This window comes from Thermobia domestica, chromosome 2, assembly GCF_964235325.1.
Source record: "Thermobia domestica chromosome 2, izTheDome1.hap1.1, whole genome shotgun sequence".
Taxonomy (NCBI): Eukaryota; Metazoa; Arthropoda; class Insecta; order Zygentoma; family Lepismatidae; genus Thermobia; species Thermobia domestica.
This window is the reverse complement of record NC_137455.1, coordinates 280,474,802-280,606,572: the sequence shown is the minus strand read 5'-3', so window position 1 is coordinate 280,606,572 and position 131,771 is coordinate 280,474,802. Positions and strand designations below refer to the sequence as shown.

General features: G+C 36.1%; 2 protein-coding genes across 2 annotated transcripts; one reads left to right on the top strand and one right to left on the bottom strand.

Moving 5' to 3' along the window:
* Window positions 1–10,195: 10,195 nt before the first annotated feature.
* On the top strand, window positions 10,196–24,984 carry LOC145678522 (thyrotropin-releasing hormone-degrading ectoenzyme-like). Its single transcript, XM_081748767.1, has 5 exons — window positions 10,196–11,939; window positions 15,890–16,051; window positions 19,034–19,177; window positions 20,680–20,761; window positions 23,478–24,984. Exons 1-5 carry the CDS (start codon window positions 11,725–11,727, stop codon window positions 23,622–23,624), a joined length of 750 nt encoding a protein of 249 aa, XP_081604893.1. The 5' UTR covers window positions 10,196–11,724; the 3' UTR covers window positions 23,625–24,984.
* Window positions 24,985–29,504: 4,520 nt separating this feature from the next.
* On the bottom strand, window positions 29,505–101,896 carry LOC145678520 (bifunctional purine biosynthesis protein ATIC). The gene is made up of 14 exons (XM_081748766.1): window positions 101,685–101,896; window positions 89,178–89,243; window positions 74,257–74,460; window positions 68,335–68,490; window positions 68,001–68,133; window positions 61,372–61,547; window positions 60,377–60,537; window positions 47,786–47,944; window positions 45,701–45,790; window positions 43,636–43,764; window positions 41,807–41,973; window positions 39,110–39,213; window positions 33,190–33,350; window positions 29,505–30,192 (listed from the first exon to the last, which is right to left on the bottom strand). Exons 2-14 carry the CDS (start codon window positions 89,197–89,199, stop codon window positions 30,073–30,075), a joined length of 1,782 nt encoding a protein of 593 aa, XP_081604892.1. The 5' UTR covers window positions 89,200–89,243; window positions 101,685–101,896; the 3' UTR covers window positions 29,505–30,072.
* Between the last annotated feature and the right edge of the window lie 29,875 nt (window positions 101,897–131,771).

The window sequence follows — 131,771 nt, the reverse complement described above, 5'->3', positions numbered from 1 at the left end:
TATAGCCTAACCTCCACACACGGCCCAGGTTTATATTGCCAGCGTCCATATTCTTAATTTGGATTGTTTTACATTCTTATGGAATACCGAGATTATAAAGGACGCGAATAACGTGGATTCTGAACTGTACAGGGATTTGAATCCAGTGCCAATGCAAGCACAGGCCAGCATTTAATATCACTTCATAGAAGCATCATTGGATACATATGAATAAGCGAAACTTTCTTAAATTTGGATCTACACCAACACAACACTATAACCATCAATCATATTCATATACAAAATTTCCGATTAACAAACACTCAAAACTCGTTACGCCACACAGGAATAAAAATGTATAATAAATTGTCAGATTATATCAAACCAATGTCAAATTTTCAGTTTAAGAGACATCTTGAATTATTACATAACCAATAATTTTATAGTATAGAGAAAATCTTCAATCAGAACTTTCTATTTAAGATCAAGACTAAAATTTACTTTGTGTGTTGTGAAAATGTATATTACAAGAGTAATTAATGTTTAAAAATGAATTTACTATTTTTGTACTAATATTATACAATTGAATTTCTCTGAATGTACAGTATCTGTAAGATTCTTTTTGTATCTTCTGACGAAGCCATGAATTCAAGTTTCTAAGGCGCAATAAATAAATAAATAAAATAAATAAAACCAGACCCTTCACTATCACATAATCTCTCCTCCAAGAAAACTGAATTTCAGGACCACTTCACAAGTTCCATCTTCTACCATATTCCTCCTAACCTATTAAACCCAATGTCTAACTAAGACTCTACACATTACGCAGATAAATGGCTTATTCTTATTGTAGTAAACAATTTTTAAATATGGCTTAGACTAGTGGTTCTTAATCTTTTAAAGTCCATGACTTACCTTGAAGGATATTAAATTTCAAAATGCTTAGGATATAGCTAGGGGCGTCTCTGGCGGGGAAACAGGCGGGGGAACTAACCTCAAATTTTGCGAGGAGAGAAAATGAATGAAATTGAAAGTACTTATATGGAAGAAGTAAAGAAACAGGAAGAACAAATTAACGTTATATATGTTGTTAATTGTAACATCTTCTGAATGGTGTGATATAATATAAATAGAAATAAAACAAAAGAGGTAAAGAAAAAACACAACTAGTGGATAATATTAAAGTGAAGAAATTATCTAAGTTACCTAATGACTTTTATGTATGGAAACTCCTAATTTGTAATAAGTAATCAAATGGTATGGTAGAAAATTATAATGAACGCCAATGGCAAGAAATTTAAAAATAATAATAATAAAAAAAATAGTTGTCGAATTACAATCTATGCTGATTGAAGAGAATCCCACTGAAATATATAGCCAGAAAGGAAAGTAGGAGACAAGCTGATATTAGAAAGTTTAAAGATGGGAAAGTAAAATCGTATTTTGTTTGAAATTTTGAACAAAAATATCTCAGTTGATAGGAAGTATACACAGGAACTAAATAGTTATTGGTGCAAGCACAACTAAGGAGCATTGGAAAAGTAGGGGCACAATGGTATGGAAACGAAGTTACACTGATAAGTATAAAATTTGTTTAGAAAGTTGAACTGCGAACTAAGAAGAGAAATCGACAGAGACGTAAAGGGACAAGAAGTTTGGAAAATGTATATGGAGAAAAATTCAATAGATATAGAAAGTAGTAAGAGAAAACTAGTGTAACAATATAGAAACAGACTGGAAATGAGCGAAATGCAGGTTGAAGCAGATGGAAAGGACACATAGATGAGTTATATGACAAAAAGAATAAACTGTATATTGTGGGCATTAGAAAGGAAAACAAAGTAAATGAAATGGCAAAAAAAGGCGATAATAAGGTCAAGTTCAAGAACATACAGCGAAATGAAGAATGAACAAGTAGACGCAATACCTATTACGTTTCTTAAGAATATAGGAGAAGGGGAAAAGATATTCGGAATTTGTAATCTAATGACAAGAAAGTCATCATAAGACTTCTAATGACAAGAAAGTCATCACAAGACTTCTTACAGGAAGTTAACTAAATAAGAAAAAGAAAAAATAAAATATACTAGAACTATAGAACTAACTAGCACGAATGTATTTAAGAACATAGAATAAGAATTTACGGATTTGACTCAAAGTTGATGGTAGGTAGCACTGTTCTCAACATGCCATATCCTGAACGTGTTGCAAAACATACAGTACTTGTCTTATATAACGTATAACTACGTGCTTGATAAGGTTGGGATCCGAGGACATAGCAGGCTAAAGCAGAAGACATTTATCGGATAGATCACACTCGATTGACCTCGCGCTATGGTGACGTGCGATATGCAGTGGAAAATGGAGTCCCAGAAAGTGTCCACATAGGGTCAGAGGACGGAATTGACAACATTACGAATACACGCAGTATTTAAAGTTCCCTGAATGAAGACCAGAAGTGAGTGGAATTATAGCATATTTTCCCTTCTCTTATCAGAAAGTCAGGTGTGGGTCCTATTGTACACGCAGGATTTTAAGTTTTACTTGCAAGTTTATGCACGCCTAAAGAACCGTCACTTGTCTAAGATAGAAATTACTCTCATTGCTGAATATCATCACCCTTCATTCGTATTACCACTGCAATCTCTCCCAACGTTCTTCGTGAGGGACACGTATGAGTAATTTTTGCGTTGATTGTGTTTAGTTTTCGGGAAACTATGGTGTCTCTGGTTGAGGGCGGCCCAAATGATCTTTCTGTCCAGGAGTAATTCGCGGAAGCACTGAAGAGGGCACGTCGGGTATGGAAACCCTCTGCCTCCATAGTGAATATTACAATTAGACTACTGACACGACATATGACATGACATGCAAGTGGCAATTGAACGCAACGGCCATCAAACCTCTCGCCGTCTCAGTATATTGCCACACTTGAAAACACTTAGTTGTATAATAGATTATCATTGGTGTCGTTCAGGAATTGCAGACACACAATGTGATCCACACCTGACTACACTCGTCTTGTTGTCCAAAAAACTTCCTACTGCTAGCAGTATGCCCTCTAGCCCTCTACAGGCTACTACAATCAGCCTGCCGTTTTTAGTAGCAAATGTGTCGGTACTATCAAACTAAGATCACCATGCCCTCTACAGACATATAATCTGTGGTGCGAATTTCGTTCAAAATGAGCGATGTACTGTGTGCTGAACGATCTAAAATGCTTTTCCACCAGTGTGTTAGTTTCACACCACATGTAACAAAAATTCATTTTCGAATATGAAAGAGATTGTATGGAGAAAGCTCAACAGCTTTGATTTGGAAAGAGAAGTAGAGGAAAGATGCAATTTGTTTCCAGGAGGTGAGAGGTTTTCAGACATAGGGAAGGACAAGTATGTAATATTCGTTGATTTACAAAATGCTTTCAACCTTAACTAAGTATTCTGAAAAATGCTTGGGATGAAATTAAAATAAGACCCGGAAGAAATTTATATGTTAACAAATTAAAAGTTGGAATGCAAGACATGATATAGGATAGTGGAGTTGGAAGGGATGTTCGACAAAAATTTTGACTTTCAGTGACATTGTTTTCCATCTAGAAGAGTAGCGAATAAAAGTTTGCTTAAGGTACAGACTAATTTGATAAAAACTAAAAGAACTAGCATATTTGCATCTCATATGACATTTGTTGCGGAATCCAAATCGAAAATTAACATGACATTAGTGAAAATTATTTGAGATGAAAATAAATATGAAAACCATGAAATCACGGTGGATGGGATGTTTGAAGCTGTGCCAATTGTCGAAGTCTGAGCAAAGAAATTAGGGTATGTGATTAATTCTTAATACTTAGGTAGTATTAATAACAAAGATATGAAATATAAATGATAAACAGAAAGCAATGTGAAAAATTGTAAAATATTTCACCATTGTTGATGAAAATGGTGAGAATAATGATTTTAGTGTCAATGATAAGAAACGCATCATGTGAGTTATTGAATGAAGAGTTGCAAAAATGACTCAGATGTAGAATAAGTGTTGCCAACAACCTCTGAAGAAAATTAGATGGCCTTCAGAGATAACTTTTTTTTTTTTTTTTTTTTTTTTTTTTACATAAAAATGGCTAGATTTTGAACTGGCTAATCTATAACCCATATTGTAGATTTTAAACCCTTTTTTGTATGTAGGATTATGAGTTATAGTAAAATTTGAAATGTTGAATTTTATTCGCTGAAGACTAACAAGCAACATACATGGCTTTAAATTACAATAAAATCCATCAACAATTCATCCGATTTGTGAAAGCAAACAACCATATTATCAGTTGAATTGAAATAAGACATCATCGATGACGTCGCAGCTAGCCGAGGCGCTCGAACTGGATGCACCATCGTTGGATTGTGGATTGGTCGTGTTTGTGTAGACTGCCATTGTCCCAATTTCCAGTAGTACTTTCGGCAGGTCATACTTCTTATTTCTCCGTACACCCACATGAATTATCATGATTGAATTGAGAGTTTTCAAGCTAATTAGATATCCTATTTCTTTCCTTCAATAAACATAAACAATCTCTGTGGCTTGAAGAACCGAACAGTTTACTGAATTTGTATTAGAAAACTATCATTCTTGCAATGAAATGCGAAAATTAAAACAATTAAAAAGTAGCAAACGGTGCTGTTACGTAGCGTCACAAATTCTTTCTGAGTCGATAAGTATTGTTAAATAGTTGCAAATCTGTGGGTAGGGAGAGAGAGAAAAAGAATGAAAAACAAGTGTTTGTTGCGTAATAAAACTCCCTCTGCTTAGAGAAATCAATTAATACGATAATATGTAATGACAAAAAGGCTAATTTTTGAAAATTACACTTTAGTTTCAAAGAAAAAGTATTTTTAGAACTAATTTAACGGCTAATAAAGAAAGCCAACAATGGCAAAAGAGTTTCATAAAATAAGCTATATTTATGACTATAAGCATTTCGTAGATTTGTACGGCTAAATGCCTCTCGAAATATGTTAGATTTTGCCAAAAATAGGCTAAATTGGCATCACCGATAACGGCGTTTCCTCTTAACTAACAAATCGAATTTGACAGTTGTGATAATCAAAAAATAACAATACAATAACTAATTGTTGAATTGTTGCTTAGAAATAGCAATAAAATCTCTAGGATCACAATTCCTCTTTTGTTTCAGTTTAGTGCTCTTAATAATTTTATTTAATACAATTTGTCAGATCTACAGAATTTAACCCATTGATTCTCGGCAATTCTAAAATACAAAGGTTCATGTGAAGCACTAAATCTATTTCTATCATTTTTACAGTTATATTTATCACATAATTAGGAAGAAGGCAACTGAATCTAAACGGTCGTGCCTATGAAGAAGGTGTCCAATTGGAGGCCGAAATGAAATGAAATGAATTCCTCTTCTACACCTCAAAAGAAGTGTAAGCAGAGAGACCTGGATGTGAATATTTGTCGTGTATAAATAAAACATATTTAGTTAATTCGGTAGCGACATATTAAGTGTTCATCCTTATCAAAACAGATGTAAAATACTGCAGATTTGATTTCTGTCCTGACATATATATTGCCATTTGCAGGAGAGTAAAATTTTATCTCTACTTAAAAAAAAAAAAAAAAAAAAAACTAAATGTAATGTTATTAACTCTTAAAAGTCGATCCATTTTGATTGAAATAATATACATGGAAAGATGAAATCGAAGTACTACAAATTATAATACTGCAAAAGATTAAGAAACATTGCAAACATGTCAAAAGTAATTTTTTCTGTATTCGTCACAGTCAGTGTACGAGCTCGCCTTATTAGATATAGGGCTAAGTATGAAGTATCTATGAGCGCTTTCACATAAATTGTCGGAGCACTACCCGCTTCAGTTCACAACAAGTGGGATTGTAAATACCCTATGGTATATAATCACAAGTGATTTCAACCTTATGAAGCTCGTACATAAGTTTTTTTATGTATTATAAGTAATGCAGAAACGCAGGACGAAGCCAATACAGAACACAATACGTAGGTACAATAAAATGTTTTCTTCTTTAAAAACCGATGCATATTCGGAGTCTGCAATGTAAATTGATGTTTGATAACGATCTTCACTATCGTAACAAACATTAATAGTTCCTTTGTTTAGTATTAATAAGAAAAGGAATGTCTCCACACAATATACTGTCTTTGTATTACATGTGTACCTTCATCTTAAGGTGGCTTGTGACTGTCTTACTTTCACTGACTCTTTTAAATAGTGAATTCTTAATTGATTTCGAATATGAAAAACAAACCTTAGTTTCCAGATACTGGACGGTCGGTGTAAAATGCTTCAATAAAATAATTTTTTTTTTAAAAAATGAAGTTAATTATGACAATTAAGATTTTTGTTATGCTCATAAGCAGACGCGCAAAGTATTTAACTCTTACAAACGTTGCGGCCGATATGTAGTTCTTTAAGAATACAATAATAGTCGGGGTAAATTGGCTTGTGAAGCCCACTTGTTTAAATCAAACTTACGTCACTTTGACAACACCCAAAAATATCCACGGCTAATGCTGTGCGCTTTAACAGTTACTAATCGAGTACTGTTACGTAGCAACAGCCTTTTCTAAAACAGTTCGAGCTAGCATCTCCACAGACTGAGAAAAAAAAAAAAAAAAAACTTTGCATGGCTGGAATGATAACACAAAGTAGTTTCTGGATGACTTAAGAATCTAAGCAAATATGCCAATTATGGATGTGTAGTTTCGTGTAAATAGTTATTCAACCCGAAAACATAACCATAACCCACAGAAAAGTTGAACAAAGCTTAAATACACGGTCCCAATCCATAAACTTTTGGCCTTTTCATAACTTCGTACTGTGTACTCTAGCGACTGCATTGTTGTCATTCAGTGAGCTGATTGAGAAGTATGTAAATCTAAGCCACTCGATTTCATTTGAATATATAGAATCACTAGCCGAAATATCCATCCATATTATTGAGGGAACATCTTAGTATTAAAATAGAATATTAAAATTGTTAGAGCCATTTTTCAGCAATAGCTAGTGCAAGTTTGTTGCTTGAAGCTTCTTGCTGATTTTAATGCTATTCTAAGATCAATATGTAAATTACGTTTAAATATGGAATTTCAAATATCAATTCATATGTTTAAGTTAGGGAAACCAGGTTTGGTACAGGTTTAAGATTTTAGAATTAAGATGCTATTATTTATATAGTTTTTGTAACTGCACTATACGTATAATTCTTATCTATCTACATTTTTTCAACATCCTTTAAGAATTGTACTTGACAAATCTCTTACACTGTTTCTAGTTACAACTGGAACATCAACTGTTGAAACTCCAATAACAGAGAAGTAAACTTGACCGACATATATACCAAACATTAGTCCAGTAACTTTAAGAAAAAAAAATAAAATAAAAAATTAAAAAATAAATAAATAAATAAATAAATAAAATAAAAAAAAAAACTGAATTGGAAAAAATAGGGGAGAGATGAAACCTTTTGCAATAGTCTCAGTTTTAGGTCCTAGTTAACATACTGAAAGTCCCCGAAATTCAGGACTGTGGAATCGGAGTTATGACGTCATCAATATGGGCACCGTTAGAATTTCTAGGGTATTTTTTAAATGCCTATAAACTCTCACAGAATTAACGTAGAAAGGTAATTTTTACACCAAATTACAGAGAAATAGTTGAAAAATGTTTATGTAGCAATATCTTACATATATCTAACATTTCTTCTGAGTTATATTAGCCAAAATGAGAAAATGTCATTTTTTTTCAATCTTTTTTCGAAGTTCCTCTATAATAACTAGGTAATTATGAAACAAAGTGAGATTTTTTTCTTTAGTTATGTAATACATTCTAAGAGCTGTAAAACGATACCAATATATTTCCTCTATCATTAATAGTAAGGGAGGTATATTAATTTATTTACCACAAGGTGTGATTATCCACTAGCCAGACTGCATAATGATGATACAACTTTCTTATGTTAGAATGTTAAGGAGATATATTTGTAAATTCTGCTCAATATTTGTTAGTACATATGAATATTTTCAAAAGTTCAAAGGATAGTAAAATGTCTGTTCTCCTAATCATAGCACACATCTCAACGTTTATTTTTTTAAAAAATAAGTGTAGAGTATCTAAATAGCATAAAGCTCTAATTTGGATTTTAAAAAATAGGTAAATGATATGGATTTTTTTTTGTCTTATTAACTTTTCTGCCTGGTTAAAATTGAGACATACATAACTTGAACAAAAATAACCATTATTGACAACATTATTTTCTTATTACATAATTGATGCATTATGCAAATAAATTAACAAAGAGCACTGAACGCTAATATAGAATGCCACAAACGATTAGACTTTTACACCATGAATAACTAAATGTCTTCAAAAATTTGCTATTAAAAACATGCATCACATCTTACATATCTGAATCATCTTTCTCACGAACAGATAACGGAGACTCCTGCACAGAAGGTTCATCATAATCGAAATCGGGAATATTGGAGTTGCACGACAGCTACAACCTTGTTCACATCCAGTTTCACACTTGCAAGATATTAAGATAAGTCAGGAGCCGGAGGTTTTTGAGTTAAAACTGGCTCCAGAGAACCGCTTTGTAGACCCGTCCCCATGAAGTTGGTAGCAAGTCGTTACTCGTCCGCTGTTGCACCTGAAATAAACATGTTTTGAATGCTCTCTTGCTGCCGCAGATGTTGGGGAAAGTCGAGCAAGGTCCATCTGAGAGGTGATAGGACGTGTTGCTACTGCTTTTAGGAATCACTGATATCGAAGAGTATTCAAAGACGTCGTTGCTTTAGGAGCATCATACAAGACCAACGAATGTTGCGCGCCTTCTTCTGTTACTTCTGTAATTTGTCATAGACTAGGCTGTGTTTGGAGAAGTCGTTATGCTTTTTTTCTTCCCTTGGCTAAATAAAGATATGTCACATCCTGCAATAGCATGCAGAAATAGCCTGTAAATCTGTGGGTGGGGAGACAGAAGAAGAATGAAAAACAAGTGTAATAAAACACCCTCTGTCTGGAGAAATAAATTAGTACGATAACACATTATGACAAATTGACTAATTTTTAAAAATTACGCTTTATTTTCAAAGTCAAAGTATTTTTAGAATTAATTTAACGGCTAATGAAAAAGCGAACAATGGCAAAAGAGTTTCGTAAAATAAGCTATATTTAAAGCTATAAGCATTTCGTAGATTTGTATGGCTAAATGCTTTTCGAAATATGCTAGAGGCAAAAATAGGCTAAATTGGCATCACTGTGTAGAATATTGCATTTTGGACGCCGAGCTGCGGAGCTGAAAACTGGATATTATGAAAAGATGACAAAAAAATATTGTACTTGAGTTTTCGGATATTTGAATGTGGAAGAGAATAAATAAGGGGCGTTATGAATAATAGGGATAAAAAAAAACATCATCATCATAGGTATTCTGCCTTTATTGGCAGGTCACTTGCCGCAGCTGAGAAGCTTCCATGCTCCACGGTCCTCCGCTAACCTTTTCGTCTTCGCGTATGATCTTTCTGTTTTAATATAATCCATTAATTGTAGTCTCCTTCGCCCCCTCCCTCTCCTTCCCGCCACCATACCCTCTAGGACGTCCCTCATGATACAATCTCTTCTTAGGCAATGTCCCAATCAGTTTCTCTTCCTCTTCCTAATAATATCTAAAAGTGTTCTTTTCTCACCCACCATTTCTAACACTCTCTCATTCGTTTTCCGCTCGACCCAACTAACTCTTTCCATTCTTCTCCACACCCACATTTCGAAGGCTTCCAGTCGATTTTCGTCACCCTTACGCAATGTCCACGTTTCCGCCCCATACAGCACAACACTCCACACGAAGCATTTTATGAGTCTTTTTCTCAACTCTTTGTTCAAGGTCCCACAAAACAGACTTTTCTTTCTTTTAAAGGCTTCTTTCGCCATTCCTATCCTTGCTTTTATTTCACGTTCGCATTTCATGTCATTACTAAGAACACTACCCAGGTATCGAAAACTATTCACTTGTTCTATTTTCTCCCCTCCTACTTTTATATTTGACACAGACCCCTTCGTTCCAATCACCATGGCTTTTGTCTTTCTAACATTTATTTTCATCCCATATTCTTCAAAGCCCCTTCTCATTTTTTCTAACATTTTATTGATTTTCTTTTCAGATAAAAAAAAAAAAAAAAAAAAAAAAAACAATGTGAAATAATTAAAAAATATGTCAGGACATTGTTGGACAAGAATTATGGCATAATTTTTGCATCAAAACGGAACTTTCTAAGGATCATAGTATAAGGAAACCTCTAAATATGTATCAAGTGACTTAACAGGTACCAATAATGGAACAATATTATGATAAATTGTTCTAGTAGAGGTAGAAACTGAATCCCGCTAGTTCTTAATTTCAGTAGTTTCCTATTTACCCCACGATTTTCATGTAAATTTAGTTAGGATCTAGAAACATTCTTTGATCTAATTGTTCCTCTCAATGTTTACATGCCAAAGATGCCCATGGATATACCTTAAGCACTTTCCTGGAATGTCAAAAATCTTATTAAACAAAACAAAATATCAACATTTTAATTTTGATTGGTTACTGATTACATAATAGAAATATTAGAGAATATTTGAAATAATTGTGATACACATTCCCTTTCTCAGAACAGCAATCTTTCTATTGGTTTGACGCAGCATTTCACTTTTCCCTATCCTGAGCCAGACTTTTGATTTCTATGTACACTCATATCCAAAATTATTGTCGCATGTCTATAAATATGTTGTAGGAATTTAATTTGATAACGAATTCGCCCGGTATTTCTTATAATGTTAGTATGTGTATAATCGACAAAGACATGTATGTGGCAAATTTCATGTCAGAAGAGAACAACAAAACGAAAACAAAACTTTCTTGTTCATTTAGCAACATTTTGTTTTATTCATTCTAATTTTCGTATTTATAATTCTTTTTCTATAAAATTTGCCATAAATATACATTTCCCGATTATACACATAGTAACAGTATTAAAAGTACCCTGCAAAATCATTATCAAATTATATTCCCACGACAAGAGAGTTATAGATATGAGACAATCATTTTGGACATGAGTGTACATTTTCTTCCCTACATCTTGTATTATTCGGTCCATATATTTCAATCGCATTCTTCATCTGAGTATTTTTCCATCTGCCATTCCCTCCATAACCAATAGAGTGATTCTTACATATGTCAAAGTGTGTCCAATCATTTCATCCCTTTTTTTCGAAATATTCCTCAGTATATTTCTCTTTTCTCCTACCATTTCCAATATTCTTTCATTTCATATCTTATTCATCCGTGTAATTTTCAACATTCTTCTATAGTACCACATTTGAAGGCTTCCATTCACCACCGTCTATTCGCACATATTCCTCTTCTAGAGTCCATTTCCCACATCCATATAATATCACACTCCATACTGATGCTTTTGCCAGAGATGTGATGAAATACACATTATGTACTTTATAAAATGTCAATGAAACATTCAGTGATGCGTTCTACGGAAAGGATCTGCATCTACAGAACTTTCATATAGGTAATGTTTCGAGCGGAGAAACAATATAATTTCTCCTCTAAGATGCTTGCGCCTCTGACGCTTCCCCGAAACTGTTTCGGCTGTTTTTTTTTTTTTTTAATTTAAACTATACTTTCGATTTATTTTTTTCTATGTCTCTTTTAATAAAGGAATACATTGTTTATCTTCTGCAACACCATTTTACTCGATTTGGCGATATAGTAAAGGCGAAATACAAGGATCCAGGAGGGTTTCCTGTATCAACTTTAGTAGAATGGTCATGTTCCATGGACTATAAACCATGTATTCTCTGGTCACAATACCTTTATCTACTCTATCAACGAGATTATGCTTCAGGTCACGAAGTGTAAGTATTCTAGTTAATCATCAAAATAATAATAATAATAAAAAACGTTTTATGTTCTTTAAATTGTAGAGAACGACTCTTAGTTGTCAAACACAGAGGAAACATATGAATATCCTTTGACAAACTACATACTTTTAATGAGAGGAAAACGTTCATAATTATCACAATCATACTCACTAAAAGAATAATATAAATAATCACCATACGGTTTTGTACAGCGTGTCCCGCTTAGGACTATAATATAAGAAAAAATGTAAAAATGAAACAAATTATTAGAATGACGATACGTTTGCACCATTGTGGAGAGTACCTCAGAAAGTTTTGTTAACAATGAATCAAGTGTCATAAGTGCTGTCATCTTGCGCAGTAGCCACAAGGCCCTTAAATTCTTATAGCTTGTCTGCCAGTCACCATGTGGACTCTTCAACAGAAGAGTTTTACGTGATATCGCTGACAGAATTGACAATTGAAGTCTGTGGAACTTGTTCAGAGACGTTTTCGTGTATTTTATGGTATCGGTGCGGAAGAAATACTAACTTACGTATCCATCAAGAAATGGGACCAGCAGTTAGAAGAAACGAGATCGTTCTTACCGATGACTGGTAAGCATGCAAGGACAGTTTCAGAATATAGCGGGGAGAGAATTCGTGTTGCATTTAACAGACGCCCCCGCAAATCCGTAAAATAAACTAGCAGGCAACTAGAAATCCCAAAATCAACTATGCATAGGGTATTCCACAAAAGATTGCGCCTGTATGCTTACAAGATTCAATTTCATCAGCGCATATAACCGGCTAACAAGCCGATGAGGGCACAATTCAAAGAATGCTTTAAAAAATTGATGAAAACGACACATTTCTAAAGCATGTGTTTTTCACACGAAGCGATCTTCCATGTGAGTGAACATGTTAATAGACATAACTGTAGAATTTGGGGGGAAAAGAATCCTCATGAAGTGCGCGAAAGAGAATTCGATTCTCCGAAATTGAATGTGTGATGTAGTGTCATGAAGAACAAAATTATTGGTCCTTCTTTTTCGCTGAGACAACAATGAATTTGAACATGTAGCAATATGCCTTGTCCCAACTCCCACCCGGAGCCATTCTCCAAGAAGACGGAGCGCCATATTTTTTCTCATGTGGTCAGAGACTTCCTCAATGATCATTTCAATGGAAGATGAATAAGTAGAGGTCCAAAGTTTATAACATGGTTCCCACGATCACAGTGTTTCTTTAGCACGTTTGGATTGAGATGGAATACCGTTTTGACACTTGCCACGCAACTAAAGGTGCAAACATATAAGTTTGTTATATATATATTTATTTATTTATTAAAAAAACTTTGAGTTGTAGTGGGTGTAACAAGTTTGGACGATAAATTTTGGTAAGCAAAAAGTTATCCCACTTTCATTTGTTATAGTCCTAAGCGGGACACCCTGTATGTATCAAATTTTTTTAACTAATTGAATAAATTAAACTTCTGGTATTTCATCCGAGCTTTATTCATTTTAACGAGCTTTATTAGACGTTTCAAAGGTAACTGTCAGCCTTTATCATTCATTAGTCTTGTACTCAGTGATGACTTCAGATGTTCCCCGTGAAGGACGTTCAATATACAGGAGATAAAAATAATACTACTCAAAGATTCTAACCAACATTGAACACGATCGGAGATATGCCCGGAGGAAATTTAGTAGTTCCAGGATGTAGAATTCCCTCCAGGGTATCCTCTGAAATTATAACTAGTTGTTGCACTGACGTTGAGGACAACAGTTATCCTGAAACGACTGTTATCCTGATAAATAAAATACACATGAAATACCATAAGTTTAATTTGTTAAACACATATTTTTGTTCATGATCAGTAATGAACACTGAAAATTGAAAAAAAGTATAGAAAATATTCAGTACTAGTCGTTCTAAAGAGCATATAAGTGTTCCCACCAGTTTTTTCCTATACATCAAATTAACAATAGCCTAATGGAACTAATACTGCTGATTGAGACTGGTAAGCAGAACTAGCACTTATTTAGTTTTTCATCATTTTCCCCGACATATTAAGATTAGACTGAATTCCTTATATATATAGGGTGTTTCAAACCAACACCGTCAAAGTTTGGAAGGTGATTCCTGACACCAAGATAAGACAAAAAGTAGAGACCAACCTGGGTGCATAAATGCTTCCTTTCAGAGTTATAGACTGCCGAAAACATGAAGAAATAAACTTTAAAGGTCCATAGCTCCAAAACTATGGATTGTACCATAGTCGGGTCAAGATTTCACTTAGGAAATAATATGTGCCTTATCCAAAAATATGTTTCAGAATCCTGCTATACTTCCGCAACAAGTTTTTATAGAGGGAGTTTGACTATAGGCATACAATATGAAGTACTCACCAACTACCTCTAAAAAAAATTGTTGCGGAAGTACGGCAGGATTCTAAAACTTCGATATTTGAATAGGACACATACTAGTTCCTAAGTGAAATCTTGACCCGACTACGGTAGGTCCCATAACTTTGAAGCTATGGGCCTTTGAAGTTCGTTTTTTCATGTTTTAGGCAGCCTATAACTCCAAAAGGAAGCACTTGTGCATCCAGGTTGGTCTATACATTTCATTTTATCTTGCTATCAGGAGTCACCTTTCAAATGTTGTCGGTGTTGTTTTGAAACACCTTGATATATATGTAAAATATAAATGTCGTAGTTCTCAAGAGATGAACATTTCAATAACCCTTTTCCGACTGAATTATATTCTTTACTATACTTTGATATGATAGTAAATTATAGTAAATTGAGGGTGCATTAGACTAGATAAAAATACATTTTGTTTCTATTATTACTCAACAATGCTGAGAAGAAGGGGGACTCATGAGTCCCATCTGGCAGATAAGCTTCGACATTATAATGCACACACGAGAAATAATGTATTAGCAAAGAAAATGGGACTTAAAAGTCCCGACAGTCGGAAAAGGGTTATGGTCTATTAGAAATACGAGATTTGTTTAAAAACATTCGGCTTTTATACGTAAAAAGATTGTACATTCAGATATAACAATCTTACATTCAACTCCTTTAAAGTAGTAGTCGCTTTTGTCTGCCACATACTTCTCCTAACGGTTCTCCCACTGTAGAAAACAGCACTGGAACGCCTTTTTTGGGATTGCGCGCAGCTGGTCCGTCGCGTTCTGCATGATATCTTCTGTGGACGGAAATTTAGTTTCTTTCACGGGCGTCTTCAGATTACGGTTAGTCTCTCTCTATATATTATTATGTCAGGAGAGTAAGGAGTCTGACAAACCACGGGCATGCTGTGTGTCACCAAGGAAGTTTGAATCCGTTGTTTACATTTGATCCGTAAGATGCTCGTGACGTCATTCCAGAACGTTCATTTGATCTTGCGGATTGTTTCCACTTGGGATTCAAGTTTGACACACAAAATTTAAAAGAAAATTAAAAAGAAAACTTAAAAAAAAAAAGAACTGTAATGCAATAGAGTTATTCAGTGTTTCAGTCGTTCTTCAGAAACGAAATTCCGTCTCTAGTGGTCTGCCGGCGACTGATTGCTTCTGCAGGCTGAGAAAAAAATAATAAACATTGGAATCACGTACATACGTACACCAAATCACGCCTTTCTATTTAAACCAAAAAAAGAAAAAGAAAAGAAAAAAATAAGGTTGAATACTTTTTAAACAAACCTCGTAAGATTTGTTTAGCATCCTTTTCTAACAGTAAGCTATATAACAGTGCATCTACACATGAAACGGTGATCACATACAATCCTACTGGAAATCGAATTCACAATTCTTGCACAAATTGGAAGAATACAAGCCATTTAACATTTCAGGGAATTGTAGGAGTAAATTTAGGAAATTAAATACACTTGTTCTTTGCGTGATGGTTATAAATGTACTGTATTAATATGTAATTAATATTGTGTTTATTCATTCAGGATTTCAAGTGAATTTAAGAAGACTGTGTACTGTACGGCAATAAGAACAGGAGAAGCTGATGAATGGAATTTTATATGGGAAAGGCATCAAAATAAACCAGAAGACGCTGTAATTTTACTTCAAAGTCTCAGCTGCTCTCAACAAGAAGCACACTTAATAAGGTACAATATGAACCTTTTCTTATTCTCTATTCTGTATTACATTTCATAACGATTCTTAATTTTTACTTTTATTATAGGAAATGAAATAATAATCTACATATTATTAGAACTACTTCATTTGTCTTACCCATAGTCTTAGGAATAGTCATACATATCTCGAAAGGTAAACGAACAAAGAAAAAATAAAATTAAATAAATATGATTACAATAATCGACACCAAAACAGTCTTCTTAGGGAAAAAATCGTGTAGATTATGTGCTCAAATTTCATAAATAATCATAAAATGTGTCATAGTTCATATTTCTCGGAAAAATCAAGAAAAAAATTACTGATATGGGCATTTTTTGAACTAAGTTTTTTTATTAATTTTAAAAAATGTTTATAATGTTTTACTCTCGTATTTTGTAAGTAATATTTCGTTAAGAACTTTACAATGTGTCATCATGTATCATATTTCTTTTTCTCAGAAGCTTCTGTAATGATTTTGTTCACAATTTATAAACAAATATTTCATTAAAGAAAAAAAAAAAGTACGGTATAGCATAATCCATTTGTATCAAGAAAAATCCATAAACAGTAGTCTACAGGTAGAGTTGATTTTTTTTTCTCCAAAACACCTTTAAGGTTTGTTCATGAATTATACTGATGAACTGAGAGGGGCAATTCCTCACATCAAAGTAAGAAAATAAATAAATAAAAAAAGTTCATATGGATCTCTGGTTAATCGTGGGATAAGAACTACATTTGAACACCCACTATTTCGAATTCGAGAAACCGTGGAGTGGTGGTCCATGTCAGCGTAAAGAAAGTCATACATACGCCGTTCAAAAATCCATATTTTATTTAAAACGCTACAGTGTGGTATGCAATGGGTGCGCAACTAGTTTCCTAGAAAGCATAATTCCCAAACATTCTCCCAACAGAATTCCCAGATATGCTCTGACGCAGTGGCGTGCGGTGCTGTTTCGATTGAGGAATAGGTCGTAAATGGCAAAACACCCTTCAGCATTGACAACACTAAAGTAATAGTAGCACGCAATAGTAACATGTACATCATCATCTCTATGGCTCGAGGTTCTCCCATTTCCTTCCACATGATCATTCTATGTATTATTTCATAATCATGTCTTCTTTAACCTAATGACATAATCATATGACGTTAAATATTTCATTTTCACATGAGCTCGGCCAATACTGCAGCTCATGGTTTTCCAGTAATGTCTGTTAATAATGGGGATCATTTTTCCATCTTGTACTTTCACAAATGCACTAGAAAATGACGCCCGATTCCGTAGAAAAGCTGTTCAACTGCCGAAAAGAAAGACACAAGCTATCTACTTAAAACCAGCTATGGGAAAGAATGGGAACGTGATCTAGAGTTACAGTAGTGCCGATCATTATTTCAAGACTAGGAAGAATGAGGTGAAGATCCTGATGAAGACGAAGATGAAGAATGCTCGTTTAGATGAAGAAAGTAACGATATTCACGTGTGTTAAAATGAACGATAACGAACTGTGATTATTTTAGTGAAGGATGCAAAGTTAGTTAATAGGCAGCCTATAAATTTTAAAAAAATTACATAGTGTCATTTTCAACTGAATTTCATTTTATTTTACTGTGATTATTTTCTCAAGTATTTGAGGTTACCTATGTCACTTTAGACAGTGAAATTTTTATTTAATTTTTTTTGTTAATTAATTAAATTAATTTAGTTTTGAGTTTTCAGCCGTATGTTGTACAGTTTACTATTTTATTTTCAATTCATTTAGTCTCACTTTCAACAAAGACATTAAACATTACGAAAAAGTTTGCTGAAGTTTCCAATTTTTCAGAAGTAACCAGCTCCAATTTTATTCAAAATGATAGCTAATTATAATTTTAAAACATTTTTATCAAAATGTATCATTTTTCAAGTTTTATTGTTTATTTGTTCGTTTTTTAATGAAATAGTTTCAAAATTGGAATGTATGCATACAGCTTGAACCTATGCACCTCACAAAGTCTGTAAGTAGTTATTGTGGCATGCTCTCCAAATAGCCTGTCGCTTTCGATCGTCGTACACGCATTCCATACGATAAGATGAATTTTTTTCATGCATATTATCTGAACCGACTTCACAGTGTAGATCGATCAGATACACTATTAAAGTAAAGAAGAGCTTTGTAAGAAAGTTTTAAGTTGCACTACTGGATATCTCAGATTAAAGAAAAGATTTTTTTTTAAAGTTTAACGTCTTACAATTATGTTCTTTAGGCTAAAAGAGACAAATGATTAATGAAAGAGAATGATTGTGAACTTAAATGTTTCGCTCTTTCACCGGAAATCGAACCCGGGACCTAATACGAAAGGCACACGCGCTACCACTAAACCAATTGAAATAATATATATAAGAAAGAACCGAAGATAAAAGGATGAAACAATAAGTGAGACGGGAAAATGTAGAGTAGATATCGAGTGGAGCATTCTATTTGCCCCATAGGACTCTTTTAACGTGGAGTCATGGAGATTACCCAAAATGTCAACTTGTGTTGGCTGACACTTCATTGAAAATCCTTTTGAGCACTAAAAATTATATATCAATATTATTAAAAAAATATTTTGTAGGAAAGATTTTTTCACGTAGGACATCGTTTATAACATTGTCATCATTTAATTGTAAGTTCTTGCACAGTAAGACAAAACATACAATGCTTCCAAATCACAAGCGACTGGAGATAAAAGAACGAAACAAAAAGGGAGATAGAAGTATGCCAGACGGTGCATCGAATGGAGCGTTCTACTTATCCCACTAAGATCCTTATCATGGAATAAAGGAAATTCTAAAATGCTTGGTAGTAGAGTGTGAGATTCGAACCCAGAACCTCTCGTTTAAGAAAAGAGAATTTCAACCATATATTCACACTCGGCCAGGAAATGTGTAATGATCTGCAGGACGAGAGACGGAATATTCTTTAAAATATTTAATTTTTATTTATTGCAGATTGCTTAACCAGATCTTCAATGAAACGTCAGGAATACAAATAACTCCCGCCAAAGAAAGCTTAATTTCCTTCACAAAGAATCCTAAAGGATTTACCATTCTCTTCAATCTGATTACTACGAAATGGAGTGATGTATTTTCGAGGTATGGTTCAAATCAGATTTTGTTTGGCCTTAATTTTCACAATATATATGAATGTTAAGGAAAAAAATTGAAATTATCCCATGTGTTGTTTATAATATTGTAAATGCATAGCTTAATACGCGATAGTAACAAATATTTCTCATACACTTTACGATGACTTGTAACAAGAATTCCTTCGTACTGCAAATTTGAATCGACTGACTCATCAGAGAAAGCACAAGTAACCACTTTTGTGTAGCAGCGCTCACAAGATTCATAATATGCCAATATTGACAAAGGCACTTACATACAGATATAGATTTGGCTAAAATTGTAACTATAATGTCACCAGTATTTGAAATATATAGATATGTTCAAACAACCTGACCATTTACTCTGGAAAGTCCTGTATTCTGGTCCAATTCTAACGTTTTGGTCATAGAAAGTACTAATGATTATAACCTGTGTTTCGATTTACATACATGTATTCACTTTCCTATTGCATTAAAAAAAAAGCAAATATGCAAAAATAAATAAAATAAATAATAATAATAAAAGACCTCTGTCAAACTTGCCAATTCTTTTGCAACATCTGTTCTGAGATTTATATGGTAGCAATCAAAGTAATAAAAAAATTCACTTCACAATCAAAAATTCCTCAATAACTTTCTACTTAGATATATGGTGGTACCCAATGCAAATGAACACCCCTAGTAAAACCAAAATTCAAATGAATCCATGATTTAGATAATTAACAAATATTTTAAACAATTGTGAACAAATCGATTGTTTCAGCGTTACGATTCTTTTTGGTTTGAGATGTCATCAAAGATTAACACTCAAGCATACGACATACAGATATTTATCATATGAATATATGAAATGTAAAACTACAAAAAAAATAATAAAATAAAATAAAATAAATAAAAATAAATAAATAAATAAAATAAAATAAAGTAAAACAATACCATTACAATATAATTCTTTAAAGCAATGAGAATTGTACTGGGGATATTAGGTTGTATCTAGGAATAGTTATAGATGCGCAAAAGTGCTATAGATATCATCCACCCTAGCCCCATGTGACTACCATCTATTCCCGAATAAATAAAAACTGTAAAGGGACGACAAAAATTTAGCAACATTTCTGAAGTGATTGCAACTGCAAATTGATAATTCAACCAACCGTTTTTATTTGTTTTTTGAGAAATTAAATAAGCTGTAGGATCGAAGGGAAAAATGCATCGTATTGAAGGGTATGTTTGAAAAATGAACCATAAAACTTTAGACTGTTTTTCTTAGAAAAGCTAAAGATTTCTTAGCATTCCCTCGTAACTACATTATGAACCTAAGCACAATAAATGAAATAAGGGATTTGAAGATGCGATATAACTAAACCTCAAAGATTATAGAGCAGTTATAATTCTATAAGACAATTTCATAAAAGCTGCAGTCGTTGATACAATTTAATGTACAATATGCTTAGGAAACGTATTTATTTATTGATTGATTTATTTTTACAGATTTCAAAGGAATGTTCTTCACCTTAAAGAAATTATGGAAGCAATTGTAAATTCCATACAGACATCAGAAGAGTTGGAAAAGGTATTATCATTATTATTATTATTATTATTATTATTATTATTATTATTATTATTATTATTATTATTATTATTATTATTATTATTATTATTATTATTATTATTATTATTATTATCATCATTATTATCATTATTATTATTATTATTATTATTATTATTATTATTATTGTTAGAATAAGAAGAAGCATTTCTGTTTTGGTTCTGGCAAACTTTTGTGGTAATTAAAGATTTAGCTTTCCATATATATTAAAATATGGACAGTTACTTAATCAAATCATTTGTGATATATGAGGTGATATATTTTTATTTATCAACCTGACTATAAAAACATTAGTAATAGAATACCTTCAACTATACGTTTTTATATCGTTAATGTATCTGGTTATTTCTCCTTCCACTTCATATATTCTTTATTGAGACACAATAAAGGATAATATAGATTCAACTTACAGTAAGCATATTTGAACGATTCTACTACGTAAAAAATGTTAATTTGAAATAATACAATGGATACATCAAAAGCATTCATCCGATATTCATTCATTATATTTTGAGTACATTATATCGAAGTGATACTTCAATATAAGGGGAATATAAAAATTTTTAATGGTTTGTATTTATGCCCTTTGACGACAATAGACTACATAGAATGAGACTTATAGTTTAAAGTGATATCTGAAACACTGTAATGTGTTCGATGCTCTCTCACTGGGAATTGAACCCAGGACCTCGTGCACCAGCACTAGCCACTAGACCATTGAGGACTAGTCAAAAATTTCAAATCTTGCATGATCTTATGTGACTTCGTTCAATAACACAAGCAACATCGAAACGATGAGGAATTTTCTTCCTCATATATACAGCATTTAGTTATTAGAGACTCCACAATATAAATATTGTTTTAAGTTCTGTATATTTATAAGACTATAAACATTAAGAAAGCAGAAACTAAAACCTCCGACTCAATATTATTGGCCTGAAAAGGAACTAGATCACCTATAAGCCAGAAGTTAGCACTTTCAATTTTTCCTTTTTCTTCGTCCTTCATTGATTTTCCTGAAAAATCAAGGACGCTGAATATCATACAAGCTCAACCGAACTAATTCGATCTGGATGAAACTTGGCATAGCAGTAGCCTTTGACCTACTATACAAGCAGGCCGGTAGCCAGTCCAAAAATTTAAGGGAGGGGGCTGAAGTTAGGGGGGCCCGATCCAACAATATTATAGTTCATCACCATATTATATTTCATTTGCAAGCCTACCGTGAAAATTTTAGAGGGGGGGGGGATACGGGCCTGTATACAGGTCTTGACATACTAGTATTTGAAGTATTATGGAGTGCAGACTTTTGGTTCCTGAGTTATGGGCCATCAAATGTGGAGTGTAGACGTAGAGAAATTTTCGCAGAACAATTTAACAAGAATTTGCTTTAAAACTCAATGAACAACAACTTTTCCACGTAATTGTCTGAACTTGCATTCTACTTGATTCTTACGTCGTTATTGGTTTCAAATGAATTAACGAGAGAGACACGATTTGATTTGAGTTTAGCGTTCCTTTCAGCAGCGAGGCTATGCGAAATGTGAACCTACAGCTTAACCACATGAGCTTCCTCCGGGTCTTCCACGCCAAAGGTGCGTGCGCTAACTGCTTAGCAACGAGGGAGCTCAAGAGGAAACACGAACACGCAGGTATCAAGAAGAGTTTGAAACGCCAATGCTCGAAGAGAAACTGAAACTTACAAAATTGTTTCATCTCACTATCTTCAGCCTGACGCATCGGACCTATCGAATAATGTTACAAGATTATGACGATAGATTTACACTTTAAAATGATTATATTTGATAAGCTTTTATAATTTTTTAGGTACTAGTGAGTCATCATTTCCCTCGCAGTGATAAATGATCTCCGAAATGAAATGAAAATGCCCAATGCTTTGAAACGAACCTTTTTTCCATACCGAAATAATTTCAAACATCCTTTTATTAGAAGTAAAATAATACTGTGATAAGTACAGTGAATATTTTGTGGAATACTTTCTTTGACATTTTATGTACGTACTTTTTTCAATAATTGAAGACTCGCTGTAGAAAACAATGTTAAGTGCCAAAAACAAAAGTTTCTGTAACAGTAGGCAAAAAATAGTACATTGTATCCAAGCGTCACAAAACAGAAGTACCCAAGCGTCACAAAATAGAAAATATTATTGCTTAGAAATATAATCTAGCATATAACGAAGTATCAAAATCAAACTAAGGCACAAACGTATTTAGAAAATAAAATAAGTGAATCGATTACAAGGTGGCACTTACATTGTGTTCTACAGCGTCTTCAATTGTTCGGTATATCTGAATGATTTAATCTTAGTTGATAAGCAACATACTTCATATTTCTTAAATATGTTACAACCTACTGCTAGATAAGAAAATAATGGGTATGAGAGTTCTTTGATTGCGGTTGTTCGTTCATTGAGTAGCTAAAAATACTTTCACAACTTCCTCAGGCATCCTAGTTAAATCCTCAGGCATAATCTAGTCGTTACAACTTGTAAGTTAAAATATAATTTTTAGCTAGAATTGTTCACACTGAAGTAGGATGAAAATGATAATCAAATTCCCTTGTAAAGAAATTACTTCTTAAATTTCAACTTTTCTTTCTGTTTTTGGTAAATGTTTTTCATATATGTGTCTAATAAGCATTTTTTCAACTTCTTTTGTAGGTAAAGGAACTGCTGAATAGGATAGAACCTAATATTAGAAACAAATTAGACATTTCATTAAAACAAGCACAAGAACATATTTATTGGATGACATATTATTACCCAGAAGTTTCTAAATGGCTTCGAAACTGGAAGGAACGAAGATAACTGCATGCAAGAACTAATATTAATGAAGTATTTTCACCATGTCATTTATGAATTATATTTTTTACATTTTATACAAATATATGTAACATGGAAACAAGAAAGAAACTTTTTTTTTGTCTAATTTATACGAAACATTTCAAACTCTTAATGGTTGATTTTTGTAATAAAAGATATTTCCAATTTTAAAATTTACATATGTAAAAACTAAGATAATTTCAATTAAACAGGTAATGTGTGACTCTTCAAGTCTGATACATTCGTTCGTTTGACTAACATCCTTTCTCAAATAAGGAATTATATTTCTGGGATTTCGGCACGTATGGCCACTTTAGCACGTCAAGTATGAAGGATGGCGTCCCTCCCTCGGTGGTCACACTACCCGGGGAAGTGGGGAAGGAAGGAAATAGCCTATGATCTTTTATGAGGTACCATACCGGCATTTGGCTGATATAGATGAGTAAATCCCAGGAAAACCCTCGCTCAGTATGGCTGGTCTGTAAAGGCGTTTAGACATTTCCGACCGTCTCCACCAGGAATCCAACCCGGAACCGCTTGTAACAAATGCGCGGAGGCTATATGAAACGCGGATCTTCAGTTTATCGTGGGATACCTAGCGAACGAATTTTCAAGACTTGATGGTGAAGTTACAGTGATGTATTTGAATTATCAAAATTTAACAAATTTGAAATCATCAATGATATACGTTACAACAGTTATTCATGAGAAAATATATCACGTCATCAAAATATACAGTATACGTTGTTAATCATGTATGTATTACGATTTATTTATAAATTATCATTTTGTGCAGTATGTTCGGGAAGTACGTGTATCTCTATACTTCTAATTTCTTATTAGTGTATATTAATTACTGATTAATTAAATTATTGTTTGTTGGTGTTGATGTAGCTGAAATTGTTATCACTGATATTGTAATCATCATTGTTCAATATATCGCAATCAATCATTCTGTGAATTGAAATGCTGACATAACTTTGCTTACTGTTGAAAAGAGATTAATCACACAGGAGAGAAAATTACCATCCATCATGCGAGAACACTTTCCAAAACTGTTTAATAAGCCTCTATCGACAAAAAAAGACAATGATTTCCAGCCTTTGGTACGATCACACCTGCAGTCTTGGAACAACATGTGCCAAAGTACCTGGAGGCGCATTCGATTATGTATCCAACATGGTGGATCGTATACAGATCCCTTGGACAAGTAACCATAAGTTTATTATTAAATCATTCTATTATAATAAGAAACTAGTCAAGTATAGGGGTATATGGTCTTCCCGGACATACTGTACATTATGGTATTAACATTCACCAGAATAGATGTGCAATTGAACTGAAATCTTAAGTGATTTATTATTATTTCACAGCAAGCATTACCCAAGCACCTATCTTCCATCTTTAATAATTTTCATGTGGAATAGTTGTTCCAATTATTTTCTCAGATTATTCAGACAATTATTCGTTTTCCGAAATCATTATGTGTGGATTCCGTAACTTAGTTTTCTGTTTTCCTAAGAAATGAATAATGCCTATATTCAATGATCATTAATGACATATTAATTTATGGAATACAAACAAAAGGATTCGAAAAGCTTTCAACAAAATAAGCTTTGATTCTTACCCAACAACAAACTAGACTAGACAGAAAAAGAATCTTCCTAAATTTACCCGGAAGTTTAAAATGTACTCCCAATTTGTTAGATATTGTAGTCATTTGACTTCTGCGCATACATATATACGAACGTACAGGAAGTTCACTATTTTCTAGTGTAAAGGGATAATGAAACTTTAAGTTCGTTTAAATTTCAAATTAGGTATATATATATATAAAAAAAAATCACAATTACGAACTGTACGTATTAACTTTTATGTACGCTCGAAAACAAAAAGCAGTGGATATCTCAATTTGAATGTGTCGAAGGATCACAAATTAGAGGGAGGCAGCAGTAGCTTGTCTAGGGTGCCAAGAAGGGACGTATACAAAATTAAGTAGTACCTCGAATACATTCGATGATCCTTTGTTACCATTACATATATTCGCATATTGTAAGAATACTGTGTTATGATCGTCATTTTGTCAATCCATCGCTGGAAAAATTCTGCCCAATGCTTCCCCATGTCCTTGGGGAATCTTCTTGCAATCTTTTTGCAGAGCATTCACTATGTCTCGAGACTGAACTAATCTACCATTATTTATTTTCAGATAATTATGAATGAATAATCACAAAAGTTCTGCGATTACATAGTTGTTCGTACATTAAACTCCGAACAAGAGTAAAAGCGACTCGAAACTTATCGCTTGGGTAGATAAAAGGATCGTTCAAGGTTGACCGGGATTTTCGTACGTAAATAATCGATGAATAGCCGGATCATGATGAAACTTGCAGGTGACGTAATGTATTCCTTCTCGAGTAACTAGCGCCCGGCATGACGTATTTGGCGCATGCGCAGTAGTTGCAGCGAACATGGCGGCAAGCAGTGTGTCTGTGAAGCAGCGGTGTGTAATCAAATTTCCTGTGAAGGAGAAAGTTAAACCAGCTGAGATTTTTAGAAGATCGCAAGCACAGTATGTTGAACAAACGAGGTCACGGACAAGAGTGTACGAATGGTCTGAACAGTTTCAAGAAAGACGGGAGCTGGTGACAAATGAAGCCCATGGACACATTCGCCCGACCCCACTCACACTAGTGATTATATCACACGTGTTGAGCAAATGATTCTTGAGAACCGGCGAGTAACAGTGCGGAATATTGCTGCCGAGGTGAACATCAGTGTCGGGAGTGTTGAGACAATCATTCACGACTACTTACGCTTCCGCAAAATCTGTGCAAGGTGGGTTCCCCGCCAGCTGACATTTGATCAGAAGTGAACACGTATGACGGTTTGTAAAGTTCTGCCCCATCCCCTCTACAGTCCAGATTTAGCCCCCAGTGATTATCATTTGTTTGCACCCCTTAAAGACCATCTGGGAGGGAAGAAATTCACGATAGATGAAGCACTGCGGAACGATGTCCTCCAGTGGCTACAAGAACCACCAAGTTCTTTCTACACCAAAGGAATCCGGGAGCTGCCACAACGATGACAACGGTGCCTCGACGCGCACGGAGAATACTTTGAAAAGCTGACATAGTTTGGTGCTTCTTGTGCTATCTGTTTCTTCTGAAGAAATAAAAGTTCCGGTCAACCTTGAACGGCCCTTGTATATAAACATCTAAGGTTAATTATGTTATTTAGTAACTAAGAAAAATATGTCAGAAAGTTTATTTATTCATTATTCAAGACAAATCTACTTGTGATTTTACTGATAACATGAAACAACATTTTAGAAACCTATGAAATTAATCTACTATAGTTATTTTGTAAAAACTGAAATCAATTCAAGTTCTCTTATTATATCGACCGCAGAATTTTCATTACCTAAACATGAGTTCAAACAAACTAGAGCCTGCCTATTTCATCTGTGCCCTCGGAAAATATGTGAAATTTACTTCGGCCTCACCCTCTGACGGATGAAACCCTTCCTTTGCTTAGAGAAAACAAGTGAATTACCTCAGCACTGTTGCCAATTTGTCATTCAATCCCTTGGTCTTGATGAGTGAAGATCATAGGCTACTTAGAGTGGCTAACAAGGCAGAGCACAGCGACGTCTGTAAAAATTCATTGTAACAACGCTTCCGCATCCAACAATTGAAAGATCTCGGCCGCAGTAACTTGCCCCTTCTCTTTCGAGGGAGATACGGGGAATCGCATATCAACAGCAGCGCCAGAAGGGGCACAGTTAAAATAGCTCTAGCTTAATATTTACTTGAGGAAAGTTAGAATATATATACGAAGTAATATGATTGTAAGAAATACGAGGGGGCGAAACATTGTACTCCTACGCATCGTGTACTTATAGTACGAGGTTGCGCCGCTAGGGTGCTGTGGGAGAATCTCTTCTGAGTCAGTATGCCAAGTGGCGTCAACCGACAAAACGAAAAAAAAAAAATGAAATTAAATCTTTAAGTTTTACGTCCCACGGTTATGCCGGCTAGGCTAAAGGAGACTGTGATGATGAGAAATGAATGAAATGGTGGAATGAAGAAAGTGGGAGGAAACGAGAGAACCCCGAGAAAATCCATGAGCACGGTGTTTGTCCACCACAAAGTCCACACGGCGCGAGCTGGGATCGAACCAGGGACCCCAAGCACCGGAGGTGAACGCTCTACCACTGAGCCACCGCGCCCCCCGACAAAACGAGTATGGTTTCTTTGGCAGTTCTGTGTATAGGTGTGTCGTGCACTCGACACGAAGAAATGACAGATTCTCACAAACAACTTGCAGCTCTGAAGTTCTGTTTTTTATTCGGCAAGAACGCAGTAAAAACTTTTGTGATGATGCAAACAGTTACAAAGAACATGCTCTCAGTAAAACGCAGGTGTATGAATGGTTTACTCGGTTTAAAAGAGGGAAATTACCATTGACGATCAGCCCTGTTCAAATCGTCCTTCAAGTCACAACAGAGAACATCGCCAAAATCCGTGATCTCATCAGGGAAGATCGAGCAACTCGAAGACTTGTGCGGGTTATGCTGGAGCTCCGTTCAGCGCATTTTGCATGACGATTTGGGAATGTGATGAGTGCCTGTTAAGTTTGTGCTCAAACTTCTCACCGAAGAGCAAAAAGATCGTCGTGCAATGAAAGACGATCACAGACAATCCAGAGGTTTTCAACAAAATCATAACAGGCGACGAGAGATGGTGCTATGGGTATGATCCCGAAAGTAAACAGTCAAGTCAATGGAAGTTACCTGGCTCACCTCGTCCAAAAAAGCTCGTCAGGTTAAATCGAATTTGAAGACAATGCGGATTTTTTTTATATATATTTTATTTCTGATATCAAAGGGTCGTACATTCAGAATTCGTCCTTCAAAACCAGATCGTTAACCAACAACTATTTGGAGATGTTGAAACGGTTGCGCAGAGGTGAGGCGCAAAAACGTCCGGCGTTTCCCCACACTTCTCAGGAAATTCCGGTTATTTTTGGGTCCACCTTGTACTTTATTTCCGTAATATTTTAATACACCAAATTTTTACATTGTACTTATGATGGTCTAAAAAGTCAGATTTTCTTCTGAATACTGCTAGACACAAAGACCGTTCATGATAGTCGCCACCACCACATATGAACAGATTCTGGCACATCACTTAATGACAGAAGAAAATCTTGAAGACATCGTGCCAGGTTCATTGCCTGCATAACAGTCGAACTCCGCCAACAACTCTGAGGCTCTCCCCCCCCCCTTCTACCGCTTCATCAATCACAAGGACTTCTATAATAATTCATATTCATGTAATATAAATATGAATTATTCATAATGTCTGCCATTATTTCATCAACGATAATAAAATAATGTAATAATATTTATTTTAGAAGTCAGGATGGATTTAAAATATATCTTGAAGTTAAAGACAAAAACACGAAATTTTCAATCGTTATACTGAAGTTTAAAATTCGTTAAAATTAAAAGTTTTAACATGTTAAACACGGAAAACGACTGACTTTTTAGCAATTTCTAGCAATTCTGAATTTCACTTTTCTGGCGTTCGTTACAGCGATATTTTACTGTGCTGGATTTGTATACAAATGCACAGAAAACACACTCGTTAACCAAGTGGCCATAAAGAGAAGTATGTTGTTTTTGGGTTTTGATTATTGCAAAAGACGATCGCGAGTACAAGTTCCTGAGTGAGCCGGCCCCGAAACAGTTTTGAGAAACATTGCATCAAAGGTAATATCTAAATAGTCATTTTGTTTAATTTCTTGATTATAAGTTTACAATTACAACTTGAGAGATCAAAAGGAGAAATAAAAAGATCATTTGTAATGGAATGAATTTATGTAAATATCAAAATATTCTTTTCACAACGTGTGATACATAAAGGCATAGGCTGGACACAAGTAATTGTTTTATTTAGGAACTATACAATTTATATGAAAATACTGTTTTTCAACTGGCTACAATTTGAAACAAACCTAGCAAACTTATATTTAAAAACTTCCTAAAATTTCATATTACAAAGAATAGAAGTCTGGATATATATTTTCATTACAAAAAATAAAAATGCGGAAATACATCTAATTCATACCAATCTACAAAATTTGTATACAAAATATATTCTCTGTATATTCTGTAATAGGAAATATAAATTTGATTTTCAACATTTTATAGTACATTTTCTCTTTTGATGTTTATACAAAACATAATTACTTTCAAAAATCGCTACACTGAGCAAATGCAATATCACAGTGTCAATTTCGATTACTGATTTTTAAAGCCAAATATTAACGTAACATGTTGAGCAAGTCATGGAATGTAAACCATGTACGTGTGTGCATACATATATGGCACTTCAGTGTTCGCCATGGTATAACTGTCATTCCCTCCTCAATGATGGAAAAGACGAATGTTCGTGTGCACCAGGGTGATGCCATGCTCGTTGCAAGCTTTTATAACTTCTTCATCGTTAGTTGAACCTGATGGACTGCCTATAAACTGCACTCCACTCTGAAAAGAAGAAAAATGAACATGATAGCAAACTACGGAAATTTGTAACAAGGGTGGAAATTCTACCTGACAGCCTCTAGAACACTGATACTGACTGCTAAAAGGGGAGCTAAACTGTAATCCATCCATACATACTTTTTACGGAGTTCACATCTGTCATTATTTAAAATATTTCTGTGGGAAATGAAAAAAACGTTTATAGTTTTTTGAGTTCGTAGTTGTAGTTTGAGCTGGTAGTTTTCTGAGTTCGTTGTATAAAATGACAGAAAATGTAAACGTATTAAACAAACTCAAATATTGTTATTTCAGTATTACATTTTATAGGTTACATTAGTTCATAACCACATAATTTAATCATATTTGTGTTAATAGTCTGGTAGATGAACAATAGCATTCTGACCCCTTTGGGTTTATCAGTTAACTTCACTAATGGTGCAGTCAACCTAAATGCAGCTTTCAGTACCACACAGAAAATTATATTTTCTCTACATCGAAGAATATATATATATATATATATATATATATATATATCTGAGCTTGGTCATTTGTTCTGAAATTACCGAAAAATCAATAACAGCCAATTATAGAAAATTTTGAGTTGTAAACAAATTTCCATAAATAAAAAAACGTCATTATATCTGTTTAGTATTCATGCTAAAACTACTGACCAGAATTTGACCCTTCATATATTAGTTCAATTATCATACGAGCTGATAGTTATAATTGACCATCAAAGTTTCCCTTGAATTGAAATGAGAAATTTTCTAAGTGATAACTTCAATACATGGCACCACATGAGGTTGGGAATAATAACAATTTATCTTAGTTTACATTGCGATACTTGCATGAATTTTAGAAATTCTATCCCAAAAGAAGGAAGCAGGATTGGCAAAAACCACGGTTTTAATTGAAAAACCAGATATTTTTTGGTTTAAATCAGTTTTTTTTTTTGGGGGGGGGGGGGTTAAATAATGTACTCTATGTATTTATATTAGATACGGTGTTATTATGCAACTACAAGGTTATGCTGGAAGGGGTCACATAAGCTTAAAGCGGAATCCAAACCGCTTCTCGGCTTACATCCAAGAGAAACTGTCCATTTCGACACGAAACCGGGAATAATTGGTCACAAATGCGATTGCCGAATCACTCACGAAGGACTCCTGATAAAAATACGTTGTACTGATCTTTACATAGGCCTAATTGTTAGTATTATTGTCAAGAGTCATTTCAGAAGGACAAAAAAATAAATAGTTACACAAGTAAAAACATTATACAGAATTATATATAAATCGGGAAACTCCCGCCTTAGCCACTGGGAAAATCCTGTTATTACTTTGAATGTATTTGTATGTCAAATTTTAAGGTCAACGTATCATAATCACTACGCTAAAACTGAGGTATTGAATTACAAATTTGGTATGTAAGTATCATTCAATAAAATTAAAAGTCGAATCCGACTTGAGTTGGAAGCAACGTAGGCAGTTGATAAATTTTGCCGATTTCTATCAATATATTTAAGCAACTTTGGCTTCTTTATAAAACAGGCATTCAGGCATGCAGAAATATATAATTTGGTTTCGTTTCGTATGTTTAGGCTTAATATCCTTATGAAATACCAAGGTTATCACGGAGAAGACTTTTGCTTAAAGGGACACCTCGAATCGCTACTTGGTTTACACTTGAAATTGAACACGGGACCCCTTGATTAAAAGGTGAAAAGTAGATGAACGTAACGCAGATGGCTTGATATGTGGAGACGTCACCATGAAGTTCACATGATTTATTTTTATTTATTTTTTTCTTTTTTAAACCAGCCAACTTAGGAAGAAAGTATTCAGCGATTATTACATGCTTGTCCCGACTCACTGGAGACAAAAGTGAAGGAAATTTGGTGTTACAGGCTTCTTGTGCAAGAGAATACAAGTGTAATATCACTTGCGCGAATTTATTACGGGTAACACAGAGTTGTAGGGAGAGGAAGGGACAAAAAGTACTGTCCGCGGTAACATCGGAGCATGTGCTAGTTTATAATAATATATTACAAGCAGTTTGAGGCTAGAAGACAACATGCGGAATGAGAACTGAATTGATTGTAGTATTCCTCGCTCCAGATATCACTCATGCACTCTCCACATGATCATTTCAACTCAAATACGAGGGCCACTATTTATATTCTGAGCCTAACAATGGAAAAACAGTAATTTGTCATTGAAAATTGATTTATTGCTTTTCGAAATATTGTCCTTTATGATCAATACAATTTCGCATTCGTTCGAATCATTTGTCACTTGAGACACCTCCATAATATGTTTTCTGAACGCATCAATGGCTTCTTCCGCCGACGAAAATCGTTGTCCACGCAATGTATTATTGACATTCGGGAACAAGAAGTCATTGGGTGCCAAATCAGGACTGTAAGGCGGATGGCCCATCAATTCGACTTTTGAGTGTTCAAACAGCCGGTTGTTAGACGAGATATGTGAGAGCTCGCATTGTCTTGATGAAGAATGATTCGACGGCGCTTGTTTGTTTTCCGTATTTGACCGAAGACCTCCGGCAAACAAATTGTTGTGTACCATTCAGAGTTGACTGTTCTATGTTCCTCTAAAGGCACAGTTGCCACATGACCTGTTTTCCCTTTATATATATATAAAGCGACCATCTGTTTCGATGTACTTCGAGCGCGAACTTCTGTTGGATTTGGTTCATCCTGAAACACCCATACAGTCGACTGCTGTTTACGTTCCGGCTCATATGCATATATCCATGATTCGTTACTTATTACAATTTTATATACGTCTTTTGAAGCACCACCATTGTATTTATTGAGCATTTGTGTGCACCAGTCGACGCGAGCTTCTTTTTGAGTTTTTGTCAAATTATGTGGGATCCAACGAGATCAAACCTTTCTCACAGCTAAAAGATCATATAATATTTTATAACGTCAAATTAAAATACTCACATCGAGTTATAAAATTAAGGAAAATTTCTTACCTGGTGAGCCCGGTCAACGTTATCTCGGAATGGGAAAAAAGCATCAGAGCTGAGAGCAACATTTTTCAGCTGTTTGATCCAATCTTCACGATCTTGCTGAGTCAACAGCTTAGGAACATCCTCATATAATGCAGCCCAAGAATCGTAGCTCATGTCCTTGCCTTAAAGAAGAAAGATACATTCAAGCGATCTTAAGCAGTGAATTTTAATTTTCTCAAATTACATCCTTAATTTGGCCGCATATATGCGTATGTAAATCCATGCAGTTGTTGCCGTGAGCTATTATTACACTAAGTTGGCCACTTGGGTAATTTGTTCAAATACATAATTTCTCCCCCTCTAGTTTAACAATTAGAACGTTAAATATTAAATAAGTTTTCGTATAAAATTAAATAAAGAACAAAGGCTAGCATTAATGCTAAATACATTATTTTCCTTTCCAATTGTCAATGTATATATTGAGCTTCTGTAAACTGGAAATCTTCACATTAACAAACATGATTACTACATAATATCAATTGTGCTACACTTAGGAAAGTAAATTTTATTACTAAGGTAATACAATAAGAGATTTTTCTTTCCTTTTTATTTACTTAAAATAGGATAAACCTGATCTTGGTTGGCACGAGTTTCAACTTCATAGTACAGGAAAATTTTCCTACAAGAAAATGTATGAAAAAGTAGCATTTTTTTTTTTTTTTTGGCACATCGATAACGAAAGTTTTTGTTTTTGGTAGGTAAATGTGGTGAGTAGGGAGAGTCGTGTAACGTCGCGACTTTACAAGAACTAACGAATTATTGCTGCTACATGAACTGAGGTATTATGGAGAAAAAGTCAAATAACAAAAGGAAAGTGTTGAACGTGAACATTGGACTTGAAGCTGACCTTCATAAAATTTTATTTCTAACACGCTTCGGTATACGACACTACTAGAAACGCGACAATTTCAGATTTAACAGTAAGGAATCGAATATATTCTACGGCTTTCTTTTTTCTTTCTTCAAAGAAAATATTGTTCTCTGGTAAGTTACAGAAAACAAAATTTATCAATAGTTCTCTGGAGATCTCATGGCTGAAGACTCCGAGTGTATTTCAAGATTCAAATCCGGAGAGTGTCCCTCATATTCAGATAGGAAACAGTAATGGTTTGTATTTCACTTCATGCAAGCTAAACGACACGGATGAAGATGAATGGTGGAAGACTTGATACGAAAAAGGGGGAGGAGGAAGAGGAAGAAGCTTCAGAAAATACACTGATACAATGTTATTCACATCTCACACGGCCATGGATTGAATTAGGGAAAGTTCATGCCTGAAGTGAACGGTTTATCACTCATGTAGTAAATATTATAATCTAGACAAGTGGATTAAAAAGTAATAATATGACAATTCAAAAATTCTGCGTTGCTATAGCGGTGTTAAATATTTAAGATTTTTTTTGGAATTAGATAATTCGTTCATTCATTAATTATGTTTTACGTCCTTACGTAACACCCAACTTATCAACGGCAAGATCTAATATGAAGTTACGAAGGCATTCGGAACATTAAAATGTAAAACTTGGACTAATCGGGAGTACAGAACATGTAGATCATCTTATATAGAACAAGTCTTTCTCACACTATTCCTCTTCCAAGACAACTGAATTACACAACATAGCCACAGTTATAAGCTGCATCTGGATTGGCTTATTGATTGATATTTACATCCTTTGTCAGTAAGAATATAAAATACAAATCTTAAAACTTAAAGTGGGATCTGAACCACTGTCGCGTTTTTGTCGGGAATCTAAATCGAGACCTCATGCACTAAATGCACGCTCAATAACCTCAACAAAGCTACATCTAGACTAATGATTATAATATAAATGTTTCATTGTCATTTTGATCTAAGTGAATGAAACTGGAAATTTTTACCTTAGTTTGCTCTCATCTCTATTTGAAACGACGAAGTAGAAAAAAGATGATGATGATAATCTTTATTTCAGTACCACGAGCAGTTTTAAGGAAAAAGTACGGCACTCTGTACGGTATCAGGCCATAAATTACAGGGTGACACAATAAACCCTGTTACAGTTTAAATGCTAATAAAGCAAAAAATATTACACATAGAAAGCTGATTATTTAATAATATAAAGTGGTATTGAAAACTGTAATTGGGTTATGGTCAGACTAATAGTGGAAATGTTTGTTTACACAACAATTTAAGTGGAAATGTGCTTTTCCACTACTCAAAAGAACAGCATGTGCTGGGACATTTTGCATGATTTTCTTACATGACCATTGAAGTCTTAAAAAAACCTATTAGTTTAAGTTCCTCTTACACTCTCCCAAGGAAGTCGAATAGCTGCAGCACGCTTTCTTACAGAACATTTTAGGTACTGCAAAAAAACAGACTGTCTCACAGCCTTAATACTCTCAGGCGTACGAGCACTCTTAGGGTGGCCAGATGATTTTTCTTTTCAACGCTGAATCTATTGTTCAGAAATTCTCGACCCACTGCAAGATGATCTTCCGATCAGGGACATTTTCATTACGTGGAATGGCAAATTAAGCGAAAGCTCATTGCATTGTAATCACAGAACTGCTGCTTTTGAAAATCACGTATCCGCGATGCACGTACTACAGTGTATGCACGATGAGCTCCTGACCATACTACAGTAATAACTGAAAACGGCAGAAGTAGTGACAGGAAACTATTTACCCCAACCCTGTCGCCCCTCCACTGACAGCGTTACAACTGTCAAAATGAGGGGGGTTTTATTGGGCCATCCTAAATACGAGGCCTGTCTAAAAAGTATCCGACCTTAATTTTTTCCACGCAAAGTAGTGATTCTCAGGCGGCGCCACCGTGCACGGTGGAAGGAGGAACCTTAATGCGCATGCTTGAATTTTTTCACCGCGTTCGCGTGTGCCAGTCGTGAGCTGGTGGTCGCGAAGTGAGGTGCTGTTGGTAGTGTTCGTCGGATTTAGTGTTTCTCGCAAGATGACTGAACGAATTGAGCAAAGATACTGCATGAAATTCTGTCAAAGGCTGGGTGATTCTCAAAGCCAAACAATTCGTAAGATTCAGCAGGTGTTTAGAGAAGATGCGATGGGTGTAACACAAATTAAACAATGGTTCAACCGATTCAAAGATGGCCGCACATCAGTCGAGAGTGAGCAGCGTAGCGGCAGGCCCCAAACTGCTCGGAATGCAGCTGTTGTTGAGCGGATGCGAAATTTGCTGATGGCAGATCGCCGTTTGACAGTGCGGGAGATTGCAGAAGATGTTGGAGTGAGTACAGATTCTGCACATGCAATTTTGCGTGACGATTTGAACATGAAACGAGTGGCTGCTAAATTTGTACCCAAGTTGTTGTCTCAGGAACAAAAAGACACCCGTTTTGACGTTGCACAGGACCTTCTGGACACCACCAACACTGATCCTGGGTATCTGAATACCGTGATAACTGGAGATGAGTCATGGGTGTACGGGTACGACCCAGAAACAAAACAACAATCGTCTCAATTGAAGCATCCCGATTCTCCAAGGCCGAAGAAAGCGCGGCAGGTGCGAAGCAAAATCAAGGTGTTGCTGACTGTTTTCTTCGATGCCCGTGGAATTGTGCATCACGAGTACGCACCGGAAGGACAAACAGTGACAAAGGAGTACTATCAAGATGTTCTCAGGCGACTCCGGGACGCAGTCCGGCGCAAAAGACCAGACATGTGGACAGCGAAGAACTGGCACGTCCATCATGACAACGCCCCAGCACATTCATCCCAATTGATCCACACGTTCTTAGCCAAACATGGAATTACAACCGTTCGCCAACCTCCCTACTCTCCAGACCTGGCTCCTTGTGACTTCTGGTTGTTTCCAAAATTGAAGACGCCTCTGAAGGGATCCCGTTTTGAGAGTAGAGAAGACATAATGCGGAACACGACGACGGAGCTGAACAACATTCCAAAAGAAGACTTCCAGCGGTGTTTCCAGCAGTGGAAGGATCGGCGGACTAAGTGTGTGGAAGCACAAGGGGCCTACTTTGAAGGGGATTAGGGTCCCAAATCTGTCAGGATTCGCAACTATTTTTCTGGCCAAAGGTCGGATACTTTTTAGACAGCCCTCGTATCCAGTAACATTCAACAAAAGCATTATACGACGGCGGATCAATAAGTAACGCACAATAATTTATGTAGAAATGTCTAATAGATAACATACCAAGAAAGTACACAAAGTAAAGATTCATATTAAAGCTACTTTTCAACACAGCCGTCAAATCTCGAAACATATTTCTTTTAGTAGCACAAGTTTCTAAATACCTTCATCATAAAAGTCAGTCTATTGGGAATATAGTCATATGTGCAGAAAATATTTGACTTCATCTGAACTGAAATATTAAGCTGACAAGAATTTCTTAATTCAAAAAAACTAATATGAAAATTCCAGATCAAGACTATGGCGTGTGCTGAGCACTTCTATCCGATTCTCTCGAGTTTCTCAGAAATTGAAGCCCCAAAAGGGGCGTGGATTGGCCTGAAAGACTACTAGACATTTCCAGCATATATGTCGTGGTCGTTTGCTACGAAGTGGACGATACAATTTTGCAAATGTTACCTACGATGCATCATTCACTGTGGTCCCACGTGTTAGAAAATTCACCAGATCACCTTGCATATCCCAGAATACAGTCACTAGCACTTTTTGTCTTGCAGACTGATTCTCCTTGAATTTTTTTTTCATTTGTGAGAAATCGGTATGTTTTAATTCCATGGATACCCTACTTTGCTTCAAGTGTACAATGGTACGCTAAGGACTCATTACCTGTAACGATACCTTCCAAGAAAGCGTACCGTGCCAGGTAGCACAGAAATGTCATCATTCTCTGCTTCTTATCGACGCCTAAAAGGTTCTTCGCCGCCCACCAAGCACACATACTACAAAATTTCAGTTTATCATGACCGTATCATACACTAAACATGTTCGAAGATGGATTCGAAGGTCACTACGAATTGCCTTTGCTATAGCCATGACATTATTCGCTCGATGCTGTTACTGGACGTCCGTCACATGTCAAATAGCCGATATTGACACAGCGCTCTTTAAAGAATTTTCAACAGCTAAAGATGTTGCTACGGTGTATACGTTCTTGCCCATACACACACGTTATTTTCTGTGAATTTCACTCCCGTTTTATTCTCTCTTCATTATATATATATATAAAGCTGGTCTTGACAAGTAGACCGTAACACAAGCGCCATCTGTTTAGCAGTTTATGCTTCATAGCTAATAGAACAACCGCCGATCACAGTTTGAACTTTAAAGTAATTTTCCTTCCTTCAGATTAGTAAAATATAGCGTGAAAAAAAAAAAAAAAAAAAAAATGTGCCTTATTTATTCACTCACTTATATAAAAATTATTTTTACAAACAAATTATTACGTCATGCAAAATTAAAGTAAAAATGTATGTCCCGAGCATTAGTTCCAGTATCAGAAAGCATTATAATTATGTATGAAATATTTAGTTAAGAATAAAGATAATCGTTAGTAATGATTTCGAAGCGTGCCCTTACGTCCCATTCTTAAATTGCTGCGCCAAGATTAGGAATTACCTATCTACACACAAGGTTTGACACGTGCAATATTTAACACTGCACAATGAAGAGTTTTCCCTAATTTAAATTTTCTTCATTTAAAATCTGTACTAGTGGCTTGCAAGCATCCCTTACAATTTGCATTTCGTGCCTGGAACACTGCAATAGTGTAGGAAAAGCCCTATTTTGAATATAGTTTTTGATTGATAATTACCTTAACAAATTAACTCTACTGTAAGGTGTCCGTTCCGAGTTTTAGTTTCTGGCCTGCACAGCATAGATGTGAGACGTTACGCTAAGGCATACTTTATTTTCTTCAATAAACTGCTTTAGTTCACCTACCTATTGAACCGTTTACATAATTGTCGATAGCATTTGAGATTTCAGCTCTCTTAACTCCTTTCTTGAACTTCATACTTAGAACATTAGGATGCTGTCTCAACCACCTACAACGAAAAACATACATCAATGCAATAATTACTTTATTATTTTTTATCGTAACAAGAAAACAAACTTTATCTAATTTTTCAAACTAGCCATTGAAAGTAAACGATGGTGGAAACATGCTCGAAAAGGTAATGGCACGGAATGTAGAGTTCTACTTAGATTTTTTGGCGGATCCAGAAGATTGGAAGATGAAGCTGGATATTGTGATGGTGGCTTACAACAGTTTCACAATGAGCTTCAAAGTAGTAGACATATGTCATACAACTAGAAAATATCTGTAGTTCTAATATAGTCATCATCCCACGAACAAAACAAACAAGAAAAAAATAACAGTAAACTCCTTACAACAATGTCAATTATAATAGCTTCTTCAATGAAATCCGCGCTAATTGTTTATTGAGAAAATACGTTTTGAGTTGCCGTTTTCTGTTTTCTAAACTTTGGTGGTGGAAATTCTAGTATATACATCCGTGACTGGAAAATTTTATCAATCATTTCCGTACTTCTTGTAGGAAATAAAGGTGAATCATCTTGATGCAAAATGCCAGTTTTTGTGAAATTGGGTTTCACACGATCCAAAGAATCAATATATATACTAAAAGTACATACAGTGATCCTCAAGGTGCTTGATTCAAGTAGTTTTGCAGCTCTACTACATTGAACTTCCCCCTTGGAGTCGATGGGAGAGTATTACGGGATGGATATTATTACGTAAGGTACATTTGAAAGAAAGATGTGAATAAGAATAATAAACGAAAGGGAATTGTACAACAGTACATTGTATATTTGTAATTTTGGGTCATAAGTTATTCTAAATATGTACTAGGCTGGCTGCAGAAGAAGAGAAAGAAATGTTTCAAATAATATGATTGTCGATAATGTTAAATAATAAGACTTTGGAACGTCGTTGTCAGGACAACATAGATAAATATAAATAAATGGAATCAAACTAAGGGACGGAGTGTGTATTATTTAATAGCTCAAATTTATTACGAAAGGAACCAGTGGATTTAATCGTTGTAATTGCAATCAACTGCTTATAACCATGACTGCAACTGAAGTTATTAAATAAAACAATGCTCAAACTATTGTTTCAAACACATTTGCAACGTTTTAAGTAACATACATGAGCTTAAAGCAATTTTGCGAAAATAAGAAAACTAGGAGATGAAAACTGATATGAGGTTACAGTCGAAGTCCAAAAAGCTGTAACCTAAACTTTCTGTGAATGTAACATATTTTATGGGTTGGACTGTCCAACACAAACCATACAACACAGTGAAACATACAAACATGTTAGGGTAGCATTACCAACCTTTTCACATTGAGATAAGGCTTTTTCCACCAGTGCACAAAAGCAGAATTTAAAATTGTCATTAGTTCTTTTTACTAGTATATATACATATATATATACACACCCACCCATCCATCCATCCATCCATCCCCTTCCCCTCCACACATACATGCATATATACAGTCATTGTTAAAAGTGAGCACATAACTGATTTTTCAGAATTTTCCAAATAAGACATGTATCCATACAAAACACAGTTTGCTGGATGTGTTGTATAAAAAATAAACATCCTTGCTCATATAAAGAAATTAACGCATATCGTACCGTTTCGACTGACAAATTTATTGAGTATGTTTGTGTTCAATGATATCCATGTCATGTATATTTTACTATTTTTACTCCTCCAAAAGAGCAATGGTCTGAACTATTGGCTCATTTGGGATATTTCATGTGTTTCGCAAGGATATGTTATGTATCGATGAATAATTATATTTTATACATTTACTACTTTCACTTTTTATTTTAGAAAATATTTCAGAAACTGATCTCTCATTCTACTTTTACTGCCAAATTTTACTGTCTATATATATATATATATATATATATATATATATATATATATATATAAAACACGTTGATTTCTTATGTTCTACAAATCTGCAACATTTGATCGAAATCGACGTCTTATACTTAGGTTAATATGATTTGTTTGAAATATTATTATTATTATTATTAATGATAATGATGATAATGATAATAATGATGATTATTATGATGATGATACATCAACTTGTGTTTATGACCCATTTTCCGAAATGAAATTCTTTACTGATTTGGATTTAACGTGGTATCCAATCACATGGATCCAAGAACCCAACCCAACACTTCAAGTAGAACGCGAGAATGCTAATTACATGGCCACAAGGGAGCTCAAAACTAAAATATCAAAATCCATCAAGTCTGACAAGCGTGGAAGGAACATAAGCAGCAAAAATGATAAAGTAATACAACAACGGTACAAGAGAAACTGACAGTGAGCTTGGAATTGTTTTCGTTATCCGCATATGTCTGGCTGTGTGTAGTAGCAATAAAAATAAAGTTAATAAATAATACTAATGATACAGGGTAACAAGTAGCGGTATCAAACAGTAGAAAAACAATAAAAGGAAAGGGAAAAGTCAATAACTGGGGGAAGAACTCTAAAAATTTGAAGAAGATAAATTTGAAGTAGATACTAGTGATAAATTACATTTACGATTACTTCAATAGAAACAATGTGAGAATTGTTTTGTACTTACCAGTTATCGGCTTTGTCTCCTGCCAATCGAGTACAGTGTATACGCGATTGCTGTCCAGCTCCAATACCAATAACTTGGCCATCTCTTGCATAGCATACTGAATTTGATTGAGTGTACTTTAGGGCTATTGTTGCAACAATTAGGTTTCGTAAGGCTTCTTCTGGCAGCTGTAGGGTTATATTTAAAAAATAAGTAAGTAAATAAATAAATAAATAAATAAAAATAAAAGAATGTAAAAATCATTTAGTACGAATGTTTTCAATATTATATAGCACAGAAGTATAGTTTTTGTGTTTTAAACCGATTAGTTCTTGCAAAAAAATACATAAATAAATAATAAAAAATAAATTTAATTTATTATTCATCGTTCTACTACGAGAATTGATCACATAGGAGATACTGTTATTTAAGGATATGAACTGACGCATGTTCATAATTTGTAAACGTATTCTTATTTTTACTGCATCTAAGCTTTAATCTTCTATTAACACTGTACTTTTCACTGTTCTTCACACCTTCCTCAGCAGAACTGGGCAACTTCCTGCATCTCATCTCATTTTATCTTCCACAATTTCGTGAGCACAGTAAACAATGACGAATGAATGAAACGAAATCTAAGTAAACGTCTCATGGTTATGCCTTTGAGGCCAAATGAGACTGGGTAAATAGTGATGTCAAAAAAAGTTAACAGGATAATGTAACTTAATTGCACTGGACTCCTTTAGATCTATTTCTGCGGAAAATTTACCCAAAATATCTTTACGAAGACTCATACCGTAATTTTGGACTAGTTATACAACTCTTACTGTTAACAGGCACTTTGCGATAATGCTGTTATAACCTTAAATTTTACGATTAAACATTATAATTAAATGTACATTAAATTTCAGTGTACACGCTTCTTTCCCTTTAATTTGCCGAGGAATTTTTAAAACCCAAAATGTTCCCATTATATAGTAAAAAGCCAAATTATTACAACTTAGTACTATGCGATGTTTCTGAGTGTTTCCTCTACATGCGTAGCTATTTAATTTACTATTTCGGGATGACGATTTCCGTTGTTCACCTGCAACCATCTGCTGGTACTGCTCAGAAGCTAGTCGAAATCCGAAAGATTTACTCCATTTCTTACAAAGCTGATTTGTTGCTACAGAATTTTAAACACGTCAGTATTTCACCAGTGAAAGAGTGTGTATGGGTTTCCACTTGCATTTCTTTGTTGATAAGTTTAGCGTCCCTTTCAGCAGCGAGGCTATATGAGAGACCTACAGCTTAATGTGGGATCCCAACAAACTCCGCCGGGAATCGAACTCAAGTTTTCCAGACCAAAGGCGCTTACGCTTACTGCTTAGCCACGAAGGAGCTCGCTGCATTTCTTTGTGGATACCGAATTCAAGTTTCTTAATTTTAATGATATTTATATCTGAAGTGAAAATAAACCACTGTATAAATTTAAGAATAACATTTACATTATAAAAAAGGACAGTAGCATTACCAGGAATGGTGTAAACCTTTTGACTTCAACTAGCTTCTAAGTCAGTCCAGTACATGGTTGTAGGTACGCAATCGAAACCACAGTCCCCAAGAAAAAATCTTTCATTTAGTAAAGTATGCGCATCGCACGAAGTGTAAATATTTTACATTGAGAACATAGTTATAACCTGAACATTAAATACATTAAAATAATTACAAACAACGAAATAAAGTTTTGTTGTGGTTATTTTGTCGCAATCTCTACTGCCGATATAATCAAACAATGCAATCATCCTATGAGTGGTAAAAACGACATTACATCAGAAATTAGTACTTTAAAAAAAGCTTAACTTTACCTCTTTTTTGCTGGACACAATGTTGCTGAAGAGATTCTTGTCGATAACAGCGTTGTTCCTTTGCTGTTCCATTGTAAGACCGAATAAAATTTTCTGTTCAATAGGTTTCGGCTCGTATGTTGGATCAATCTGAAATAGAATGTTAATTTGTTCAAATACACAAAGAAAGATATGCTGTACCGAAATTTTCCGAAATACATTAATTAAGATTATATTTTACAATAATCAAGTACTGCTTCCGATCATAAATAAAATTCTGTAAAAACTAACTTCGAATGCCATATCTTATATGATGTTTTTGACGTCCCATTAATCATGAGCTTATAGAGAGGAAACGAAATGACGCACGTGCCTGTCAAGAGATTGAGAGTTAGTCTGACCACTGACCTTCCATAATACAGGCACGTTGCACACACATACACGTAGCGGTCATAGCTCGTCCAGTGTCGACGAGAAATGGAGGTATCGAAGCAGCTTGTTCGTGTGTATTTGTTGTATGACCTTAAAGTAAGCCTGTTAGCCGCCGAATATGCCACGCATTTGGGGAAATGCCGTGAACGAACGCACCGCCAGGGATTGATTCCAGAAATTTCGTTCGGGAGATGCGAGCCTTTCGGATGAACATCGTAATGGATAACAACATGTGTTGGATGACGAGGGCTTGAAAGCAGCCATCGAGAAGGAGAGTGGTCTAAAGTGTGATAAACTTACAGAAAGGTTTCATGTTTCCGCTGAAACAGATTGTACCTGAATGGGAAAGGGAAATCATACAAGTTAAGCAAGTGGGTACCCCACACATTGTCGGTAGCCAACAAGAAACTAGTGACAGCTTGTTTGTCTTTGCTCACTCGGCACCTGTACACACCCATTTTTAATCGTTCGCTAACTGATGACGAAAAGTGGGTCCTCTATGATACTCCCAAGTGTACAGATCTTGTTTGTTGCCACATGAACCTGTTCCTCACACTTGAAGACCACCTCTGCACCGATGAAAGGTATGGTGGAATTGTCGGCAAGTAGTGCATTATGAGCTTCTTCCACCTGGTCAGACCATCACTACTGACCTTTACTCTCAGTAGCTGAAAGGAGTGCACCGTGCATTGCAGTAGAAGCCGGCATTGGTGAATCGCAAGGGTGTGCTGTTCCCCCACGACAATGCCAAGCCACATGGCAACGAGAACCCAGGAGATCCTTCAGCAACTTGGCTGGGAAACACTATGTCATGCAACATATAGGTCCGATGCGCCAACAGATTACCACCTGTTTCATTCCCTTGACAACTACCAAAAATGAGAGAGACCTGCAGAACACACTCACGGAAGTCTTTGCATCCACGACCGCCGAGTTTTTTTTCAGCAGCGTATTGTACAGCTGCTGGAACGTTGATAAAAGGTGTTGGATGCTGATGGAGATATACTTCGAAACCTAAAGGCAAGGACTGTTCACTGTATTGCACTTTATCACTGCTCTAGAACAGCAATAACTTTTTTGGTTACCTTGTAAACTAATATTCATTGTCTATCAAAACAGGCGAAGTAAACTAAATATCGAAATTGAAAATTATCTTTCAAAAAATAATTCTCTGCTACTAGATCCTCATTACATTTATCTTTTTCATTTCTCTTCGCGACCTTAATGTATTCCTCTCGCGATTCTATAGGCTGAGAAACTCTGGCCTAAAAACAGAAGCTTAGGACGTGTAATTTCAAACATACAACAGATACTGTCAAAACGGATAATGTCGATGTAAATGGAAACAGGTTAGGGGAGGACTATGGTGAATATAATCTCTAAATTTCGATCAGTTAACCTCACTATGATGAGAGTTATGGCGATGAACATACCACTAACCAACAAGAAGCGTATTCTTGAAAAAACTATTTTAAGTTATGATTATTGTAAATACTTTATATCGCATAATAAAGTGCATTATATATATATATATATATATAGAGAGAGAGAGAGAGAGAGAGACAGACAGACAGACAGCAAACTTTACTTCGTAATAATTTGAAAATATAAGCAACATGTGAAATTTAGCATCATCTTCAACTTGGATATTTACCTGCAATACACAATAGCCTCCACTTTTCTTCTTTCTGAGTATTTCTATAGCTTCGTCGCTGTATCCTGGGGCAATGATTCCATCAGACACCTAAAATGAACAGCTCAGAATCAGCTACGATGAACATTACTTACTCTACCTTAAATGAACATGCTACTTTTTTCAAATTTCGATCATTAATGTTTTCAAAATGTGTCGCAACTCACAGAGCTGTTATTAATAGTCTCATGAGTTATTTGCTTGTGTATTATACAACGAAGTAAGCAGACTGGTTACTTCAGAAGTTTCCAATGGATAAATAAACAACAGTCTGTTGGGCCTTTAAAATGTACAACAAATATCGCTATCGAAATTAAAATCGCTCCACGATCACACATTACATAGAGGCAACAACCTTGTAAGCTTACCATACAGCGCTAGTGCGCATTATAGTCCTATTTCACTTCATTTCTGTCTTTTTTTCTCTGTGGGATTATCTGGTTTTGTTCTCCATTTAACTATAGATCTTGAATATTCTCGTTCATGGTTCAAGCCACTGAATTCTAATTTTTAATCTCGGTTGTGATATAAAAGTTCTGTATTCAGATTGAAAACTAATCAGATTAGTTAAAGAAAGGTCAGAACTGGCTAGGCTTAATCCAATATTAACCCAAGAAAGTCACAATAATATAAGAAAAGATAGAAGAGTAATGCACTTTTTTCTCTTAGCACGTTGTAAGTTGACAGGCAGCTATAGAGGAGACAGCAAGAGAAGGTATCTGACAGCTCGCAGTGACGTTGCCGCGATTCACGTGTCAAGGCTTTTCTCGGTGCATCTATAATGGCAATTTAATTAATGGTGTAAGACAGAGAGGGACCGTGGTTGGTAACAGCAGTACCAAAATAGAGGCTTCATTTTCCTTTCGCATGTGATAAACTTCAGAGACTATCTCTTGTTGGCACTGCTAGAGTCCGAAATCCATGCTAGAGATCGGTGTAGTTGAACGTCTGTCACGTCAACGTCATGAAACGTTAAGTATTTAAATGTCATCATCGACGAACGATGAATGAGATAACAGTTTTTAGTGCGATCTAGTAGTTCTAGAATTAATGTTTCACATCCTTATGCAAACACCGAGGTTATGAAGGAAATGTCCTATTATTAACATGGGCATCAAATCATGAGCGGAGTGTGAATCCAGTGCTATTAGTGCGTGGAGAGACCACTATCAACTTTCACAGTATAGGGCGTTCCCTACCATACTATCTCGCCTCTCAGACCAAAAGTATATTTTACTGAAATGGTATGCAGTGGTATCACCAAACAGCGCACATTCTTTGAAGAAGGCCAGGCTAACCATAACAATTACTTCGTTCCGGCTGACCCATAGAAGTTGCAAGCAACAATAGCCACCATCAAACACTGAGAAGGCAATTCGGAAAGACAAACTGACTGACCTGCGAACACTGGCGAAGAACATTAACATTTCGTACAGCACAACATACGGTACTGTGTACGACAAATTGAATTATCACAAAGTCAGTGCGTGATGGATGCCCAAGATCTTTAATACAAGCCCCGTTGCTTGACACCATCGTATGAAAATTATTCTATTTGGTAGGGACTTGCTCCAGCACCTATCACACAATTCGGACTCAATCCCTTCAGACTTTCATCTCTTTATTCTCCTGAAACCAGAAGCGGGCAACGATTTGATTTGGTCTAAACACTCAGAACAGGTATACTAAAAACTAGTCCCAACGCTGGAAGAAATGCAGCGTCTCGGTTCCCTAAAACTGAAAAATAAGTACCCCTCCCTGCTGGTCTAGTGGCAAACGCGTGTGTCTGGTGTACATGGTCCCGGGTTCGATTCCCAGTGGAGAATAATTATTATTTATCAATCTTTAATTTTTATTAAATCATTCGTCTCCTTTAGCCTTCAGGGCATAATCGTGAGAAGTTTTAACTTAAAAATAAATAAATAAAATGTAAATATGTTTTGGTTTAGTTTTCTACGAAACTTCTGGCAGGAAAAATTTATGTACCTTACTTAATATGTACACATGTTAAGACAATGTGTATTTATAACTAAGAATCCTACTCACCTCTCGCGATATAATTTTAGCTGTTATTACATCACAAGGATCTGAAAGAGCTACGAAGTCTCCGAAAGATGACATTCTATCTGCTCCTCGTGCACGGGCATAGGCGATGGCAAGAGGTGTTAACTGTTCATACAGATCATCCACCATACACACTTTAGCCTGAAAAAAAAAAATCAACTGTCAAATTCAGTTTTTTTTTTTTTAATTAACTTCTTTTTCAAACTTGTAACGAAGTTTGAATAAAACTGTTTATATTATATAATGGAATATATTAATAACTCACAATATGTAAACATCACCAAAATAGTTTGCACTGTCTAAATCCAGACACTATCAAGAATAATTAGGAATCGTAAATAAAAAGTTGAGAACCAGACAAAGCAAAATATTTACATATTTCATTGACAGTCTCTTCTAAGTACGTTGTAACTTTCCCTAGAGGATTATTAAGGTATTTCATTATTAACCTATAAAAATATTAGTTATAAAACTACGTAATGACGTAATAGGGTGGATATTAATTAGAACTAAAATTTTACTTCTATTTTACATATAAGTAGAAGAAAGTGGTTTTTGACTAGGGAATTGAAGAGCAGTCATTCAAGAAATTAATATTTTCTTTACAATGGAGGAAACTGATCAAAATATAGTTGTACAAGCAGCAACGTAACTTCTTAAGGAACATGCATGAGCAAGATAACACAATAGTACGCATCGCACGCTCAAGATTTTTTTTTAAGTGACTAGGTAAGGTTTAAACTCTTTGTTTCCAGCTTTCAGTCTCGGTGTGCCAACTACTATCAACCCTAAAAATCAGAAACACTTCCTTATTTTTAGAGGTTGGTCTTGGATAGCAGTACTTAGCGCACAAGTACGATAAGCAGGACACCCAGCTTCGACCTGATAGAATGTTAACGATAGTCGAAATCTCGAGGTATGATCTGCTCTACCTAGTTGCAGATGTCATCATGAACACAAAACGAAGCTTGTGCAATACGGTTAAATCTGACAAGTAATGAATTGATTAAAATCATCAGAAATTACTTCAACGCTTTAAGGCTGTTCGTTAAAGGCTACAGCATTCACTTTTCAAAGCAATACCAAAGTATATCCTCTGCTCAAGAATGAGGGATTTCTTGAATACGATATTTTAGATTACAGTATTTACTACGCACTAAACGTTACGTTGCGAAAGTTCTTTAGTTTTATTTATTGTATTTCTTTAATATATTAAAATACAGTAGAACTCAAGAAATAGTCCTAACATCGGAAGTAAATCTGACAAGTATTACCCTCTGACTTACCAGGGTGCCAAATCTGAAATTAATCGAGAAAGAACTACGTGATCTCTTCTAAAACTAGCGTGAATAATGTTAAGATTCGAAAGAAACAAGAAGGATCTAGGCTGATACAAACAACACTGGCCACTATATGAAGAAATGAAGGAATAGAAAGTTGTGAGAAAATAGGAGAAATCAGAGGAGGTGGGAGTATTAGTAATTATGAAAATTTTAACGTTATTACCGAGAAGAATATGAAAATAGGTTGGTAGGCAAATGTGGTTCGGGGGAAAGAAATGAGAGATGAGGATATGGTCAATTTGGCAGACAGAACTTACTCGGGAAACCTTAAGTCGGAAACCAATATTTGCTAATTATCATAATGATACAGATAATCTGCGACTTCTAAACCTATCTTGAAAGCTAACCCTCGACAGACATATTTAAATGTTGTCTACGAAGCAATAATAGTACAACTATTTCAACATAAATATTATAGGAATGAATTCTAGATTACTACACTATGTATATTCCACTGGATTCCAATGAACATTACCAACATTATACTATCGATTTCCAGTGTCGGTACTACTACTATGCTTAAGATACGAAGATACCAAATTATGTCGTACAGTCTTGTTAACATGATCATAATAAGTAACGGTGCTAATTCTTTCCCATTAGTCAGACACTATACACATATAAGATAATAAAATTAATGTCCATTCAACTCCTAAAAACTACCAGCTATATTGGAATCAATAACTTTTGTAACTCATCAATTCCTTTCTTACAAAGTCATTTATAGATTTAGAAACATTTAGCACTCAAACGGCCGAAGATAAACTGATTATATTATGACTCAGGAAAAACTTCAAGATAGTTTAAAGTAAGTGAAAGTTCTTTCCGGAGCTGTCACTTTCTCTTGTAAGTTTCAGCTTGCCGAAGTGGACATCCAACCGAAGAAAAAAAATACCAAGGAATTGACTCGTACGAACATTCGAAAACATTTAAACTCTGAACAATTAGGCACAAAAAAAACGAGCAGTGGCACCACATTCAACTTTGCAAGCATCAAAATAACGACAAGCATTAAGTAGAACACTAATAACAAAATTACTATAAAAATGTGAGTTACGGAAGTGATATTGCAGAAAACGAGGGAAAGTTTAGAAGCAAAGTTATACTAAAGAAAAGAAAGATTCGTCGATGTCTCGAAAAACCCCTGTGATACTTTCTTCAAAAATGAGTTATATATTACTGTACAATATGAACAAAATCGTGCTCCATCTTTCCTTATATTCCTATTGTCATATACTCATTTATTCATCATTTTGGCTGTATGCAGTTCAAGCAGTTTAATTCTCTTTTAATTTAAAAGGACTAGCACATCCTAGCAGACGATGTGTATGTGTGTGTGTGTGTTCTCTCACTCAACGGATGCATGTGGGTGTAGTGACCTTGATCAGCACTTCTTCAGCCAATCACAGCTCTGTCCGCTCTTACGTCACTTAACGCGTGACACCCACGCGAACAGCGAGAACTGAAGAGATTTAGCGGGAAGCAATTATTCAGCGCCAAAGGACTCAATACTCAACAGCTTCTGCTACCCTGCTGCAACAAGACACTGCGTAATCATGTATTGGACTTAACCGAATCGAATCATTTCTCGTAATATAAAGAAACATCCATACGTTTTATTACCTTAATTGTTGTATCCTCATTCAAGCTATGTAAGTATTAATATAATTAAAATTTTCGAATCGATTGACGAGTATTTTCTGCGATTGTGCATGTCATCTCCTATGCCTCGTGGTGATTCATTTGAGTGCATGGTGCAAAATTTACTTTTACTGATTATTTGTGTAATTTGTTAATTTTCAGAATTACGATGCTGAATCTTTTGTGTGTCTAAAAGTTGTATGTAGAATTTTTGCTTAAGTGTGGTTGGCGTTGAAAGGAGCTTTCTTCGGATAACTTGTTTCATCGTCAACGCTCGAGCAAACGTCCTATTTACGACTATATAATATAATGTTTGCTCTATCTGGATCACCATCCTATGGAGTAAACGTTATAAAATGGTGCCGGGATATATGTGTCGAAGCAGGAACCTTTCTTTTTGTATAAATGTTCGGTTTTGTGTGTCTACGAACATTGGCCTACGTATTCTTAATGTTCCAATACTTGCTGCGTAATTTTGCCGCCATCTCAGATCGCCAAGTACATGAAATTCGTGTGATTGTATCCTTGTCCAGTGCATTCATCCTTGCATATCGAAGCCTAAATCCTGTCCAAATTAGAATATTATTATTTTTTTTTTTTTTTTTTTTAACTATTTGCATTCTTAGATTTTTGCAGAAATTAGTCAATTATTTGTGTTAGCGAGTTTGTTATATTTGCAACATCATGGCTGAGGGTGATCTTAGAACAGTTCTCCTCGCAATGCAAAGGGAACTGAGTGCGTCAATTAACGAAATTAAAGAAAGCCAAAACGAATTGAGTGATAATCAAAAGCGTGTGAGCGAAAGTGTTGAGGCGATAAATGTAAACAAACAGAAAATGCAAGATGATATCAAGGAATTACGTAGCGAGTGTCGTGAAAACATATCCCAATGTAAAGATGATTTGTCAGGTGAAATTAACAATGTGAATAAGTGTATTAGTGCAGTGCGACATGAATTGATAGAACGAATTGAAGCAGTGGAATTAAAGTGTTTTAATACGAGCGAAGATATACGTAGAAGCGTACGTGAATTAGCCGATGCAGTGCATGATATACGAGGCACAGTTGAAGAAAATACGCGCCAAGTAAACGACCAACAACGTCAATTAAATGAATGTCATAATAGAGTGGATGATTATGAAAAGAGGTTGCGTTTGGTCGAAAGTCTCGAAAAGTACCGTGAAAGCAGAATTCAGAAGTGCGAGACCAAACAAAGTGAATACGGTATAGCAGTGCAAGAGTGTATTCAAGTGTGCCACGAGCAGAGTAAATTTAACCAACAGTGTTTTGAAACATGTCTCCGCGCCAGTGAATTAAGTGAACAAACTAAGCAAGATGTGGAACGATTATCAGAGCGTGTGCAGCGTATAGAATTATCAAACGAGCACCATGATACTGGAAGTAATATGTCACAAAGAAACACAGGTTCAGTGCACAGTGTGAAGCGCGAGAGGAAATCGAGCAGTGAGTCTCAAACGGCGTCTGATACAGAGGTGGAAAGTGACGTAATAAGAAGAACTGTGTCAAGAATCAAAATCGAAAGAGAAAGTCCGCGTATTAAGCGTGCAAGAAATAGTGAAGTGAAAGCAAGGCGTTGTTCGTTGCGATTAGCAGACATTAAACAACTCTCTACATTTTCAGGTGATATGATGAAAGAAAGTGCAAGTGCATTTTTAGAAAATTTTGGTAGAGAAATGTCATTCGCCGGAGTGCCTCAAAATGAATATTTGACGATCATGCCATTGATTCTTAAGGACAGTGCACTTAAGTGGTACGATTTACACGGTAAGAATTGTCAAACTTTTCAAGAATTCGTGATAGAGTTTCAGAATGCATTTGAGAGTCCCTTAGTAAAAGCTACGCGTCTGCGCAACTTGCGATCTATTCCGTTTGACCCAAAACGTTATAGTAGTGTTGTTGATTTTGTGACAGAGCGTTTCAGCCAAATTCAAGCCCTGGAAGAATACGAAAATCCAACCATTACGTTGTCACACATCATCACTCTCCTGCCCAAGCGGTACCAATTAGCTATGATGGGTTCTATGCCTGATAACATAAATCAGTTCCTTGCGAGTGTGCAGTCCATCGAAGGATTGTCAGGAATTACTAATATGTACGACAATCAGCGTAATAAGCAGAAACAGCAGGGTGGTGCAGGTGTTAGCGTGAATAACGTAAAAGTAGAACACGGTAGTGAAGTGAGCAGTGATAATAGTGCGCGTCCGAATTTCAAACAGGGATGGAAAAGGAAATTTCATAGACGTGGACGGCGAGGTAATTTTAACAGAAATGATAATAAATCGAACGGTGGTAATCAGTCGCAAGGTAATGGCCGACAAAACACAAGTGCAAATGAAAATCGAAACGAAACGCAAGGTGCAAGGGCAAACGAAAATCAAAGTAGTGCGTCAACTTCGCAAGGTAGTCCGAATCAAAATAATAATTGGTTTCCAACGTTTAATAGAGGTCCTAATGTGAACAGTGGGAACAATCAGCAACGTCAATTTCCATACCAACAAAGTGGTTTTTATCCGCAGAGTTCTGTGCCTTTAAACTAGTAGCGCCCTCCCACTTGGTCGCTGCAAAGGGGAGGGATTTCAGTAGTGTAAACAGCATTACTTTTCCACATATGTGCAACGAGGAAGATTTACAAGCAGAAGATGATATAAGTAATGATAATGAAGAAGAAGTGATCAAATGTGAATTAGGTCATAATACAATGAGAGTAAAAATTTTGTTAAACGATCAACCCAAAATCTGTCTGTTAGATAGTGGATCAGAACTATGCCTATTACGGTACAATATTTTTCGAGAAGTAACAAAGTGTGTAGCAAACGTGCATTTGCAAAAAGGAGAGCATATCGTTTTGTGCGATTTTCTAGGAAGAAAGAAAAAGAACGTGAAAGGAAGGGTTATTTTACCGGTACGAATTGAAAATGTGGAAGTGCCAGTTGAGTTTCTTGTGTTACCAGAACTGCATGAAGATGTAATACTCGGTGCAAACTTTCTCGAGAAATTAAACAGTGTCATCGATTTTAAGCGAAGTAACTTGCGTGTTGAATTTCAAGGAATTAGTGGTGAAGTGCCTTTAATACAGAGAAGTAGTGAAAATGTCATTGTAGCTAATGTAAGTGAAATTAAGTGCAAGGTAGCCCCTATTGTCGTGTTGTTCGAGATAAGGGACCTTAATGATTTTTATGCGAGAACGATGAATGTGTTCCGCAGTGGGTGCGCCGAGCCTTTAGAGAAAATTGAAGCTAGTGACTTAGTGGAGGACTTCCCACCGGATCTATATTTCACAGTAGATGAAATAAGGGATGCAGTTACACGCGCTACGCTGTTTACTGAAGACGAAAAAGAAGAACTATTTCAGTTGTTAATGAAACATAGGAAAGTGTTTGCCCGTTTTCCTGGCCTGTGTAACAAATTTCAGTACCGATTAGAAGTGGATACAAATGAACCTATTGTTGCTCGTCCTTATGATATTCCGCACAAATATAAGGAAGGAGTGCGTGAAGAGATCCGAAAATTGTTAAAGTGGGGTGTAATTAGACCTAGTTCATCATGTCATCTATTACCGTTGCACGTAGTATTGAAAAAGAGTGGAGCGTTAAGAATAGTAACAGATTGTAGAGCATTGAATGTGCACATTAAGAATCCAGCTCTACGTGTAGAAAAGTTGTCCGACCTCTTTGCTAAATTTAGTGGAAAACGTGTGCTAGGTACTCTTGATTTTACTAGTTCGTATCAACAATGTGGAATTACAGAAGATTCTATGCCATACTTAGCCTTTTTGTTCGAAGGAACGTTATATGAGTACACACGCATGGTGTTCGGTGTGAAAAATGGATCGTCTGTACTGCAATTGTGCTTGAATAAAGTGTTCCCATTACCGCTACAAGAGAAGTTAATCAGGTATATGGACGATGTAGCCCTTGGTTGTACAAGCGTACCGGAATTCTTACAGCAGTTAGTTGAAGTACTTAGTTTGTTAAGTGATGCGAACATGACGCTAAATTTATCGAAGTGCATTTTTGGTGTAAGTGAAATTAACTATTTAGGCTATTACGTATCTTCAGAAGGCATACGAAAGGATCCGAAATCAGCTGAAGCAATCGAGAAGTTACCAGTGCCCAAAAATTTAAAATTGTTACGCTCATTCCTTGGTGCTGTGCAGTGGCATTCGCGGACAATCCAAGGTCATGCTGTTATCGCTAAACCCCTTTATGAACTTTTAGGAAAGAAAAAGAAATGGAAGTGGGAAGAAGAACACCAAAAGGCATTTGATTCATTAAAGGCTGAATTAGTGAAAGATGTGAAGTTACACCATCCACAGTTCGATAAGCCGTTTTATCTCGAAAGTGATGCAAGCAAACTCGGGTTGGCTTGTGTGTGTTATCAAATTATAGACGGTGAGAAGTGTGTATTAGAATATGCAAGCCGTACTCTTAATAAACACGAACAGAACTATGCCATAATTGAGCTTGAGTGTCTTGCATTTGTGTGGTGTATTCGTAAGTGGCATGTTTGGCTTAAAGGAGCGAAAATATACATACGAACAGATCATAAAGGCTTAGTGCAGTTAAAACGTATGCGTAATTGGAATGCAAGACTCATGAGATGGTCTCTTGAACTTCAATCTTACGATTATGAAATAGAATTCATCAAAGGCAAGACTAACACATTAAGTGATTGTTTATCTCGTATGTTACCAACACAGGAAGATCTAATGGTGAATGTGAATCCTATACAGGCTGTTCAATCAGAAGTGTTCGATTTAGATCCGTCTACAATTGCGAAATTACAATGGGAATGTGACGACTACCGTCCTATTATTAGTTACTTACAAGGTAATATAAGTGAAAGTGAAAGCAGTGCAAATAAGAATTCTTTTGGTAGTAGTGCTCGAAATTGGAAACAAAACTACACTTTGGAAAATGGTATTTTGATGGTGAGAGATTTTCACTTCCCAGACAGATTAAAATTGTGTGTGCCTCCATGTTTAGTGAAAAATATTTTAATTGGCTACCATGATCATTACGGTCACTTTGGATTTATGAAAGTGTTTAATATCATTTCCCGTATGTTTTATTGGAAAACAATGCGTAGTGACATTAAATCGTACATTCTTGATTGTGAAGTCTGCATGAGAACGAAGGTAGACCATCACCCAGTGAAGTGTTTAATGCAATCAGTGCCAGCGAAAAACATACGTTATTTGGTCTCAGCAGATTTAGTTGGTCCTCTACCTCGAGGTAAACATGGCGAAACTTACCTGTTAACAGTATGTGATGTATACTCACGTTATTTAGTAGCATATCCACTTCGTCGTGCAACAAGTGCAAGTGTCGTAAAATGTCTTACTGAGTCATACATGCTTCATCTTGGTATTTTCATGAACATCTTAGTAGATAATGGACCACAGTTTATTGGTAAGGAATTCGTACAAGCCATGGAAGCATATAACATCAAAATACATTAGCCTTATCACGCACAAGGAAAATGTTCATCGAAAGATTCCATGCTGATTTAGAGAGAATTTTGCGTGTGTTGTGCCGCGATTCTCATTCCTCATGGCCAGAATATATTGTGGCAAGCCTGTTTGTTGTTGAACTATACTATTAGTGCCAGTTTGGGAATAGCGCCTGCAGAATTACATCTTAACATCAAGCCAGAAGAATTTACATTGTCACATTTTGGAATTGTGAAAAACAACGAAACAGTCGATGAGCAAGAGGGTATAGATTGGAATGGAAAATTAATAATGGCTGACTTACGGCGGAAGAAAATCATTCAACAACGGAACGAAAAGTTGAACGTTCATCAGAGAGCTCGAAGAACTTTGTGTGAAGGTGACTTAGTTTTCTTACGTCAGTATAATATTAGCAGCTTGGTAGATAAACGTATAGCCAAACTGTGTGAAGTGTACCGTGGACCTTACTTACTGTGGAAACAAGTTGGTGAAAATGTGTTTGAAGTATTGGATCCGCCGAAGCGGTAAATATATCGGATTTCAGAATGTTTTCTAGAATGAAGCTGTGGAGACCAACACCAGCTACTAGGAAAAAGTGGCTAGAAATTCTGAAGAGCATGTGGATGAAGAACAGTTCAGTGACATTTTAGAGAGAGCCGAAAAGGAAGCCAACGGAGATTACATGAACGAAGAAGAAGAGGAAAGTAAAGAAGATCAATTGTGTAGCATCAATAATGAAGATCGAGAAGTGAGAGTACATTCTAGTTTCGTTGACGAAAATGTCTTGTGGTATGTACGACATGGTTATTTAGATGAGCGAAAGTTGTTAAGCTTATTAAAAGAAATATTACCATTAACACTTCGAAGAAGTCAGTTTGAATTTAGAGATGTTAGGAGATATTAGAGTAATATACACATTTATTAGAGTATTCCTTTTTGTTGTTATCGGAACAACATTGAAGTTTTACCTTAAGACCTACGACCACATTTCGCCATGAATTTCATGTGCATCGTTTTCTTTTTGTCTTCTATAAACCTCTATGGGGTTTCCTTAGTATAACTTATTTTGTTAACCACATCTCTGTGTGTCTTCGTGGTCGTACTTACAGTGGGTAGGTTTATATGGTTTTTGTGGGTTTGGCTCTTCCTCATTTAGTCGTCAGACCATCCCTAAGATGGATACGGGTTGGCATCTGTAGACATCTGACATTGCCTCAATATAATTCTCCATCATTCGAGCTTATATTGGTTTATTTCTCTCTTCATTATAGTATTCATGTAATAGTCATCATTAAGGTTATATCTATAGGCTTATTATATTATCTATATATATATTTTATTTTATTCAGCATCATGTCCTATATAGGTATTTTCAGTATTAATTTTATCATGTACCATGTACTCATTTGATGAAGTTGCACGAAGGCGTTGAAGATTAGGGCGTGCTTGTTCGTAGTTTGTGCTCGTGAAGTGATTTGGAAGAAGAAAAAAAAATGAATGAAAGAAGAAATACTTACATTTCTTTGTTAACGCATCCCAAGTCAACTTCCTTTTAACCATAATTATGTTATTTTAACCTTATTATAGTAATTACATGTAACACGTAAAAACATACACTTGATATCCATACACGAAGAATACAACACAAGGAAGAACACACGTAGGTCCAAACAATAAGAAGAATACACATTCTATTCACCTCCACTTAATACGAATGCAGCAGTAGCAAATGCAGCATATTTTAAATTTGAAAAAAAAAAAAAAAAAAGGGTAGAAAGGAAGATGCAAATTATACGTTAATAAGTTTATACGCAATAAGTTACAGTACTCCATGCATCTTCATATTGGCGCCGAATTTTGGAAAAATAGTCCTGTATAAATAAATAAAAGGGACTATAGCCTGCAGAGACCGTCTAGAACTTCCACCGATGGACCTAGCCCTATCCAATGGGAAGAGGATAGGAGCAGAAGATTTAATCGTCGAGTGTTCATTCAATGGGAAGAGAATGAACGAAGAGGATGGCCTATGGACTGGACCTTGTTCTGGAGCATGGTGTAGATTGTGAATAGTGGACAACATGGACAGTGGGACGTGTGCAGATAATAAAAGAATAAACAGTGTGTTATAAATGAACAGTGAAGTGTTGTTATTCGAACTGGAAAATATATCTATATTTATTTTAATATTCATTTTTTTCTTTTATGTTTAATTAATTGCAAAGGTGAAAGTGTTTCTAAAAGTTGAAATTAATTCATTGTTTGAAGTGTTTTCTCATTCTATTCACATTATTTGCAATATTTTAGTGTATGTGTTAAATGTTTAATTTCTTTAAGTATTGAGTGAATTTACATTTGAACTAATAGGACTATAATAAATATATTTCTATGCATTTATTGATATATTACATATTTATAGACGGAATAAACATTTTATTTTAGTGAGTGCAGTGTTAACCAAGCGTTAATGTGAACTATGGCCCAAGTGAAAAGCGCTTCAACAACTTACAGTGTGTCCTCGGCATACGCAGACACAAACTATAAGTGTTGCCAGGGTTCTTAGGATAAACGTATCTCATCAGAACTTTACCTATCAACTGTTCGGGTGCCATTTGTCATAAACTCATTTATTCATCATTTTGGCTGTATGCAGTTCAAGCAGTTTAATTCTCTTTTAATTTAAAAGGACTAGCACATCCTAGCAGACGATATGTATGTGTGTGTGTGTTCTCTCACTCAACGGATGCATGTGGGTGTAGTGACCTTGATCAGCACTTCTTCAGCCAATCACAGCTCTGTCCGCTCTTACGTCACTTAACGCGTGACACCCACGCGAACAGCGAGAACTGAAGAGATTTAGCGGGAAGCAATTATTCAGCGCCAAAGGACTCAATACTCAACAGCTTCTGCTACCCTGCTGCAACAAGACACTGCGTAATCATGTATTGGAATTAACCGAATCGAATCATTTCTCGTAATATAAAGAAACATCCATACGTTTTATTACCTTAATTGTTGTATCCTCATTCAAGCTATGTAAGTATTAATATAATTAAAATTTTCGAATCGATTGACGAGTATTTTCTGCGATTGTGCATGTCATCTCCTATGCCTCGTGGTGATTCATTTGAGTGCATGGTGCAAAATTTACTTTTACTGATTATTTGTGTAATTTGTTAATTTTCAGAATTACGATGCTGAATCTTTTGTGTGTCTAAAAGTTGTATGTAGAATTTTTGCTTAAGTGTGGTTGGCGTTGAAAGGAGCTTTCTTCGGATAACTTGTTTCATCGTCAACGCTCGAGCAAACGTCCTATTTACGACTATATAATATAATGTTTGCTCTATCTGGATCACCACCCTATGGAGTAAACGTTATACTATATGTGAATTCTTAATAGTTTTCTCGTACTAAGGGACGGAGGTGAAATCTAACACTTAATCTGCTAGAGTGAAACATGGAGTACTTTCTCAAACAAGAAAAAATGCGTACATAAAATCTGCTAAGTGAAAAGTATAGCACATGTCAGATTTTCACGAACATTGTAAAGTAATTTATGGATATCAATAAACACATATTGTTTTTCAATTAGTAAATTACAGTTACTTCGTAATTGTATTGAAGTTTGTGGTCCAAATAAACAGCGGTTGTCTTAGAATTGAACAACTCAGCAGTTGTAGTTTCTTTCATTCAGTATCAGTTGTGCAAAATGCACAGCAGAGGAAAGAGTGCTAGAGTTGGCTCTACCAGCTGTTCGAACAAACAGCAGTGTTGTAAAAGGTAGGTATAATTTTTACTTTAATAGTGGATTTACTAATGTTGTAGTACAGTTCAACATCCAAAACAAACATGTATATTCTGTGATACAAGATGTACATTCTAGGGAAACAGTTACACTTTTTGCTTCTCGTGAAAGTTATAATTTCTGCACTTAATGGTTTTCCGAGGTACAGCGACGATATACAGAATTATACCGAGAAAATAAACATACATAGAAAATTAAAACACGATTAAAATAGAAAACCTATTGAGTGAACAAAACAATCAGTTATGTTTAATTCTTAGGTCAATACACTGTTAGCAGCCAAAAAAAAACCTGCTGTTGGCATCTCCCCTACCTGATCTCTGGAAAGAGGAACTGCAACTGCAGCTCCTGCTGGGCTCACATGCTTGAAGGAAGTAGCTGCAGGAAGACCTAGGGCAGCCTTCAACTCCCGAACAAGTTGCCAACCATTCAGGGCATCACACAGATTAATAAATCCTGGGGACCCATTCACCACTGAAAGTAAATAAATAACTAAATAAAGCGCACCTGGACCTTTACAGCTGCTTTTCTGTTATTCTGTTCTTTAATTTTTTTTCTCCCTATTTCTTTCCTCCCTATCTGATGATGCGTTAAGCAAAAGTGTTCTGTGATCAAGTTTTCACTATTTACATACATTACGTTACAATATTCTAGAACAGCAAATTATAAATACTTTAATAGTAGAAGATCGAATAGATTAATTTTTAATTTAATTCTCTCTGTGTGGAATTTCCTACTTCATTACTTAAATCCAATTTGCTACTATTACTGAAATGCCGCCTCTCTCTGGTAGTTACATTATCATCTACAAATAACTCTTCCGTGTTCTGTAATCACTTCCTCCTCAATTTACTTACGTTACATACAAATCATCCTTTGAGATGATTAATTATAAACATTTACACATCATCAAATCAATACTAACTATCCCTAACAACATTACCTTTGTTTTCAGCATCTACCCACCGTTTCCACGATAAGACACACCTGTAACTAAATCATGGATTTCTTCTCAGCATTTTCATAAATCCGCTACATTTACCAACCATATAATTTATCTCAATCTGTCCAACTAATAATATTTTAATCAATTTTACTGATAATTTCATACTCTTTCCTCTAGTTTCTTAATTTCTATGAAGCACTATTGAATTTCTAGAAAAACCCACGGACACGATCCTGCCCAGCACAGACTATAGGTCTGAGGTTGAAACTTCGGCTCATGCAACAAAAGCCAACAATTCTATTACTATAAACCAGTTCTCTTATCCAGTAAAGTACAATATAATTATAACAAAATTATCTTACCTTTCAATGGAAGTTGTTCTAAAGTTGTGAATATTTGAGCTGGTTTTTGATGTGGATTCATACCGTATCGAAGGGTTAGCTGTGATACGCCAGCGCTGTATTGTTTCCGGAAATAATCAGAAATAGCTACATCATACTCGGAGGTATGGGTAAACGCTTTCAAAGCCAATCTTTTCCTAAAAGAGAAATTTGAGGAAAAACATAAGACAGAAACAAGACTCACCAGTTTACTTCAACATATTTTATAGCGGAATCAAATTAACCCAAAACTAATAAATAAATAATCTCTCTTACAATTAAATGTGTTACGAATTGCAACATTGGTTATAAATGATTTTATATTCATCTACTAAAGCTAATACTGAACAGTAAACTAAATTGAGAATTAAAGTTTTACTTTTAGCAAGGTATGAAGAACATAGCAAGAGTTCTACTTAGATCCATGATTCTTCAGGCATGGTAACAGTTTATGAATTTTACATGGGATTGAATCACAATTTGACATTACAAAGCTTCAATAAATTTTCAGTTGCTAAAGACATTACTTTAGTCGATTCACTGTTCATTGTTGAAAAACAAACCAACCATCAAACTTTGAAACTTGAAACATATTTTTTACATTCATATTTAAATAATTTACGAAGAGGCAGGTTTTATTGTTTTCATCTTAAATATTGGGTTAAAGAATAATTGAGTATTTTCTTGATTACTCTACTCTCCGTTGTTCACAACTTCCTTCCACCATTCAATAAGTTTTCTGAAGTGTCGGCGATAAACAATTCTCGGCCGTAACTCAAAGAATTAGTCCAACTAAGCCTTCAATTCCATTCGTTATTGCAAAGCGTTCGAAAGCGATGAAAATCTGACGCGCCAACCCTACCGAGTATGGAGAATAAGGAAGCAGTCCCCAATCAAGTTCTTAAACCTCGGCTTTGGTGATATTGACGATGTGAGGACGAGCGTTGTTGTGTTGGAGAACGCGGCGACTATTTCGCCTCTTTGATCTTTTTTGCTGAATTGCTTCCTTGAGTTGGTCCAGTTGTTGAACGTAGAAATTCGCAATTAAATGTTTGGTTATGCTTAAACAGTTCGTAATGAATTATGCCTTCCTAGTCCCACCATACCACATTATCTTCTGATGATGATCTTGTTTTACCCGCGGAATCTACTGTTTATCAGGGTTGAACTTTTTTTCTGCTTTATATTGATGTAAAGACACAATTTTTCATTGTTAGTGAAAATATGGTAAACAAACGAGGTTTGTGTCCATATGTTGAGTAATGTCGAGCGAGGAAATCGGCAGCGATTATGCCGTTTTTTTTTTTAATTTTATTTTTTAAATCACAATCCATCTGCCCCGCCAATTCTCTGGTCATTTGCCTTAGATTTTCGTGAAGGTAGTTCAATCGCTCTTCATCGAACTTAATTGATCAACTGCTGTGTGGTCCGTCCCTAAGGTCAAAATTCCAATCTTCGCAGCGCGAAAACAAACGATGGAGCACTTAACGGCACTGCTCCTTATCTATACATAACACAAAATCTCACGAGCAGCTTTGGCGGTCTTTACATTGTGACTAAATACAAAAAGCAAATGGTGTCGAAAATAGTCAGTTTTGTCAACATGACATTCCCTTTCGATACTCTGAAAACAGAAATATCAATAAAATTAAAAAATCAAAACACATTACCTTGTAGAGCAAACACCTTTTAAGTAACAGTTTTCCAATTAACAGTTATTTCTGAGTGCATTTTTTAATTATAAACCTCTCATAAAACGTTCCTGAACCCAATTATATTTGTATAAAAGAGCGAAGAAGTTTTTGTGTTGTAGCTTTAAGTAGTACAAAGATTACAGTATGAGAAGTTCCGAATGGCTTTGTTATAAAAATCACTCAGACATCTCTAGATTGACATATTTAGTGTACTTTAGTCTTTAAATAGTTTTTAAATTATACACTATGAATAAAGTGGAACAAGACAACCGAATTGGTTGGTCTCTGGTGTATCGTGCTGGTGCAACGATGCTCAAGGTAAAACCTGACCAACAATAAAACTCTCACTATTGTGATCGGTGCTCTACCATGGGTAGCTGGTCAGGAAATGGAATATTAGGTAATATAGTGGTTAGCGCATTAGCATGGTAAGGCAAGTTCATTCCCCCTTCAATCCACTTCTAACCCTTTGAACTTCATTGAATATGAACTTATGAAGGATATAACTAGAGGTCTGCACGGGTGCGGATATCCGCATCAAAATAGGAATCTGCGGATGTGGTTTCCTACATCTGAAATTTACATTGTATTTTATTCAGTGTAGTTGGTATTTGATCACGAAGAAATTGATATAACGTATTGTTTCGTTTGATTCAGAAAACTACAAGGGATAGCTATTGTGTAAAGTAAAATCGGTTGTTCTCTTTCCTCCTTTTATAATAATGTTGAATACTTATTATATTCATCCAATAATAGCTCTACATTACATTACATTAACTGTAATAACATTTTGAAAATAATAACCAGCTATTTACAGTAACTTTAAGAATTATCGAAAATAAGAACTGAAGGACAATGATTAGAAGTTTGCTAAATAAGTATACATTTTTGCTATTGATTCAACATATTAAAATAATATGACATTTTTAAAGTCAAAATTGGCTTTAATACATGATCTTGCTCTACGTCCTTAGACTATAGAATATATATGGACAAATGAAGGACGAGATTATTACTGAAACAGATTTAAAACCTCTACTCGGATTTGTAATCGACGCATTCTCAGAAGAAAGTGACCTGAGCTAGGAAATCAAACAAATAGTTACATTAGTATGAAATATGTATAGAATACGTAATAAATATGTGTATTAGTCTAAAATTTTACAATTTCCGCGCGAAAAGAGATGAACGAACGAATGAAATTTAAAAAGAAAACTACATAACACAACTTTAGTCGTTGAAGATCACACCGTTAAGAGTCGAGACGTCGAAAATGAACGGAACACAAGACCTATATGTCTAATGCGCACGGGCACGGGGTGTATCGAGTCCTAGTCAGGAAACGTAGAGGAAATACACATGGGTAGACCAAGAAAAAAGGGAGGGTCTCAGGAAAGTGAGCAACAATCCACAGCACACTGACTTCGCATAGGATGAAGTTCAATTTCTGTGGGAATGAACCTTTCGATTTCCTTACGCATAGTTAATTAGTTATTTTTGTATTGGAGCATGTACTTCAACATCGTTCTGATACTAACAGCTCAATTCGTCTAAGTCTGGAGAATGACTGCTGAGAACTCTTTTTTTGAGGCAATGTAACCAGTTATATTGGACGAATGCTCAAATGTTGATGTCATATCCATGAAGCTGCATGCTGATCACTACGCTGTATTGTAAGACTTGCTATCACTAGGACATATGAGAGGACAGTATGGAGAGTGATCAGAAGAGACAGAGCTGCATGACATGCTACGCAGGTGATTGGCAGCAGTGCGTGTATTTAATGTCACGAAAAACCTTTTACACATTAGGTGGATGGCTGGAAACAAAATCGCACATGAATGGAAAAAGGGAACTAGTTTTAGAAGGAAGTAGCAGAGACAACGCTAGTCAACCTTCGAGACTGAAGATTCTTATTCAGGAAAGTTGATGCACTACGTTCTCGCAAATGGAGACAACAGGACTCACCAATTACCTATATGTTATCATGAACAAATGTCTACAAATTGGAAATGGTCTGCCGTAGTCCAGAGCTGTCCCAGTTATTACTTAGCCTATTTCTGCCATAGCTGCTAGTACGTAAGCGGACAACATGAAATACTTCACTCGTATAACGTTCCTCAGCCTTATGCTTACAGCTCTGCTGAGGTGCCGTAATATTTGTCATGAAGATTTAATGTATCTCGTTGATTGACTGGATTTGAGTTAGCGTCCCTTTCAACAGCGAGGATATACGAGACGTGAACCATTCAGCTCAATATGGGATCTGAATCACATGAGCTGTTGCCAGAAACCCATTTATTCTTAATGTACAAAGACGATAGGCCGTCCTGCATTATACTGTGCTGATATAAAGAAAATTGACTGAAATGACTATGCTAGTCTAATGTATTGTCAAAAATAATCCATCACATTATAATGTTTATAGTCTTACACAAAGCACATAGCTCTTTTTTTCCCCTTGAACTTAAAATGACTCAACAAACATGGCTTTCACGGCATAATGCGAAATCCACTTTCCATTTGACCATATAGTATCAATATGCTGATCGTGTAAGTAAAGCCACAAAGAAATAGTTACTGCGGATATAGTTACGAGGTAATACAGTCATTTGTCATTCTGATGATACGAACAAAACAAGACTATCTAAGAATACTGGTCCGTGAACAATATTAATCACACACATATCCTACCTGCCAGATTACACAATCACCCAGTTCGCCACTAGAACAATATTTCTCAACTTTTTCCTCTTTTCAAATGCATGGACATAAATGCATCCTTGTATTTTACCAGATACCAATCTGATACATTTTGTTAAGATCAATTAACGCTCAGGTAATCCTAATATGATTGTTATATTCTCAGTATTAACGAAACATAGTCACCAATAGAAAGAAATTTGCTTGTCATATTAGAAGAAAACAGTCAATGTTAAATTTGGACGAAGACAAGCTCGACACGAATTGGGATTTAGTTACCAACAGCTTCACTCAAACATCTGTGACTAAATTGTATAGGTAACAATTTTTCAGATTTCATAAACTGACGCGATTTATCTATGGTTTAAGAAGAAAAGGAAGAGTACAACTGAAGTGAATTAAAACATTTAAACTGTACGAAACGTGCGTAAATACTGATTTAGGATTTCGATTTCTAGGCTTTCGGCATCTATGGCTACTTAGCACGTCACGTATGAGGGATGAGTTCCTCGACGTGCACACTATCCGGGGAAAGGGAAGGAAGGAAGCGGCCTGGGACCTATAAGTTAGGTACACCAACGCATTTGCCTGGTGTCAATGAGGAAAACCCAAGGAAACCTCATTCAGGATGGCTGGCCTGAAAAAGCTTTTTACTTTTTCGACCGGGTGCTCCCACCAGGAATCGAACCCAGGACCACTCGCACCGAAGGCGAGAGCGTTAGAAACTACGCTAAGCGGGCCCACTGCATAAATACTGACATCTTAATTGTTATCGCTTGCTTGAGAGTTAGTGTAATAATAATATTTATGAAGCCGAAGCTCTTCTTCAGTGTATGGCTGTCGAGGAAATCATACCAGGAACCAGGGTTGGCAACTGTTTTTTTGGTTTAAACCAGTTTTTTTTTTTTTGGTTTAAACCAGGTTTTTTTGGTTTAAATCATTTACTCTATGTATTTATATTAGATATGGACAGAAATTACTTTGTTTCGCCTTGGTGTTATTATGCTAAAACAAGGTTATCCTGGAAGGGGTCACATAAGGTTAAAGCAGAATCCAAACCGCTTCTAGACTTACATCCAAGAGAAATTGTCCATTTGGACACGAAACCGGGACTAATAGGTCACAAATGCGATTGCCGACTCACTCACGAAGGACTTCTGATAAAAATACGTTGTACTGATCTTTACATAGGCCTACTTGTTAATATTATTGTTAAGAGTCATTTCAGAAGGACAAAAAAATAAACAGTTACACAATTAAAAACATTATACCAGAATTATATATAAATCGGGAAACTCCCGCCTTCGCCAATGGGGAAATCCTGTTATTACTTTAAATGTATTTGTATGTAAAATTTTAAGGTCAACGTATCATAATCACTACGCTAAAACTGAAGTATTAAATTACAAATTTGGTATATAGATATTATTCAATAAAATTAAAACAAAGTCAAATCCAAGTTGATGTTGGAAGCTACGTAGGTAGTTGATAAATTTTGCCAATTTCTATCAATATATTTAAGCAACCTTAGCTTTTTTATAAACAACAGGTATTCATTCAAGTAGAAATATATAATTTGGTTTCATTCCGTATGTTTAGGCTTAACATCCTTATGAAATATCAAGGTTATCACGGAGAAGACTTTCGCTTAAAGGAACACCTCGAATCGCTAATTGGTTTACACTTGAAAGATGGGTTGTGGTTCGACCGACAATTGAACACAGACCTCTTGATTAAAAGGTGAAAAGTAGATAAACGTAATGCGGATGGTTTGATATGTGGAAACGTCACCACGAAGTTCACACGATTTAAAGCATTTTTCATTCTTTCTTTTTTTGGTTTAAACCAGTTGGTTTTTTTTTTATAAAACCAGCTGGTTTAAACCATGGTTTAAATTACCTTGGTTTAAACCAGCCAACCCTGCCAGGAACATAAACCGATTAGGATTCCCAGGGCGCATTAAGGGGTGAGTGTTAATCCCTGATATTCTCTAATTCGACAAATTTAGTAACTTATATATATGTATATATATATATAAATTAATACAAGAATAGGGATGAGCAATAAGTTTGCTGAACTACCCAGTCGGTGAACTTATTCTATATTCGTAAATAATAATTAGTGAAAAATGTATATTAGTGAGATTAAAAATTTACTGAAGGTCATACTGAGTATAATGAATATATGCATATCTAGCCTAGCATGCAGTCTTACCTAGTATCTAACGTTGTATCCTTATTTGAAGATGACTGTATTTCCTGAATGACCACATCATAATCTGACGGATCACAAACAACCGTTACACGATCATGGTTCTTGGCAGCTGCTCGCAACAATGTCACTCCACCTTCAAATCAAATATAAGGTAGTTGTAACTCATTTGTATAACGACTGAATTAGAACATTAACCATTACTAACAATAAAGATGTGTTTATGTTTAAACGAATACTGCATTATAAAGAAATTACGGAACTGCCTTGTGTACGTATGACAAGCTCATCTTAGCACAAAAAGACAAAATTATTATACTGAAGCTAAAAGCCTTACCTATATCTATATTTTCAACTGCATCAGCAATGGTGACATTCGGTTTTGAAACAGTATCAACGAAGGGGTACAGATTGCAAGCAACTACTCGGATCATTTCATATTTCATTTTCTGTAAATCATTTTGATCACTTTCTGTCAATCTGGCCAGGATTCCTGGAAAAGAACAAAATTAAAACTTTCAATACTTCTAACAGAAAACTGGAGCCTTAGATGATGCAACCATCTAACTATAAAATCCGAATCGAACCATGCAGTACATGACAATTTTACGGATAACCGAACACGCATGAAATAATTTTGCCGTCATATTCGAAGTTTTTTTAATGTAAATAATATTTTAGTATTTATTTATTTATTTATAAAAATACAGATCTTTCCAAGATATTTCCGTTGTTATCGTCGCGTAGTTCCCTGAACACAAGACGAACAATGATTCTTAACTTTCTCTATCGTGATGAACGGATACAACGTTAAGCACTAAGAGTTATGGAAGTTTGGGACTTTTAAAAACATATTTTTAAGGAAAACAAAAGACGCTAAAGTAAATCGACGAAAGTTAAATAACGCGAAACTTCAAAAAACATGTTAAGGTCACCATACTAGACAATACGAAACAAGTTACTTGACTGACAAATATGCGATTTTGTCGCTATGTGAATTTAGTGATGAGATGAGGCAGAGTGCAACCTGGTAACGCATAACTATGAGCCTACACCCTACACGTTTTGTCAATAATTAATGTTCACGTGTGCTAGATAAAGACAAGATTTATCACTGCATCATCGAATCCCAAAGAGTTAGTGCCAATAGCAGCAGCCGCAGTGAAAATGTTATCAAAAGATATAGCGAATAAAGTTGTTCTAATGTTCAGACGCCACTAAGAAATGTGGATATAAAACAATTTCTCGAGGCACCAAAGGTTCATCCTAAAGATGTCCAGCACCAAATATAATAAGTGAACAACAACAGAATTTCAAATGCACAAACATACACATATGTATACTGTTACCATGGCAAAATCGTATGTAGGACAAACTCAGATAAATTATTATTAACTATTTAATAAAGGAGATTTAGAGACTATCCATACTCACATCATAGTTTGGGTACACAAATTATATATCACTCAGATAAAAATACTACACGACAAAGAAAAACCGGTTTCTGTGCAAAATTGATAAGCGAGGCTAATGCATATTGTTCTGATTAATACCGAACTGCAGAGTGATTTGCAAGTCGGCTCATGCCTCTCAGCGTGCAGCGTTAAGTCTGGAGTCCAGCACTTTTTCTTTTTTCTTTTTGTAAATCAAGAGCTACTGGATTAACAAAACTGACCAAACAACCAAACATATATTTATACTTGAGTAGCAGTTTCGGCAATGTAACATCACCTTCATCAGGCACGTGATCTTACAAGAAACAAAAGTTACTCTTTCGAATATCTCAAAATTAGTTTTTGTTCACACGTCGTCAGCAGGCGCATTACCATTGGCTACTACTGTTCAAGTACCTAGCAGCAACCAGCCTGGGACCTACTGAACAGAGTTTCTCACGCTCTTTAGATAACTTAGAACAATGCATTATTGTCTTAAATGAATAAAGAAAATAACAAAAAGCGTTTCACTACACAAAAATTAGTCTAATGCACAGAAAATTGTTCCCATAAACCAATTTCACTAAAATAAAAGAGATGTTCAACATAACGTGAAATATGATTATACGAGGTGGTATAAAAAAGTTTCGAGGTTAGTTCTGTTTAGAAGAAAGCACTTCATCTAAGTTTACACACTATTACCTTCAAAATAGTCATTTTGTACAGCAATATAGCGCTCCCAGCGTTTCTATCACTACTGGAATGTGTCTTGGAAGTTTTTTTGTGGAGCACCTTCTGCGATTCACGCTTTTCTCCGAAACTGTGTCCACATGGCGACCTTTGAGCTGAATCTTCAGCTTTGGGAAGATGACGAAGTCCACAGGAGCCAAATTTGGTGAATAGTTTACGTGCAGAAATGCGATGATCTTGTCTCTTGTGAGAAACTCACGTGTGAGGGGAGCACGGTGACAGGGTGAATTATCGTCGTGAACCAGTCAGTTTTTCGTTTACCACAGATCCGGTCGCTTTCGTCGAATGTCCTCCCTCAGATGCCTTAAAACGTAGCAGCAGAACTCGCTATTTACAGTCTGGCCACTGGGGACAAATTCGTGATGCACAATGCCGCGAATGTCGAAAAAGACGATAAGCATGAACTTGGTCAAGCTGTGGATCTGCCTCGTCTTTTTCGTTTGTGGAGATGATAGATGAATTCTTCGACTGTGAAGACTGCTTTGTCTATGGGTCGTACCCACACACCTAAGTTCCATCCTGGTAATGATCCTCGACATGAAGGAGGGTCATCCACGGCACGGTGACAGTTTTTGGTAGCAACACGATGCATGTTCAAGTCACAAATGAGGACTGCCTGCACTATTCAGTATGACACACTGACAATGGCAGCAATGTTGTGAATTGTTCTTCGACGTTCCTCACACATTCCCGATTGGTTTCGACATTTTCGGGTGTTGTGCTCGCTGAAGGTTCTCCTGATCTCTCGTCGTCTTCCAGTGGACGACTCATTACAGCATCGACGCACACTTGCCTAATAGTGTCAAGAGTCTCTGTGGTGAATTTGACTAGTTTCATGCAGAATTTCGTTGCTATCCACGAAGAAATTGCAGACGTGGTAATGCATGTGGTCAGAATAGAGCAGCTCCACAGCTCCCGATGTATACGGGACGATGTCTCTTGGCACACTGACTTATGAAGGTCGGTGCTCCTTGTGCCTGTGCGTGCAACCTTCCGCTGCCATCTGCTGGCGTGTTACAGAACTAGTCTCGAAACTTTTTGATACCACGTCGTATACTGATGTCAACAGGAATGGTGAACTTTGGACAAAACTAAACACGACAGCGAAAGGCTGTCTGTGAGATGGAGCATCTCCTACGGAATTTAAGATGCAGCTGACTACTCAATAACAACCATGGTCAACTTCGAAACATACCCCTATGACTATGGGCAGTTATTCCAACACATCCCCAGGTCTATGAGTCATGACTTTTACTCTATTTCGCAGACAGTCATGAGTGTGTTTGGCAGAAACCCCAGAAGGCCTTGGAGCCCTCATGCATGGTATCAACAGTGAACGCTGGTGGCGGTAAACCACCAAGTGCTTGCCGAATGTCTGATGTGGAGCAAACAATTGGTGGTTATGGACGAAAACATTACGATTGTTCCAGTATCACGATCTTCTGGCAGCTGGCTTATCCCATCATGTACCTTTTCCTCTAAGTTATCTTTCACAATATCAATGCAACTAAGCCATCACGCAGACCCTGTAAAGGAATGGTTCTAGGAAACAATGCGGGTTTCGAACATTTTCCACGGCCCCCATACCCCTCGAATCTCAACACCTCTATTGATCATCTGTGGGACGCTATGGAACGGCATATTCAGTCCCTCAAGTCATAATTCACTCGTCCATCTCGGAATTGAAGGTCACCATACACGTAGCTTGGTTGGCCATACTAGCAAACTTATTATACAACTAATGACGGATCGCTACTATACAGAAAACGATAGAACCTATGCGCTATTAGCTGGGTGATCATAATCCAATAATTGGTTGGTGTATATAGGTACGTATATTTCTTACCAGGGTAGTTCAATGCCAGCTGGCAACAAGTAGGCTTTGTGGTGGACAGTCAGTTGGCTTTTGTCGAAGTTCTCGTATTTTCTCCTCCTTTCTTCATCTCACCATTTCGTTCACTATCATCATCACCGTCTTTCTTAATTTCAGAGCATAATCATGGAACGTTAAAAAAACAACATAATTCAAAGAAAACAGACTATGATCTTTCAAAAAAATGCTTCACCAGACAAGAGATGAAAGAAGCACAAATATATATATATATATATATATATATATATATATATATATATATATATATATATATATATATATATCATCATCATAGGTATTCTGCCTTTATTGGCAGGTCACTTGCCGCAGCTGAGAAGCTTCCATGCTCCACGATCCTCCGCTAACCTTTTCGTCTTCGCGTATGATCTTTCTGTTTTAATATCATCCATTAATTGTAGTCTCTTTCGCCCCCTCCCTCTCTTTCCCGCCACCATACCCTCTAGGACGTCCCTCATGATACAATCTCTTCTTAGGCAATGTCCCAACCAGTTTCTCTTCCTCTTCCTAATAATATCTAAAAGTGTTCTTTTCTCACCCACCATTTCTAACACTCTCTCATTCGTTTTCCGCTCGACCCAACTAACCCTTTCCATTCTTCTCCACACCCACATTTCGAAGGCTTCCAGTCGATTTTCGTCACCCTTACGCAATGTCCACGTTTCCGCCCCATACAGCACAACACTCCACACGAAGCATTTTATGAGTCTTTTTCTCAACTCTTTGTTCAAGGTCCCACAAAACAGACTTTTCTTTCTTTTAAAGGCTTCTTTCGCCATTCCTATCCTTGCTTTTATTTCACGTTCGCATATATATATACAGGGTGTTTCAGATTAAACATCCAGTGCTTATAAATCCGAAATGGCTGAGAATAAAAAGATGAAACAAAAACTAAGATTGGAAAATGTCATAGGGCGCATCACATGGTGTTGTTGTGGTGACCCCCAGGGCCCTCCTTCAAGGGGGCCCAGGGGCCAACTTCAAATTTTCAAATAAGAACATGTATTAAATCATACCTCTTTCAATAGTACTTGAAAAACGAAACATCTTTTGTAAGAAACAATTTTCGATTTGGGCCACCGTTTTTAAATGGCCGCAAAAAGTGGGTCCTATATCAGATAAAACGTACAGTGCTTATAAACCCGAAATGGCTGAGAATAAAAAGATGAAACAAAAACTGAGATAGGAAAATGTCATAGGGCACATCACATGATGGTGTTGTGGAGAAACCCAGTGCCCTCCTTCAAGGGGGTCAAGGGGGCCCAGGGGCCAACTTCAAATTTTCAAATGGGAACACGTATTGAATCATACCTCATTCAATAGTACTTGAAAAACGAAACAACTTTTGTAGGAAACAATTTTCGATTTGGGCCACCGTTTTCAAAATGACCAAAAAGTGGGTCCTGTATCAGATAAAACGTCCAGTGCTTATAGGCCTAAATCAGAAACGGCTGAGAGTAGAGAGATGAAACAAAACTGAGATAGAAACGATGATAAAGCATATCAAGTGGTGTTGTTGTGGTGACCCTCAGGAAACTCCGTGAAGGGGGCCCAGGTGCCAACTTCAAACTAATACAGGACTTTTTGCGGCCATTTTGAAAACGGTGTCCCAAATCGAAAAATGTTTCCTGCAAAAGTTGTTTCGTTTTTCAAGTACTATTGAATAAGGTATGATTCAATACATGTTCCTATTTGAAAATTTGAAGTTGGCCCCTGGGCCTCCTTGAAGGAGGGCCCTGGGGGTCACCACAACAACACCATGTGATGCTCCCTATGACATTTTCCTATCTCAGTTTTTTTTTTTCATCTTTTTATTCTCAGCCGTTTCGGATTTATAAGCACTGGACGTTTTATCTGAAACACCCTGTGTATATATATATATATATATATATATGCAGAGAGAAAAAAAGGAAGTGGAAGGTGAAAAGAGTAAGGTGTATCATCACGATAGTGTCCCTAGACTCATAGCATTTAGGCCTGAATTTAGTTCTAACGCACATGGTTGAAGAAGAAACCTTTAAATAAAAATGTGATCTGAACGAAACCACGTGTAATTGACAGGAAAACTAGAAAGTAATAAACACTAGGACAAAACTGCCTTGAAATCCACGATTTAACATAGCATAATCAATGTAAATATTGACATAAATAAAACACTTAATGATCAGTATCAAACTAAGATTACCTGCGTGAACTGCCGGATGTAGAGTTTTTACTCTACCCCCAAGAAGTTCTGGTGCACCAGTGATGTCAGATACATCTTTCACAGGTAAACCAGTATCTCTCAATGCTTTGGCTGTTCCTCCAGAAGCTACTAATGTCAATCCCAACTGATGAAGTTTTTGAGCAAACGGGATGAGCCCAGCCTTATTTGATACACTCAACAAAGCTGAAATTAAATAGTAATATATAATATTAATAGTCATATAATTTAATAGTCATACATAATATTAATATTTACAAACATTCGAGTTTCAAAGAGAACTAGCAGTGGATTTTCAACACGTACACAAGTGTTTTTCGCTGCATGTCTACATCAACATGAACTGAAATAGTTACAATTTATGGGTATATCAGCAGATGAAAACTATATATGTGCGTAAGCGTCTACGGGTGGTTGTTTTCAGATACAAAGTTAATAGAAAAGTGGCTGCAAATAAGGAAAGTTAATTTTTGCTTATGGCTGAGGTGAATTCGCTAGAGAAAGGTTGTGATTTTCTGAACCCGAACCCTTGACAATGAAATATCGCTATATTCTTTCCACGGTGTAACGAAACCTAAAATAAACCAGAAACACAAATGTAGGTTACATTCTCTCTATATCGAATACTTCCAACTACGGACGAAGTCCTTTTATACTATTCTAGTATAACCCTTAAATGAATTTAAAATTTTCACATGCAGTTTGATGCACTATCTACTGAGCGTACTTGCCACTACCAGAATCTCAATTGTTAGTAAATCCTACTAGATTTATGGTAATTATATAAATAGATAGCATTAATAATTCAAGTTACGGCGCGGTAGAAGTAAGTAAGAAGCTCATATGAAATTAACGCGAGGCGTGTGTTCCCGATTTGAATGATATTTATTTTAGCGAGCTAAAAGCAATTCACAAGTTTTGGGACACACACTTGTAAGTTGGAAATGACTGCAAGGATTGGATTGTACTATACGCTGTTAAGTGCCCACCCCCTTGTCCGAGCACTTCGCCTTTTCGCCACCAGATGCTCACTTTTTCATTTAGCAATCACTGCTGGTACCTCTACTGGGAAGAACTGAAAGATCGTACCGCTCAGTTTAAATGTGTCCAGGATATCCACAATTGAAGTGGGCGGGGAGAGGAATCCAACAGTTTTTTTTTTCCTTCGTGCACCTGCAGTCAGTCAGCAAGCCGTGTTGTTCAGCCGCAGGGCAAAATCTCAACCATTGACGGGTAACAGAAATCTTTTCTTTTTGCAGGTAGGAATAGAGTTTTTGTACGAAAAACGTGAATTAGGTTGCAAAGAGCGTCATTCGCATCGCGTTGACAAATTTTCTTTCGACCGTTTATCACATGAAGCTCTTTTCTTTTTTTTTTTTTTTCGATTATTACAAGAATATGAGATAAAAAACCTAAATGGTTCTTTGTATACAGAAAACAAACAATACCAATATTTTCTTACATATCAGTATTATATGATTTTTTTTTTTCATGAAGTGTATGATGCTTGAAAAATGGACAGAATGAATTTTGATTTTTCTATTTGTCCCTATCCTTCTGAGTAGAGAGAATGCTGTGGCGCAACTAAAGGGCCTGCAGGGCCCGCAACATTGAGAGGCCCAGAACAGAAAGAGGCCCATTTCAGTTTCGAAGTTAAACTTTATAATGTTAGGATGTTAAAAATTATGTGATGTTTCCACTATATATCATTTTTACCTGTGAAGACGGTAACACCTGAGCGATTATTTAGTAAATTAAATGCCAACAAAACTTATACTGACCAGCGAAAACATTATGACCACTCGCTACTTTTTGAACGAAATCATCGGGCTGAGATAAGAGCTACAAGGCATATCACAACCGCGCGCCAAACACGACAAGAATCTCACTCGATTAGTGTGGTGCTTGTGCCTTGAATGGGGAAGGACGACGATATATCAGGGTGACTAAATGGCTGGGAGCTTCATTTCGGAAACAGCGCGACTTGTCGAGTTTTCGCGATCTGCAGTGCTTATGTATTTCAAAGATGGGAAAAGGACAGTGAAACCAGCATCGAACCAAACAACAAAAAGTGGGGCGACTACATCTCATTAAAAATGTCGTAGACTCTCGAGGTTGGTACAGAAGAATAGACGAAAACTATAGCACAATAATAATAATAATAATAATAATAATGTGCTTTTTTTGCATATGAGCAAGTTGTGACTCACTGATAGAACATAGAAAGTCAAAACTGTTCTCTGTAAATTTTACGTGACTCATGGATGTGGATAGAGGGGGTCCGTTTAACATTTTTGCGGGGAGGCCCATTCGTCCTTACTTACGCTACTGAGAGGTAAGGTAAAATAATAACACCAATATATACATATATATAAACTCCTAGCGCAACAGTCCCTTGTGATCTGAGTCTGCAGCGGGCTTATGTTAGTGGTCAGCACAACTACACCCAACGTAGCCGGCTGTCTAGATTGAAGTCCGCTATCTTTTAGTTTCCCTACTTTTCTCTCGATGTTTGGTCAACACAGCAATGTTTGAGTGCCACACCGGGAATTAAACTCTGGACGACGCACACCGTATCACTTTCGCTAATCTTTTGGTAAAATTCAGGTTAGGGTGGTACTGAATTATTTTTGGAATATGCCATTTCTCATAAGGTAAAGTTCAAAAGTATTGTGACATAATTAAAAAGCTCATTATCAACCACGTATTCTTGCCTCTAATATCACTAAAAGTTTTCGAGATATGTGTCAAAAATGGTTGAAACACTTGAAGTTAGTTTAGTAACTTGAAGAAGATAGTGGTCTTATACATACACAATTGCTCCAATTTTTATTTTTATTCTTCTCTCTCGTAAAGAAATACAAAATCATAATTTCAACCATTTTGGTACATTTTTTAAAATTTGAAGGGCGAACAGCCGGTTTCTTTCCTTACGTTTTGAACTTGGGATTTATATTCTTCTTGTCACTTATCGTGAAAGTCATATAATGACATAGGTCCCAAAGCTAGAATATATTATGCGACAGAGGTAATGACAATTTCATCTTTAAGATCTATTAAATTTGACATTTATTGAACGATAGCGGTTTTATAATACGAATCAATTTTTCGCAATAAGGTGCATATAGTGGTCGTAAGAAATGACAAAAGCTACCATTGACCTTTATAGTTTGATGCTTTTTCGATCATGGTCTTCCCCTTAAATTTTGTAAAGGACAGTATCATTTTAATTATCTTGGCCTAATTTCCTAAAGCCTCTCATTCGTACGCTAAAAGAAAAATTTCTATCTTTTTTGTATAAGAATTCAGGGAATGCAAATTTATTCAAAATTCGTTTACAATTAAAGTCGGCTAAACAGATATTCCTTTGAGATTTCTGTATTTTGAAAACAAATTCACGATTTCAGTTCTTTGTCTTTACTTGTTTCCATGTTTTTTTTATATCAATACTGTATGATCAATTCCAAGAATTATTTTAGTTCCCCGGTACATCCATTTATAACAAGCTCCAAATACTGCTACAATTTTAATGTGGTTTCAGGAGAATCTGCATATCTAATCCTTTTGTTACTCTCTATATATTCATCTACTATGTAAACAAACATCAGTGAAAGAAAGAGGCTGAGAGCTAACACGTGCTCCGTGAGGAACGTTATCATTCCTTTTCCTGACATATCTAGAGAGTCTAGTGTTGCCACGAGACAAGACGAGATTTCTGGCTGTGTCGTCTCGTCTCATATCGAATGGTTCTGTCTCGTCTCGTGGCAACACCAGAAAGGCTGAGGAACACAAAAAGAGCTGTTATACCAAGTGGTTAAAATTACAACTTTTAACCAAGTTTTGTTTGGTAGCACAACACACAACACGACTGCAATCTTCCAGCAACGGCTGCTTAGATTCGACTAAACCAGTAATTACTTCGATAGGAACATTTGTCAATACCGTCAGTACAGTCGAAAGGCAAGATTTCCCCATTTATTCTGATATACTTTTTTCAGAACCCCTGGCGCCACTTCAACAAATAAGGAGGCCTATGTAACTTTCCCATTTAAAAAATGGTTTAGCTTCGAATAAGATCATAAAACAATAAAAAAGATAAATTTTGTTGTCAAATCAGCATCTTTTCAAAACTCAGTATCGAGAAAGGCTGACACGTTTCTGTCTTGGTTCGGAACGAGAAAGACAATGAAACAATAGTTAGTTACTGATAAAATTGCCACTTTTACTTGTACTTCTATAACAGGATTTTTATGCGTAGATATCTCCACCAGCCCCCGGAATAAAATCTTCTGAAACACTGATCTCAATAAACGCTTTACATTTGTATTTGAATCTGGAGTACTATCACAAAATAATTAAATTTGAATCGATTGAAAAATGGAAGTGAAAGCTGTTTGTAAGAATCATTTTTAAAAAATTCTTTAGGTATTCCCTGTTCTTTGTAGGATTTGAAACATTGAATCATTTGGATCATTTGAAATAATAAAAGATGGTATACATTTCGAAGGCAAATAATTTATTCCGGGTTAATAAATTTTTAAGCAAATTCAGAAACTGTGTTTATATTTTTCGAGACACGAGACGAGACATTTCACAAAAAGTTTCGTATTGTATCGTGTCTCGCTTCAAAGAGTCGAGTCCCGTCTCGTTGGAACACTAAGAGAGTCTTACGCATTCTCTTTCCAAGAAAGTGAAACTTGAAAAGCACATTCAGTCATTTGTTATCATAGAATATACTATGGGCATAGTCACTGATGTGTAGAAGGTGACACAGGCGGAATTTGTTCTTATGGAGCCCTTGGCGAGTTGGAGCCGTGGGGCTCTATTATTTGGATTGGAAACAATGGTTCAAAAATATTTTACATTTAGCATACATATATACACACATATATATATACATACACACACACACACACACACACACACGTACATGTGTGTTACATATACTTTAATTAATGTGTGGACCTGCGAACAAGGTATAGTTCGCCCGCCCAAAAAACCGCCTCTGGGGGGTGGGTTCGAAGCGCACTCCTGAAACATAGAATTATGCTAATCGTAATTTTCTGAGATAGACTACCCCCCAAGGAATAAGTAAATAAATAAATAAATAAAAATAGTTTCGTAATGTTTATCTTCCGTATACGAGTAATTGAAAAATTTTAGTGTCTCAATAATGAGAGCTGTATACAGGTGATTCTGGCCCAAATTTTCGGCTCTCTCCCCCACGGTTGTTTTAAGAATTTTTATCTATTATCTACTCCCTTGGAGTAACTGTTGCTCTGTATTTTCATGGGCTTGCAACCGTCAGAATGAATATCCTGGCTGCTTTCCCAGCTACCCATTCAGCATGCAATAGATACATGCAATAACAATCAAATCCCACACAAACTACTCTACCCATCAAATATTTTAACATGGAAAATTCTTTTACGCAACGTATTTCGTTTGTTTAAAATGGAATAGACCTAAATACATCTTTTTTTTAATGTTCTTCTGGAAATTCGATAGCGAGATCGCTCACATCAAAAAATGAGATAATTAGTGCTCTGACAATCTGGTAGAAATACAACATGCCATATATACACATTACTGTGATTTCATTGCTATTTATTCAATGATTATTTTGCTTAGAGCTTTCTTACTCTCCAGGGTACTCTTCAAGGGTATATAATTACTCTTCACTTATGTCGCGAAAAAATATTCAGCTTGCAAATTTATTTCGAGAACTTCTCATTCCCTAATACATGTTTATTCTCTGAATTTGTACGTACAGCCGACAAACTTACATAGAATCTCAACAGAGTTCAAATGTGAGGTGTCTGCTGGGAAGCACAGGTCAGTTGTATGGGAGGGGCTTTTAGAGTGCAATTCTAGGAACACTGTGGGCTTTTAGAGTGTAATTCTAGGAACGCTGTAGGGGGCCATCCCGCTCCACCTGAGAGAAAAAAAAATCTGGAGGCACACAACTAGTTCACACTGGCTATAAACAAGTTCTGGCGCAACAAAGTTCTGAATGAAATATTTACTATTCCATTTTCCGAACAATAACATTTACCGATGACCTGTTAGCCCCTCCACCACAGCCACCATGAAAACAAATTCAATCGGAATTTGTCCAGCTCGTTTGATCACGAATAATTATCGTTTGATCCCAACGCATACTGATGTATTACACACAATTTGGCTAGAGCTTGTTAGCCCTTGATAATCGACATGTATCATTCCATAGATATTTCAATCGTAAATAGGTAAGCAAAGTTTGCTTAGTTTCTGGTAGCAAGTATGGAAAATAGTTTACTGTTTATTTAAAAATGGAGGCCTCCAACAATGAAACTAACAACAATATGAGAAGTCGACATGTACCACTCTAGATATCTGAATTGTAAATATGACAAGTTTGGTCAGCTTGTGGTAAAAAGTATGGAAAATAAAGTGAATCGTTTATTTAACAATGGTAGTCTCCAACAACGTAATTAAAACAATATGTGAAATCGACATGAACCATAGTATAGATATTTCAATCTTACATAGGTACGCAAAGTTTGGTCAGTTTCTGGTAGAAAGTATGACAGATAAAGTTTATTGTTTATTTAACAATGGTGGCCTCTAACAATGCAACTAACAACAACAAGTGAAATCGACAAGTACCATTTCATAGATATCTAAATCGTAAAGGAGTGTGCTAAGTTTGGTTAATCTGTGGTAAAAAGTATGGCAGATAAAGTTGATTGTTTATTTAACAATGGAGAAATCCAACAATTATTTATTGAACAATTGTGGCCTTAAACGATAAAACTAACAATAATATGTGAAATCGACAAGTACCATTCCCTAGATATCTCAGTGGTAATCCGATTGGTGTGCCAAGTTTGGTCAGTTTCTGGTACAAAATATAGCAAATAAAGTTGATTCTTTATTTAACAATGGTGACCTCCAACAATGAAACTAAGAACAATATGTGAAATCAACACGTACTATTTCCTACATATTTCAATCTTAAATGGGTGTGCAAAGTTTGGTTAGTCTGTGGTAGAAAGTATGGCATATAAAGTTGATCGTTTATTTCACAATAGAAATCCAAGGATTGTGTATTTAACAATGGTGGTCTTCAACAATGAAGCTAACAACAATATGAGAAATCGACACATATCTTTCCCTAGATATTTCAATCTTAAATGAGTGTGTAAGGTTTGGTCAGTTTCTGCTAGAAAGTATGGCATATAAAGTTGATTCTTTATTTAATAATGATGGCCTCTAACAATGAAATTAACAACAATAAGTGAAATCGACACGTACCGTTCCATAGATGTCTCAATTGTAAATGAGTGCGCCAAATTTGGTTAGTTGTGGTAGAAAGAGTGTAAGATAAAGTTGATTGTTTAGGTAACAATTTAGAAATTCAACGATTGTTTATTTAACAATGGTGGCCTTCAACAATGAAAGAACAACAATATGTGAAATCGACACATACCATTCCATAGATATCTCAATCGTTCATGAGTGTGCAAAGTTGGCTTAGTTTGTGGTAGAAAGTATGGCAGATAAAGTTGATCGTTTATTTAACAATGGAGAAATCCAACGAATGTTTATTTAACAATGGTGATCTTTACAATGAAACTAACAACAATATGAGAAATCAACACATATGTTTCCCTAGATATTTCAATCTTAAATGTGTGTGCAAGGTTTGGCCAATTTCTGGTAGAAAGTATGGCACATACAGTTGATTGTTCATTTAACAAACCTGGCCTCTAACAATGAAACTAACAACAATAAATGAAATCGACACGTACCATTCCATAGATATCTCAATCCTAAATGAGTGTGCCAAGTTTGGTTAGTTTGTGGTTGAAAGTGTGGCAGATGAAGTTGATTGTTTATTTAACCATGGGGAAATCCAACGATTGTTTATTTAATATTCGTGGCCTCGAACAATGAAACTAAAAACAATATGTGAAATCGACTAGTAGATATCTCTGTGCAAATCCGATGGGTGTGCCAAATTTGGTCAGTTTGTTTTAGAAAGTATGGCAGATAAAGTTGATTGTTTATTTAAGAATAGTGGCCTTCAACAATGAAACTAACAACAATATGTGGAATCCACACGTACCATTCCCTAGATACTGCAATCTTAAATGGGTGTGCAAAGTTTCTTCATTTTCTCGTAGAAAGTACGAAAGATAAAGTTGATTGTTTACTTAACAACGGTGGCCTTCAACAATGAAACTAACAACAATATGTGAAATCGGCACGAACCATTCCATTGATATCTCAATCGTAAATGAGTGTGCCACGTTTGGTTAGTTTCTGGTAGAAAATATGGCAGACAAAAGTTGACTGTATACTTACCACTGGAGAAATCCAACGATTCTGTATTTAAAAATGGTGGCCATCAATCATGAACCTAACAACAACATGTGAAATCGACACATAGCATTCCGTAGATATTTCAACTTTCAAGGGGTATGCAAAATTTGGTCAGTTTCTGGTAGAAAGTATGGCAGATATAGTTGATTGTTTATTTAAAAATGGCGGTCTCTAACAATAAAACTAACAACAATAAATGAAATCGACACGTACCATTCCATAGACATCTCAATCGTAAATAAGTATGCCACGTTTGGTTAGTTTGTAGTATAAAGTATGGCAGATAAAGTTGATAGTTTATTTAATAATGGAGAAATCCAACGATTGTTTTAAAATGGTGGCCTCGAACAGTGAAACTAACAACATGTGAAATCGATTGGTACCATTCAGTAGATATCTCTGTGGTAATCCGATGGGTGTGCCAAGTTTTATCAGTTTGTGTTAGAAAGTGTGTTAGATAAAGGACTGTTTACTTAACAATGTAGGCCTTCAGTAATGAAACTAACAAGAATATGTGGAATCGACACGTACTATTCTTTAGATATCTCAATCTTAAATGGATGTATAAAGTTTGGTCAGTTTGTGGTAGAAAGTACGGCAGAAAAAGTTGATTCTTTACTTAAAATTGTGTCCTCTAACAATGAAACTAACAACAATATGTGAAATCGACCCATACCATTCCATAGATATCTCAATCGTAAATGATTGTGCAAGTTTGGTTAGTTTGTGGAAGAAAGTGTGGCAGAAAAACTTGATTGTTTATTTAACAATGGTGGCATCTAACAATGAAAGAACAATATGTGAAATCGACACGTACCATTCCCTAAATATTTCAATCTTAAATGCGTGTGCAAAGTTTGGATAGTATCTGGTAGAACGTGTGGCAGACAAAGTTGATTGTTTTTTAAAAATGGTGGCCTCTAAGAATGAAAGTAACAACAATAAGTGAAATCGGCACGTACCGTTCCATCGACATCTCAATCGTAAATGATTGTGCAAGTTTGGTTAGTTTGTGGTAGAAAATATGGCAGATAAAGTTGATTGTTGTTTAGTAATGAAGAAATCCCACGATTATGTATTTAACAATAGTGTCTTACAACAATGAAACTAACAACAATATGTGAAATCGACACATAGCATTCCGTAGATATTTCAACTTTAAATGGGTGTGCAAAGTTTGGTCAGTTTCTGGTAGAACGTATGGCCATTAATGTTGATTGTTTGTTTAACAATGGTGGCCTCTAACAATGAAACAAACAACAATATGTGAAATCCACCCATACCATTCCATAGATATCTTAATCTTAAATGATTCTGCAAATTTTGGTTAGTTTGTGGTAGAAAGTGTGGCAGAAAAACTTGATTGTTTATTTAACAATGGTGGCATCTAACAATGAAAGAACAACAATATGTGAAATCGACACGTACCATTCCCTAGATACTTCAATCTTAAATGCGTGTGCAAAGTTTGGTCAGTTTCTGGTAGAAAGTGTGGCAGATAAAGTTGATTGTTTTTTAAAAATGGTGGCCTCTAAGAATGAAACTAACAACAATAAGTGAAATCGGCACGTACCGTTCCATCGACATCTCAATCGTAAATGATTGTGCAAGTTTGGTCAGTTTGTGGTAGAAAGTATGGCAGATAAAGTTGATTGTTTATTTAATAATGGAGAAATCGAACGATTGTTTAACAATGGTGGCCTCGAAGAATGAAGCTAACAACAATATGAGAAATTGATTGGTACCATTCAGTATATATCTCTGTGGTAATCCGATGGGTGCGCCAAGTTTGGTCAGTTTGTGTTAGAAAGTATGGCAGATGAAGATGATCGTTTATTTAACAATGTAGAAATCCAACGCTTGTGTATTTAACAATGATGGTCTTGAACAATGAAACTAACAACAATATGAGAAACCGACACATATCTTTCCCTAGATATTTCAATCTTAAATCAGTGTGCAAGGTTTTGTCAGTTTCTGGTAGAAAGTGTGGCAGATAAAGTTGATTCTTTATTTAACAATGATGTCCTCTAACAATGAAACTAACAACAATAAGTGAAATAGACACGTACGGTTCCATAGATGTCTCAATTGTAAATGAGTATGCCAAGTTTGGTTAGTTTGTAGTATAAAGTATGGCAGATAAAGTTAATTGTTTATTTAACAATGGAAAAATCCAGCAATTGTTTGTTTAACAATGGTTTCCTCGAACAATGAAACCTGTCGAACATTCGACAGGTACCCTTCGCTAGATGTATCTGTGCTAATCGGATGGGTGTGCCAAGTTTGGTCAGTTTGTTTTAGAAAGTGTGGCACATAAAGTTGATTGTTTATTTAACAATGATGGTCTTCAACAATGAAACTAACAACAATATGTGAAATCGACACGTACCATTCCCTAGATATTTCAATCTTAAATGGGTGTGTAAGGTTTGGTCAGTTTCTGGTAAAAAGTACGGCAGATAAAGTTGATTGTTTAATTAACAATGGTGGCCTCTAACAATGAAACTAATAACAATAAGTGAAATCGACACGTACCATTCCCTAGATTTTGTAACGTCCATTAACCAGATTATATCCGTTTTTGCTTAATTTTTGAATTGTTCATTTTATTTTTGATTGTTTTAATTTTATTAGTTGCATATGTTAACATTGGTGACGGTGGCGCCATCTACCGTTTTAGACACAAACTATTTGGACGTAATGAATAACCTTAATATTGAGGTTCAGGCTTTATCTAAGAAGGCATATGACCATCGTGGTAGCCATCTTGAATCCAACTAAAATTTTTCAAATTTGAAGGGGTCATGAATACATTGTTTGAGGCCAGATATCATCAAAAATACGAATTCGATACGGGGTGTTACCTAATTTTACTTTTATAACAGTGATTCACATGTTAATGAATGCTACGGTATGGTAATTGAAAGAGAGGGAGAACAAAATGATACTTCATTTACTATTTTTCTGAAATAAGAAGCCCACAATTTCCCGAACCGAAGCATAAAAGATGAAAAAAGCTTGTTTTTTGTTAATAATAACATATGGTTTCCCCTCCCCCTTGCATCCCTACTTGCGTCTCAAACAAACTAATTTTGCAATCGAAAAAAAAAAAAATGTAAAAGTAAATAAACTGAAAATATTACAACCCCAATATAACTTATAAATGCAGTTCATAGTAACAAGATAGCAATAAAATGAAATTAGCCCTTTTCATTAATTTTCAATATTTTATGAATCCTTTATTTCGTTACAGGAGACAGACTAAAATTTAGAGAAAACATTGATGATTTTACTTTAGTGTACACAATATACTAGCATAAAATGAAACTACATATTTTACCTTAGAGTTGTGTGCTCCTTTCCTATTCGAACTTCAATTTGCACTTCCAATATTTCATTCGCTGCAACTTCTGCCTTCTGGGCAATGCAATTTCAAATAGTAGGTTAGAGAGAATTTCTTAAATTTTATTTTAATCCCTCTTTCGGATGACGAAAGGAGAGAAGAAGGTGTGGTAGTCATGAAAAAAATAGAATTCGAGATTTCAACGAATTTACACGTTTCATGGCTCATATATACCGAAAAAGAACTTTCTGACATTTGTTCGTCCTAATGTAATATACATTCGCCTAGGGACCATACCGTTGAATGCGTCGAGACCAAATTTAAACTTAAGATTCTTAAGTGATTCTCCAGGAGGAGGTTTCGAAATGTTCTTCCTACTCCTAAAAACAAGGATAGTTTACTGAAAAGTGAAAATCAAAATTTGCTATTTTTTCAAAAACAGCTCTAACGATTTTGTTTATATTTCATAAATCAATTTTTCAATAAAAATCCCATACTGTGGTATATCATTTCTCTGGGGAAAATCGAGAAAAGGTAGTTCACTATTTAGAGCGAGATGTTTTTCCCGGAAGATATTCTCAAACGATGCAGGTGATAGCTTCACATTTCATTAATATCCTGACAATATGGTATAACTCATTTCTCCTGAAAAAATGTAAGAGGGGTAGTTATTTTTGGGAGTGATTTTTTTTTTCGGACGATTTTCACGAAAGTGACATACATGATTTTGTTCCTTTCATAAATAAATATTTCAGTAATAACCTGACAATGTGGTATAACTCATTTGTCCCGGAAAATAAACAAATAAATAAATTACATATATATATATATATACACGAGGGAGTAGTCTTTCTTGGGGGTGATGTTTTCGGACTATTTTCTCAGAAAACGACCGACGATTTTGTTCATATTTCAACCTGATATGTCATGACTCATTTGTCCTGAAACCATATACAAGTAGTAGTTCATTCCTGGTGATATTTTTCGGGTGTTTTTCAAAATTGACTCAGGTGATATTGTTGAAATTTCATTACTAACTTCATAATATTACGTAAATTACTCCTTACGAACAAATTCACAAGGGCTAATTTTCTCATGGGGTAAGTTTCTTCTCAGACTACTTCCTCGAAAACTCAGGGAATTTCAACAAATATTTCATTAATAACACTAACATATGGCAAAATATATTTTTGTATGGAAAAATCTACAGGTAGTAGTTTACGTTTGGGGTTAGTTTTCTTTAGGAGAAAGTTTCCGAAAGCGTCTTATATATTTGTTTCTACAATGTTTCACAAGAAAAATCTCACCAATAACTAACTGCAGCACAACATGATTTAGTACAAGGAATTACAGCGAGAAAGTTTAGTGCGATGGCCCGTACCTTTTATTTTTTTTAAATACCTAAATTCCACATAAAAGCCGTAAAAACATAGCTTCGTTTCCACACAAACGTTTTCACAGCTTTGGTATCGGTGTCAGGTATTAAGAAAACGATGAATTAAATAAAATGCCAAATCCACAAGACCCTGCTATTTGAAACTGCATTGCCCAGAATTTCGCAGATGTCTCAGCGACTGAAATAATATTAGTGGTAATTGAAGTCTGTGTAGAAAAAGAAGACTCACACCGAAGGTAAAATAGCTTCATTTATACTAGTAAAATCAGTGGCGGCTCTTCACTAAATACAGCATGATTCGTTGAGCTCAAGATGAAGTAACCATTTTCTTGGAGGCTTCCAGCTATATGGTTTTCTTAAGTTTACATAACTAACAAGATATCGCCAAGTACTGGGTTACTGAAAAATTGATTTTAGTTTTCGGCTGGTAATTTCGTTTAGATACGTGCTTGTGGCCATAAAAACTACTGGTAAGTATCATTCGAAAGCTTGTGTTCTGTACTTTCTAGCTATATAGGCCACAGAAAATCTGTACTTTTATCTATTTTCAGACTGAAAGAATAGGATGTCAAAACAATTTTCGCTAAAGAAGCACTTAAACGCTCGAAAAACTAATAAACTTGACAATGTGAGCGAATATATAATGCTGAGTTGACTCCCAAAATTCTATTGTAGTGACGCATGTTTGGAAGATAAGGTGATGGATATCATCCTGCTGTTTGTGACTATGACTTGAAGATATGTGATCACCGAAGCAAATCCGACAAATGAGGTCACAGAGGAACTCAGTAAAGTTTATTGATAGTAGCACTGCAATTTGGAAAACTAAAGGATAAATGGTTGCCACAGGAATTGACCGTGAATCAAAAATATGTTTTAAATTCTACTCTACGCTGCTGCTACTTTTGCGCTACGAAAACTATTTCTCGATCACATTTCCACATGCAAAGAAAAAAATGTACGGTTAACAATCAACAAATGTTCTAGTAATGGTTAAAACGCACATCCACTCTTAAAATAGTTCCAGAGCTGATGATGCACTTATAGAAGTTTATGGTGGCCGTAAGATGCTTCACAGCTGCAGTGATCCATTACATCTTACGCAATCTATCACTTCCGAGAATCAGAATACTGACAAAATGCATCAAAAACTGAAACTTCTAATTCGGCCACAAGTCAACAGGGATCGCCTAATCATGTTACACAACAACAATGTGAATAAATCATGATACAAAGTTTACATGCATTTTAATACGAAACACTGTTCTATCCACCATGCTCGCTCTCTAACTTCCACCTTTTCCAGCATCTGGAAAGGGTCTTGAACGGACACGTTCCTCAACGAGTGTGACGGGGATGCCCTCGAAAAATTTATTCGCTGCAGAGTCGCAAATTTTTATATGCTGGAATGCTCAGACAAATATATTGATAATGAATTCCTTTATTGTGATTACTTTCGTTTAGCTTCAGGCAAGTTACGGCTGTTTGAGCTTGTGATTTAATCGAAATCCTGCATTAATTTCACAATTCAATATCTATTACTATATCTTAATTTTTTCCAGTTTGTGATCACCTTGAATTTTACGGAACCCAAAAGTATAGGGAAAATACTCTTTAGGATATAAGAGTGAGTTAAATTTCACTTTATATTGGATCAAAGAACTACTACTATACATATATAATTACATTATACCATAATTTCTTCTAAATTTGATACGTAAGAAAATACTCGTTTATCTAGTAATAATTCTAAGCAACTGAAATTTTTAAAAGTATATGTTTTTTATTACATACCTAAATTTCCTCCAGAAGCCATTTTCTTGCGAGTACCAATATCCTTCTGCTCGAATTTAAATTACTCTGGAAAGTAACACAGATAGTAACTTTTATGTATGTCGTAAACACAGACCAACCAAGTAACAATGTAAGCACAATTTACACAAAAATACTGTACTATTCAAGAGAAAATCAATACATTTAGTATCTAACCTGATCAAGATTATACAAATACAGTCTCACAAAAATGTCCTCTTTCGCAGAAAAAAAAAAAATCCTTCGAGAAATGTTGAACGTAAATGGATTCTATGTAAGTAACCGGTCTGATTGTGTACGCAAAATACTGCAGCTTCGTAATGCGTCTGGTATGTGTTTACACATTCATTGTGGGGAACGCTGATTCACCCCTCTCCTACAATTACGTAACTGTAACGACACTATACAACACTAAAATAATCGAAATACGGAGTTTTAAATTGTAAACGAAAACTTGAGAAAAATTATAAAGTACAGCAAAGTTTCTAGAATGTAGTATGCAACGCTCCTGGAAGATTTCACTTTCACACAAATTGATAAAACAAATTTGGATAACGAACACTGTTGACCTGCTAAAGAGATTTTAGTTGTGGAAATTTACACATCTATGATATATGAACTAACAATTGTTATAAAATCAAATAAGAAAGGTATTATATTTAAACATATTTACACTTGTTAATTAAGAAAGACTTTAGTGTGTGTGTGTGTTTGTCGCCCGAAGTTGAGGTGCTCCGTATTTTCAAGAAAATTCAAGTTTTTTCTTTTTCCAGAAACTAGTTTTCCATTGGAAAAGTTGTTCTCGGAAAGGCATCTGATTACTACAGTTTTTTGTCTTCATTTTTCAAACTACGTGCACATAAAGTTCAAGGTGACAGTGTAAAAGTGATAGGATTTGACAGTAAGTGATCCATTCTACTGAGGAAGGTAATAGGTCTTACCGAAATAAATTAGAACAGTTTCTCAAAATATGACCTTCGAGATCTGCCTTTGTATGACCGTCTTAAACTGAATAAAAGATAGAAAAAAATATATTTAGGAATTACAGACAACAAAGGAGAATCAGATATAGATATAGATTATTCATTCTAATATCTCATATAGATGTATAACTATAAAATTATCTTGACAGCCTTCAATTATATTATATATATATATATATATATATATATATATATATAAACTACGTATTTTGTCCTATAGCACCAATATAAAATTAATTTTATTTAATGCTATTTTAAAATTTTAAGTATACTGCTATAGTGGAATACACCCAAAACAAATAAAATATTCTCTCTAATGAAAGTAGTACCCACTTGAAAAAAGAAAGAAAAAAAAAAAGCTTCAGAACGCTAGTATAGAATATTCGATACAGAATGTATTGCAGGAGTAAGTGCAAAGTTTATTTTATCTTTAATAGAAAGTTGCGTCAACTTCTCTTGCTAAATAGACGGAGATAGTATGACGTGTAACCGAAGCCCATTACGTATTCTGAATCTGTTATCAGTGAGATTTTGTACTGGTCAAAGGGCAATGAAATGTGTAGAACAGCAGTTAGTTACAGCTGATTAAAAATAGCAGCCAACGTTTACTTTCAATTAATCGTATTAAGATAAAAAAATTTAAAAAATCTGCTTACAAGTGATGTAAAATCTAATTTTCAAAACAACAGAAGCTACATAATGAAACAACTCCACACTGAGTCCTTACAACTGAAAAGTATTCCATCATTTCTGACTCATAGTGAAATAGTTCTTTCTAACATCCTACCATCTTTCTTGCACACATAGTTCCCTGTGCCATGAACAGAACTCAGAACAATGCGGTCTAAAAGTGTGATATTTGACTTCCTTGCAGGCAGTTAGAAATAAAGACTTCTGATATCTAAATAATTACTGAATGATACAATGTAAACAAAATGTTATGTGCAGCAGTATGTCACTCAAAGACAATCAGACAAAATATTTCAATTTCATAAAATATTCAATAGTTCCTTCCGTTCAGTATCGTCATTTGTTGTCAACACAAGTTCGAAGTTCTAGTTTAGTGGTTGCAGTTAATCCAAATAAAATATAAATCTGATTTTGTCAAGATATGACGTATGATGAATACTGAAAATATAATAAATCATTTGACCATAGTACTTCCAATTTCAATTAAATACAAACTTATGACAGAACTACTTCGTCTATTTCCTTATATATCAGCGTTAATCCAAGGAAATAAATTCCACTGTACATCCGTTCACAACCTACTGTCTTCAAGTTCTGCTTTATCCTATTTCTTTATATATATGCAAACTAAAAACTGCTGCAAATTACGACACATCTATGATCAGTTTATTGCCGAAGTGCGCTTTCTCTTTTCAACAAAAACAGTCTATCATTCCCTTTCCTTCATGACAACGGTTCTCTTTCAATATTACATATAGTTGAAGTTCAGTGATGAATTCCCTCCAAAACCTGGCGTTTACTTTCGGTGTGTCTTAGACTCCCAAGAACATAATCTAGCGCAAATTACAAACTAAATTACTGGAGACTGTTTGGAACTGACGACTGAAACCATATCCGCTTCGACTCTATTTTATTTGTAAAGAAAGCGGCTCAATGAGCTCTCAAAATCCAAGACACGAGCATACTTTTTACAAACTAGAGTACTAGATAAAACATAAAAGTAAGCTACTATAGCACGGCCAACAAGAGATGGTCTCTGACGTTTCTTACCACATGCGGTGGGACATTGCAGCCTCTACTTTGATACCAGTGTTACCAACCACGATCACTCTATCTTATACCATTAATTAAATTGCCACCACAGTTGCACCGAAAAAAACCTTGACACGCGAGTAGTGGCAATGTCACTGCGAGCTGTCAGAGACGTTCTCTTACTGGACGCACTATAGCTAACGTTAAAGTCATTACAGATTCAAAACTTAAGTAAATAAGTAAATAAAAACTTTACACGGACAACTCAAAACCAACAACCAGGTTAGACAAAGTGTAGAATATTGAAGTTACAGCGTGTTAAAAATATAATTATTATTACTTTTCCCTACTTTTGCTTTCTATTATCATATAGTTTATGATAAAAAAAAGTTTCAAGTCACGTTAAAATAAATAAATAATAAAGATATTTTCCCTCGCTTGCAAAAATATGATGCAAAAGTCAAACTGCGATGCAAATTAAAATTTGTTTCGCAGTTGTACGCGAAAAAAAAAAAAAAAGTACATTCAGATTTCTTACCCCTTTTTGTGTGCCCGAAAGTGACAAAAGATGAGGCTTTGATTCTATTTCCTAAAAATTCTTTCTTATCGATATTAATATTAAAACACACTCATCACTAAAACAATACGTTTAGTAGTGTCACCAGGCCACTTCGCAGATGTAACCCCAAATGAATGTGAACCAATCGCCAAACACTAAACAATTCCAGAGTCGAACAGCTTTCTGCTCTTGGGGAGGGAAAACATCACGAACTAGTAGAATACACTATCTTACTGATGCTGCTTCTTTTGAGTTTTTATTTCGACCCCATCCATATGAATTACGAGTCGGCAAGTGTTTCTCAAAATCCTTTGTTAATTTATAAGTAGCTGAAATGCCAGTTCTTCGCATGGGGAGGATAAGGTTTATTCTGAATATGAAAGTAAACAAATGAGTGAAATAAATAAATAAAAACACCACCTTGAGCGTTGTCCCCGTCAATTTCCGGGCCAGCTGACAAATCCTTTGACTAAATTTGGGCTTAAATGTCATCGGGAGTGTCACCAATCAGCTTAGTGATTATGAAAACTAGCATTCGACACGAATATAAAGTCAGTTTGGACATTTTCCACCCCTTTTCCTTCCATGACGATGGGGGCTAAACTTCAACTTGAATGGCATCGAGAGTGTTACTATTCATCTCAGCGATCCGGTTTATTATGAATTTCGCACTAATATCGATTGTCTCAGATATTCGTCCTCTCTGTTGCTATGCTAGTCTGCATAAATATGTAATGTTGATTACATATATGCCTGGAGTTAACATGAAACATTCATAAATTTGACCCCCTACCAATTCCCCAGCCGAAAATTGAAAAAAAAAAAAAAACTGCTTCGTACGCAATTGGATCTGATGAAGATATGAGTAAAAAAAATTGGTGATTCCAGTTGATGGGTTCTCAACTTTTTCAAGCGTAGTTCCAATTGGTGAATGCGACTCTCCTCAGCGCCTGTCATCATCATATCCCAATCCACTTATGCACAAGGTAGAACAGGACGTACGACTTGGATGAAGTAGTCGAAGAATCAGAAAAAGATCCAATTCTTAAAATCAACCTTGAAAAGTCTACATAGTTATATATATATATATATAAAAGATTTATAAAATGCATAATGTCCGTCTAATAAGAAAAAGGTCCAAGAAGTCATATCATCTCAAGTCCCCTAAATAGTCCATCATTCCCAATCGCCCCGTTTGGAAACTAGAATGCCTCCTGAGGGCGTTAACGTCCAGGTTGAGAACTACTGTTCTACGTGACTCCTTTCTATGAGAAGAGCTGAGGAGAGACCCATTACAATTAAATAAAGATGATCATGTACGACATAATCTTCAGACATTAAACGTCTTCAGTCCCACCCCAATTTAAAAAATATATATTGCTGAAATCAAACAAAAGTCTGTCGTTTTTTTTTCTTTCTTTTTTTCCCTACGGAAGCACCACAGCCATCCATGCAGAAACATATGTACTACGCAACAACACTTTTCGATTATTGTCCGTCAAGTTGCAGAGCTGCAACAGTGACGATTGACGTGGATGGGGCTTATGTAAAAAGCACGTGAATATGTGATTTACATCAACAGACTGATCAGATATAGACTGACTATTAGCTTTTTACCGAAGAACGATCATTAGCGAGCTGTATTCTTTCAGTTTGACGTTTCACCATTATGCCTGTTACGCTAAGAGAGACGGATGATTAAGAAAAAAAAAAAAATGATTGTGGGAGAAGTGAACTGATGGAATAAGACTATGAGAGGAAACGAGAGTACCCCAAGCAATCCCACGGATACGATGTTGTCAACCACGAACTTACTTGGTCGACGATCGAACCAGGGACCCACGAATCAAAGATAAGCCACCTGCCACTGAGTCATCGTGCCTTCCTAACTCACAAAATGTCAAAACGCGGATTGGGAGGGAACAGTCTCTCCAAAACCGAAATATCATGCAGAAGAGTCGAATCCAAACTCTGCTCACGGTTTCCTTCGATTCCAAAGGCATCATTCACAAGGAATTCAGACTGAACGTACAGCATTAAGTGGGTGTTTCGCAAAATCTATTTGCCAGGACACGTAGATTGATTGATTGAAAGGGTTTATATGGGCGCGTCGACATCGAGGTCTTTTGCACCCTTCTCTGACAGGAAAAATGAAGTACCCAAGAACAAAAAAGCATAGTATCACAGATATAATAAAGTAAAAGCAAAGTCTGGAGTACGTAAAAGGTGTTCGGTCATTTATGAATTAAAATGTCATAGCATTCAAGAAATGTGCAAACTCGATACACAAACACAAGGACGGGTTAGTACACAACAGCATGTTAATCTTATCTGCCGGGGCAGCTCAGCAATAGGTGCACACACGTGGGGCAGCCCATAAGTAGTAATGAATATGACAGTGCAGTAAAGAAGATAAAAGCAAGGAAATGCTATGACAAGCATAAAACCACCATGAAAAACACAAACGGTAGATAAAAGCAGAAATAAATTAATTAAAAGAAATGTGAGAAATGCACTCACAGATCACGCAAGACGTGCAAAGGCTGCAAGTAGGTGAAAACTTGCTGGATCATCTGGACATCGTCTCCAAGCAAGGTAGACAGATCAGCTGGTAAGCCAAGGCGGGCTCGCTCAGGAGCAAGAGGAACACATTCCACAAGAAGGTGGCGGATGGTCAGGAATGCACCACACTGGGTGCAGGAAGGCGGGTTCTGACGACCATGGGTCAGATGGCTGTGCCCGATACGTAATCGTGCCAATCGTCGTTCTTCCAGTCTTGAAGGACGAGAACTCGTGGCCCAAACACCAAGTCCCGGCTTGACAGCATGCAATTTATTCTGAAGGTGCACATCCCAGTTTGTCTGCCAGCGCTGAAGGAGAAGACGGTTGATTACAGGGCGAATATCAGAGCTGGGGAGCGGTGACGGATACTCAGGTCCTGTAAGGGCAGCTTCTTTGGCAATACGGTCAGCACGCTCGTTCCCTGGAATACCAGCATGGCCAGGCACCCAACAAAATTGGACATCGCAACCTGCAAGTCGTAAGGAATGGCAAGAGAGTAGAATTTGCTGAACTATAGGGTGCACAGGAGAACATGTCGGAGATTGCGTCGACGAATATAATGCAGAGTCTCCAGAATAGCAACCAATTCAGTAGTGAACACAGTGGAAGTAGGATGGAGCTTCAAACCAGCGCTATGATCATCCGTGACGAAGGCACAGCCAACAGAATCTTCATGCTTCGAACCATCCGTGTAGAAGACAGCGTAGGTACGGTACGCATCCAGAAAAGAGAAGAACTCCTAACAAAATTGTTGATTGCTGGTAACAGACTTCTTAAATTGCGTTAGATGAAAGCTGACAACTGGTGGAAGAACTGTCCATGGAGGAATGGACAGGAGGCCCAATGGATAGATGGCAGGGACATCGAATCCAAGAGAAGCCCCAAGGTCTATAGCACGAATGCCAAAGGGCCGGGTAGCAGTAGGTCGTGCGTGATATCTGTCATAGCGAGCACCAGCCTCAAGGGCAAAGGCCGAAGGATGGTCAGGTACGGCACGGATATGAATGTAATAGTGCAGGAGCAGGCAGTCCCGACGGTGGGAAAGAGATGGTTCATGAGCCTCGACATAGAGACTAGGAATAGGGCTAGTTCGGAAAGCTCCAAGCGCCAAACGAAGGCCAAGATGATGAACAGAATCCAGATGACGTAGGATGGAAGGTCGAGCAGAACCATATGCAACACAGCCATAATCCAATTGGGAGCGGATGAGGCTACGATATAGACGCAACATCACCACACGGTCAGCACCCCACGAAAGATGGGACACCAAACGTAGTAAGTTCATGGAGCGGAGACAGCGGTACTTCAGGTCTCGAACGTGTACAGCCCAGGTAAGTCGTCGGTCAAACTCCAAGCCCAGAAAACGAACATGATCCACATAGGACAATCGAGAACAGCCAAGGAACAGCTCAGGATCATAGGCACAGTGACGAAGGCGACAAAAATGAACGCAGTGTGTTTTGGTGAGAGAAAAGCTGAAACCAGTAGTGGTAGACCATCGGTGAAGGAGGTTGAGGCCAGGACACGTAGAGTTCGACCTGAATATCAGCAAGATGATTAATACTCTCTGTTGCACGATGATGCACTAGTGCATGGTACGTCAGTTTGTGGTAAACAGGGATCATGGAGCTCGACCACCCATGCTCTCACAAGCTCTATATATGTCTTCATGTAACTTTTGGCTATTTCCAAAACTGAAATTGGCGTCTCAACACCATTTCAAACGTCCAAAAGGCTTCGATCCCGATTTTGGAAGCAATTCAAAAACAGGATTACTAAGATTGCTTCACCAAATTGTACAACCGCGTCAATACACGTATTGCCTCATAAGGTATAATTTAAATAAACTATCTTGTAATCTACCAGTTCATAACGCCAGGTCGTTCGTTTCGAAAATGTGCTTACATAAGTATCTTATTCAATGCATAAATGGTTTTCAATAAATGTGAAGATCACAATACCGTTTACAGCAATCTGATACCTCAAACTGTTCTAAGAGATATGGAAAAATATTGTTAAAAGTTTGCAACACTGTTTAATATTATGTAATTGAGAACTTGTTATAATTACACCTACCACAAAGTATTGCCGTAATGTTATAGAAGCAAACTATATCAAAAATTGTTTTAAAAAGTTTCCACAAATACAGCATTTAAGTAATATCAAATTTTACCTTTTTTCATATCTTCCAAATGGTTGAGATAAATTGTTATAAAATGCATTACGGTCTTTATGTCTGTTGAAAACCACATACGTAATTGGATGTAGATGCAAAAAAGCCGGCTTTTTTGAATCGATGGTTTTTTGCACATAAAAAGCCGGCTTTTTTGGGAAAAAGAATAGAATTTTGGAAATTTTGGCTTTTTTCATTTTCATGATTTTACTATTTAAATAGCTTTCTTATAGTATACTCTAAAGTTTTCATGACAAGAAACATTTCATGACCTAAATGCTATATTTCGCTCTGGAATTAACCATCATGATGGATGGAACACATGTTTTATGAATTAAAGTAAACAAAGTACGTAGTATTTGAGGGCAACCGTAGAAGATATTTAAATTTATTTTAAACTTTTGACTTATTGATATTTTTTTTCTTTTCTACGTAATTTCTTTTTAGTCAGCCGTGTTTCATTTCCTAAAGATTAGTAGGCTTACTCTAGCTTCTAGCACGTAAGTTAAACTTTTATTTTTCAATATATCCGTCAGAGCGTACGTTTGCCAGTATATCTGTCAAAGTGTACTTTCACATTTTTGTTATACTGCAGCTGTGCAATGATTTAGCAATACTCTTCCGGATACAAACTTTAATACCATTTTATACAAATAATCAGTATCGGATTCAGAAAAGTATTTTGGGAGGTGTTTCTCTGCTTAATGTTTGTTTTTTCTAAAATTTCCTAATTTTTATTTGGGAGGTTATGAGTACAAGCATAACTAATATTTCGTTTTATTTGTATATTCAGCAATAACCTTCCGGATACAACCTTGAAGACCATTTTATACTGATAACCATGGGCGGATTTAGAAAAGTATTTTGGGAGGGGTTTTTCTTATTAATGTTTAGTTTTTCTAAAAATACCTAATTTTTATTTGAGAAGAGCTTGAAGTTTATGAGTAAAAGCTTAACAAATATTTCGTTTGTTTTAGAAATTCTGTAATTTCGGGGTAAAAAGTTCACCCGCAAAACATCTCCACCCTAACCCCCTTCGCAAATCCGTCACTGCTGGTAATTAGTAATAACAACGATCTAAAAACTATAAGAAAGGAAGTCGGCCAGAACTCTCAGTACACGCATTACCTCTACATTCACAGGTACAATTAAGAAAAACTTTTGTCAAAATGGTCGAATGCGGGGTTGAACCCCGGACTTCCCGATAGAAGCGCAAAAGCTTACCACTCACCCATGGTTGTTGTGCAGTTGTGCTTAACTTAAATATATTCTCTCTCTCTCTCTATGGCCTATGGAATCCGAAGGTTCAATGCCGCGTTCACAAAAGCTCTCCACTGACTTCAATCCTTAGCCAACTGGATCAGTTTTTACTTTGTATTCCTATTTCTGCGAGATCCATTTTAATATTGTCCTCCCATCTGCGCCTAGGTCTTCCTAATGGACGTTTTCCGATTGGATTTCCAGTTAAAACTTTGAAAGCGTTCCTACCTTCTTCCATTCTGGCTGCATGACCTGCCCGCCTGAGCCTCCTAGACTTGATGACCCTAACAATGTTGGGTAAACCATATAAATTATATAGTTCCTCGTTATGAAGTTTCCGCCATTCCCCATTCCCGTTCCTCATGGGTCCGAATATTCGTGTCAGGATTTTATTTTCAAATACTTTCACCTCTCGTGCTTGAGGTCCCGGGTTCGATCCCAGCCCCCGCCAAGTGAACTTTGTAGTGGACAAATACCGTGTGCGTGGATTTTCTCGGGGTATTCCCGTTTCCTCCCACTTTCTTCATTCTTTACTCCTTTAGCCTAACCGGCATAATCGTGGGACGTAAAACTCAAAGATCTCATTTCATTTTACATCAACCACTAATCAAATGAGCTCTTGTGCTGTAGAGAAGCGAAACAAAGTTTGCTTCATCAATTTAAAGCAAAATTTTGAAAAAAAGCTCAAAATTTCCCAAGCAAAAAAAGCGAAGCAGAAAAAAAACTTTTTTTTTTTTTTCAAAAAAGCCGGTTCTTTTGCGAGCCCTTGCATCTCTAATTGGTTGTGACATTTATCTAAGAGTGATTCCATTTCAAATCGTCCAGGCTGGTCCACACGACTGTCTCAGATTTAACTTATTTTTTAAAATAAGAAACTACATACAAAATTACTAGACCCATATTTTTTCTTTCTGCTGAAATTTTTTTTTCTCGATATACATCCTTCCAAAATAGCCGCCCTCCTCTCGGATTGCTCGAAAAAACTGAAAAAATATGTCAAATTAAAAGTTTTGTTGTAGAGAAACGAATGTACTTATTAACATAATCGCAATAGCAGAAAGAGTATAAAGTTGTATGTTTCGTCTATTGGTCCAATGGTCTATGGAGGGCCAAAATTCGTCTATTGGTCCAATAGGAAACGCGCAATTTACTCGCAATGTTGCCAACTTTGGCGAAACTTTTGCTAACTTCAAACATTTTTTTTTTCTGTCTTCACGAGCAATATCAACCATCTGGTTCTAGCATCGAAATCTATTCCATACGGTCTCTTGAAAATGTAGAGGACTTACGTTTCTAATTATTACATCCCACGTTACAGCATGATGAAAAGCTGAAAATTTCATTAAGACGCCATGTTTGGACGCCATTTACTCAAAAACCCACCTTTTAAAAATCTGAATCTTTTACATGTATTGAAGAAGTACCTAAGTATTTAATATCCGTTAACCGTTCATGCGGCTGCAGCCCCTAACATTCGCAATTAATTATTGAAATTTCGATTTTTGTACTTGAAATGTAAATATTTAATATGGGCACTTTAATATGGGTCTATTACATGATACTTTCCGGTGGTGTATTTCTAAAGTGTACAGAACCTGTATTTTGTTTACACATGAAGCGTTATTAGTACGAAACTATGACAAGTGCTATTCAAACTCGTAACATTGCCAAAACCCACTTCTTCTCACTTTCCATGCTTACGTGCATACCCATCATCGCTGACGCGCCTCTCCCCTCCGACGCACCTCCACGGGCTCACCAGCTTCACCCTACCCTGACTCGATTAGACAGCATTCGTGCTTTTAGCAACCACCTAGCACAGGCTGGTGTTTTTCGTGCAGTAGTATTGGCGCACCAGTAGAAATAATTGTTGAAAAATCGTAATTCATTCACTACAGTAATCAACTTCTTATTGTCTCCTAAAAGGCTTGCGCTAGGCGACATGAAAATATTTAACTTGGCATAGATAAAATTCAAGGGGCTACTAGAGATAATCGTTGAAAAATTACAATTCTTTTTCAATTTGCGTATAAATACAGTTTCTGGATGTACGTCATAAGAACTACAGTGCAGAAGCACAAACAAAGCTGTGCTAGGTGGCCATTAAAAGCACGAATGCTAACAGTCAGGGTAGGGCGAAGCTTTTGGGCCCAGGCAGTAGCGCGTCAGCGATGGTACGTATACGTGTAAGCGAGGACAGTGAAAAAGTGGGTTTTGGCAAATATGCGAGTTTCAATTGCACATGTCATGGCTTTACACTAGTAGCGTTCCACTTGTAAACATACAATAAAGTTTCTGTCCACTGCGCAGAAATACACCGCCGGTGAAAAATAACATTTAATAGTCATCTTTTCTATGCACTCACTCGTTTATGATTTTACATAGTAACCCTACACTTGTAAACCTGAAATACAGCTGTATTACTTTGTATCAAATTTTGTCGCCTGCAGAAATATGTTCCTTATGAATTTTTGGATGGCATTTAGTATCTCCCCAAACTAGTTTCATGGATCCAGAACCAAGTACCTTGTTTTTGTCTAAATTGTGATAAAGGTAGAAGTACAAGGGCCCTGGGGGCTTCTAACTCCCTTCGCTAGCTGTTCCTAGCTCGGCTATATTTTGTAATGTAAGTAACACACTGTAAATCTTATATGTTCAAGATTGGGGGAGATAATAAATATCAGCCGATTTTTTTTTCATACAAAAATATTCAACTTTACCTGTAAATCTTCCAAAATGTGGTGCGCCAAAACTACACCAGCACCTTGTTTTTTGGACATTAGTTTTTACGTTATGCATCCGAAAGCCGTATTTATACGCAAGTCGCAAAAGAATTGTAAATTTTCAATTACTTCTGGTGGCCCCTTGAATTTTATCTATGCCAAGTAAGATATTGTCATGTCGCCCAGCGGGATGATAAGGAAATTACTGAAATAATTATAAATTTTCTACAATTCTTTCAAGTGGTGCGCCAAACTAAATCAGTACGAACTTTCTTCCACACATTTTTTTTTTTCAGCGTGCGCAGACACCTGTTGACACTCTTGCACTAACACTGCATTACTATTCAATCAGATCACTATGCTTTAACAAAGTAAATAGAATTTTTTTCGCAATTCTCCTCAAACGAAACCAAATTAGAACGATGTACAAGTTTCTAATGCTGCTCAATTAATCTAATTTTATCTCTACAGTTTAAAATTCATGCTGGACTGATGTTAACTATTTACCTGTACTTTACACGAACAAGACACAAATAGTCCAACCAACTGCCCCAGCAGTTCGAAGAAAGAGACTTGAGATTTCGTTAGTTGCTTGATAACACTTAACTAAAGAGATGACCTTCACAAGGGTCAACTCTAAAGGCGATTAAAAGATCCCCAACACCAAGGTCATGTGTCTGGTAAAATAGTTGCCGGCATTTACTGTACCCGCCTAAATTGCGTAATACAAGTAAATGAAGTTTCTCGCAAAAGCTGCTGCCACCTATTGACTGATTGTGTACTTCGACACAGTAAATGGAAGTTGTATGAATAATGCCATAGCACCCATTTTAGGGATATCTGGGAATTGGATGTTCCAATCTCAATTGGAGAATGTGCAATTATTTACAATTATTATCAAGTAGTACTGTGAATACTACTTGTAACTAAACCATGAATGTAAATATACTTTAGATTAGTTGGCATAGATATATCGTTTATAACAACATTCAGATCTATTCGAAAATTTGGGAACTCGCAAACCTAAAGCCAATATGCTACTACTATTCTGATATTTTTAAAATTTCCAGACAAAGGAAGTCTGCATTTTCTATAATTGCATTTTCTTTTCTAACGGATTTCTTAATATCATCTCCTGTTACATAATGTTCTGCTTGTTAAGAATACATGTTAAGCCGGCTTTTTTTATTCGTCAAGTCAAAGATGAAATCAAGAAGGTGTCTTCCCACTTGCGACAGTCCTATTTGCGACAGGAACTGTTAACTGTCCTATGAGCGACCGATTCGATCTGTTAACTGCTCTATGAGTCACCGATTCGTTTATACTAAGATAATGGAAGAAGATATGGTTCTCTCTTCTTTAACTTGTTTCATGCTAATGTGATTTAGAACCTAACAAAATGTACTATGAAAAATTTCGCTCTACCTGAATTTAATACGTGAGAATGCTCTCATTACATTAACAATCTTTTATACGTTTTTCCTAATTTTATACTTTTGAATTAATTTCTATGAATACGTTGACTCTATCAAGGGGAAAACTAACTAAATACATTTAGAGTAGCTCCGCCTTTTTCTATGATTCTAATATAATTAAAAATTTCATGTTAAAATGATACGGTGCATAAGTTTACATTGAATATGTTTATGGCATAAGAAAGAAATCAGAAAGAGGTAGGGGCGCCCGAAGAAAATTTTCTAGGGAGGAGCATCTCCATGGTTGCTGTATCACGTCTGGTATATCTGTGAGCCGGGGGGGGGTGACCTCTGCCTTCCCATCGGGCGCCCATGGGAAAAAAGGTGTTCACCACTTGAGGATATCAAAGAAATCTAAAACACGGTGTATTCGAAGAAATTATTACACAAGTTACAAATCTCTCTCAAGACTTAACAGTTTGTCTAGTTATAAGGGATTATTTCAGATTGCTACACGACAAGCTTTTATGTATAAGTCAAAACAAGGGAGGAAGGCAAATTAAGCAACTAATTTACGTTTTAGTAGCTTACAATTGAGGGAAGGTAGTTTAAAGAGTTTGTTTACTTTTAGGATTGTTTAGAGTGAACCGCATTGTAATTGCTGGGATTGGTTGAGAATAGCCAATCAGATGTAAGGGATTTCCAAAGCTGTCTTTTATCATTGACATTTTTTTCTTTTTAAATTTTATTCATAGAGTCTTAGGAAGTCTAAAAAGTAGATAGTTGGCGAAACTGTTACACGTTTTTCAAAATAAAATATATTACTGTGCTTAATCAAATTAAGTACAGAAAAACAGGCTTTTGAAGAAAGGGGATATTACAACTGCATTTTCAATAATTATATAGGAATATACTTTTCATAGAAATATCCCTGTTGTCTCGTTAGTTTTTTTTTTTTTTTTTTTTGGTACGTTTTATGTCAAATCTAACTCAAAATTAAAATAAATTTTATTTGCACTCACAGTAGAGGAAAAATATATTTGACGCATAGTATCACTGGCACGTACATATTTCATACGTAGGTTGTTGGGGCGCTAATAACGTGAGAGGCAAACATATTTTACGAGATGGAATCATATGATCTTCCATCATCTCCATGTAAATGAATCGGTTGCTCATAGGACAGATAACAGTTCCTGTCGCTAATAGGACTGTCGCTTCTGAGACTAATTCAACAAAGAACACTTCAGATGCGTTTTGGAACCGGAAGGTCAACTTGGCGGCTCCAAGGGGAGCGGAGGGGCTGTGCCTTTTTTTCTTCGGGCAAGTTTCGAAACTTTTACACGCCTTTCGTTTTCAAGATATCAGACTAAACATCGCATACGGATTGTGCGTACCCTTAAGTATTTCTAAGTTTTTTCGAGATCCCTGCGTGAACCGAGACCCGAGCCCGAGGGGCGCAACTAATTCCGGAGGGTGATTTTTTCAGAAAAAGTACGATTTTTTCCGAATTTTCCGGTTCAGGTGTATGATACGGACATGCGATTGGTATCGTTGAAAAGGGCCCGTTACACTGAAGAAAATGGCGTTTGAACCATGACTCTAGGTCAAATATTAATAACGCAGTAAATTTTTAAATTGTATGAATCGGATAAAAAATGGGTCACCTTCAGAGTTTCAAAAATGTTTTCCGCTTTTAGTGTTCAAGATACAATACTGAAACTTTGCACACATGCTATGTACATAACTATGCCATTTTCAAAAATAAATCAGATCCCTAAGTGAATCCAAACCCGGGCCAGAGGGGCGCAAAAATTCTGATTTAAAAAAAAAAATCTCCCGATTTTCCCATTTCTGGTGTATAATACGGACAAACGAGTAATACCGTTGGAGAGGATGTTTTATTCTTAAAAAAAAAAAAAAAGCGTGAACACTGATCTTACGATAAATAGAAAATGAAATGAAATTTTGAGTTTTACGTCCCACGGTTAAGCCGGTTATGCTAAAGGAGACGGTGATAATGAGTAATGAATGAAAATGGTGGAATGAAGAAAGTGGGAGGAAACGGGAGAACCCCGATAAAACCCACGCACACGGTGTTTGCCCACCACAAAGTTCACTTGGCGGGAGCAGGGTTTGAACCCGAGACCCCTAGCACCAGAGGTGAACGCTCTACCACCGAGCCACCGCGGCCCCCTTACGATAAATAGTAAGGAAGCTATAGGTGTTTGAGTGAAAGTCTAAAATTTACCTCATAAAGTGGAAATCTTAAAAGGGTTAAAACGTCAATTAATAAGCAATCGAGTGCTGTCTAATATCAAACGACCAAAAACATAAATCCACTAAAATGGCTTACGTTCAAAGTCAGAAATGGAAAATTCAAATATAATTTAAATTTTGAGAATAAACTAAAACATTCCTAAAATGATTTTGAAGAGAAATGTTTAATAAATACCAAGAACTAGGGTTACGGAATAGGAGAAGTAACCCAATAACGTGTTTGGGACTGTTTGTACGTATTGTATGTATTCTGTGTATAAACATAACAGATTTGATTGTTATAATACCGTTATCTGGCAACCCTCAACTTATGAGTCGATTTTGTATAAATCTTCACGATTATGATATAAGATAAATCAGAGAGGACAATACCGTGGCAAACAACACCAAAATCGAGTCGTGGCAAACAACACGTAATCTTGCTATCAGCGCCCAGAGCCGCGGCTTCGCTCGATCCCCCCCCCCCTTCGTTCCCAGCTGCGATTCTGCTGTTAATACAGGACAGTGGAGAAGTGTTGCATTTGTATAAAGTATAAATTACTTCTGATGCTTGATGCTTCATATATGTATTTGTATAACTTATGCATCAGGGGCGCCTATAAAAGATTTATAGCACAAATGCGGCATTGTTATTTTAGGGGGAGATATGAAGTAATCGAGCTTGTGCAGATGATTGTACAGTTACAAGAGAAGAATGGAGGATTTGGCATTATGTCAGATCAGTCAGTGTCAGGGGAGAAATTACTGCCTTAAAAAAAGGTTTTAAATCTGCATTTTAAGACTTTTCAGCATACTTGATCCGAGTGACACTCGGATTCCTTTTATTTTCGGGGGAGGGAGCAGTACGTACATGTGAGTGGGCCCCCTAGAAAGTACTTTCCCGGTGGGTCCCTGGGTTGCAGTACAGCTCTGGTCGCCTTTGTCATAAAACTGAAGCATACTTATACACTGTCTTTCTGAAAAACATCAAGATTCGTTGTTGTTTGATTTCGTTTAATGTGCTTCGTTGGGGACTTAAATAATGAACCTTCTCGAGGTGACCTCTTGACTTTACTGCACATTCTTAGTAGAATACAGTTCTCGTGCTAATTCCACAAGTTGAGCTGTTAGGTCTTGGCAATACTACTTTTACCCATTTATTCCATCCTCGGTCGTTAAACTGAAAGAAACTGAAAGACTTACTATCAATAATGCTGGATTTCTAGGCCGGAGTACGCTACTTCCTTTCTTCAAGTAGCTCCACAATTATCCTCACAACACTAGGTGGACGCTACAATATGAATGGTCAGCCATCTTTCCTCTGACCAGATCCGGCTCTGCTTGACTTCCAGTGCGAGAAGGGGTATTCCAGTGCGACTAGGCTGTTGGCATCTTTCAAAAATGAATAACCTAATTAATAGTGATCCCAAAATGACCACTTGTGTTTCAGGAGCCACCAAGAAGTATTGTCTATGTTAGATGCTTTACGCACCGTAGCTTCAGCGACTACGATTAGATAGATGTAACTTAAAAATAAACAATTGAAATACTATTTAAAATTACGATGTACCTGGTTTTATTAATCATATTACATCATTGAATAGATATTCTGCGGTGTAGTGATCCAGGGCTTCGCGGGAGAAAGTTTAGGAACAGTTCTTATAACCTGTACTTATAATAAAATATGATTTTAAAACATTAAAGTGAGTGTTCTCGAACAGTTCTGTACAGTAGTATCAGAGGGACACACCAGTGGCGTAACTACAATGCAGCGAGTGGAGTAGTTGCTCCAGGGCGCACAGTAAAAGGGAGCAAGTTCGAAAAAAAAAATAGGGAAAACTGTTCCTTATCCAAATAACATTTGAAAATATTTCAAAAGGTACGCTATGACTATTAGCAGTTAATTGGAAACAGCCGATACCGGAGGCGGATAAAGGAATTTTTAAGAGGGGGCGCAGGTCTGAAAAATAAACTTGAGACATACGTATTTCTATATTTGGTTCGCTAACTAAAAACGTGGACTGCAGTGCTTCATAATACGTATTTATCTCTGCCCTTCTGGAGGCGGCATTGATGAAAGTCATGTTGTTCAACATGAGAGAATCCAGAATTTCCATGAATTGGAAACGCATACATTATCTGCAATGAGTGGAGAACGCACTGAGAATCTTCCTTTTGAGAGAAATTTTAAAACTTTTTTTTTCCACAGCCTTTGAACAAGCGCTTCATTAGGGACTCATTTATATATTTTACTCCTCACGAGCCCAGCGCCCCCTTTCTGGATTCTCACCGGGCGCTACCCGGACAATTGTCACTCCAATGTTTGTCTAGTTAGCTGCCTAGTGAGTTTTGCATAATTAGTCATTGCAATCAGCGCGCCGCACCCCCACCCGGGAATAAAAGCAAAGTTGGATCTGTTTGAAACATAGTTGACTTATAAGGCTATTTTCTACTCCCTACTTACATGAAGAATTATAAGCAATATGATTTTACCTAGAATTATAAGCAATATGATTTTAAATTAAGCTAGAAGTCTAGCGATAACTTAGGAAAAAGATAAGTAAAAACTTTAAGTTTCTTAATAAAAATAACTTTGTATATTTTTAGTAATAACGCAGCAACTGAAATGCGTGGGGCAGGGGGCGAATGTGAGTAAATCGATGATTGATCGATCCAGGGCGCAGTAAAACTAGTACCCTACTGGGACACTACAGTTAGAGTTGTAAATTCTATTTAGAACTGATGTAGTGCCCCGCACAATGGAAATTTAAAATTAGAGTGGATTCATAAAATTATTTTTTAAAGCTAATTCTCACAGATAAAACCATTCTTAATCAAGAAATAACTACAATAAGAAATCATAGGAAAATAAAACAGCCACAAAATATGAACAAATTAAGCTAGAAGCATGACTTTCACCAATATTCTCAGAAAAAAATGTATTCTACAACTTTCAGATACTGTTTTAGACCAGAAACGTCGCATTTCTATCTTAGTTTCGGTCGAAATAGTCTTCCACTTCATTGTGTTGGCAACATCGCAGCGCTGCAACCCGTTGCAACCGGGTTGGTCGACGTGAGAGCAGCAATGAAGGTCATACGCCTGTTCCAGTTCCGGTGTTGCGCACTATAGTGGTTTGGGTGGTATATGAGTACAGTACAAGACATTTTTGGAGTTTACGTAACTTATCTTTACAACTATTTCTTTAAATACTTTATATATAGAGTGTCTTATGATGGAGGCAGAATAAAGTTACTCACTTAACGATAGAATGTTATTCATAAAAAAGAGTTATGGATTATTTTTAGATTGAAAATTCGTTGCTTAATAAAAATTCTACAAGTAAAAGTTCACGGCTAAAACCTATTTTTGCAAAGATAAAGGTACCGTACATACTCTCCAAATAAAATTTAAAAAAAAATACTAAACTAGGTAGGCCTACCCCAGCATGTCCGAAATCACTAAAAGCCCATCGTCCTCACAGAACACTATCTGTAAGCCCCGACCCGTGGGACGAGCTCCTTCGTTGCTAATGGGGCGTTTACACTTAGTCGATTTGCGTTCGATTCAGTTGAATTGACGTCACTTTCAACTTAATCGACCGTGTAAACGGGACTTCAACTTAATCGCTTGTTGATCGAAGGCGACTAATCGACTGGCAAATGAATTGAAAGACGTTCTATTTTCTGTGGTTGAAATAATTGAACACATCTATCGATCTGATTCGGCCTAGTTGCTTCGATTTAGTGGCAAATGCAGCGAGTCGATTTAGTCGTGCGACTAAATCGACCAAGTGTAAACGCCCCATAAGCGATTAGCATATGCATCTTTGGCGTGGGAGACTCGGGTTCGATTCTCGGCGGGAGCTCATGTGGTTCAGATTCTACATTAATCAGTAGGTCCCGTCTCATATAGCCTCGCTGCTGAAAGGGACATTAAACTCCAAATCAAATCAAATCAAACCGACCCCTTGGGACGTTCGCCGATAAACGCACGGTGCACGGGCATAGAGTTTTAAGTGTTAATTTTTTTGTTTCTAAAGAACTACTCTAATTCAGGATTTTGCGGCTTAACTGAGACTAAAAAGTAGATTCCAAAACTTCAAGTTTACAAACTGACATGGCTTTTGCATAAATATCGTAGTGAATGTCATTCTCGCTTTTGCAACAAGAATCTTTCCACAAACTATACCTTTATAATGAACTGTTTGGAATTTCCTAAACTCTGCATTCTACACTACTGATGTGGTCGACAAAAACTAGAATCGTCACGGAAAACTACTACCAAAAGAAACAATAATTTACTTCTTAAAGAACGCAAGACTGTTTCTCGTTGCAAGATGATTGTTCTTGTTGGAATGCAGCGAAAGGGGACGTGGGCGCATTTTACATCAATACACAAGAATTTGCACTCTATACCGTACCTTTATAAGAAGAGCGACTTCACTTTCTTTAATTAGATTTTCTTTTAACGCAGTTGAATATCAATGATTTAGTAAAACTAGTTTTTTTGAAGATAATTTTGGGATTTTCCTCTTGTTTTGTTTCCTTCCTAGAGATATCCTTCAGATCACGAAGAGAGTAGCAGTATTCCAGATTCGCATTTTAAACCCAACACCCTGGCAAATGATTATGTAGGTTTCCCACATTCACTGTAGTCATGGCATTATAATTAGAAAGTATAGACTCTATTTTATTTTTTCTTCTCTTTTAACTCCAAAATATGTTTGTCAAAGAACTTTATTTCTTATACAAGTACAGTGTGGGACAATGAGTGTATTTCTATATTAGTAGTATTACATTATTTGTATAAAGTGTGTTCGGAAACAACACCAAACTTTTGGAGATAATTTCTCATACGAAAATATTCAATATATCCATATCCAGATATATATGGATGCACAAATGTGTCATTTTGGAGTTGTAGCCCATGAAATAAAAGTGATTACAATGAAATAAAAGAAGCCAGAAGCCATTTCGGAGTAGGGTCGGATAGAGATGGGCGATGTGAATAAAACAATGGGAGGGAAAATATATTTTGGGTTTAAACCCGAGTTTTTTTCCCGTGGCTCGGATACGTGGCAACGGTCAGATCAAAGAATATAGTAATCATTTTGAGTCTAGACTCCATTAATGCACCAGTAGATATGAAGAGTGTTCCAGGTTTCAGTTTCCGATTTATCATTTTTCATATGTAGAAAACCTCGTGAATCTTCTTCTATGTTTCCATACTAACCCTTATTGCCGCCCTAGTTCCACACTGGTGCATTAAACATATTGGACAGGAATACTTTTCACTATTTCATGAATGTGAAATATGTATTGTACGCTAGCTTTCTTGAGATCCTCTATCCAGTTCGCCCAACACGTGACGAGCGCACTACGTTTGCGCGAGTACATAGGCACCTTTCTTTCAGCAGTAGTACTAGCTCAGGGAATATAAAACCACGTTCCTTCGGGAATGACAAAATACTGATAACAGTCGCTAAGCACGGTCGGATATATTCACTGAGGGGAAATTTCGTAGCTTCGTGTCAGATAGTAATCTCCTCAGACCTTGAAATCATCACTAGTTCAATCAACTCCGAAAATATAAAGTAGAGAATCTAATATCACAATTGTACCTGAACCATTGCTCACTTCTTTCCAGAGGTGTGTGTTCCACACTGGATTGAACCTGATATCACGTGTACTGGAACTATGTTCAGCATTCTGCTATAAAAAGAAAGCTTGATTGTTTAAATAAAGCAGTATTACCTGACCAGCGAACGAGTGCGGGCGGCCGGTTTTGGAACTAAAATGCAAGCAACAGTGTTTCTAACCGGATTCCTTGTAATTATCTATCACAGTTTTTTTGTCCTATTCGTAATGAACCACTTCACGCATATGCTCAAGTGAAGACAGTTTCAAAAGTTATTGAAGTTATTTACAGAACATTTTAAGTAACAAGCAAAAAAAAAAAAAAAAAAAAAAAGCAAAGATACATTCACCCTTCATATTAACTTGCGAACAAACTAACCTCAGTATTGCACAAAGGATCACATACTCTCTGTGGCAAAGAAAACGAATTAAAATTGGTCGATTCGACTCGTTCCGAAGTTTTGACGAGAGGATATGTAGGATGTGTACTCATTATTTTCTGGTGACTGTCTCTAGTATTGTTAAGTCTATAAAATATGCATAGGGACAAATTCAAGGGAAGCTCGGGGCAAAATATCATTGGAGGAAAAAAATGTAGAGTTACTCACAAGAAGCACTAGAACTTTCGGTGGACATACGATCTCCCGTTTTCAAAAATATCGTCATTGATATTGTCATTCCTGCATTTTACAGTTGCTCCTGTTTTATAATTAAATCGAATAAAACGTAATCAATTTTTATACAATCTGCTTAATATACGGTAGAAGCTCACGAAATTGTCAATTGTGCTATGTTGATCTTAAATTGGTAATTTGCATTTATATATCACTATTCACAATTCATCTGCATTACTGCAGGAATGGTTCACTACAACTATATAACTTATGGCTTTCTTTATTAAGCGTAAACAGATTAGGCTATGTATAACATCTAAACTGCAAATTTTAAAAACCGTTGGATACACTGCAGGATGAAACTCTCTGCTCCCCTGTCCCACCGCGGTTGCCCTGAAACTGATGTAAACACAAAAGCAGCGCCATCCCTCCAAAACCGCACTGCTATCCTGGTCAGGTAATAGCAGGTTTTAAATTGTGTTAGCGGTGTATGACGAAAAAATCTATTGCATATTTCAACATCGATTTTTTAAATGTAAGTGAGTGCGTGTGTCTTTATGATACATCCTTTTTTGAAAAGCTCATAATCATAGTCCATTTTTGTTATCAATAGGTTCTTTTCGTTTTCATATAATTCTGCCTCAGTTCGTGTTGATATCTTACTCTTCGAAAAATGAAGAGTATGTTCGCTTTCATTTTCATATGCAAAACGAGACAACTGAACACAAAAACCAATATGACGTGAATAGCACACCCAAGTTGCGATCACTAATGTTTCTCACCAAGATGAGAAAAAGGGTTGCCTCGTCTCGATTCTCGGAAATCTTCTCTCGTCTCGCGGGGGCAGCGGTGGCTCAGTGGTAGAGCGTTCACCTCTGGTGCTTGGGGTCCCGGGTTCGATCCCAGTCCCCGCCAAGTGAACTTTGTGGTGGACAAACACCGTGTGCGTGGGTTTTCTCGGGGTTCTCCCGTTTCCTCCCACTTTCTTCATTCCACCATTTCATTCATTATTCATCATCACCGTCTCCTTTAGCCTAACCGGCATAACCGTGGGACGTAAAACTCAAAGATTTCATTTCATTTTTCATTTTTTCTCTCGTCTCGCTTCGGAAATTTGCTAGTCTCGTTTCGTAAACTTATGTATAAAATCTATACCAGCGTTTCCCAACCCTTTTCAATTTGCGGCACACTATGGGTGTAGCTTGAATTCTCGCGGCACACTCATAGATTTTATTATATTTAAATATAAAATACCATGGTATCTTTTTCTGTGATTACTGATTTCCTCACAGAGAAGAAAGCTCAATCACTGATTTTCCACCAGGGTAAATCATTATGCTTATTTTTCATTCTAATTTAAAAATATAGAAAACAATTGCAATAAAATATTAGACTTATGTTTTTAAAAATACACTAACAGTCGAAAACTGCATCCAAACTTTCTGTAACAAGCAAGATCACTAAATAACGAACGAACAAACAAATCTCTTTTACTTTAAAAACACAAATGTAGGTAATTCGTATGCATGTTTGTTTTGTCGAAAGGATTGAATATTTTAAAATTTGAAGTTACGAAATAGTCTGCAACAATAAAGAAGCAATAATGGTCATAACAGTGACAACAAATACTTTTTCAACATTACAGATGTACAGAAAAGTAACACGGTATGAAACTTAAAATTGTAGATTCATATTAGAGTGAAATACAGATATACATTTTTCCCTATGTCCTGCAATTTACTTGCTATAGAATTAATAATTTTGTTTCGATTTACTCACGGCACACCAGCGGCCCATTCACGGCGCACTAGTGTGACGCTGCACACCGATTGGGAAACGCTGATCTATACCTTTATTTTTTTCTTAATTTTATCTAGAAGCTATAAAAAGCCTTCCATGTTCACGAAGAGTGTTATAATACATTTAATTCACTAGTTTTTCCCACAAACCCCGAGAAGCTCATTGTTTCTTCTTAAAAACGAGACGAGAATTGTCTCATGTTTTAAAATGTACTCCCGAATTTTAAAATGTACTTCTCATCTCGAAGACAAGACAATACGAGAAATTTCTTGTCTCGTGAGCAACACTAGTTAAAACTAACTTTATAATTATCATCATCCTGTTTCAGAACTAGCTATTCAAAAAAGGTTTTTCCTGTTTAAAACAGAACAGCTTCAACGTCGTCAAAACAATTATCAGGTAGATTAAAAAAAAAAAAAAAGTTTCAAAATTTAGAAAAAAAAGTCCTATGAAAACTTAGACTCTTTCTGAAAGAATGTCCTGCATTCGATAACGTTTATTTGGTAATTCTAGGCTAATGGGAACTCAGGCTTACTGATTACTATTCAATATACACTTTGTAGTGACAAGCATTTCGTTTGGAATAATATTCTGAAAGGATACTTCCAATTGCAGGCCTTCGTGTGACCGTTGACATTGGTAAGGAACAAATTGAGTCTGCTAATTTGTCGTTAATTGTTCGTTGAATGCTGAAAGTGCACTGGATCTGAAGCACAAAGAAAGGAGAAACAAACAGCGTCAGTGGAATTTATCTGAAAGTATTACTCCCTCCGTTACAGCTGAGAAGCATATGTGAGGGAGGTGTGGTGCCTCCTTCAGGAAAAGGCATCTGGGAACCAAAAAGCTACCCTTATACAAAAACACTTATTTTGTAATAGTAATAAAAACAAAATGTGAACAATGCTGTATGATAGTAGTTGATGTAATCATGGCACTAAATGTAGATGTTGGAACAGGCCTACCACGCATGTAAAGTTGTAACTTTCTTAACGTATGAGTTGGTACCGGTAACAAACAAATGTCATCCAACTTGAAAGCATTGCGAAACAAGGCTGCTACAGAACTGAGAGCTCCAATATTTTGACACGTAGGGTTTAAGCTGTTTTGGAAAATTTAGAACATTAAGAAGAAAAGGTATTAAGAGCTTCTGGCTAACAGCTTGAGACTATGGTTGGTGCGAATAGGATCATGTGTTGCGAGGATTGCATTATTGCATTTAAAGAGTTATGGGATTCCTAACACAACATCCCTAATTTCACTACAAATATTGGGATTAGATCTTAAACTTACAAATATTGATTTTAGGCGTACAGAAGAAGAGAGAGAATATTTTTGGCAATTTTATTGATTAGTGAAATTAATTTTTTAAGAGATCGTTTTTGTTACACGTTTTTAATGTAAAGTGCTTTTTTTTATAACTGGTCTTGATAATTTTAACCCATTCTTTAGTGTAATGTCATGCTCTTCCTCTTTCAATGAATTGTCCTATACTATTCTGGAATACTCTCTTCAAATATGAAGATTATGCTGTCAGATTTCAAGGAAGTTGATACCATTACTTATACGAATAGTTGAAGTAGAATAGAAATTTTAAAACATTTTTTCCTGGAGAATTTGTGAACTGACTGGAAAAATAACGCTGGAAAGTTTAGCCGAATGTGTTTGCTTTACAAAATTAAGTCCCGGAATATGTTGAAAACATGCTTTTTGTGTAATAAGAATGGCTAAAAAAAGGTATATTAATATATTGAACCTGAAATAAAAATTACTTTTTAAAACACCGGCAATATATCACGAGATCAGAGGTGACATTCCCCTTTTCTTCCGTTTATACGTCTGTAACACCGGCTATCCGAAGACAATCATTCCATTATCTATATATATAAAAGAGAACGTACAAATCCTTTGTTAGCTCATCACGCTAATACGGCTGAACCAATTTCTTTCATTTTTGGGGGGTTATTAAGATTTGGACCCTAGATGGTTTTTATCATATCACTTTAATTTTCAATTACCAGTGTCTTGAGATAATTGACCATTCAAGTGTCCATAACGTACAAATCCTTTGTTAGCTCATCATAGCTAAATCTAACCGTATTTATATGCAACCCACATGACCGTGTCACTCGGCGGGTTAACATAAATGACAGGCGATATAATGTTAACATTTACTCCAATCTTCTATGGTTTTTATCATATCACTTGAAAGCGAAAAAGTAAAAATTATCTAAGTAACAAAGTTTATTGCGTTCCGGGATGACCCCAGCGAAGCGGGGTGAACGCTGCTAGTCTAATATATAATAATAATGCAACGAATTTTAGTAAACGAAATTTCAGTACATTTTGTTAATATTCTAGACGAGACAGAGACTTTCGAGTCTGAGCTTGATATCCTCTCGAATCACAAGCTTCTGTCTCGATTTCGGTTTCGTCTCAAAGTCCCAATACGTTGAGTCTCGGTCTCGTCTCGATTTATAAAATGCCATCTCGCTTTCGGTCTCGGTACCATCCCTACGCTAAACTGAAACAAATAATAGTTATGATTCTACTTTTAAATATATTTGATTTTCTGTATTTTTAGATTAATTTACATAACAGTGTTATTTTGAATAAAATAGCAAATTTTACTATGATATACTGGCAGTTTTATTTTCTACCATGGCAAAATTGTAAAACATTGGAATGGGAAATGATTTATTTACTTCGCTTCCAATACAATGCGTGTTACAGTCAGCTATGACTTAATTTTAAAGTCTGATTAGAGAAAAATATATTAAATAAAATTCTTAGCAAAACATTAGTAATAAGTTAGATGTTATAGCAGCAAATCACTTATTTTATTTGAGCAACCATTGAGAAAGGTGATTCAAAGGCCAAGTGGGATTTTTATGGATATTTGTATATCTGAAAAAAATATTAGCCTATAAAAATATAATTTTAAGGTATTATTTCATTTTAGTTTTTAGGTTCAAATGACTTTGAAATACTTATTTCAAGTGTTGATTTTTAAACAAAATCCGTTGAAGGCTCTTCTGTCCTCCATCTTTGCTTGAAGAAATTCTATACTCACAAACACCCGATATAAGGCACGCAAACATTCAATCTTGCACACACACACCGGTAGTCAAGGCCGGTGCTTGATATACCGGTAGTAGAGATGATGATAAAATGGTTATTAAATCACGGAGAAGAACAGAATTTGCCAAAAAAAAAAAAAACAAACAAAAAAAACGTCTTTTTCCCTTGTATTATGTGTTAACAAGAATTGCCGTTTAGTTAGGATTGCCATCTGTCAATAAAAATCTGATATGTCATTTAAAAAAATCATTTTTCATCTTATTCGGCAGGCATTCAAATCATTTTTCAATTGTTCGGCATTTAATCAGATTTATAATTGTTTTGCATGTACTCCTTTAAAAAATATTTTTGAGAAATGATATACGCTCTTAAACACTTTCGTAGGGATGCGCACGAGTCCAGTCGAGTCGAGATTTAAGCCTGTCTCGACTTGACTCGAGAAAATGTCTCGACTCGTGTATCGACTGGGCAATTTCTGTCTCAACTCGACTCGAATTTCGAGACGTCTAGTCTCGAAATTCGAGTCGAAACAAAATATACGAGTTAAAATATACGCACACATCAGCTAGAACATTATGACTACCTACCTAATTATCAGTATGTCCACCTTTGGCACGCATAACAACGGCAATACGTCTTGCATGAATGCAATGATCTTTGGTAGGTCGCTAGAGAGAGTTGGCACCACATGTGCACACAGGTCACCTAATTCCCGAAAATTCCGGGGAGGGGGGGACGATGCGCTCTGACGTCACGTTCAATCACATCCCAGATGTGTTCGATTGGGTTCAGATCCGGCGAATTGGGAAAAGGGGCAGTACATCACTTGGAACTCGCTCCTGTGTTCCTCGAACCACTCCATCACACTCCTCGCCTTGTGACATGGTGCGGTATCTTGTCGAAAAATGCCACTTCCGTTGGGGGACATGGTCGTCATGAAGAGGTGTACGTAGTCTGCAAGCAGTGTGCGGCCATCATGGTGACTTGCTCGAGCTCCACTAGACACATGGATACTCACGTGAATGTTCCCCAGAGCATAATTAAGCCGCCGCCATCTTGTCTCCGTCCCGCAGTACAGGTGTCAAGGTGCTATTCCCTTGGAACACATAATCATAATGGAGAAGGTATCGGGATTCATCAGACAATGCAACGCTCTGCCATTGCGCCAAGGTCCAGTGGCGAAGGTCACGTGTTCATTTCAATCGTAGTTGCCGATGTCGTGGTGTTAACATTCGCACATGGATGGGTCATCGGCTGCGGAGGCCAATCGTTAGGAGTATTCGGTGCACTGTGTGTTCAGACACACTTGTACCTTGCCCAGCATTAAAGTCGGATGTTAGTTCCGCCAAAGTTCGCTGCCTGGCCTGTTTTACCAGTCTGCCCAGCCTACGACGTCCGACATCTGTAATAAGGGGGGCGCCCAGCACTCTCGCTGATACTATATGCACCGTACGTGTGTCTGATTAGCAGGCATTCCTTTCTAAAGTAATAAATGCTGGAATTGTTTTCAAGGCTGTTTCTGAGTGAATAATTTCTTCAAAATAATATTAAAAATTATAGAAAGATTTTGGAGACATTCGAGTTGAGTCGAGATTTTTAGGAGCAGTCTCGACTCAACTCGTGTCTCGACTCGTCTCGAATTTTACAAAGTATGTCTTGACTCGAATCTCGACTCAAATTCGAGACATGTCTCGACTCGAATTCGAGACGAAATTCGCGACATGTCTCGACTCGTCCGCATCCCTACAGTTTCGTCATGTGAGAAATTGAGTACATACACAAATATACATTGTTGACTTATACTGCACTGCAAAAAATACAGAAACTACTTTTAGACACAGTAGGACACTGTACACATTACCTGTGGCGGCGATTGAACGTTAAAAATGGGAGGGGGTAAGACATGATCTAAATATTTGTATATCAATGTTAGTTTTCCTAGTTGTTTTTAACACTTTGACCAAAAGTTGTATAACTGATAAGATGTTCTTTTTAAGTTAAAATACTGTATATCATATTTCATTTTTTATTAAGTAAATTGACAAGAGCAACGCAAGTAGGTACTAGCCCTTTGTACTCTTAAACAACGAAGGTGTAAGAAGAGATTTGATTCCTTGCTCAAGAATATCTTAAAATTCTATCTGGAAAATTGTGTGATCAGATTATTTAATAACAATTTGCAAAAAAGTTTTATTGAAACTGGGGATTAATGAACAACTTATATTTTTAATTCCACACATGCCATTAAATGTATGTTATTACTTTTAGAAAATGAAAGACAATAAGTACTACAAGCATAAGCTACGACATTTACAGAAATAAGCAATTACAATATTAATTGCTTCGAATTGAAATTAAAACACAATTCCTGTAGCTTTCTTAACTCCACGGGAATAACCAATGCGTACTCACACACGGCAAATATTATATGGTACCATTTTTTTCTATGAACCAGTAATACATACAAAAACTTTACATTTCCAAATGAAACTATGTACAGTACATAAATGGGTCACTTCAAAAAAAGTGAGGGCAACTGCCCCTCTTGCCTTCTAATCGAAGCCCCTGCACATTACTGACATTCTTTGAACATCTCCAGATGACACATATTCAGCCCTTGTAGATACTGTGTTGCCCAAGTAGACTATTTTCCAGATGTACAAAATGTGAAAAATGTATGTCATCACTTTGTTTTGGAATTGTTTGCCGAGAAGAAGTGTCTTAAATATGTAATACTAGATACTGGTTTTAGAGAAACTGCGCTTTTGGACATGCGAAACACACTTTATAAACACTATTTCATCAATTTTTCCCTTAATATCTGTGCTGAAAGTGTTTCAATGGTGTTTTATTTTTAACAGTGTGAGACATTGTGTAGAAAAACGTTTAAATCTTGATGAACAGTAGTGTGAATGTTTCAGAATTAACAATAGCATTCAGTGAAGTTATTAAAATTTGTCAATTTTATTTTTTAATTCCAACCAGTAACTCAGCAAATGAAAGAATGTTTTCTCTCATAAACACTCACTGGTCAAATAAAAGTAATCACTTTAATAAGTAATCACTTTAATGATACAGATCATTGTGGTAAAACATAATTTCAAACATACATGGCTTATTTACGACGAATTTTACAATTTCTTGTTGCAAGAACATAATGCATTTTTTTTTTCAGTCAAAAGTGATGATTGCGGACAAATTTATTCCGTTCCTTTAAATTGAAATGAAATGAAAGTAGTGAAAGCACCCCCAATTTCACACGCCAGACTATTTGATAGGACCATTCTAACATGAACAGACACATGTGCCTTGTCATTTTCTCGTTCTTAGAATTTAGTAATTTTACCTCGAAGTTCAGACTACAATTTCGCAGTTACTTTTCCTCATTTCACGATAGGATTGCCTAATTTCGCAATAACCTTCTTGTTATTGATTTCGCAATGAGAGTTATGTTTAGAGACCGGATGTTAGGCAAAATGCCTATTCTTTAATATAAAAGATATGATGAAAAATAACGTTTCAAAGTTTATATGGGGGTTATAGTTTCAATTTAAGCCGATTGTATTTTGCCTATTTCGTCCCTTCCTGCCTAAATAATTGCTTTAGTGTCTAATGTTGTCTATTCTATGCATATTTTTTCAAAATAATATATAATTCAGACTTATTGGGAGAAAATATATACCGTAATTTAGTGTTTCAAGAAAGGATTGTGCCTCTTCCGAGAAATATAACTGCTGTTTGTAGTGATAAGATGCCGTAAAACTTTGGACTGCTATGTGCACTGATAAAGTGCTGTTAACCTTTGGACTGTTGTGTGTACTGATAAAGTTTATAAAATTGATATAGTGTTGTATAGGATATATTTACCAAATACACATGGAATACATGTCAAGCTTTGTTTTTATATGTATACAGTATAATAAGATATTAACAAACAGTTATGTTTCTATATTCTTTGCACATTATCTATGACGAATTAATTTCTTTTAACTGTATTGAATATTTATCTTCATTACTTCGAGTTACATTTTAGTGCCTACTTTTTAAATTTTAAGTGTCTATTTCCCTTCCTATTTTCCAGGTTTTTAATACCTAAACACCCGGTCTCTAGTTATGTTCCAGTTAGTAATGAAGTTATTATGTAAGTGAACACTAGAACATTTACTACGTCATAGATTTGTATTACTCATTAAATGAATAGCCTGTGTTTTGTCATTCAAAATAGGTAATGTAAACAAACTGGATCTACTCAAGAAAAACTACTCGAAAATAATAAAGCTTATGAATTGGAATGAAATGAAATCTTTGTGTTTTACGCCCCACTGTTATGCGGGCTAGGCTAAAGGAGACGTAATGATGAGAAATGCATGAAAATGGTGAAATGAAGAAAGTGGAAGGAGTACACTTTGAACAATGGGACGAAAAATATATTTTTATAAACAATACAGGTCTAATGAAAACAATATCTAGCCTGCCCTAATCAAGTTAAAAACTAAGAAGTTCTCTGATATAAATATATGTGTTCCCAACGTCCAAACTACTTCCGCAACCTTTAGGAAGTTTGTATTATTTCATTTTCTGAGATACTGTGAAATTAGAGATGATGCGAAATTCGGCATACGTAAGCTATAAGATAAGCCTAAGCTGTTTTCAAAATTGTGGAGTACAATTCGACTTTTCTATAAAAAGTGAAACCTTTTTTAAAAGAATGTCCAATATAAGATATTTTTGATATGATAATAAGTTTTTGTTAAAAGCTCGATTTCGATATAAAAACTACGTTAAAAATGTTCACCAAAATTATAATGAATTGCTGGAAAAGCGTTGTAAAATTACAGTCTAATGTGACACCAGAAATATCACATTAAATTAAACAATAATGCATCGTAGTCTTAGTAATTTTTCGTTCCCTTGGAGAGAAGTAGGATTTAGAAAGCCAGAAATAACGTCAATGGACGCCAGTGTGCAGGCTACCCAACTGAAAGACGTCTGGCTGAACCAAAGCACTACTCAGTCTCTGACATCAATGAGTTGAGTGGAATTTATTAACGTAGTTTCTTATGCGCCTCTGAAACCATTTTATACTGGAAACCATTAAGACGGAAAGGTAAGGAATTTTTGAAGGTACTATTCCAGCATTCGCTTGGTGATACAAAAGAGAATATCAAAAGAAGTTGTTTTATGTTTATAGAAACTTTTCGTTTAAATGATGCCCCGCCTCGAAAAGTGTTATTTGTTTCTATTGGAAGAATTCTATTTTGTCTGATATGTATATTGTAACGGAAATTGTCTCGTCTCGTTTCACTGGGAACCTTACTGTCACCGGAATTAGAACTCCAGATCACAGTTTTAGCAAGCTGTTCCATTGAGTCCTCATTCATACTAACGATACGGTATTTTAACGAAACGAATTTTCTAGGTTCCCTCAAACAACAGTGTACTCGTATCTGGTATCATACTTAAGTGCTTTTACGTTTCGTTGGAACACCCTACTGAATTCGAAACGTAGATTTTTCATCCAATATAGAATGCCTTACTAACTTGGAGCCCAAACGGCTGATGCTATTTAAAATATTCCGCAATTTTAGATTGGAAACCACCATTTTAATTCCTCTAACTCCATTTTATCATATCTTTATTCATAAAGAGTTGACCTATGGCTCGGATTTTGATGCACCGGTATGAAGCACATCAGCATGACATAGGTAAAGACCCATTTTATTTAATCAATTTGAAGGGGAAAAAAATATTTTCACTGCATGTTACAAAGATTCTTTTTAAAAATATATAAAGTGATATTTCTAAGTAGAAACATATATGGAGGAAAATGCTTAACTAAATGTAGAATCGCATACGTTCTCAAGTTCTCGCTCAAGTTCTACTCAATATCTGCACGGAGTTTCAGAATTTGAGCTGTTGGTGTCCTGGTACGATGTGTTCAAAATTGCAGCTTTTAAGTGGACTTAGGCCCTTTAAATTGAAAGCTCAAATTTCTAGAGTTGGTCTTTTTGAAAGCTCAAATTCTAGTGAATATCTGGACGGAGTTTGAGAATTTGAGCTTTCGGTGGTCCTGCAGCGTGAAGTTGGCAGGACCACTTTTCACATGGACTTAGAGCCTTTAAATTGAAAGCTCAAATTCTGGGAGTTGTTTTTTCTGAGAGCTCAAATTCTACTCAATATCTGCACGGAGTTTCAGAATTTGAGCTGTTGGTGTCCTGGTACGATGTGTTCAAAATTGCAGCTTTTAAGTGGACTTAGACCCTTTAAATTGAAAGCTTAAATTCCTAGAGTTGGTTTTTTTGAAAGCTCAAATTCTAGTGAATATCTGGACGGAGTTTGAGAATTTTAGCTTTCGGTGGTCCTGCAGCGTCAATTTGGCAGGACCACCTTTCACGTGGACTTAGAGCCTTTAAATTGAAAGCTCAAATTCTGGGAGTTGTTTTTTCTGAGAGCTCAAATTCTACTCAAATTCTGCACCGAGTTTCAGAATTTGAGCTGTTAGTGGTCCTGCTAAGTTCACGCACCTGTGCCAGGGAATGTCCAGCATATTTCTGCCCAGAGAAGAGCGTATACGCTGTGAAATGTTAAATAGAGCGAGTTTATCCTAACTGCATGTATTGAGTCAATGCTTTACATAACTGGAATACTGTTAAATACACCGTAAGGAAGCAAGTAGTACATTAAGGAGAACAGAATCAGAAAAACTTATTAAAATTGAATTACGGTAATAAAACATCTTTGTATCGGCGTATAAGACGTACTCCATTTTTCGACTTATTCGTAAAGAAAAAAACTGCGTCTTATACATTGGTAAATACGGCAATTTTTGAAAAGGGCGCAGGTTTCGGCAAACAGCTCTGCAGTAGCATACGCAGGAATTTATTTCGGGGGGGTCCAAACTCAAGAGGAGGGTATTTTATATTAAAATTCCTAAAATTGCCCTAAAATTAGGCTATATTTACACAAAAGTCGAAATTTCGGGGGGGAGGGGTCGGGACGTACGTCCCTGCGTACGTCCCTGCAGCTCTGCAGGCCATAGGTTGAAGACTCCTGCTGTAGATCTTCTGAGAAGGAAGAAACTAACGACTCGTTTCCTTACGCTGCCGAGTGGTTTTGTCCGAAAGATGCGGCGCGGGTGCCATAACCCTTGCTTCTGAATGCTAGGGTAGCCCACGGGAAGAGGCGAGAGGAGAAATAAGGTTTTCTTCTTTCGTCTCGTAATTTTTTGTAGAACTCTCACCACGTCTCAATTCTTGGAAAGCGAAATCGTAGAATCGCAGGAGTCACGTTGGGAGCCTTGGTGATCCCCCTAATTATCACCAGAGTCATTATTAATACACCATTACAAAGCTTATAGAACACAGATTCCAACGAGGTAACATTTGTCCAATTCCCGCTCTCTTCATATAAGAAGAAGAAATTGTCCTCAAAATAATTTATGTCAAAAAACTGATACTCAAAAAATTGGCCAACTTAGCCCACCTCTTCCCCCATATAAGCTAACAAGTACACATAAAGAGTATTACCATGTAGTGAACTACTTCATTGCTTCACATACCAATTTTTAGGAGTGTACCCCCAAGTGATGGAATGGTCCCCTAAACAAACCTGATGCAATAAAAACGAAATCTACCCTTCCCATCCGCTGTGGTACCCCCACATATATAAAATGCAAATCGGCGAGAAGACTCGTTCTTTAGGAACACGTTAATATCAAAATTATCTTCCTAGCTTAATTAGGGGCTGAGCTATAGAGGTTTAAAGCCCAGACGCAGCAGTTGCATCAATGGGCATTTAAAGATTAAATATTGATAGATGCTCCTAATCATGTTCGTATAATCACTAACGCAGTATTTAAGGTTTGAGACTTGTAGTAAGCTTGCTGTCTGCTAAACTCCAGAATTTTCTAATCTCGTCTCTTCTCGAATTTGAAAATGTATTTCTCGTCTGGTGTTCGAGAAGAAAATCAAGATGAGACAACAAATTTCTCGTCTAATGAATAACACTAATAGCTGCGAACCTGACTACAACGCTTAGAATTCAATTTAGAAACAAAAATGAGCAATTTACTCCTCTTCTTCTTGAATTCGCCGTTCAAATAAGATAATAAATAAGAAAGACTTCAAAGTGCACATTCTCAAACAGTTATTAGATATCATAAAGATAGAAAGAATATTATTACATAAAATAACGTTTGTTTTGTTTAGAGCATTGATTAGACTGCTGGACAAACTAAAATAATTACATGGTTCTGATAAATGCATGCTTTAGGTTTCTCCTACCAAAGTGTTTGATCCGGCTCTTCTCGTTTGTGATCAAGTCTTTTCTTTGATTAAAAAAGGAAAGAAAGAAAAACAATTCCAACAGTTCAGTGAAAATGGGAACCTTATTACAGGCACCAAGAGAATTCTGTTACAAGAATTACCAGGAAGAAGACGGTAGGGTGAATATATTCCCACATTCCCACGCACCATTATGCTGACGTCACGTATTTTGAAGATTGCTTGTCTCTTGATAACTGCCTCATAATCTAGCTTCCGAGAATATCCACCAGGTGGCCAGGGAAACAGATGAGCATCGGGAGCTGTTATGATCCATTGTTGCGGTTTGAGATAAACATCGTGGAGGTTAGAAAACACGAGGTTTGGTTGGAAAAGAAAGAAAAAAAGGGAAAGATGTGATATAAAAAGATAAAATGTAAAAGAAAAAGAAGAAAAAGTTTAGTTGAACATTCTTGGAAATCGCAGCGGAGGGACCAACTTGTTTTAAAACCTTAAAAAAAATAATAATAGAAAAAAGAAAAACGAAGAATGAGATTATTCTGTGTAAATGAAATATAAGCAAGGTGAAACATAGCATTTCGTTGAGTTCGCCAACCTTATGCCTAAAGGCAGATTCGGTTGTGCTTGCCTGGCCTGGATTAAAAATAGACACAACATTGAACGAAACAACCGCGAAGGTTCTTAAATTGTGTCGACCATTTTTAGTCATTTTAGGCGCGGAGGAGGCTGGAAATTGATAGCAAATTGCTCACCACTAGTGTTGGAACTGTAAAAAACGAACAGAAAAAAATCGAAGAGAATGCTTTAGAAAGAAAGGCAACGACTAATCTTTCAGAGGATCAGTATTGGAAGTAGTCATTCTAGTCCGGTAGTAATATTCTTCAGCGTTGAATTTTTTCTTTTTCTTTTTTTTTCACAAAGTGACGATACTTTTAATGATCGTCATGGCATTCACCCATCTTACAAATCCAAAGCCTTCTCCCTATTGTCGATAAACTTCCCTTCGTTTTTCTTTGATAGGTTTATACAGGGTGATTTTTTAAAACTCACGGATTTCATTTGGGTCTAGAATTTCTAACTGAAGTCCGATTTTCATGCGGTTTGTGGCAAATGATCAAGGAAAGACGGGAGATTTATCGGACTATGTTTATTGGTTTAAATTCATCCATGGGTAATATCGACCACATTTCAAGGAAAACAGCAAATATTCGCCACTGTACCTTACAATTGGAATTAAGTTTTGGATTTTTGAAGCGAAGTTGCAGAATACAAATTAAGTGTTAGTGAGAACACAAATTAAGTGTTAGTGGTAACATTCATAAATCATATGTTGAATAACGGTAGCTTGCAATGTATATAGAGTATTACAGGTAGCACATTTTCTGCTATCGAGAGAAAAAATTACCCAGAATTCTTGCGCGACGTGACGTCACGTGGAAGAGAGCACGAAACAAACACATTGTAGGGAATACAGTAAGCGGTGTCAATGCGTGGGGTAATTATTGAGACAAAAGTGAATAAAAATAACTTTGTTGTTGCTCAATGTTCGAATTGAGAAAGGAAAACTCCATGTATAACATAGCACCCCTTTCCTAAAATGTTGTTGGTACAACGACAGTGAGTTTCTCGGTGAAAACGCGCAGACAGAATCGATGTAAACAATGCTAATATTCATTCTATTCATTTCTTACCGAAAGATTATGAGACAGATTTACAACACGAACTTCATAAGCTACCTGTAAGAAAAAAAGTTCCGCCCTCATGCAATTTCTTCTCTGTATATATCGAATTGGCATGGAATTGTTAAGAACGAACAGAACTAAAAGGTTGAGAAAATAATTTATTTTTCAAACATGAAGTTGAACAACTCGAAAGAAATTTAAATAACTCGAGTCATGGATGCAGTTCCTGTAGGATGAGCAAAAATATTAGAAAAGAGGATTTGCCCATTTTATCCCCATAACTCGGTGAAGCCAAAAAAATAATCGAGACAAACCTGATTGGCTGCTCTCTTTTCAGCCAGTAATGCTCGGTCAAAACTAAGTTTTCCGTATGCCAACATGTAGTGTTCATTGCGTTTATTCTTATTTAAATATTGGCTTTAACGTTTAAAATGGTTACATGTGCAGCTTATGGATTCGTGTTCATTAGCTTCAATGGGGATTGCGTGTTTATTTCCGTTGAGGCTCGTGCTCACTTGGGCTAGGACTCATCCTCCAATAAGGATCACACTCAGGGTGGGATCCAGGATTTTCTGAGCGAGGGTGCATCAATAATTACCAAACTAACCAATCACACTGAAACTCTTCAAAGTGACATGTGACAATATTATTTACCCAGGGCCGGCGGAAGGGGAAAATATCACCCGGGCAAAGAATTTATATGGCGCCCCCTACAACCCATTGGTATTACTGAGTTTAAATTTGCTATGCTACCTTACACATAGCTGCTTTTAAAGGATAACTCCTTGAACTCTATAACTATAACTATAAGAATCAATTATCAAACTGAGTAAGATCTTAACTTTTGTCAGTTAAATACACAGAGTAAGTTTTGGTAAACGATATACGAAACAATTATTTACACATGAGCATGCAAAATATTCTACGTCACTGATTAGAATTTTACAGAACGATTCCAGAAACAACGATTTATATAAAATAAAGATTGATGATGCGATACAGCATTTATTTACACATATATACATAAACAACCTTGTTAACTGCCAAAGAGAAGGCCAAGTGACCGTCATATCTTTATTCATGTGACTCCCCAGTTTTCCTGCCGTTGAAAAGCGGAAAGTCCGGGGATTGAACCCAGGAGCACGTAGACATCAGTCCAACACTTTAACCTCTAGACCAGCATTTCCCAACCTTTTTCAACTTGCGGCACACTATGGGTGTAACTTGAATTCTCGCGGCACACTCATAGATTTTATTATATTTAAATACAAAATACCATGGTATCTTTTTCTATGATTACTCACCATGGTAAATTATTATGCTTATTTTTCATTCAAATTAAAAATATAAAATAATTGCAATGAAATATTGGACTTGGGTTTTTAAAAATTCGCTTTCTTTTTCGAAAACTGCATCCAAACTTTCACTAACAAGGAAGATCACTAAATAACGAACGAACAAACAAATCTCTTTTACTTTTAAAACACAAATGTAGGTAACTCGTATGCATGTTTGTTTTGTCGAAAGGATTGAATATTTTAAAATTTGAAGTTACGAAATAGTCTGCAACAATAAAGAAGCAATAATGGTCATAACTTCATAACAATGATAACAAATACCTTTTTCAATATTAAAAATGTACAGAAAAGTAAGGCGGTATGAAACTTAAAATTGTAGATTCATATTAGAGGTTCATAGTAATGTGAAATACAAATATACATTTTCCCTATGTCCTGCAATTTAATTGCTATAGAATTAATAATTTTGTTTCGATTTACTCGCGGCACACCAGCGGCCCATTCGCGGCATACCAGTGTGCCGCGGCACACCGGTTGGGAAACGCTGCTCTAGACTATTGAGGCCCTCTACTTAATTAATGGATGAATGGTTGAAATACAGCTAAAGTTGGTTAATACACATCTAACGAGTAAAAGTCTTATCGCTTTGGTACATGTATCAAGCATCAGTGTTGGTATAGAATGTAATTATTGCTAGTTATATCAATGGGGAACGAACTTTCTTTGAGCCTGAAGTACGCCGCCTATCTGAGAGGCCGCCACCCTACCCACCCCAGCCTGCTAAGACGCTACGTGTGTAAACACCTCTTCTCTATTAAACGTAATAAAACGAAAATACGTTACGTAATGTAGGCCTACTTACCTGTACTGCAAGGTGACCAGAATTTTTACTTGTAAAAACGGGACACATACGAATCGGCGACGCCGGGGGGGGGGGATAAATATGTGACTTCCAGATTGTATTTTGGGACTTAACAGTGTTTTCAATTTACAAAATACACAAGTAAGAATGATCAGTGGCGAAGGGTGGTAAGAGGCCCTGAGGCCCGGCCTACCCATTTACTTTCAGAAATTATAATTTATAATTAATTTATTTTCCTTCACAGAACGCATGATATTTTTTAAGTTGAAAAAAAATTGTTCGATAAAAAAATCATGGTTGGCACCACTGCTGGGAGGCTCACCGAGCAGTGTCTCAGGCGGCAGTAGAACTACCGCCAAGCTACTCAGAAAATCCCGCGAGAGAACGTGTTGGAAATGACGTTTTCTTCACCAGCGTATAACCTGCGAAAGAGACCGGCCTCAGCGCTTATCGACTTTCGTTTCTACCTACTAGTTTCTATCGAAACCTTCGATTTCGATTCGATATATCAAACAAATAAAGAGCAAGATAACGTGGGCTCCATTCCGTTCCAACTTTCCTTAATTTTGCGGACTCTAACGCAACGCAAAAACTGGAGCAAGAAATTCTAAAGGCCCTACGCCTATTATCGCAAACTAATGCCCCTTTATTCCGTTGCGTTGGCGCAAACCTGTACGAAATCAGACTCATTGAGTTCATTAGAAAGAGTGTATGTTTTTGAGATATTGTGAGTGATTTTTTTCTTACATTTGCAAAAGTGAATGAGAGAAAATGTTAATAAGTGGAGAATATGAATATACGTAATATACTGTAATTCCTATTTAAAAACCTTCTATGCCAGTGTTTGAAAATTAATGTGTTATTAATGAACGAAGACTAACGCCTGTGTTGAAAATAGAACAAACAGAGGGCAAGAGAGTTCTGCAAGCATTGGTACAAATATATATACACAAAATATCTTGACTGAATGCTTGTCATGTGTTTTGAACAATATAATTAAAGACAAAATTTTACAAGCAGAGTTTGTTTCAGTACATGTAGACTAAACAACATATGTTTCTTGTGAAGCGCAGACAATGTGATAGTCCATCTTCCCCACCCGATCACGCCAATTAAAACAAATTGCATTATGGCGAATTAAGATCATCTATGAGTCACATACGTCAATTTCAGTTTGAAAATTGAGATCCGGATCGAATAAGTCATGCCTATGAACTACAATTGCATTAAATTTATGTGAATTCGTCTTCTTGTATTTCTGTAGTAAAATATTTATGTCTAATCTGTTTCATTTTACTATTATTATTATTATTATTATCGTTATTATTATTAGTAGTAGTAGTAGAACCTTGGGCCTACCCTCTTGAAACTATCACCCTTCGCCACTGAGAATGATAACACAGCGTCTTTAACTTAAATACTACCCAACAATACTTTTAACTACTTGAACACTCAGAAATCGAACTCAATTCCCACTTCAACCACAGAACACTTAATTCTCATTTGAACATTCAGAAGTTCCAGACACGGCTCAACCTTCCCAATGAGTGTTGGTATGGAAGAGTGTAGAATTTGCATTGACCATTTATATTTTGAATAATTATTACGGGACACCTGGGTCATTTTTGTTTAAAAACGGGATATTTAGGCGTCCCGTTTGAGAATCAGATAAAAACGGGACAACGGTTAAATAAAAGGGACTGTCCCGGCTAAAACGGGACGTCTGGTCACCTTGCTGTACTGTGTTGTTATCTTCTGGAATATTTGTCGATTTCTTGCTGGTTTCCTCATTCTCTGGTTCTACGTTTTCACTTTCATTAATGGCTGTTTCAGGAGTATGAAAGAATTTCTTTAATGCTGCTGCCTGTTTCTCATTTTCAGCCGCTAATTGTGCTCTTCTTTTTCTGTATACATTTCCAGAAGGCTTTTTTTTTTTTTTTTTTGACATGTTGATAAAGAACACATTAACGCCATGATTCTACGACTAAGAGTCGAAATTCAGGAGACAAAAGAAGAACACGCACAGCATGAAGCCTGCACTATATGTACATGACTTCTGATTTATAATTTTCTTTCACGAGACATTTGACAGTACAAACAGGACTAATTTCTTTTTGGTTGCCGATAACTCAATATTGTTTGTGTGTATTGTTAGAGCGGCCGACATAGCTTTGTCGCAAGGAGTGCAATTGTCGGCACCGCGGCGGTTGTAAGTGTCAGAGCGTGTTATTGTTGCTCAAAACTCCCAACTCTCAACAATAGCTTTAGCTTTGTCAGCGGAGATCTTTTTATAGACAAATGAGGTGAAGGGATGAAGGTATTTCCTTTATAGGAGATTCAAGAAGAAACCGGGGTTGTTATAAAGAGTGAGGCCTATGGCATGAGGTAGTAACCAATGTTGGTACGCAATTTATGAAAAAGTTAATTTTTAGTTCACCGTTTACAATAATATAAATTTAGCAAGGATTTTGGCGCCCCCCAAACTCCCCTAAAATTTGGCGCCCCGGGCGGTTGCCCGGCTTGCCGGCCCTTCCGCCGGTACTGTATTTACCCTTGACAACGCTGACACATAGAACGAGGGAAGGGGGCGGTTATTTTATAGAAGGTTGCATGTTTTCTGTCCTACTTGACAAATGTTATATTGTTTTAGTTGCTGAATCCTTTTCCTTCAACCTTCAGAAAATCGACTTCATGTTTTGCTTTTGCAAAGCTCTGCTTTCTCTTAAGCACCAAACAGAAAAATAATGGCAGAAAGTTTCGGAAAGTGTTGCTATTTTCACTGCTAGCTTCTCATTTTAGATAGTGTATATTTACAAAGAAGAGGTGCACGTGCACCGGTGCACCCCACCTAAATCCGGTCCTGATCACACTCACTAGACTGCTGGGAGCTCGTGCTCACTAATTTCATTGGGGGTAGAGGTGCGGTGGCTCAGTGGTACAGCGTTCACCTCCGGTGCTTGGAGTCCCTGGTTTGATCCCAGCTCGCGCCGTGTGGACTTTGTGGTGGACAAACACCGTGCTCGTGGGTTTCTCGGGGTTCTCCCGGCTATTCCCACTTTTTCATTCCACCATTTCATTCATTTCTCATAATCACCGTCTCCTTTAACCTAACCGGCATAACCATGAGACGTAAAACTTAAAGATTTCATTTCATTTTAATTTCATTGGGGATACACGTTTATTGGATTTGGGCTCACTACACTCAATAAAGCTCGGGCTTACTAATCTGAACTAGAGTAAGGGTGACTACCATTAATGACCTCGTGCTCAATGACGTCAGTGGGGCTTGCAATGAGTTTATTACTTTCAGTGGGGAAAGCGTACACTATTCTCGTTAAGGCTCGCTCTTACTCAAGCTCGGGCTCATATCCTTCAATGAGGCTCAGTAGAAGCAGACAAAGTATTCTACAGGTACCGTTAGGTACTATAATTAATATAGAAAGTACTGGGCTGTGTTGGCAGCCGGTTGGGTTAGGTTATTAGGGTTTGATGACCTGGTTACATGTATTGGAAAGTTGTTATATTTCTGTTTTTAGTTGTGATGACATGGAAAGGTCTTTTTTGAGTTTGTATGCGTGTCTTTCTATACTGGCTATTTTTAAAAATAATAATAATAATGGAAAATTGAATTAAATCTGTTGATACGTCATTCTGAGAGAATATTT

Bases quoted from the DNA above. Each gene is read 5' to 3' on its own strand.
- LOC145678522 (XM_081748767.1), top strand. From the start codon at position 11,725: ATGTCTCTTTTAATAAAGGAATACATTGTTTATCTTCTGCAACACCAT. The intron at 11,940-15,889 runs GTAAGTATTCTA...TTATTCATTCAG, and splicing joins TATGCTTCAGGTCACGAAGT to GATTTCAAGTGAATTTAAGA. The intron at 20,762-23,477 runs GTATTATCATTA...CTTCTTTTGTAG, and splicing joins CATCAGAAGAGTTGGAAAAG to GTAAAGGAACTGCTGAATAG.
- LOC145678520 (XM_081748766.1), bottom strand. From the start codon at position 89,199: ATGGCTTCTGGAGGAAATTTAG. The intron at 47,945-60,376 runs GTAGGGGAGATG...TTTTTTTTTCAG, and splicing joins TTCCTCTTTCCAGAGATCAG to GCTAAAGTGTGTATGGTGGA. The intron at 33,351-39,109 runs GTAGGTGAACTA...TTCTTCTTTAAG, and splicing joins TTATGTAAACGGTTCAATAG to GCAAGGACATGAGCTACGAT.